This window comes from Heteronotia binoei, chromosome 1 (genome assembly GCF_032191835.1).
Source record: "Heteronotia binoei isolate CCM8104 ecotype False Entrance Well chromosome 1, APGP_CSIRO_Hbin_v1, whole genome shotgun sequence".
NCBI classification, from domain to species: domain Eukaryota; kingdom Metazoa; phylum Chordata; class Lepidosauria; order Squamata; family Gekkonidae; genus Heteronotia; species Heteronotia binoei.
This window is the reverse complement of record NC_083223.1, coordinates 253,479,148-253,623,326: the sequence shown is the minus strand read 5'-3', so window position 1 is coordinate 253,623,326 and position 144,179 is coordinate 253,479,148. Positions and strand designations below refer to the sequence as shown.

The 144,179-nt window shown below is 45.6% G+C and overlaps 2 protein-coding genes across 2 annotated transcripts; both read left to right on the top strand.

Moving 5' to 3' along the window:
* Positions 1–6,750: 6,750 nt before the first annotated feature.
* On the top strand, positions 6,751–14,622 carry LOC132581706 (toll-like receptor 2). The gene is made up of 2 exons (XM_060253095.1): positions 6,751–6,809; positions 12,021–14,622. The coding sequence occupies exon 2, from the start codon at positions 12,056–12,058 to the stop codon at positions 14,594–14,596; it is 2,541 nt and encodes an 846-aa protein (XP_060109078.1). The 5' UTR covers positions 6,751–6,809; positions 12,021–12,055; the 3' UTR covers positions 14,597–14,622.
* A 21,871-nt stretch (positions 14,623–36,493) lies between these two features.
* ITGA10 (integrin subunit alpha 10) lies at positions 36,494–134,055 on the top strand. Its single transcript, XM_060253082.1, has 30 exons — positions 36,494–36,655; positions 62,801–62,912; positions 72,117–72,226; positions 74,642–74,730; positions 81,572–81,686; positions 83,736–83,863; positions 87,938–88,086; positions 88,457–88,607; positions 90,244–90,409; positions 91,384–91,451; positions 96,740–96,884; positions 99,072–99,220; positions 101,222–101,365; positions 103,539–103,742; positions 105,493–105,623; positions 106,747–106,913; positions 107,036–107,178; positions 114,468–114,578; positions 114,718–114,803; positions 116,270–116,411; positions 116,584–116,676; positions 118,042–118,118; positions 122,359–122,448; positions 123,255–123,339; positions 125,434–125,547; positions 127,092–127,190; positions 129,678–129,791; positions 132,221–132,319; positions 132,693–132,806; positions 133,911–134,055. The coding sequence occupies exons 1-30, from the start codon at positions 36,529–36,531 to the stop codon at positions 133,974–133,976; spliced, it is 3,588 nt and encodes a 1,195-aa protein (XP_060109065.1). The 5' UTR covers positions 36,494–36,528; the 3' UTR covers positions 133,977–134,055.
* The last annotated feature ends 10,124 nt before the right edge of the window (positions 134,056–144,179 follow it).

The window sequence follows — 144,179 nt, the reverse complement described above, 5'->3', positions numbered from 1 at the left end:
TGCAAAACTAACGCTGTACATCCGAGCTAGGGCGCTTGAGACTTCACCTGATGAATCTCTGCCTGAGGTTGCAGGCAATCAGGATCCTCGGGAAAAAAGCAACCGGGCTCTGGGCTTTTAGCCAGTACTTGAATCACAGGTTGCAGGGGGTGTCCGCCTTTCAGGCCCCAGCTGTTTGGGGGAGTGTCTCGTTGTTGCTCTCTGTCCGGCAGACGGTGTCGTCTCCAGCTCTATGGTTCTGCTTCACTCGCCCTTGCACCTTCTCTCCCCGGGGAGGGAAAGGGACGCTTCTGGGAAGGCGACGGTATGGGACGCCCGCCTATTTTACTAATATAATCAATGCGCTTGGAGCAGGGCGTCCAATTGAGGAAAGGGGGACCAAGACAAAATGCCAGTAAATGGCTCTTTTGCTCTGCTCGCGGTGTCCTTCGGACAGGAAACGGGGGGGGGGGGTGCGCGGAAAAAATTAAATTTGCCTTAGCTAGCAAAATTTTTTAAAAAGTTGACTTGGCGCAAAGAACTTCTCTTTCGAGAAATTAAGCCGAGAAGATGGCTTTGTTCCTTTAAGAAGGCCCGGCGCCCCCTTTTTAACCTGGGCTTTGATATATATATATATTTCCCCTTCTTGTTTTGCTGAAAGATTTGGAGGCGAGAGTGACCGCCGCGAAGAGTGTGGGAGGCGCCTCTTGGCGTTGGCAGGCGTGAAGTATAGAGAAGAGAGGCTAATCGTTTTCTCTCCCATTCGGCCTTCTCTCTCTGCAGGGCGGGTTGCCCAGGTAAATCAATGCGGGTTTCTGTTCTTCAATCGCGTAAGTTAAGGAGCATTATTCTCCAAAAGCTTAGAAAAGCACCTGGTGCTTTGGGGGGTGGGGGTGGGGTGTTCCATTAATGCAAGCAAATTTCATTTAGGGTTGCCAACCTCCAGGTGGTGGCTGGAGATCTCCCACTATCACAGCTGATCTCTAAGTGATAGAATCACAGAGATCCGTTCACCTGGAGAAAATGGCCACTTTGGAGAAAATGGAAGGTGGACTGTATGGCATTAGACCCCACTGAGGTCCTTCCTCTCCCCAAATATTACCCTCCTCAGGCTCCATCCCCAAAATCTCCAGGTATTTCCTAACCTGGAGCTGGCAACCATATTCATGTCAATTAGATTTCTAGGGAACAGCTTCCAGATCACAGAATATGTTCTTTAGAAAGTCACTGCAACCTTTTTTTTAAAAAAATTGCCTTTATATAATTCCTAAGTTATTTGGAGGTAGTGTGGTGTAGTGGTTATAGTGTTGTGTTAAGATCTGGCAGCAGAACCTGGTTTGTATGCTCTGGTATGTCACAGAAGTTCGCTTGGTGAGTGTGGTAAATTACATAAGCTAGAGATAGTCATGAACTTTCAGCTTAACCTACCTCATCGGGTTGTTGCATAGAGCCCAGGATTAAACTCAAACAAATGTTAACCATATAAACTGAGCTTGTTATTCCTGTTTGGTCCTTGAATTCATTAAACATCTTCATTATGCTGTACGCTAATTTACTTCTCACTCTCTACCTATATGTCTGGACTGGTAATTTCCATTTCATTGTATCTGAGGAAGTATGTTTGGCACATGAAAGCTTATATCTTGAATAAAACTTGATTGGTCTTAAAGGAGCCGCTGGACTCACTTTGTTCTGCTGCTTCAGACCAACATGGCTAGCTGCCTGAATCTATTTTCTATCTGTTGCAGTCATAACTAGGAGTCTCAAATTTGGCCACCAGCTTCAGGATGGTTGTGGGAGTTTATTTTATTTTATTTTTTATTTATTTATTTGTAATTTATATCCCGCCCTTCCCACCAGGTGGCTCAGGGCGGCTTACAACATATAAAATCTAACATGAAACATAAAAGTTTAAACATTTCATATAATTTACATAATTAAAATTAAACCACTCAAACAATTTACATATAAAAACATTAAAACATTCTACAGTCTTATAAAACTACACTCGATTTCAGATTTCAGTGCCGGTTAGTTGTAAGCCTGCCGGAAGAGGGTTGTCTTACAGGCCCTGCAGAATTGAGCAAGGTCCCGCAGGGCCCTTACCTCTTCCGGCAGCTGGTTCCACCAGGAAGGGGCCATTACAGAGAGTTGCAATGAAGAGAATCCAAATATCCTGGCACAGATTGACTCTACAGCATTCCACTGCTATTTGCAATGGAAACAAAGATTTATTAATGATAAGCCAGGAAGGTGCAGACATCACAGATGAGGAAGGTGGAAATAGCCCCTCTGTGACAAAACTAAGAATCTGTGTGAGCTATCAAAGCCAGCATGGTGTAGTGGTTAAAGTGCCTGACAAGGGTCTAGGAGCTCCAGGTTCAAATTCCACCCCTACCACAAAAACTTGCTGAGTGAACTTGGGTCAGTCAGAAACTCGCAGGGTTGTGGAAAGGAGAACCATGTAGGTTACCTAAGGTCACCACTAAGGGAAAGGGGAGGATGACATTTGCTACAACTCTTATTTGTCCACAGGAACCATGTGGCAAGAGTGGTAAAGCTGCAGTACTGCAGTCCAAGCCCTGCTCATGACTTGAGTTCGATCCCAGTGGAAGCTGGATTCAGGTAAGCTGGCTCAAGGTTGACTCAGCCTTCCATCCTTCCGAGGTAAATGAGTGCCCAGCTTTCTGGGGGGAAAGTGTAGATGACTGGGGAAGGCAATGGCAAAGTCTGCCAAGAAAATGTCATGATGTGACATCACCCCATGGGTCAGTAACGACTCAGTGCTTGCACAGGGGGACTACCTTTACCTTTTTTTATTTTTGTCTGCCGTTCAGAAAGGGATGCTCGCTCTTGCTGTCGCAGTGCTTCATGGTAATACATGTTGAGGACAGGTAATCTAAAGGTGCAACCAGGCAAAATGTGAGAGGTCTGTAGGATTGCAGCCAGCTCTGGGTTGGGAAATATCTGGAGAATTTTAGGTGTGGAACCTGAGGAAAATGAGGTTTGGAGAGGAGAGGGACTTCAATAGGGTATAATGCCATAGAGTCCACTCTCCAAAGCAGCCACATTCTCCAGGGAAACTGACCTTGGTCATCTGGAGATCAATTTTAATAGTGGGGGATCTCCAGGTGCCACCTGGAGTTTGGCAACCCTGATCCATGACTTGCATGGTATTGCAAAGATAAAGAACAGTCATAGGATTGTTATGTTGTGTGGATTGTGATTTGCTTGGGTGGTCCTGGTCATAAAAACAGCAGGAGAGCCCTGCTGAGTCAAACCAACGGCCTGTCTTGGCTAGTGACCTGGTTAAGGTGGGGACCAGCAAGCACAACATAAAGGCCAAGGCTTTCCTCAGATGTTGCCTCTGTGCACTGAGTTTCAGAGGTTTGATGCTTCTATGGAGTTTTCCTTTCATCACCCCAAGAAACTCTTCTCCATGAATTTTGTCCAGTCTTCTTTTAAAGCCAACTGTGTTCATGATCCATCAGGACACCTGCTGGCAGTGAATTTGCCTGGGAGGATGTTCCACGTATGTCATGCTGCCACTGAGGCCTTCTCCTATATTGCTACACTTTGAATGGCAGCAGGATATCCCGCAGGTATTAAAGGTGAAACTTAGGAGCAGGTATACATGGCTGGGGGGGAGGGGCAAGTGTGTCATTTATTTATTTACAAAATTTGTATCCTTCCCTTCTACAAGGTGGCTAACAATTTAAAATGTACATGCTAAAATACATTATAAAACCATTAAAATAGACCCAGTCTCAAACATACCTCATTAAAACAACTTTTGAAATATTTTTTTAAACTGTAAAAATTAAAATACTTATTTTTCCTTATGTCAAGTTGAAGCTGACATAGCAGCCTCATAGGGTTTTCAAGGCAAAAAGCATTCAGAGGTGGTTCGCTACTGCTGCTTAGTCACTGTGGTATTTCGTGGTGGTCACCCATCCAAATACTAGACGGAGCTAGCCCTGCTTAGCTTTTGGGATCTAACAAAATCAGGCTAGCATGGACTAACCAGATGAAGGCTTAAAATGCCTACGAAACTTAATTTCTAAGGTATATAAACACCTCTGATTGTTAAGTTTAATATAAATTTAATAAAATATATTTTGAAAAATACCTACAGGACTTTAAACATTGGTTAGGAAGGAGGGATCATTGAAGAAATGGGGAAAAAGTCTTCACTTGTTGGTGGAAGATGGCGACAGAAGGGGACAGACAAATCTCCCCTGAGAGAACATAACAACATATGAGAAGCCATGTTGGATCACAGCAGTGGCCCACCCAGTCCAGCGCTCTGTGTCTCACAGAGGCTAAAACCAAGGTACCATCAGGAGGTCCACTAGTGGGGCCAGATAATTCCAGAGCTCTAGTGCCATGATTGAGAAGGGTTACCAACTGCCTAATTTCAGATGACAGAAGCACCCAAAGCAAGGCCTCTGAAGATGACCATAATGGTCTGGTGAATTCATAAAGGACTTAATATGATTCTGCCCAACAGTTAAGATAGGCTCCATGTGGCCCCACCTTTGGAGGTGGCTACCAGAGACAGGGCTTTCATAGAGGTGGTGCCCGCTATTATAGCCTGCTCCCACCACAGTGCTTTGTAAGGATGCCAGCCTCCAGGTGGGACCTGGGGAATCCCCCAGAACTACAGGTGATCTCCAAACTACAAAGATTAGTTCCTCTGGAGAAAATGGCTGCTTTGAAGGGTGGACTCTGTGGCATTGTATCCTACTGAGGGTCTTGTCCTCCCCAAGCTCCATTCCCAAATCTCCATAAATTTCCCAATCTGGATCTGGCAACCCTACCCCCCACCCCCTGCCTATCCTACTGCGTTGCTTGGTATCCAACTTGTTAACCTTTTGGCAGCTGGTAATTTTTTAAAAAAATTCATTGGGGCACTGAGTTTGCAAAGTTTTTCTTCTTTTATAACCTTGTGCGCATTTGTTACTTCTATTACTTTATTCTTGATTTTTAAAAAGCTGTTTTATAATTTCTTATAATAATGCTTCTTAAGCTGCTTTTCTTATTCTGGTGTCTCCCCCCCTCCATTTATTAATGCTGTTAGTTTAAAAAAAACAATTTAGCCAAGATGTATCTATATTAAACAAATATGGCAGGTTATGGCCCTTGAAATAGTCTGGTCCCAGACGGTTTGAATTTTGGTGACCCTTAACCCCACCTCAAAAAACCCAAGAATCTGGAACATCCTGTTTGTTTCATTCTAATGCTCAGCATGTCTTGTAAATGTGAATTTGTGTAAGCAGCAGGATGCTAGACAATGTGAGCAAACAAAAGAGCTTAGATGCATCTGGGAAGCCAAAAACCTATTAAAGTTTAACGTTGGAAAACAAGCATTGGCAGGCAACCACCCAAATATTTGACATGCTGCTTCTTCCTGACTTCTCTCCCCCACCCTTCCCCAGCTAGGAGTGCTATGAAATCAACTGGAAGCAATAGAGAATGCAACGTGTCCTGTTTGGGGAGGACACATGTCTGGGTCTGACCTTAATCCAGACTCTCTGAAATTTGTTATTGCACATTTCAGATATTTTATGCGCTTCCCTGTTTGAAATCCAGTGAAAGCAAAGCGGAACCGGGGCGGGGGAGTTTCATGCATTTAAAAAATTTAAATAGGATTTTAAAATCTTTTGAGTTTCAGTTATAAAGTTCCCTTGAGTTTTGGTTTTCTTCAGGTTCTCAGAATCAAGAAATATTGGGTGTTAATCCCAAGCATGCATAGATGGGATTTGGATCAGGATCACTGTACGCAAGGAAAGAGCACTTCAGCCTTTCCTTCAGTGCTATTTTCTTGACCTGAAATAGCCCTGAGTATTATTTGCCCTATTGGGAAACCTACGTTTACTCCATCAGTACACAGGGAGCCCCCACTGGGGTAAATAAATGTCTGGGCCCAATTCAGGTAGAGAAAATGGTGCAGTGGGAGAAGACGAAGCTTCCTTTCCCCATGTGGTTGCCAACCTCCAGGTGGAGTCTGGAGACCTCCTGTTGTTACATGTGGTCTCCAGATGACTGAGATCAGTTTCCCTGGAGAAAATGGCTGTTTCGGAGGGTGGACTCTATAGCATTATACCTTGTTGAGGTTCCTTCCCTACCATACCCTTCCCTCCCAAGCTTCCACCCTCACATTTTCCAGGTATTTCCCAACCCAGAGGTGGCAACCATAGCTGTGAACCAGTTTCAGTTTGAGTTTTATATTTCTGTGACAAAAATCTTCCTGCTAGCCCTAAAATCTGAGGATGAATGTTGCAATTAATTTGGTGAAATTATATATGAGTTTTTATTTTAGTTTTTTTTTTTTTAAAAAGAAGCTTAATTAAGGAACTGTGTTATGTTAATATTAAAAATAATAACTGTTTTTGGCAGTTGGAAGCAGCTGCATCCTTCTTTCCTGAAATGTTTGCTGTGAGGAAGATTTTTGTCTGGTGTTGATTTCCTTAAGTATTTTGTATTTTAGTGGAACAAAATTAGAGTCCAGTGGCACCTTTAAGACCAGAAAGTTTTATTGAAGGTATGAGCTTTTGTGTGCACATACCTTGAATAAAAACTTTGTTGGTCTTAAAGGTGCCATTGGATTCAAACTTTGCTCTGTTGCTTAAGACCTGGATTTAGTATTTTAGTGGCATATTATTATTTTTTCCAATTCTGTTCATAGCTTGTAGCTTTAAGCAGATATTCAGAAAAGTGGAAGATATATTTTGTCAATATATATAAAACACATAATATTATCTCCCGCAGTCAGCCATGAAGTTCACTGGATGTTCTTGGGTCAACGTAACCTCCTTCACAGGATTGTTGTGAGTACAGAATTGGGGGGTGGAGACCCATATATGTTGCCTTGAGCTCCTTAAAGGAAGGATGGGAGAAAAAACAAAACTAGTTTTTATGTACTTCCTTCTACTTAGTTTAAGAAATAAGGGTTCGTTTGTTTTGAATAGGAGCAGGAACCAAGTGAAGGAAGGGAAGTTGTAGGAGGACATCAGGGGATCCATAACCGGAAAACTGGTGATTAATTTGAGTCAGGGCCACGGTGTGTGTGTGTGGGATACAATCATAAACATGTTTACACAGCAGTAAGTCACAATGAAATCAAAAGAGCTTACTCCCTAGTAAGTGCAGAAATAGGTGAGTTTCTACTTACTTTTTCGTGGGGGGGATAGCTGTGTTATTCTGTAGCAGCAAAAAAAAAGGAAAGAAAAAGAACAGGAGTCTTGTGACACCTTGAAAACAGCATGTTTTTTATGCTAGCTGTTGTGTACTAGATGGAAATGATTTCTCATTCATGAAAATGTAGGCTAAAGTAAAAACTTATTCCTTAAGGTGCCCCAAGACTCCTGCTTATTCTCTTGTGTGAGATTTTAGCATCTTCCCATTAAAGACAGCAAATTTCCTGCAGGTCACTGCAATTTCAGAGTGCAGGAAAGCTACAATCTTTAGTTGTTTGCTGCTATCTTTAGTTGCTGCAAAACAAGATTTCTTCCCCAGCTAAGTTCCCAAAACAGCAGGGCATGTTCAACAGCTTTGATTAGGGCAGGGGTGGCCAAACTGTTGCTTTGGAGCCACATGTGGCTCTTTTGCACATATCATGTGGCTCTTGAAGCCCCCACCACACTGTTGGCCAGCTTCGAGAAGGCATTTGTCTCTTTAAATCACTTCTTCAAGCCAAGCCAGCTGGCGGCTTGGACAATGCATTTAAAGGTAAAGTTGCTTTCTTTCCACCTCTCCATCATCCCTCCCACCATCTAATTGCTTCCCTTCCTGCTCTCAAACATCCGACATTCATGTTTTGCGGCTCTCAAACATCTGACATTCATGTCTTGTGGCTCTCAAACGTCTGATATTTATTCTATGTGGCTCTTACATTAAACGAGTTTGGCCACCCCTGAATGAAGGCAAACTGATATATCACAAACCTGTGAGTGAACATTCAACTTTTTGTCAGACTAGAAGTTTGGTATGGAATAATGAGGAGACCAAGACAGTAAAAGGTTGGAGGACATGATGGTGAGGCCCTTAGCCTGCAGCTACAGTGTCTTAAAAGAAAGTATTTTACATGTTGCAAGATGAACTGGGTGCAAAACAGGTTTCAGGTTGCTTCAGAGCTACTGGAACAAAGATGCACTCCGTGGCATTTTCACTTTGAGAATGTAATTGCCAGCCATTCATCAGATGTCTCTGCAGTTTCCACTGGAGCAGGACTCTTGTGAGGCAGAAAGCTGAAGGAAAACTGGGTAGTGTTTATAAACTGGGAATGAATTTTAGGTGATGAGCTAGCTAAGAGTCAACAGATCCTGAATTGTATTATCTGGTGGTCAGAGGTTAAGCCACTCTCTCCCCGCCCCCCCCCCCCATAAGGAAAGTCCCTTTTGAAGACTCTTCAAAATTTAACTGACACTGTTACCCTGAGGCATAGTGGAGAAGCAGGAAAGAACTGTGCTTTAGTGATAAAGCTTCAACTTTACATACAGATGGTTTCAGGTTTAACTGCCACCACCTTCAGTTAAAAAGGGGATATGCCTGAGACTGGAAAGCTGATTTTGGACAGTGCACACAATACAGATTTTGACAAAAAAAAAAGATTCTGATTTGCCCAGGCTAGTCCAATCTTGTCAGATCTTGGAAGCTAAGCAGGGTGAACCCTTGCTAGTATTTGCATGGGAGACCTCCAAGGAATACCAGGGTTGTCCAATGTTCCCCCTAAGCTGCAGAGTCTTGTGAGCAAAAATTCTACTTTGTGAGTCACAGGTGTTAAAGTTGTGAGCTAAAGTTGTGAGCTAAAGTTGTGAGCTACTGTATAAATTATTATGCCCTGGAGTCAATTTTCCTGAGTTAAGACAAAAATGTGTGAGCTAGGGCTAAAAATCTGTGAGCTAGCTCACACTAACTCAGCTTAGAGGGAACACTGGTTGTGACGTGAACATAGGCAAGGGCAAACTACCTCTGGAATGTCTCTTGCCTTGAAAACCCCACAAGGTCACTGTGGTGGAACATGCCAGCTCTAACCTGTAGGCCCCGTTTCCACCCTGCCCTCCTGGGTTTTTCCCACACCTGGAGAGGCTTTTCTCCCACTCTCGGGTAGCTTGCCTCCACCATCTGACCTTTTGCCAGAATTACCCACTGAGAGGGTCAGGATTCCCAGCTTCCCTTCCAAGTTCTGAGGCCTTGCTGGAAAAGAAAATAATGCTAGGAGGAGCTGAAGGCAGCAAGAAAAGGGGCAGAACAACATGAAGCAGATAAACTCAATAAAGGAAGCAATGGCCTTCAGTTTGCAAGACCTGAGCAAGGCTGTTAGGACATTTCAGAAGTCATTAATCCACAGGGCCACCATAAGCTGGAAGTGGCTTTAAAGCATATAACACACATACTTCCTTGTGACTTGAGGTAAAAGGAAGATGACCTGAAAAGGAGTAGGGAGAAGAATCAGCTTTTGTGAAGTTTCATTGTCTGGTCTCCTGGAGTTGGTGTGCAAGGACCAACCATGCAGATTTTGCCACCTGTCACTTGAAGTGTACTCTGGAAAACTGATGTCTTTTTGCTCTATGAGTGACTCTTCTTGCTTCTGGTCTTGATGCCATACTGAAAGCAAAAAGTAGAGATGATGGGGGATACCATTTAAGAAAGGGGTTCTGTTGCCCCACTTCCTTTTCCTAGTGTGTTTATTTGTCAGGGCAATGCACATCTCTGCCTACATCATTGGTCTGGCACACTTGGGCTGACTTCTCCCAAACCTTTGTACATCTTAAGAGCAGTGTTCCCTCTAAGCTGAGTTAGTGTGAGTTAGCTCACAATTTTTTAGCCTCCGGCTCACACATTTTTGTCTCAGCTCAGGAAAAACGGCCCCACTAATTTATGCAGTAGCTCACAACTTTAATGCCAGTAGCTCACAAAGTAGAATTTTTGCTCACAAGACTTCACGGCTTAGAGGGAACATTGCTTGAGAGTGCATGTGACTGAATGCTCCTGCGCACAAAAACATTTCCAGGCATGCAGAAAACTAGCCTCTTGGCTTGCTGCATTTCTCTGTGTGGGGGTGCTTTGATTCCATGGGGTGAGCATTTGTTCCCCTAAGTCCCTGCTCAGAGTCCAAAGTGGTATAGGCCAGACCAGGGGTGATTAAACTGCAGCTCGGGAGCCACATGTGGCTTTTTCACACATATTGTCTGGCTCTCAAAGCCCCCACTGCCCCATCTCAAAGCCCCCACTGCCAGCTTGGAGAAGGCGTTTGTCTCTTTGAATCATTTCTCCAAGCCAAGTCAGTCAGCAGCTTGGAGAATTCATGTAAAGTTGAAGTTGCTTTCTTTCCATCTCTCTCTCACTCCCCCATCTATTTTCCTTCCTTCCTTCCTTCCTTCCTTCCTTCCTTCCTTCCTTCCTTCCTTCCTTCCTTCCTTCCTTCCTTCCTTCCTTCCTTCCTTCCTTCCTTCCTTCCTTCCTTCCTTCCTTCCTTCCCTTGTCTTGAGGCTCCCAAATCTGACATTTATTCAACATGGCTCTTACCTTAAGCAAGTTTGACCACCCCTGGGCCAGACAATTGGTCTCTTCTGCTGTTTGTAAGAATTAGGCCTGACACAATGCTCAGTTTAATTATGCAGGAGTAAACGTGCCAAAAGCAGAAATTGCTTTTGAAAGGGGGTCTTAAAAGAAGGTGAGAGTGACTGCGCTGGTAATACTGTTTATTACTAGGTATTTTAAAAGCAATTGCAAGTCATCATCCTGGGAAACCTCCTGGGGCATATCCAAAGTATTCTTTAAGTTTGCATCATAGGTGAGATGAATAGCAGGTGAATGAGTCTGCCTTTCAGGGTTATTCATCTGCCGTTACTGACATTCACACTGAAGAGAGCCAGTTTGGTGTAGTGGTTAAGTGTGTGGACTCTTATCTGGGAGAACCAGGTTTGATTCCCCACTCCTCCACTTGCACCTACTAGCATGGGCTTGGGTCAGCCACAGCTCTGGCAGAGGTTGTCCTTGAAAGGGCAGCTGCTGTGAGAGCCCTCTCCAGCCCCACCCACCTCACAGGGTGTCTGTTGTGAGGGAGGAAGGTAAAGGAGATTGTGAGCCGCTCTGAGACTCTTCAGAGTGGAAGGCGTGATATAAATCCAATATCATCTTCTTCTTCTTCTTGAAGTATCCTGATAAGCTTCCAAGGGGCTTCTGTGTTTGCTGGACCACAGCTGATTCATGCACTACAATGTCGTTCTGTCCCCTTCATGGCAACAATGATGACTTTCAATCAGACACGCTCTGGGTGTTCCATTCTTGGAACTTAACTGTATTTACCTGAAAGAAAGGTGGTAGATTTGGAAAACCTACTCTGGTAGTTGTGATTCAACAAAGTTCCCTCCACAAAAGCACTCCTATTCCTCACAAATGCTCAAATGAGAAGTGAGAGAAATGGGAGGGAGAGTTTATCAGCCCATCAACATCACTTCTGGCTAAAACCCAGATGCAACATCACCAACATCCTAGCAAAAATCTTAGAGCTTCAGCAGTCTCACAGGTTTTTAGCTGGAAGTGATGTTGATGCATCAGCGGTGTCCTTTCCCCCCAGAGTTTCCTCAGGTTCCAAGCAAGCGTCTGGCAATTCTATGTAGCAGCCTTGCTGACTACAGCCAGTCTGGGTTTGGTAGTCCCACGTCTGGGTAGAAAAACTTTTCTCCAGCTGCCTTGAATTCTGTGATAAAAGGAAAGCAGGATATAAATATCACAAAATTGTAACTTCTAGTTAAGGCAGCAGGAGTACAATCTGCAAACGGGCAAAATTTCCTTTTGATAGCCATGAGTACTTTCATAAGAATATGCAAGAAGCCATGTTGGGTCAGGCCAATGGCCCATCTAGTATGACACTGTAGCCAAAAGGTGCCATCAGGAGGTCCACCAGCAGGGTCAGAAATGTAATTTTTAATGTAATGATTTTTATTAAATAAAAAGCTATGCTAGCTATATAAAGTAAAGGCATTTCTCTAGAAAACTTAAATTATCTTATTTTTTTTCCTCACCTGTCTCAGGCAGACTGACATTAAATATGTGAAGTCAACTGGAGATGCCCCCACTCACTGTCCTGTGGTTGGCTTTGCTGTTGGTGATCGTGGGTCTGGAAAACAAGTCTGAGGCATCTCTTTGCACCATCACCGAAGACAAGCTTAAGGCCAGTTGCCAAGGCCGGAGTCTGTTCTCTGTTCCGCAAGGTCTCCCCATCACTTTGCAAGTGTTGGACCTCTCTTACAACAAGATCAGAAAGATTAACTCTGCAGATTTCTCATCTTTTACCCAGTTGAAAGACCTTGATCTAAGTTTCAATCATATCATGTTTATTGCAAATGATTCTTTCTCCTCAAACATATTTCTGGAGCAGCTAAACCTTTTCAACAACTCACTGGGGGAGATTCCCTCGCAGGCTTTAAAGCCACTGAAACACCTGAGAGTACTGAGCATGTCTAACAACCTTTATCCCCGTTCAATGCTAGATGGCGTGTTCAGCACGTTAAAGAAACTAGAAGTGCTCTCCATGGGTGGGCCTGCTGTCCAGACGGTAGGCAGTCAGGACTTCCTTTCAATAAAGGAGATTCCCTTGAAGAAGTTTGCCCTAAAAACAGCCTTCAATTTGCTGGAGTATCAGACTGGAGCCTTTTCTAAACTCAACACCACAGCTCTGTGGTGTGATATCTCACTGGACCAAAACACCAAGGCTTTACCTCTGATACTTCAGGACTTGCATGGGAAACCACTGCGATACCTTCGGTTCCGTAAACTTTTTGAGTTCATGTACTACATGGCTACCACAGATCTCTTTTCTGGCTTGGCTGAGTTAGAAGCTGAAGAGCTGGTTTTCTTCAGAGGGAAATTTAATGAGAACTTGCTACGCTTAGCCCTCTTGAATGTTCAAAAGTCTCACATTCGGGACCTTTCGTTCATAGCTATTGATTTTGCTCGGTCGCCTGAATGGAAACCACCCGAAGCCGGCATTGCCAACTTGACCCTTTGCCATTTGGTGCTGCAGGATATTAACAACCCAGACATCTTGCGCTTTGACTGGACCTTCACCTGGTTTGCTGGTGTAACTTACCTCTATATCCTCAATGTCAACTTTAACTATGTGCCCTGCGATGCCTGGGGTGAGATGAGGAATGTGGTGGCCCTGAACATTTCAAGAAACCGCCTGAAAAACGACAACATCTACAACCAGGCCTGCACTGGCCGGGACACCCTGCCCAAAGTGGAGGATTTTAACGTGACCCACAATGAACTGACCAGCTTGAAAACAGTGGCCGACTTGACGTCAAGCTGGGCCCGACTGTCCAAATTAGATTTGAGCCGCAACCTAATTGGAGGCTTGAATGAGCTTCCATGTACTTGGACTCCCAGTCTTGTCTGGCTGAGCTTGGCTTACAATGCAGTTACCATGGAGATCTTTAATTGTCTTCCCATCACACTGCATTTCCTGGATATGTCACACTCTGGCTTGGAAGCACTCAACAAGGGTTACTTTGAACTTGCTGTTGATCTCAAAGAGCTGCTGCTGAGCGGGAACAAGATCAAATACATTCCCACAAAGTGGAAGTGTCCAAACCTGAGAACTTTGCATGTGGACGGCAACTCCTTTGGGGCCATCAACAAGGGCTCCTTTGGTAACATGCCATTTCTTGCCTATCTGAAGGCAGGGAATAACCCTTATCACTGTGTCTGTGACCTCTATGGATTCCTTCAGGAGACCTTGAGAGATGGCAAGCTAACACTGCTGGATTGGCCCAAGGGGTGGACCTGTTTTCATCCTGAACCTCTGCGGCACACTTCTGTGGCAGCTTATGCCCCAAGGGTGACAGAGTGTGATGTCACTGTGGTAGTGGCCATTGCCGTCTCCATCACAGCCACAGTGGCAATTGTCTGCATGGTGTTGTGTTGGAAGTTTGACATTCCTTGGTACCTCAAAGCCACTTTCCGCATTGTTCGTTCTAAATACAGAGCTAGCCACTCCCAGCCATCCAAACCATTTGCCTACCATGCCTTCATCTCCTACAGCTGCTCTGATGCCGAGTGGGTGAGGCATGAGCTCCTCCAGCGGTTGGAGGCTTCAACACCGCCATACCGTGTATGCATTCATGAACGGGATTTCACACCGGGTCGGTGGATCATTGACAACATAATTGAGAACATTGAAAACAGCCGCAAGGTTATCTTTGTTCTCTCGCGGAACTTTGTAGACAGCGAGTGGTGCAACTATGAACTCTACTTTGCCCACCAGCGGGCTGTGGGCTTGGGCTTTGAAGATGTGGTTCTGGTGGTGAAGGAGCCCATTGACCTACAAGCTTTACCCAACAAATTTTGCAAGTTACGGAAGATGCTGAGTACCAAGACTTATTTAGAGTGGCCTTTGGAACCCAGCCGGCAGCCCTTCTTCTGGCTCCAGCTGAAGTCTGTTTTGGGGAAGGCTGAGATGGTCAATATTGTGGATCCTGGCAATGTGGATCCCAACAATCTGGTTCTCAATGACATTGAGCTAATATCAGATGAAGTGACTGACAGTACCTTTGAGCTGAATGATCTATCTGAGGAAAATGTCACTGTGGATACTGAAATAAGCTAGGTTGGGCTTATTGCAAGACAGGGCTCAACTGCCAGTCTGGGTGTTCTGTGAAGGTCATAGAAACTTTCAAGTTGGACCAACAATGTGCTTTCGTATGGGTGGGTCCTGGTCACCATCTCTGGATAGAAATAGAGAGGACTTGGTTGAGCTATCGCATAGTCCTGAAATCTGTTTTCAGGGACTGGATCCCACTGTGCTGTATACATGAACTGGTAATAAGCAGAGTTACCTTGAGCATGTGGGGAGTATGGCATCATCTTCTCATCTCACCAGCGATTAACCTATTTGTAACATCTAAAATAAGAGATATGGGGTGCTCTGGGCTCCAGCAAACTCCCTTCCTGACAAGGAAGTCTTATTCACGAATATGACCAGGGGAAGAGGCTGCCTGCAATGTTTCCTCTAATTTTTCCCCTATTGAGTGAAGCAGTTCACATCCTGAGCAGTTCACATCATTCCCTTGCCTCTCCTTGCTTTAGACCCCCCCCCCCCAATCTGTATGGCTGTTCTTCTGCACAGATGCAGTGACCTCAAGAGTGATCTTTTCCAGGGGTCAGAAGGAGTTGCAGGAATAGAGAGGAACACAGGGAAACGCTATACATGGATGGCTCCATAGTTAAAAGAGGTTGAAGCCAGCATAGCTGGCGAGTCTTCCAGAGCCTCCTGTGCTAGCCGAAGAAAAGGTGGAACTCAAGATCTTTGTGCCTTTTTAAAGGAAGGACGATTATAAAGTTCAGTTGGCATAAGAGCCTACCTTTGTACCATAGGTGAGAAGTGCCATTTCCTTCCCATCCAGCAACAACTATCAAGTAAGAAAGAGTTCATCAACTTTTATAATGGACTTTCAAATACTAAGTGTCTCACAGTTTGTTATCGTGGCCTCAATCTTTGCTGGTTATTGACAGTCAGCTACTTCAAAGAACACCTGGTAGTTTCCAACAATTAGTCGTAACCAATGGCATAGCACCCCTAAAGCAAATTGGAGCAATTGGTGCCCACATAGGTGAGCGAGCTGCTGTGGGTTTTTGCTGTCTGCTGTTTTTGTCCTGGACATAGCATACTTCTGTCTGAGATTGGTTAAGTCACCTTGCAGTAACTTTTTGTTGCCACCAGGGGTGCTATGATTCCAACTCTGGCTCCATCACAGAGCAAAGATTAGACCAGAGGAGGCCAAACTGTTGCTTGGAAACTACATGCGGCTCTTTTACACACACTTTGTGGCTCTCAAAGCCCCCACTGCCTTGTTGGCCGGCTTGGAGAAAGCATTTTTCTCTTTAAATCACTTCTCCAAGTCAAGCCTGGGTTGCCTCCAGGTTGGCAAATACTTGGATATTTTAAGGATGGAGCCTGAGGAGGGTGGGATTTGGAAAGGAGAGGGACTTCAGTGGGGTAGAGTGCCATAGAGTCCACCTTCCAAACCAGCCATTTTCTGAACTGATCTCTGTTGCTTGGGGATCAGTTGTAATTGCAGGCAGTGTTCCCTCTAAGCTGAGGTAGTTCACAGATTTTTAGCCTCCAGCTCACACATTTTTGTCTTAGCCCAGAAAGGATGACCCCAGAGCGCAATAATTTATGCAGTAGCTCACAACTTTAATGCCAGTAGCTCACACAGTAGAATTTTTCCTCACAAGACTCTGCAGTTTAGAGGGAACATTGATCCTAGGAGATCTCCAGCCATCACCTAGAGGTTACAACCCTAATGTGTGCACGTATGTGGAAAATAGAAGCAGTTCTAGATACGTTTGATTAAGAACTGATGATCAATTGATGGTCATGCAAGAAGGTTGCTTTCCAGTGACATGTCAGCTTTCTTGTGCTTTTACAAATCATGTGATTTCGGTCTCCAAGTGGCCACAGTCAAGCCTTAGGGACTAACTCGGGCAACACAGTTTGACGATTCATCCAAAACCCTGTCCTCAGGTCAGGGTCTCAAGAGTGGCAGGAGAAGAAGAATTGCAAATTTATACTCCGCCCTTCTTTCTGAATCAGACTCAGAGTGCCTTACAATCTCCTTTATCTTCTTTCCCCACAACAGACACCTGTGAGGTGGGTGGGGCTGAGAGAGCTCTTACAGCAGCTGCCCTTTCAAGGACAACTCGTACAAGAGCTATGCCTGACCCAAGGCCATTCCAGCAGCTGTAAGTGGAGGAGTGGGGATTCAAACCTGGTTCTCCCAGATAAGAGTTCGTGGACTTAACCACTACACCAAACTGGCTCCTTCAGGGAACAAGGCTGCCTGCCCAAAGAGCAGAGCCATGGTGTGCATGGCACTGAATGTACAGTGGAAGTACTGAACTGCATTCAGAATGTTATGTCAATTTATTCTTTGACCATACAGGGCTTTTTCTTTCTTTTCTTTTCTTTTTTTTGTAGCAGGGACTCCTTTGCACATTAGGCCACACATCTCTGATGTAGCCAATCCTCTTGGAGTTTACAGGAGGCCCTGTACTAAGAGCCCTGTAAGCTCTTGGATGATTGGCTGCATCAGGGGTGTGTGGCCTAATATGCAAAGGAGTTCCTGCTACAAAAACATAATAGTTTATCACAACTCTGAAGTTTTATCACGCTGTGCTAGAAAAGGGGGGTGGGAATCTGAGTGTGCAATTAAATATGAATGCCATCTGAAAATGATGTGTTTGTTTTGTATGTGCACCAAGTGTCTGTGGGGCCCCATAACATGCCTTATCCCAGGATCCCAAAAAGACTAATTGCGCCAAGGGCTGCAACATTTTGGCAAAAGCTGTTACATCAATAACAAAAATGTGTGAGTGAAAGTTTTGATTTAATCTGAACGTTGCCTGTTCTAAGCTTCTATAAGTGGACTTACAATAGAGGAATATCGGGAGTAAATTTACTTGGGAGTCCTCATAGTATTGGGTCCAAAATGGCTTGCATTTCCCAAATATTGGTAAAGATAGCTTTGGTTCCCAATGAGAATGTACAGCATATTGCTGGCTTTATATTCTTTAAAATAAAGTAAGTTGTTATATATGTGTTTCTTGTCAACGCTCTTAAGAGTATTTGGAAATGGGCTATGCGAAATGACCCCCAGCCTCTTTCACGAGGCGGCTGTCATTGGAAGTTAGGTACTGTTTAAGGGTAGCAGGTTATCAATTACCTAATCACAGAACAGGAGGTCATTTTGCATTTTTCATCCTCAAGTCCATCTTAGACCAGGATTAAGAGGAGGGGTGTTTAACCATCATAGATTTGTGAAGGCCCAGAAAAATGGATGGGTGAAGTCTGTGGTTCTCCCCCCACCACCAGCTTTTCTGATGGGGAAAAATGGAATTTGAGGGAGTGCTCGGGGGTAGGTGGGGGGAATCCTATGAAATATTTTCACTTCTAGAATGAGTGAAATGCTTTAAAGGCAAGGTGGGCATGCTGTAGTCGTATACAGTTATAAAAATCCAAGATGTATTCCTGTGCCTAGAAGAATACCTCATCTTCATAGGGATGCCAAGTTGTCCCCCTAAATGCTACAGCATCCCTCAGGCAGTGTGCTCGGCGCAATAACGTCACTTCCTGGTGATGTCATCATGTGGCCCTGGCATGCTGGAGTTCTTCGAGGGTGGCTAGTTAAGTGGCAGCAGCCAGTTAGGTTGGGGCCCCAGTGAGAACTTGGGAACCCTGCATCTTCATTAGGGGAATATGCAGGGCACTCATTGCTTTTCATCTGTTGCATACCTTCTGTTATCCTTTTGACATGACTTGTGGTTGACCTTTTTATCTCACCCTCAAACCACTGCGACACATTAACCCACAGACTGGGTAAAAAAAGTGGCTTATTGTCCTGTCTTGGAAAAAGAAAAATATCAGAATAAGATGAGGCAGAAACTGTACCAAAACTTCAGAGGAAGTTTCATTGAAACTTTCATTTAAGTTTCATTGAAAACTTAGCTTTCTCTAATTAATATGGGGAGCTCCATTCACAGAACTTCCAGTGCCATGTTGCTTAGCTTGGTGTGATACTTATACTACCATAATCACCTGGCCTGGGACCCCACCCCCCAAAAAACTCCCAGCATCTTTCATGTCCACAGCTGGAGTTGGTACTCAGAAGCCGCTATTTTCTAGAGCAGGCAACAACAGATTGCTACTCCTCTAAACTTCAAGGATATGGAAATCCTATTCATGAATGCAATTCACAAAAGCCTTCAGAATGCTAGGGTTGCCAGCTCTAGGTTGGGAAAGATTTGAGGGGTGGAGATTTGAGGGGTGGAGCCTGAGGAGGGGAGGGACCACAGCAGGATATAATACCAAAAAACAGCCCCCTCAGAGCCCCAGATACCCCCCGATTGATTATCCATTATAGTCTATGGGGCCCATTAACTATAAAGGCCCTCATAGGGTACAGTAGAGCCAGAAAAAAAATATTTTTGAACATTCATATTATGCTTTCAGTATAATTTGTAAGCTACCTTGAGGCACAGGGGAAAGGGGGATATAAATATCTGAATAAGTAGTCCGGACAGGTTGATAACATTTAAGCAACTTCCTTTTTTTTTTTAGGTTAGGCAGGGTTCTGACAGCAATTGTTCCTCCTCTGTTATACTTGACCTGTAATGCTAGTTGGTCATATTTCACTTAACCCCCCCCCCCTAAAATAGACTAGGGCTGGGAAGCTCCGGCCAGGGGTGGGGGATCCCCTGCCTGGGAGGGCCCCAACCCACTGGCAGGGAGCAGGCCACATGGGGAATTCTTGCTCCCGAAGAGCCCCGTCTGCATGCACCATCCCCAGTGTGATGACATCACTTGGAAGTGATGTCATTGTGCCGGGGATGTTGCGCCAGGGACGATCTAGGACTATGGTACCATAGAGTTTTACTGCAAATCCTAGAGTGTCTTTGGTGTGATGCTCTAGGAATCATGGTAAAACTCTATGGTACTGTCCCACCCCCCCATCCCAGCCGCAGTCACTCCCTTCTCAGCTGAGCCCCGCCATTGAAGGGGCCCCCTGGCGGGCGTTAGGGCCACCCACAACACCCACACTCACCTCAACGCAGCCCGAGGAGCCCGGAGGACCAGGCAGCGGCTGCGCCAGACTCCACAGTCGCCCGACATGGAAGGAACTGACCGGCTGCCAGGGAGGAGCCGGGGCTGGCCAGCGACGAGCCTATGAGGCCTGCCCCGAACCGCGGTGGCACCCCACAGCCCAGCCCACCAGACGGCTGGCACGAGAGCCAGAAGAAGGCAACGCCCCAGGACACCCGGTGTCGGTGTCTGGGCTTATGAAGAGAGGCGGGGCCAGCCCGAGGAGAGGGCAAGGGGGAAGAGGTGGGGCTCCCAGGGGAATAAAAGGAAGCCACACTGGAAGGTCAGGGAGGAAGGATGGTGGCTGTGAAGGGAGGGTTGCCCGCTCAGAGAGACAGAAGGAGCCCTAAACACCACCAGGGAAAGGAGGCTGGGTGACGCAACCCCGCCCCTATTCAATTCTGAGACCTCCACAGCTGGCTTTGAGGGTCCCTGGGGAGGACTGTCCCCCCAGGGGGCAACAGGGGCGCGACAGCTACCACAGGATACTACAGGAATTTGAGGAAGTGTCAGGGTTAAAAGTGAATTTTTCAAAATCTTCAATGATGTGTGTTAATGTAAAACCAGGGTTACAATTAGCAGCTTCAAAAATTTTGGGTATTCCCATAGCAAATAAAATGGTGAAATATTTAGGGGTTAATATTCCTAGGAATATTAAAAAAATATTTGAGTATAATTATAAAAAAATCTGGAGTGGAATTCAAGTTAAAATGAGAGACTGGAGGAAGAGGAAGGAGTCAATTAGTGCAAGGAATGCCATGGTTAAAATGTTTCTAGTTCCTAGGTTGACTTATTTATTTTATGTATTGCCTTGGCATATACCAGAATACGTACTGAAGAGATGGCAAGGAGATATAGATAGATTTGTTTTTGCATCAAAGAAACCAAGGACAGCCAATAGGTATAGATATTATGGTATTAAAGATGGGGGATTCCCAATATAATTTACTATTATGATGCATATCAATTAAGGCACTTAATGATTTGGTTGGAGGGAGAGTTAGGAGAAGAGCTGAACGGGATAGAAAAGGAAAATTTAGAGGTAGTAGGAGAAAAGGAAAGTTTATTTGATAGAACGAAAAGGAGGAAGAAGATAGGTGATAAATTATCAACCTTTATAGGGCCCAGTAGGGTATGGGAGAAGTGGAAGAAAGAACTCGCTCCGGAGATATCATCTATTATTAAAATGTGGTACTATGATAAATTTGCTCCATTAAGGGGATCACTGTCAAAGGAAGTAGGAGATAAACTGAAGAGGATTACGATTCAAGAATTGAATGAGGTTTGGGGTACTGATGGGGTGAAGAAAGAGGAGTATAATATTTTGAATAATATTAATTGGTTGTTAAAAAGTCAAATCTCCTCATTGCTGAAGGAGGAAGAACTTAAAAATATTGGTAAAAGAATTAATACTCCCTTTGAAAAATTGGTGAAAGAGTATAGAGAAGATAAGTCAAAAATAGTTTCAAAATTGTATAAGATTTTATTAGGTACAGGGAAATCCCCGAGAGAATTTTTGAAGGAACATTGGGAAACAGATATTGGAGATAAAATTTTAGATGAAGATTGGGAGAGGATGTTTAGATTACCTCCCTTTGTTACAACATCTAGGTTAGTGCAGGAGCAGGGATTGAAGATGATACAGAAATGGTATTATACACCCATTAAGATGTATTATATTTCTAAATCAGGGAGTAAAAATTGTTGGAGGAAATGTGGAGAAATTGGAACTTTCAGTCACATGTGGTGGGATTGTCCCTTAGTGAAAAAATTCTGGATGCAGGTTGGCATAGAGATGACAAAGATTATGGGATGGAAAATAAGTATATCCAAAGCAATGGCAATTATTAATTTGGATGGTGTGGGATTAAGATCAAAAGAGGATAGTAAATGGATTAATTTGATGTTAGTAGCAGCAAGACAAGTGATAGCAAGGAATTGGAAAGAAGCTGAGGAATTGACAATTAATCACTGGAGGGATAGAATGAATAATATAATTATTTTGGAGTATTTAACGATGAAGATACGAAGAATGAACGGATTAAAGGTTAGGGAACAGGAGGAGGGGTGGTTTAGGAAGATGGTGAGATATTTGGAAAAGTTTAAACAATTTAAGACGATTGGTTGGTTAATAAGAAAATGAATGGATAAGATGTTTAAATAGAGTGATGGAGTTGTATTTGGACGAAATGTTAATAGTTATAAATTTATGGAATATTATAATGTATCTATGGCCTGGGACTCTCACAGAGGTGGATTGGTGGTGGAATACATAACAATAAAAATTTTTATAAAAAAAAAAAATAAATATCCCACTGAGGTCTCTCCCCTCCCCAGACCTGCCCTGTCCACAAAAGGTTGCCAACCTCCAGGTGGTGGCTGGAGATCTCCTGTTATTGCGACTGATCTCCAGGCCACCAAGATCAGTTCACTTGGAGCAAATGGCCACTTTGGAAGATGACCTCTATGGCATTATACTCCATTGAAGTCCCTCCCTTTCCCAAACCCCACCTTCCTTAGGCTCCTCCCCCCAAAACGCCAGATATTTACCAACCGGGAGCTGGCAACCCTATTCTATAGGGTCCACCCTCAAGTCTCCAGGAATTTCCCAATCAGAAGCTGGCAACCAGAGCACAGAGTGCTTCCCCTCAACACTGGATAGGCACAATAAAGCCCCCCACAAATGTGAGATATATTTGGAAAAATAGGTCTCCAGACATGAGGGGAACATGTGACTTTATGTTAACATATTTAATTATATTAGATACCCCATTTTCCTATTTAAATCATAGACTCATATCATATGAGTCATATGTTCCCATTTTGTTGCCTCGGTTGGTCAACTTTCGCCAAGGAAGCTCAGCTCCAAGAAGGTTAAGCTGTAGGGATGGGTGGGGCAACCGGCTATCTATTGTTCAGGCCCCCCACCCAGCGTGGGGCAGCTGTCCTGGATGTCCTGTGCCTAAGATTGCCCTAGTTGTTGCTTTGGATTGTGATTAGCATCTCCAAATGGACATTCCTACTGGTCTGGCTGCCCACCATAGGAAACTGGATGCTGGACTAGAAGAACCTTTGAGGGATGTTCTGAAGTGAAATAAGCTAAGATCATCACAATCTTTGTACTGATTGTGTATATCTGGCATATTGTTCTCGTGCAGGAGTAGGGAACCTTTAACACTCAAAGAGCCATTAGGACCCATTTCTCACAGAAAAGAAAACACTAGGAGCTGCAAAACCCTTTTGACATCTAAAATGAAGCTAACAATGCATATATCGTTTTTTACCTTTATGACAGTGTGTTGCATTTATGCAATCAATAAACTGCTGCAGAGAAAACAAATTTTTATTTCACAACATAAACATTTTGAACTCTGAAAAAAAGATGCTGGGTTGAAAGTTATTTACAAATAAAACACTAAGTGTATATTTGAGTCCTCCTCGTATTTATGAAATAAAAAGCCGGACTTAAATTATCCACCTGCAGCAAACCAAAAACGCTGTCTGCTTCTGTATGCCATCATACTGGAGTGTGAAGTCAGCTGTCAACCTGAATAAAAGAAGGACTATTTCACTGAACAATGTAAAATATATATTTGAAAAATAATACCCAATTAAAATATTTATTTTACCTGGTTAATGTGATTTTTGCTCCTGAACCTCAGCGCACAACGTCTGTACATCGGGGCTGTAAGACGTCACCTTCATCTTCACACAGGATTGTAAACTGTCATCTGTGAGGTGTGAGCGATGTTTGTTTTTAATATAGTTCATGTGGGAGAAGACCTGCTCACATGAGTATGTGGATCCGAAGATCGACAGCACCCCAAATGCATATTTTTTTCATGTTCATATAAGTGTTGGGGATGGCATTCCATGTTTCAAATACAAGTTGGTCCGCTTTGGGAAGGTTTTCAGTATCACTCCATTTGTGATTCTGAGCAAGAATGGCCTTCTGACGGGCAACATCTTCAAGAGTAGCTGTCAAGCATTTGGACTTGGACACCCATATATCTTTGTCGGCTATGTCAGCCAGTTCCATCTCAAGATCTGGTTGACTTACACCTGCAAATGCAGCCATATTCAATAGGGATGGATTGATGTTCAGGAGAGTGACAGGGAAGGATAATGTGTTTTTTTCCTCTCTGAACTCATAGAATTGTTTCCCAAACGATGTTTGCATTGCGGCGATTGCAGAATGCAAATACTCCATATTTATCATATTATTAGCTTGTTTGAACTCTCTCAGAGAGGGGAAGAGAGACAGTGTACCTCTCTGTAAATCTCTGGCAAACACTGTCAACTTGTGCTCAAATGATTCCCCACTCCTCCACTTGCACCTGCTAGCATGGCCTTGGATCAGCCATAGCTCTGGCGGAGGTTGTCCTTGAAAGGGCAGCTGCTGTGAGAGCCCTCTCCAGCCCCACCCACTTCACAAGATGTCTGTTGTGGGGGAGGAAGGTAAAGGAGATTGTGAGCCCCTCTGAGACTCTTCAGAGTGGAGGGTGAGATATAAATCCAATATCATCATCTTCTTCTTCAATTGCCCTATCACAGCTGGGCGGTAGCATTCAGCAAGCACCTTCCATTTAAACTCTCATGGTTCAGGTTTACGGATACATCTTAGTGTTAATTCCATGAAAGAAAGGGAACAGAAAGGAACAGGGGGCAGGAGCCACTGTTGAAACTGACCAGACTTTTTCTGAAACTGACAAACAGCTGCCAAGACCCATTTTCCATCTTGCCAAACACTAGGGGATTCTCTGCTGTGTTATCAGCCACTGTGAAAAATGGGAAAGTCATTCAATCTCATTACAGGGAAACATGTTGAGTGTATAGAATGCACAGTAGAGCCCACTGCCACTATTTTTATTTATTTATTTAATTCAATTTATATCCCGCCCTCCCCGCTGAAACAGGCTCAGGGCGGCTCATATGGTCATGCATATGCATGAATATAGACATATAATAAAACATAAAAACAATAAAAGCAATTTAAAACATAAAAATTGACATTTCAGGTGCTATGATCTTAAGTGGGTTGTCTTGCTATTCAAGCTAAGTGTTATCCATAAAGCAGATCTTAATGAATCAGATGTTCTATATAGCGCAGATTGCAAGAGGTGGTCCAGATATTTTTCGGAAACTGTAGTAGCCAATGATCTAATTTGCAACTGCCTGGTGGAAGAGTGTCATCTTACAGGCCCTGTGGAAATGTACGAGCTCTCGCAGGTCTGTGACCTCAGGGAGCTCATACCACCAGTGCGGGGCTACTACAGAAAAGGCCCTAGCTCTAGTTGTCATGAGCCTGGCCTCTTTAAGGCTGTGGATTGAAAGCAGGTTTTTTGACCCGGACCGAAGTGCTTTCTGGGGAACAAGTGGGGAAAGGTAGACCCTAAGGTATGCAGGTTCCTGGCCATATAGGGCTTCGAAGGTAAGAACCAGCACCTTGAAACGAATCCGGTATTTCAGCACAGGTTGAATGTGCTCCCATAGGGGAAGACCCGTTAACAAGCTGGCTGCAGCATTCCTCACTTGGAGCTTCCAAGTTTGAGACAAGGGCAGCCCCGTGTAGAGGGCATTGCAGTAATCCAATCTTGAAGTGACCGTGACATGGATCGCTGTCACTAAGTCATTGTGTTCGAGGTAGGGGACCAACTGCCTTACTAGCCGAAGATGATAAAAGGCTGATCTGGCAATGGCTGCCACCTGGGCCTCCATAGTTAAAGAGGGATCCAGAAGTACCCCTAAGCTTTTAACCTTGGGCGCCAGTGTAAGTAGCACCCCATCAAAGGTCAGTAATAGACCTCGAATCCTGGACCGCCACAACTTAGGTACAGGAACTCTGTCTTCGTTGGATTCAATTTCAGTTGACTCTGCCTGAGCCACTTTGCCACAGCTTGAAGTGCCATGGACAGATCTTTTGGGGAGGAGTTGGACTGGCCACTCATCAGCAGATAGAGCTGGGTATCATCTGCATACTGATGACATCCCAGCTCAAACCTCTGGGCAAGGGGGCGCATGTAGATATTAAACAACATTGGGGAGAGAAATGCCCCTTGCGGCACACCACAAGTGGGTGCTGTTGGGATAGTCCCTCCCCTACTGCCACCCTTTGTCCCCAACCCTGCAGGAAAGAGGAGAGCCACTGTAAAGTCAACCCCCATATTCCAGGGTCGGCATTGCAAGCTGTGAAATTTGGCCAGTCACAGTTCTCTCAGAGCTCTCTCAGTCCCACCTACTTCACAGGGTGTCTGTTGTGGAGAGAGGATGGGAAGGAGATTGTAAGCTGCTCTGAGACTCTGAGTGAAGGGTGGAGTATAAATCCAACTCTTCGCTTCACCTTCATGTCACTTGTAAAAAAAAATTAAAAACAAGGGGGGAAAGGAGTTTGTACACCAATTAAGGGGGGGGATGACAGAAGGTACGGAGTGGGTGGAACAACTTTGATTCGAGTGGGGAGTGACCTTCGAGAGGTGGCAAAAGGGTGGGGGAGATATTGTATCATGTATATCAGTGCCCTTGTCATCTGTTGTATGTGGGTAGTGCTATGCAATCAAGTAAAGTACGTATTATGGAGCACAAGTGAAGAATTCGAAATAAGGTCCCACTGGTCCCACATTTCATGGAAAAAGGACATGTGGAAGATGATTTATAAGTTTTTTTGTAATATTCAAATATAATCCACAGGTGTATAATCTAAATAATGTACATAAAATATTGTTATGCCAAGAAGCATTGTGGATTTATAAACTTCAATCCTATATGCCATATGGTTTAAACCAGAACCCTGATTTGTCTTGTTCTTTATAAAATGTGGTATTTAGCAATGAAAGGGATTTGAAGAGACATTGAACGGCATGGTGAAATATTAGCTTATTTTTTAAAAAATATTATGTTATAAATTCAGTGTTGGTGTCCATCCTGTTAAACAGTGGTTGTAGCTTTAAATGTCCAAATTGAGAGCATGCACCCAGATAAATTAATGGACTTATGTCTTTTTAAGGTGGGGAACTGAGGGGCTCTGATGAGAACCTTTTGCTAACAATGTTCAATGTGGAAGGCTTTGCTGCTCTTTAATATTGAGATTGGCTCCTCTATGGGTATAAAGTCACACAACACACATACAGTCCTAAGAAAGATATGGTTGAAATAGACAGGGGTAAACACAAGGATTGACAAACGGTAATAATTACCTATCGTAGTCTTCGAGGAAGGCTCCAATGGAGATGAAAAAGGAGATGGGGGGGATGGACCCTCAACTGATCAGGTATCGGGGGCGTATCTAACAGCGGAGTATGTGGTCCTGTCAGATGCACACGTGTGAGATGTAGGGTCAGAGCTAATAAGGTCTTCCTTAAGCCCTTAGGGGGTAGGAGGGCAAAAGGATTATGATGATGGGTCAGATGGGACATTTTTATTTTATTTATTTTTATTTATTTAGAATTTTTATCCCGCCCTTCCCACGAATGGCTCAGGGCGGCTTCCAATAATGAATCCAACATAAAAATTAAACAATATTTAGGCATGTAAAGGGTTAAACATTTAAAACAGATAAAACCTTAAAATTAATAAATAATCCATGTGTATATAAAAGAGATCTGGCAAGTACGTTAAGTTCTCAAGCTAGGTATAGGCTAGCCGGAAGAGGGTCGTCTTACAGGCCCTGCGGAACTGGACAAGGTCCCGCAGGGCCCTCACCTCTTCCGGCAGCTGATTCCACCATGTAGGGGCCATAACAGAGAAAGCCCTTTCTCTGGTGGATTTCAAGCGGGCTTCTTTCGGCCCAGGGACAGTAAGGAGATTTTGTGTTCCCGACCTCAGTACTCTCTGGGGAACATGCGGGGAAAGACGGTCCTTCAGGTAGACAGGTCCCAAGCCATATAGGGCTTTAAAGGTGATAACCAGCACCTTGTACCAGTGCAGGGTCCGAAGGCCCGGCTGAATGTGTCCCCACTTTGGGAGACCCAGTAACAGCCGGGCCGCGGACATGATGCGGTGTCACATGGTGTGTTACCTCAGGAAAAGGGGAGGCTCCAGAATGACAGTTAGGGCATGGCATGGGTGGAGGCATTGGATGGAGGTGATTAAACAAGCTATCCAAACTTATCTAAAGGTGACACTAGAGGGCCAAATTGGTACCTAAGGTGACACCCGATTTATACAAAGAACTCTGGCTCTAGGTGAAGCTGGTCTTCCTCTTCTGCTCTTCTGGCTAGCACTGTCCATTGTCTAAAGTTCCATTTTACAAAGACTTGGGTGGTCTTGGCAGGATCCACGCCTAGACAAGGTTTGATTGCCTTATGTAGATATAACAGCTGTTGAGTACGGGAGCCTCTCACTTCTCTGTCATGGAGTCTGGCACTGCAGGAAGATGGTCGCTGATGCCTACCAGGATGGCTTTCATGGTCAAGGCTGGAAACCGCTTGCCCAGACAGTTCCTGGCGATGCGACTTCTTCCACTGCAACGGCCGAGGTGGTGCACACACGGAGCGGCTGGAAACCCATCTGTACTTCTGGCTAGCACTCTTCCAGAGATATAGAGTGCTGTTGTAACTCTGAGGCTGTTAGTATTCACATAAGTCTCTTATAAAATGGTAGATAAAACCCATGTCTCACAGCAGATGTGAATTGATCTCCAGGCACCCTGGCAACCAAATGGGTGATTACGATGTCCTTATATAACTGAAATTAGGGGTCTCTTGCTCACACAACACACACCCTGACTTTGCAAGGTCCAGAAGACAGCGGGCATGCTCAGAGCTGGGCTCTGAGCACACTCGCTGTCTTGCCCCCCTCCCTGATTTTGCCAAGGCTGCCTGAGCCTCGGGAAGCCTTGGCAAAGTCTGGAAGGCAGCGGGTGTCTTCAGAGCCAGGCTCTAAGCGCACTTGCTGCCTCACTCCCCTGAGGCAATTGCCTCAGGAAGCCTCAGCAAAGTCCAGAAGGTAGTGGGCGCGCTCAGAGCTAGACTGAGTGCACTTGCTACCTTGACCCCCCCCCAGCGCATGAGGAGAGGGGGCACCACCTCATGGTGCCCCTAGGCCACCGCCTACTTGGCCGACTCCCACACGCTGGCTCTATGCATCAGTGCTTAGTTCTTGTAGCCCTTCTTTACATGCCTTGTGGAATGCTGATCCCCACTTTAGGTCAGGAAGCAATTTTCAGCCCTGGCTCCAGCCTGGTGGAACTGTCTGTCTAGTGACATCTGCACTCTGAGGGACCTTGCTCAGTCCTGCAGGGTGTGTAAAACAGAGATGTTCCACCAGGTCTACGGTTGAGGACAGTGACGGCTCACACTGTGGCTCTCAATATAGCCACTTCCATGACCCAAAGGAGGGAGTGAAATGCAGTTTTAGACCATTGTTAAGTTCTGTTGTTTTTACTGTCAATTGAAATTAATTTTTTGGTGTATTTTGACTTGTGTGAATGACAACAACAACACTTCTCCAAGCCTGTTTGGCCTGGGATCCTGGAGGTTTTATGCCATCTTCTGGGCAAGGAGCAGGGGCCACTGGGAGTGGATATTTGTGCAGGAGGTTGGACTAGATGACCCTGGCAGTCCCTTTAAGCTCTGATTCCATCTTGTGCTTGTACGGCATAGTAGCTGTGAGTCTTCAAAATAAGGAAACCATATGAAGAATGGATTTGTTTTACAGTTGTAAGAGACAGAGGGACGGAAACGAAAGGTCTCCTGTGCAAGCACCAGTCGTTCACGGCAGACTTTTTTATGCAGTGGTTTGCCATTGCCTTCCCCAGTCTTTTACACTTTCCCCCCAGCAAGTTGGGTACTCATTTTACCGACCTCGGAAGGAAGGCTGAGTCAACCTTTGGCCGGCTTCCGCCGGAATTGAACTCAGGTTGTGAGCAGAGATTTCAGACCATAGTACTGCAGTACTGCTGCTTTACCACTCTGCGCCACGGGGCCACTTAGAGACAGAGACCTGTAGCCTGAATGTATCCAGCAACCATATTTCCTCTTGTCCATACTCTCAACTTCCACTAGATGGCAAGAATGCCTTTTGAATATTAAAAAAGGATCTAGAGTGGAAAGAGATTCAAACGATTTTAAAGTTGAAGGACTGTAAGTACTAGGAGGGAGCCTGCCATCTAGGGTTGCCAAGTCCAATTCAAGAAATATCTGGGGACTTTGGGGGTGGGGCCAGGAGACTTTGGGGATGGAGCCAGGAGACATTAGGAGTGGAGCCAAGATTAAGGCTGTGACAAGCATAATTGAACTCCAAAGGGAGTTCTGGCCATCACATTCAAAGGGACGGCACACCTTTTCAATGCCTTCCTTCCATAGGAAATAATGAAGGATAGGGGCACCTTCTTTTGGAGCTCATAGAATTGGACCCCCTGGTCCAATCTTTTTGAAACTTGGGGGGGGGGGGTATTTTAGGGAGAGGCACTAGATGCTATACTGAAAATTTGGTGCCTCTATCCCAAAAAACAGCCTCCCCCAGAACCCTTCCCCAGTCATCTACACTTTCCCCCCAGCAAGCTGGGTACTCATTTTAAGTGCTAGCAATTCTGATGCAGTACCACCACAAACTCAGGAGATGGCAGTGTTAGATAATTGGATTCAGTCAAGCAACATTCTCCACTGTATATGTACTAAATCCAAACTTTTAGGGGAAAGAATTAACAGTTCATTCCTAAATATTTAGTAAAAACTGTTTAAGTTTTGCAAAATGAAGCCATGTCTGAAAAAATAGCATTGGAAATATATTTTATTTTTACTTCACTCATCTAGTCTAACCCCTGCTCAGTGCAGGATCAGCCTAGAACATTCCTGACAAGTATTTGTCCAGCCGCTGCATAATAACTGCCAGCAATTTAGATGTCCTATAGAGGTGCTAGTCTGATCTTATCAGATCTCTAAAGTAGGGTTTTTAGATGGGAGAGCACCAAGGAAGTCCAGGGTCACTACACAGCAGAAGGCAGTGACAAACCGCCTCTGAACATCTCTTGCCTTCAAAACTCATAGGAAACACCATAAATTGGCTGCAGCTTAACGGCACAGTCCACCACCAGGCAAAAAAGCCAAATATACATTTTTAAAAGCATGTTCATATATTTTTCTCTGCTCTGTTTTTAAAAATCTGTGCTTTACAACTTACCTGAGGCTTGATGACCCATAAAGTAATGATTGGATGTGCTTCTGAGCATGCACAAAGAGCAGTACATTAACAAAAATCAGACCAGACTAGGATAGGGTTGCCAGGTCCAATTCAAGAAATATCTGGGGACTTTGAAATAGAGCCAGGAGACTTTGAGGGCGTGGAGCCTGGAGCAAGGTTGTGACAAGCAAAGGGAGTTCTGGCCATCACATTTAAAGGGACCACACACTTTTAAAATGCTTTCCCTCCTTTGGAAATAATGAAGGATAGGGACACCTTCTTTTCGGGCTTGTAGAATTGGACCCCCTGGTCCAATCTTTTTTAAACTTATGAGCTCAAAGCAAACACTTGAAACATTGAACTTTTGATGCCAAATGGGGTCTAAACAAGATTTAGGGGTGGACTTCAATGCTCTGCACAACTCCTTCCCTCTGGCTAGAAAATTCCAATGGTTTAGTCAGTGTGGTGGTAGAAAGTGCTATTATATCACAGCTGACTTATGGCAACCTTGTAGGATTTTCAAGGCAAGAGACAATCTGAGGTTTGCCATTACCTGCCTTGGCATAGCAACCCTGGACTTCACTTCTTTGGTGGTCTCCCATGGAAGTACTAATCAGAGCTGACCCTAATTACCGTACCTTCTGAGAGCTGATGAGACAGGGCTTAGTTAGGTCAGGACACAGCGTAGCAAAATTAAAAGGAGTCTTGTGATGATGCCAAGACAAACAGATTTATTGCAGTGTAACTTTTTGTGGGCTAAAGGTGGGCTCTAGACTATGAAAGCTTCTGAATCAATAAATCTGTTGGCCTGTAAGATGCCGCAAGGCTCCTTTTTGTTTTTCATCTAATTAGCAGGAGCTGCGTATACTCCACTAGTATAGTGTATCGATTAAGAGACCCACAGTACAACAATCCCATGTAGAATTACTCCAGTGTAATCCCACTGAAATTAAAATGTTTAGACTAGACCAACTCTGCCAGGGTCGCATGTCAGATGTCAAACAGCCAGTTCTTGGTTCAAAAGTTGGATCTCAACAGCCAAGCTGATCTTTCAGCTCAGCCCCACCTCCATCTACAAACACAGGGATAAGTATACTTGGTCTAGTTTTGTTGAACTGCGTTTATGATAGTTCTGATTTTTAAATTGCCCTTTGACATTATGATTTGTATTGGAAACCACTTGCAGCAGGTAGGGGAAAGTGACATGAAAATATCTTGACATGAAAATATCTTCAACTAAATAACTAAGCATTTTGAATACTTCCATGTACCTTCCATATATTGTTCCACACAAAACAAACAAAATATAAGCATCCTTCCTCAAAAATCTATTTTTACTGCATACAATTTTGTTATTCTTTTCATTTTGCTTTATATTAACCACCGCTCACTTATTGCTGTGTCCCAAAAGGACCGACATGTGCCCTTGCTATTTGGGGCACGTTTGACTCACCACTAGGCTTCCCAGCAAGGGCCTGTTGCCAAGGGCAACAGCCAAGGCCTGTAATGCCTGAGAAGGCCAGCTCATGCCTCTCTGCTAGGGCCAGTTTCCGCAGTATGTCTCTGTATCACCTACAACGGCTGTGACCCAGATGTCTCCTCGTGCTCCAGACATAAGTCAGCATCCTGCCAGCTCTTTCAGGAGAAGGAGTTTAGTGGCAGCTTTTAAACCAGATAGACTGAGATCAGAGACCTATTTGGAGCCAGGTTTTTTTTTTTTACCCTGGCCTTTCAAAACCTGTCTTAAAACTCACATTTTCTGTATAGATTTCCCTTCTTATTTCCAGGACTATAGTCAGCATTTCTCACCAGGTGGGGCTGTCATATTTCAAGGTGAGTCTTCAAAGAAATAAATGGGCAGTCAGTGATATCCTCCATCAACAGAAGCGTTTAGAACCATCTCACCACAAGTTGAATAAGGACAGTTTGTTGAAATCCAGAAACTTTTATCTGCTAATAATGCAGCAGTCGTAAGCAGATCTGCTCAGAGAAGTAGTGCTATTCAATGGTGCTTAATCCCAAGAAAGAATTCTTAGCCGCCTGCCTAATTTAGGACTTTTCCACATGCACAGTTTAGGGCAGCACTGCCAAACTTGGTTTTTTGGCCACGGTGTTGGACTGGATGGGCCACTGGCCTGATCCAACATGGCTTCTCCTATCTTCTTATGTTCTTAAACTTGCTTAACATAAGAGCCACACAGAATAAACATCAGATGTTTGAGAGCCACACAACATGAGCATTGGATGTTTGAGATCTGCAAGGAAGGAAGGAAGGTAAATAGATGGGGAGGGAAGGAGAGATGGAAAGAAAGCAACTTTAAACACATCTTCCAAGACATCGGCTTAGTTTGGAGAAGTGATTTAAAGAGAGAAATGCCTTTTCCAAGTTGACCAATGGGGTGGTGGGAGCTTTGAGAGCCACACAATATGTGTTAAATAGTTTGGCCACCCTTGTCAGGGCTTTTCCACATGCACAGTTTACCACAGATTTTCAGAGCAATTGAACTGTGTAATTTGTACTGGGATTCCTTAAATTACCCTGATCCCCTTCTGCCATAATCAGAAACAACTAAAAAGGATATTTATTTCAGGATCACATGCACATGATACAGATTACAAGGATCTTGGAAAATCCACTCCAAGCCATAGAGAACAATGGCTAGGCAGCATGACTGAAAGAAGATCAGGTGAGTGGCACGTAGGTAGGGCTGCCAGCCTCCAGGTGGAGCCTGGAGACCTCCTGCTTTTACAATTGAACTCCAGCTGGCAGAGATCAGTTCCCCTGGAGAAAATGGCTGCTTTGAAGGGTGGATTCTGTGTGGCATTGTGTCATGCTGAGACCCCTCCTCTCCCCAAATTCCACCCTCTCCTGGCTCCACCCCAAAGTCTCCAGGTAGTTTCATAAACAGAACTGGCAACCCTACACAGAGATGCACCCACCAACATGGAATTTGTTTTAAAAAAACACAATATTTTCCTATTTTAAAAATAGCAAACTTTGAAGCTGTCATAGATTTCAACATTTGAAAAATGCTGGGTGTGACAAACCAGCGCTTCTGGTAGGACAGGGTGCTCACTGATCCTCCCCTGGCTGCAACCCTGTTTAGTCTTCACCCTACACCACAACAAAGCCTAAAATCTATTCAACTTGCATTGTTCTACACATTCTTCCATTGTTATTCTGGCTTCTCCCTTCCCTCCCTCTTTTGCACGACTGTTGTCTGGGGTTGGATAGTGGTGAAGAGACTTTATGTTGCCATTCAATACCACTGTTCCAGCACAGAACTTGGGGTGGTATATAGGATTCACCTCTCCTTCACAACAATGTTATGAAGTAGCACCTGGAAAAGGGATTCCTGACCTATGTTTCATAGTATTTCAGGCTAGCATGCTGCTAAAAACAACAGTTATTTAGTTTGATTGTGGCAAGCCCCTGCACAGGGTCCTAAATTCAGTTATCAACATCTATAGCTGAAAAACACATCTGGTAGCAGAGCTGGGAGAGATCTGTTAGATACCTTGGAGAACTACTATAAGCAGTAGTAATATTCTGCTTGTAATATTCTGACCCTATTTGTCAGCTTCCAGCATTCATATGCACCCAATTTCAATAACGAATGAATGATAAAGTAGTTATCTGTATGTTGCGTTGCCAACCTTTAGCTGGTGGCTGAAATCTCCTGAGATTACAACTGATCTGCAGGCAACAGAGATCAGGTCACCTGGAAAAAAATAGCCACTCTGGAAGGTGGATTCTACGGCATAATACCCCACTGAAGTCCTTCTCCTCCCCCTGATCCCCACCTTCCTCAGGTTCCATCCCCCAAATCTCCAGGTATTTCCCAACCCAAAGCTGGTAACCCTATCGGTAAAGGATCATCCCTATCTGAAGTGCATCTGGCCCTCGGTTTTGGATCTAAGACCAATAATATTTCTTATGAACACATCTCTTCAACAAGCAAAACATTTTAACTCCTACTTGGATTGGATCTCTGTGGCAAACTTTGGCTCAGTTGAAGTCCTTTCGCATGTTCTATTGCGCTGACAAGGCACCCCTAATTCAAGGTTTGGATTGCATGAGGCCTCTACTCGCTTTCCACACAAACCTTTTAATTTCTTACCACAAAGGAATTTCCCGTTCGAGAGCAACAGCACAGCTAACAAGTGAAAGAAAAGGCAGCAGGGGTGGGGGGGGGACTGCAGTTTAAAACAGAAAAGGTAGGTACTCTGGTATGGAATTAACCTTTGAAAACATATGAATTATGCAGGCTTGGGGGTTACAGAGAATTCTTTTGCTGGATGAAGAGTTCTGTGTAGAGGCCTTATGCAATCCAAACTCTTTTGCTGGATGAAGAATTCTGTGGTATTCCAAAGTCTATGTACTCCTATAATAAAGGAACATCATCCAGAAAACAATGCCCTTTTTAATAGATCTTGAAACTTCTGGATCCTCTCATTTACAACAAACTGTGTCAAAATGGCAACCCCAAAAGCTATGCTTCTTTGCAATTTCTAGCACTACTGTGTCTTTCCTACAATATTTCCTAAATTCACTTTGCTAAAAATCTTTTCAAGAAAGGTTACGACAAAACTGGGGTGAAGTGAGTGCCATGAAGATGGAAAAGCCAGATGTTCTGAGTTCTGGCCACACTGGCACCATTTTCCACACCAGAGTCCCCTGCAATGGCCACATACCCATGCAATCAGTTCTCTTAAAATCAGTAACAGTCACATTGATAGCGACAGTTAGGGATATCACGTGGTTTGGGGGTGTGGCGGTCTGTGCAGGGGGACGAAGCAGCAAATCCAGAGAAGGCTGCCATGTAGAATCCGTGGTGGCAACAGGGAAGCCACACAAGATGGTCATTGTGCAGACCTGGTCACAGGAACTCCTTTGCATATTAGGCCACACATCCCTGATGTAGCCAATCCTCCAAGAGCTTACAGGGCTCTTAGTACAGGGCCTATTGTAAACTCAAGGAGGATTGACTACATCAGGGGTGTGTGGCCTAATATGCAAAGGAGTTCCTGCTACAAAAAAAGCCCTGGGATCACTTACAATAATTCATTATCAGTAATCATGAAGATGTTGATATATAAAATGGATGTAAAAAAGTGTTATTGAGGCTCAAGACTGGCCCAGCAAATGAAGAGTGGTAACAAGCTACTTTGTGCAAGCTCAAAGACACACTGTTGTTCCTGGCACAGAAATAGATACTAACAAACCTTGACATCAGTCAAGCCCCAAAGGTGAAACTTCCAGATTTCAAATGGTAAGACTTAAGAACATAAGAGAAGCCATGCTGGATCAGGCCAATGGCCCATCCAGTCCAACCCTCTGTGTCACACAGTGGCCAAAAAAAAAGGAGGTTCACAAGTGAGGCTAGAAGCCCTTCCACTTTGCCCCCCCCCCCAAGCACCAAGAATACAGAATACTTGCTCTCTCATTTTGAGGCTTTTTATCCCCACAATTAATCCCCCCCCCCCCCCCAGCAGTTTTCTCTGTGGAATTTGGGTTGCTTTCCTTTTTGTTATTTTGGCATTTTTAATATATTTCTAAGCTTCTTTTTACAAGTTTCGTCTACATAAGAAAAGAGGAGGAGGAGGAGGAAGGGAGGGAGGGGGAGAAGGCCAAACTTCAAGCTTATTTTTAGCAGCCAATCAAAACTTTTTTTCCGAGATGAAGGAGGGAAAGAAACATTTCTTGGTGTGTGAGAGACCAGCAGAAGACAGTGTAACCTTTGAGGCTGCTGCTGGAAGCAACGTACAGCTGCCGATGCATGTGCCATGCCTGGGCTCCCTTGTGCCGCTTCCCTTGGGATGTCCCTTTGGTGCAGATTCTAACTGGCACGATGGATTCATCCGGCTGCTTCTGCAACCTCAGCCTCTTCCTGCTGCTGCTACAAGGTAAGGCTATTTTAGAATCTGTTGATTCTTTTTGAGAAGAGGAAAAGCCAAGGGTTTTTTTGCTGTTGGGAGTAGGGGCGAAGTCTGCCAGATGAAGCTGGGCAGTATCAGGTCCCTATAAGAGCATCATGGTGGGAGAGACACATCAATTTCCCTACCAGAGAAAATTCTAAAAAAGCAAATTACTAGCAAACAAACAGGAGTCTTGTTGTGGCACTTTGACAGGGTTTTAGTTTTGCATAAGGCTCCCCCCCCCAACTTTTTGTGGGCTCCCTAATACACAGAAGCCTGTGCTAGAATAAAAACTTGATAGTGTTTAAAGTGTCCCAAGACTTCTGTTGGTTTTTGCTGTGACACACTTAACACAGTTAACTCTCTGGAAATAGCACTAGATGATAGTAGAAGAGAAGCTTCTTCCTCTCACTCTCTGCTTCATCCCCCCTCCCTCCATATGAGGAAAATAATACTGGCCTCCCTTGCGGGGCTTTAGGAAGGATCAGGGCTTTTTTTGAGCAGGAATGCACAGGAACGCAGTTCAGGCTGGCTTGGTGTCAAGGGGTGTGGCCTAATATGTCAATGAGTCCCGGCTGGGCTTTTTCTGCAAAAAAAGCCCTGTGTGAAACAATGGTGATGTCAGGGATGTGGCCTAATATGCCAATGAGTTCCTGCTGGGCTCTTTCTACAAAAAAAAACCCCTGGATGACAACCGCTAAAGTTTGTGAAGAACTTTAGACCCTTGAAAGCTCTATGAAATGTTTGCTGTGTGTATAAAATGCATGCTGTATGTATTATCCTGCTTAAATGACACCGATTTTAAAACTTTTATAATCCAGTTGCTGTGTTGTTTGTTGCAAATTTTAAAATTTCTCAGTAGCCACTGTTTATTCTAATTTTGTAACCTGATTTGAGTCTCAGCAGGAGAGGCAGGCTATAAGTACAGTGAGTGCAAGATTTTCAGGATACTCAGAGCGGTTCTTCCCAAGATCCCTCAGTTTGGCAGTCGTGCAATAAACAGGTTTCAGCACAGTTTCATTGTGTTGTATAGTCACACAGCCCTTCTTTTCCCACCTCTTCCAGCCCTTTAAAACAAAATACAAATGGCTTAAACTTAAAAAATAATGGGTTAGATCCTGCCGAACCATTTTCTAAAGGCAGCAGTTTCCCCCAGTGCAAGAAACTAGCCTCTAAAGCAGGGGTCCTCAAACTACGGCCCGCGGGCCAGATGCGGCCCGCTGAGGACGTTTATGCGGCTTGCCGCGTTATGGCAAAATCAGACCGGAAGTGACGTTCGACCTAAACTCGCGTTAGCAACGCACACTTCCGGCACTGGGCTGAGGCGGCGGAGACAGAGTGTGAGGTGATTCCGAGGTGAGGTGAGTTCCCAGGCCGGGGTATGTGGTGTGGGGAAGGGAGAGAGATGCAGAAGACAGAGAACTGACGGCCCGCGGCCTTGTACAGTAACGGCAGTCCGGCCCTCCAACAGTCTGAGGGACAGTGAACTGGCCCCCTATTTAAAAAGTTTGAGGACCCCTGCTCTAAAGACTTCATGCATCAGGGAAGTCTCCTTATACAGAAGAAAGCACCACCATTAGCAGAACAGACGCACAGGATCCAGCCCTTTTGTGTTTAACAACCCCCCTTTTTCCAATGGGGACCCAAAGTGGCTTACAAAATCATCCCCTTCCTCCATCTTACCCTCACAACAACTTAGTGAGGTAGGTTAATGAGGGAGAACGGCTGGCTCAGGGCCCCCCAGCAAACATTCATGATTGAGCAGGGATTTGAACCTGGGTCTCCCAGCCTCTAGTTTGATGCACTAAATATTACACTACACTCGCTCTCTCCTTAGCATTTAAATCGGCTCTAGGGAGTATTCAAAGTGCTTTGGATATATTATCTTGTTAAATTAATTATTATTGTTTATTTCAATCATTTTCGTGCTACGCTCTTGACTAAGTTGAGTCATTGAAGTAATTTTTCCAAAGAGTAGGTTGTGTTGATGTCCTGTTGCCCCCAGAGGTTGAGAGAAGCCCTGGACGAGGGGTATCTAAAGAATTTGTTCCACAGGAGCCCCATTTGAAAAAGAATGCCCTAATCAGGGCATTTTTTTTTTTTGGAGCAGGAACGCACAGGAACACAGTCCTGGCTGGCTTGATGTCACGGGGTGTGGCCTGATATGCAAATTAGCTCTTTTTGTAGAAAAAGCCCTGTGTGAAACAATGGTGATGTCAGGGGTATGGCTTAATATGTAAATGAGTTCCTGCTGGGCTTTTTCTACAAAAAAAGCCCTGGTCCTAATTCATCATATGGGCCCACGCTGTATGCAATACTAGGGAACTGTTCTGGTATGTAATTAACAATGCCAGAGCTACTTGTTGCTATGCTTATTGACTTCAATGGATGTGGAAGGGTATAACTCTAGTTAGGACTATGCTGATAATAGCTGTACAAAGCAGTTATGGTCTGTGTGTGGGAGAGGGAACAATATGGATGAGGGCCATAAAGTTGTGAAAGTAGTTAGCTTCCCCTCCTATTGGTGCCCCCCTTGGGCTGCTTAAGCTCCAGGAAGGAAAAAAAAATATGGACATATGATATGGATACTGGACATTTTCCCTTCTTCAGCTCAAAGAGCAGTCCTAAGCAGTTCTACTCAGAATCCACTCAAGTCTGTTGGGGAGATGGAGCTACTCTCAGGGTGGCACTGCCGTTTTCACCATTTTATCATTTCCAGCTTCTCCACCCCCACCCTTAGGCACTTTGTGGTTCCAAAGTACACTATCCAAGTCACCGATTTAATCCTAGATGAATTCACCCAAATAGAACACCACAAGGAGAGTTTAACAATGAAACTAGGGGAAGGAGCAGCATGGGGACAGAAAGACCTGAACACCGATGTCTAGCTCCTCCTCCGCTTTGCGTGGGTTTTTTTTAGAAGGCTGGTCTTCTTCTGTTTGCCAAGTTGGAATCTGATCATCATTGATTCTGGTCACATTTGCCTTTTGTTGTGGATCCCCTGCCCAGTATAGTTTTATTATCAATTATATTGTAAAGTGAGTTCAGTCAGCTCTGAATTAACCAAGAACATTTTATTGCAAGAACAAACAGTTACAAACAGCACAGGCACTTCACTCATTATATACACTCTAGCCATGGTTAACATCACCTCCCATAGCAGGCAACAGTTACTCCTATTGGCTCCCTCCAGAATCCTTTGTTTGCATCTCTTTGTTACAAGTTGTTACATACCTAGCATCCTGATTGGCCAGTTCTTCCAGGCTTCAGGATCCTGGTTTGCAAGGAGTGCCTGTCTCAAGCTCAAACAGTAACAATCCAGTGAGATGCAATACATAACCCAGCAAATACATAATGAATTCAGTTCAGGTGGGTAGCTGTGTAGGTATGAAGCAGCGGATCAAATTTCGAGTCCAGTGGCACCTTTAAGACCAACAAAGTTTTATTCTGCATATAAGTTTTCATGTGCATGCATACTTTTTCAGTTACATGATCAATTAAAGTAAGCTGAGCATAGTAATAATAAGCTTTATGAAACTTTACCTGCACCCCAGCTCCAATCTAATGTATTGCAAATCCCCACTGTACATGATCATTGTTTCTTTCCTGGCATTTTATATAGGAAGGATGTGGATTTGAATGTACAAAGTAGGATGATAGGCTATGCTATAGCAATGCTAAGCAAATCTACTCAGAAGTCAATCTCATGTTTTTAATAGGGCTTATTTCCAGGAAAGTAGGCTTCCCAACCCTCCCGCCCTGGTGGGGGACCCCAGGATTTCCACCCTCTTCCCCACTCCCCAAAAAAACGGAAGTGGGGGGAGGGGGAAACGGCGCCGGGGAGCATGGCGAGCCGCTGCACCCCAGAGTGGGCAAGGCCGCCGCACAGCGCCACTGCCACCCCCTCCCCGCCCACCATAGCTGCTCCTCCGAGATAGGCCCAGGCTGAGCCCATCTCGGAGGAGCAGCCAAGAGGCGGCTGCAGCGCAGGCAAAACCAGAGAAGGGGAGGGTGGAGGCAGGCCAGGAGCATGGCAAGCCGCAAATCCAGGCCCTTCTAGGACCCAGACTCGCGGCTCGCCACGCCCCCGGCCCGCCTCCACCCCCCCTCCAATTCCACCCCAGAGGCGGAGTGGGCGAAGCCGCCGCGCCACTGCCGCCCCCCCCCCCCGGCAGCTGCTCCTCCAAGATGGGCTCTGCCGCCTCTTCTCCGCTCGCCTGGCTGCTCCTCCGAGATGGGCTCAGCCTGAGCCCATCTTGGAGGAGCAGCCACAGCGAGCGGAGAAGAGGCGGCAGCCGCGCAGCAGCGTCGCCCGCTCCGAGACGGGGCGGCTCGCCACGTTCCCTGGCGCCGTTTCTCCCCCTCTCCCCTAGCTCCACCCCAGTGTCTCCTGGCTCCACCCCCAAAGACCCCAGATATTTCTGAGATTGGACTTGGCAACCCTACAGGAAAGTGTCCTTTGAATTGTAGTCTAAAACGACTTCATTTTGCATGTTGAATTTTACCTCATATCCTTTTAGGCTAAAGTCTGTTTTTATCATTCTTTCTCCCACGCTTGATGCCTCTGCCACAGTTGGCAATACCCCCTTTCTATCTGGCTTGCTTCTAGCTGTGGGGGTATGTTGCTTCTATGAATGGATATTCCAGACCTCCATTAGACAGCCTGGAAACCCCTGTTTTTGAACAGTGGCGATCATTTAACAAGCTGGCTTGCTGAGCCCTCCTACATGTAGGGACAGCTTTTGGTTGTCTGTTCAAAATTTCACAAATGTTTTCATTAAAAAGAGCCCTGCTGGATCAGATCAGTGGCCCAACTAGCCCAGTAGGCTGTCAATGAGTTCCTCCGCAGAGCCAGCAACCGGGCATAGAATCTGAGGCCTTCCCTTGATGTTGCTTCCTGGCACTGGGATTCAGAGGATTAGTGTCTCTAAACATGGAGGTTCTCTTTAGTCACCATGGCTACAGCCATTGATAGACCTATCACCCATGAATTTGTGTAATTCTATTATAATGCTGTCTATGCCTGTGGCCATCACTACCTCCTCTGGCAGCAAATTCCACATTGCTATAACTCACAGGGTAAAGAAGCATTTCCTTTTGTCCATCCTGAAGTTACTGCCCATCAGTTTCATTGGATGCCCTTGAGTTCTACTACTTTGGGAGAGGGAGAAAATTTCTCTTTGTCAACTCTCTCCATCCCAAGCAACATTTTATAAACTTCTTTCATGTCCCCCTTGTCTTTTTTTTCTGAACTGAAAAGTCCTGGACTCTTCAGCCTTTCCTCTTAGGGAAGGTGTTCCAACTCCCTAATCGTCTTGGTTACCCTCTTCTGTACTTTTTCCAGTTCTGCAGTGTCCCTTTTGAGATACAGTGACCAGAACTGCACACAGTATCGCAAATGAGACCACATCATAGATCTATACAGAGGGCATTATACTACCATCTGTTATTTTCAAACCTGTGAAGAAATGCATTGTTTTCTGGGAAGTTTGAAAGGAGTGAAACTTCCACTTTGCATTTTAACTGTTTTCCCTCCTCTGGGCTAGAGTTGCCAGATCTACTTACCTGGCCAGTGGAGGATGGGAGCCTTCTGGGAATGGGGAGGGTGTTGGCGGAATTTCATCATACAGAAGTAACATCATCATGTCAGGCACATTGCACAGCAATACTCTAGAATTTTGGTCAAAATTCTATGGTTACCATAGAGTTTTGGCCAAAATACTAGAGTGTCACTGCTCAACGTGCCTGGCATGATGACATCACTTCCATGTGACATCATCACGCCAATGATGTCAGCACAGGAGAGGGCTGTTCAGAGGTGGTGCTCCCTGGCAGAGGATTGAAGCCTCTAAGGGGAATTCCTGCCCTGACCAGGGGTCCGGCAACCCTACTCTAGGCAGACGTCAGGCTGGGAAGGAGGAAGTCAGTCATAAGAACATCAAAACATAAGAGGAGCCATGTTGGATCAAGCCAGTAGCCCATCCAGTCCATCCAGTCTGTGTCATATAGTAGTCAAAAACCAGGTGCCATCAGGAGGTCCACCAGTGGGGTCATTGGCTTTCCAGGGTCAACTCAGCTATCTCTTAAGAAATGCTTAAGTAGGTTTGCGATTTGCAGACACACACCTGAACAACACCTGAACATCATACACAAGATTGCTACAGCACAGACATTGCCTCCACATTTTGACGCAATAATTCAGAGCAAGTGGTATCAGTTCCCAGAAACTGTTGCTGGTTCCCCTCCGGACCCCTTTTTCAAATCAGTGTAACATTCGCTACTCTCCAGTCATACAGCAATCGAATTTAGTGATAAGTTACATGTACAAGTTAATATATTAACTATCTCACATTTAAGTTCCCTATGAACTCTATGGTATATGCCTTCAAGACCTAGAAACATTGATTTTTAATTTCCCCAAGAGATCTAGAGCTTCATCTTTCATCACCTCAATTTGATCCAGTTCTTCAGACTCCCTTCCTGAAGATAGTGACTGTGGCATGGGCACATGCCCCACACTTTCCACAGCGAACACAGAATGAAAAAAGTCATTGAGATTTTCTGCCATCTCCCCATCTTCTGTTAGCAATCCCTTTATTCCTTGGTCATCCAAATGCCCAATTGCTTCTCTGGATGATTTCCACCTCCAGATATGTTTAAGAAATGTTTATTGTTTGCCTTCAGAGGGGTAAAATGCCATAGAATCCACCCTCCAAAGCAGCCATTTTCTCCAGGGGAACTGATCTTAGCAGCCTGGAGATCAAATGTAATAGCGGGAGATCTCCAGGTGCCATCTTGATAGGGATGCCAACCTCGAGGTGGGGTGGGACCTGGGGATCCCCTGGAATTACAGTTTATCTCCAGACTACAGAGATCAGTTACCCTAGAGAAACAGGTTGTACTGCACTGAGATCCCTGCCCTCCCTAGTTGCCCTCCCCAAATCTCCAAGAGTTTCTCAACCTGGATCTAGCAACCCTACCCAGCCAACCCCCATGGATGGCCAGAAACCATCATGGTGAATTAATTACATGGAATTATTTATTACCAGGATTGCCAACTTCCAGGTGGCACAAGGTTGCCAGGTCTGGGTTGGAAAATACCTGGAGACTTTGGGGGTGCATCCAGGAGAGGATGGGGTTTGAGGAGGGGAGGGGCCTCAGCAAGGTATAATGCCACAGAATCTACCCTTCAAAGCCCGATGTTCACACTGAAATGAGAAGCTTAATGCTGTGATTAGAGAATGTGGAACAGGGTTCCTAAATAATTAAGCTGTCAAACTGAAGAAAGAATTGAAGCGTCATCAAATCTGGAGAGACGTCTTTTTAAGAAAGCGGCTGCGTTGAAGCAACACTCCTCAGGAGCACCCACCTTGTGGATTTCAGTTGGACTATTTCCAAGTTTAGACTTATATCTTTTCATGTGGAGACGGGGTTTTTTGGCCCCTTGGGGTTTTCTGTTACTTTAAAAGGCCCTAGCACCGCCGGACTCTATCATTATTGTATTGTCTATTATGTGTTGTACACAATCCTTATAATATATTTTTGCAAACTGAAAGACGGTGTAATACTTGGTGGCTTTGATCAGTTGACTAATTACCTCAAGTGCCCTTCAAGCAGCACATTTTCTTCAGGGAGCTGATCTCTGTCAGCTGGAGATCAGTTATAAAAGCGGGAGATCTCCAGGTCCCACATAGGGGCTGACAACTCTAACAACTGGAGATCTCCTGCTGTTACAATTGCTCTCCAGCCAACCAAGATCAGTTCCCCTGAAGAAAATGGCTGCGTTGAGGAGTAATCTCTATGGCATTATACCCTGCTGAGGTCCCTCCCCTTCCTTAAATCCTGCCCTCTCCGGGTTCCACCTCTGAAATCTTCAGGTGTTTCCCAATCCGGATCTGGCAACTTTATTACAATCACAGACCAGCATGGCTGCTAGTGTTGTTACACACACTAATTTGAAAACCAGAGGGAAGAGGAGGATTCAGCTGGGCCTTTACCAGGCAGAACAACAAAACTAAAACTTTTTAAAACAAAATTAAGATGATCAGTACAGCATTGGTTTCGTATCACCCCCACTTGTCCTACTGTGTGGAATTGCCTGGCTCCTTGGCTTGTTGGTGTAAGAATTTTTGTAATATTTTGAGACAAAGGCTGATTTCCTTTGCTTCGCCCTCTTTAATTGGCATTTCCTAAAATACACTTGTGGGCTTAGCTTCTTTTGCCAGCTTTCCTCTGCTTGCTCTGGCAATTGGTTCACCCGCTGCAGGGAAAATAAGCAGCTTTGACTGAGCATGTAAGACCTCTGGGAAGCTTGAAGGAAACAGACTCTTTATACTTAACAATCAAGCAGGCCACCTTCAGCTTCAGAGAGAATCTTTACCAAATGTTTGGGATTTACAAGAGGGAAGTAAATTGGATTTTTTTAAACTGGGGGGAAAAGAACCCAACCTCAAAGATTTATGTTAAAGGGCACTAAACTCTCTGGTCTGTCAATGGCAAGTGAACAGCTATGAAAATCTGTTTTTAAAAGTTATTTAACTTGGAGAGTTCTCTGTCCCAAGGTACGATGGGTGAGATAGATTTAAAGGATTTAGAGCATGGAGGAGGAAAGGTCTATCAGTGGAGATTAGCCGTAATAGAACTTCCATGCTCAAAGGCAGTATACTTCAGAATACCCCGTTGTGAAGTATGTACAGTGCTGTTACCTTCTTGCTGTTACCTTCTTGCCCTTCCCATGGGCTTTCTAGAATAGAATCGGAATCACAGAGTTGAAAGGGACCTCCAGGGTCATCTAGTCCAACCCCTTGCCCTCTCTCTCTCTCGGCTTGGCTTCGCGAACGAAGATTTAAGAAGGGTGCAATAGTCCACGTTTGCTGCAGGCTCGCTGGTGGCTGACAAGACCAATGTGGGACAGGCAGGTCCGGCCACAGCGGCTGCAGGGAAAAGTCTGATTTAGGGTTGGTCCTGTAGCAGTGCGATTCTTCCTCAATCTCCTTTTGTCCTCAAGACCAGCTATGCGTGTGTTCTCAAAGGAAGAGACAGCCTGGTGGATGGTGTGTCTCCATGCTTTGCGATCTGAGGCTAGGTCAGACCACTGGTGATGGTTGATGTGACAGGTGCTAAGGGATTTCTTCAAGGAGTCCTTGTACCTCTTCTTTGGTGCCCCTCTATTTCGATGGCCGGTGGAGAGTTCGCCATACAGGGCAATCTTGGGAAGGCGGTGGTTTTCCATCCTAGAAATATGCCCTGCCCAACGCAGCTGCGTCTTCAACAGCAGTGCCTCGATGCTGGTAACCTCTGCCCGCTTGAGGACTTCAGTGTTGGTCACAAAGTCACTCCAGTGGATGTTGAGGATGGTGCAGGAAATTCACAATAGGCTGGTTAATCGCTGTTGGAGACAGACTCTTGGTCCAATCCTTGGTGACTCTTGGTGAATCTTCAGAAGTTCATAAACCATGTTATAGATAAATTCTTGGTGGACTTTCCTGCCAAGAGGAAAGTCCACCAACAGAGCCTCGATGCCTAGATGCATATCTACAAATACCTATTGTGGGGAGATAAACAGTGTGTGGGGGGGGATGGAGAATATCTTTAGCTTTTAGGCTCTGCTTGAAGACTTCCTAGTCATGGTTGAAAACCAGATGCTGGAATACACAGACTCATGGCCAGATCCAACAATATCCCTCTTCAGTTCTTAAACAATTGATTCTGAATTGTGCCACCCAATGTTTGGGAAATCCAAAGTAATTTATTTCATTTTCTCAAAGGTAGCATTTGAAAATCCATTGAAGAGTGCTGTTGTTCCAAAATGTGACCAATGTCTCATTAGGCATCTCAAAGAGTGGCTTAGTGGTATATATATTTGTTTAAGGGCTTCGACAAGATAGCATGTTGCTGATGAAGCAGCATGCGTGATCTATTCAGTGTGCTCCAGAATCCTTCCAAGTTCCCATGTTGGAGACAGTGATGTAATGGGACAGGAATCATACTCAGCAGTAAGGAGACTTTGGGATGGGTATCTGTCTGAGGGGGCTGGTCCACCAGTGTTACAGCACCTGTTCCTAACCAAATGGATTTCCTGGCAGCTGACACAGGGAACAACCTCAGTCTGCCTGAAATAAGGGGAAAGCTATCATCTTGTTGAAGCAGACAACTAGCTGGATGGACCAAATAATCTGACTCAGTGTAAAGTGGCTTCATATGGCCAAAGTGATGCAAAATGTGCATAGTTGACAAACACATTAGTTAAGGAAGAATCTTTTATCCTTTGAGCCAGACCATCCAAGGGAGTTGGATTCCATGCAGAAATTTCTGAAACACTTGGAAGATATAATAACATCAATATTCTTAAGTATGGAGTTGAACGGAGAAGATGCTATTCAGTGGAATCCTGCCTGTTTTGTAATTTATTGCACTGTGAACTTTGGTATCTTTTGTATGGAAAAGTGTTGGTTAAATAAGAAATAGAACTGAAATTACTATATATAATTTTTTTTCTATTTTTAAAATTTGTATTATACACAGTTGTTTTGCTGGTTCTTTTCCCAACTGGGGATTGGCAACCGTAGAAGCTTGCTCTAATTCTAAGAGCATGGTGATAGTCTGCAATTACTCAAGTGATGTTTAAAGAGAAAGCACTTTAAACAGTCTCAGAGGGAACTTTATTATAGTGTCATACCCTATTTGCTGGTTCCTGGAGAGTAGTGGGATGTTCATGGATATGCATAGTGGTCTCCATGGGTACTAGAGCATATGTTAGAGCACTATTTTCAACTCATGTGGAGCAACAAAATTGCTCGGTCTGACTTCCAATATGGGATAGTCTATTTTGTCTGCTGAAAAATCTCAGAGGTTTGGATCGTTCTCCTTGTTACCTGTAGATGAACTACACTTCACAATCAATGCACTCAAGTTTTCTTGTTTCTGGCACGTGCGGAAGTTCATTAGAATGTTAGCATAGGCAGTGTTAAGTCAGAAGCTGCTATTTATACATGAGATATGAATTTCAACTTACACCCCCTCCATGATTGCTTGGCTTGTTTCCCTCCTGCATTTTGGAATCTGGGCCAGGGGCATACAGAGGAATTATTGTGTGCAGGGCATAGCTACACCCATTCCTTACACATCCTCGTGCCAGCCCAGGAAACGCTTTGCCTTGTTGTCTTGTGCACTGCCAGATGCAGAGCTGTCGCTGGGAAGGCAGGCAGGGTATGATCTCAGTTTGGAAAATACCTTCTCAGACACTGACGATGGCTTTGATGTTCCCAGATTTTCTGCAAAATGAAATGCTGGATGGAAACATAAGTCATTTTTCTTATTTCTGTAGCTCTGGCAAGATGAGGTACTTCTAATAATTAGTGAAGCCACTTTTCACTGGTATGGCGCCCTTTTAATTTGGCAACATCTTTATTAAATGTTTGTTAAGGACCCCCACACCTAGCGAAAGTCAAACAGATGCAAAGACCTGTTTTATGTGAGAGGTCTTGTCCATTTTGTCTATTGCTATGACAACAGGCTGGCCAGGTCAGACAAATGGTCTCCCTAGCCCAGCATCCTGGTTCCTGTGTTGGTCAGCCAGCTGCCTTTTGGAAGTCCCAAAACAGGGCATGTAGGTCATGCCTTCTCCCTTCTTGATTGTCCTTCAGTGATCTGGTTTTGAGAGGTATATCAGGGCTTTTTATTTATTTATTTATTTTTGGAGCAGGAACGCACAGGAACACAGTTCCGGCTGGCTTGGTGTCAGGGTGTGTGACCTAGGCTTCCCAACCCTCCCGCCCTGGCGGGGGACCCCAAGATTTCCAGCCTCTTCCCCCACTCCCCCAAAAAACGGAAGCAGGGGGAGGGGGGAACGGTGCCAAGGAGTGTGGCGAGCCGCCCCATCTCGGAGCGGGTGACGCTGCTGCGCGGCTGCTGCCTCTTCTCCACTCACCATAGCTGCTCCTCTGAGATGGGCTCAGGCTGAGCCCATCTCAGAGGAGCAGCTAAGATGAAGCCGAGAAGAGGCGGCAGCAGCGCAGCGCCATCGCCCACTCCGCCTCTGAGGTAAAATCAGAGAAGGGGAGGGTGGAGGCAAGCCAGGAGCGTGGCGAGCCGCGAATCTGGGTCCTTCACCGAATCTTCCTCCAGTAATCCTTTTACCCCTTGGTCATCCAAGGGCCCCACTGCCTCCCTGGCTGGTTTCCTGTTTCTAATATATTTGAAGAAATTTTTGTTTTTTGCAATATGCTCCTCATAATCCCTTTTTGCCTGCCTGATCACAGTCTTACATTTGATTTGCCACAGCCTGTGTTCCCTTTTATTAATCTCACTTGGACTAGCTTTCCACCACTTAAAGGAGTCCTTCTTACCTTTTACAGCTTCCATTACTTTTTTTGTTAACCATGCAGGCCTTTTCTTATACCTGTTTGTGCCTTTCCTAACTTGTGGTATATATTTTATCTGAGCTTCTAGGATTGTAGTTTTAAATAGCCTCCAAGCTTCCCCAAGGGTTTTGACTGTATTTACCTTTCCTTTCAGTTTCCTCTTCACATGCCTCCTCATCTCAGAGAATTGCTGGTCTTTTGGGGCAACTCTCTATTTATACAAATGGTGAAATCAATAACGTTATAGTCACTGCTCCCAAGCGGTGCGATCACTTTTACATCTCTCACCAAGTCTTGGGCATTACTTAGGACCAAATCCAGAATCGCCCCACCCCTGGTAGGTTCTGAGACCATCTGCTCCATAGCACAGTCATTGAGAGCATCAAGAAATTCAATCTCTTTCTCTCAGCCAGAACACATATTGACTGAATCAATCTGCGGGTAGTTAAAATCACCTATTACGACACAGTTTTTACGTTTAGCTGCTATCTTTAATCCTTCCATCATATAATAATAATAATAATAATAATAATAATAATAATAATAATAATAATAATAATAATAATAATAATAATAATAATAATAATAATAATAATAATAATAATAACAACAACAACAACAACAACTTTTACTTCTATCCCGCCCTCCCCGCCTAGGCGGCTCAGGGCGGCTAACAACAACTTACACATTAACATAAATAATAAAACTTTAAATTTAACAATTAAAATTAAACATATAAAAACCAGTCAGTTAAGTTAAAATGCATAATTCACGTTACACTATATATATATAAATATATCTGGCAGCAATAAAACTGTTATGGCGCTGGTTCTGCCAGTTTAGATAATCTTATAGATGGCGGTTCTTTATACCAGGCAACTCAGCAGTCAGTGTCATTATAGGCTTGTCTAAAAAGGGCGGTCTTGCAGGCCCTGCGGAACTGGTCGAGGTTCCATCATCCTCTATCTTTTGATTTTGTGGGCGATAACAAACTCCCATAGTTAAATTTCCTTTTCGGCCCTCTATTTCAACCCAAAGCATTTCTAGAAGGGAATCTAATTCTCTGACCTCAGTTATACTGGACCGTATACCCTCTCTGACATACAGCCACCCCACCTCCAACCCTTCCCTCCCTATTCTTCCGATATAACTTATATCCAGGAATCACCGAGTCCCACTGATTCTCTTCATTCCACCAAGTTTCTGAAATTCCCACAATGTCTATGTTTTTTCCTAACACTAAACATTCCAACTCACCAATTTTACTTCGAACACTTCTAGCATTTGCATACAAACATCTATAATTTCCCAGGCAAGCTAGGCCTGCAACCTTCCTCATGTTGCTTCGAGACTTTGGCAGACAGTCCAAACTCTTTGTCACCATCTCAGTGGACAACTCTGATCCATTACCCGATAGAAAAATAACAGCTAACCCTTCATCTCTATGAGATGAGTCCTCCCGAACCAAAGACATTTCATCTCCTGTCGGCTTTCCCCCAAGATCGTCTGATGAAGTGTGCTTAGAGCACACGAAAGCTTACGTTCTGAATAAAACTAAGTTGGTCTTAAAGGCGCAATTGACTCCTATTTCGTCAGAGGAAAAGACTTCCTCTAGAGACAGTGCTTGAGTGCACATCTAGCAAGGCGGTAGGAGCATAGGCAGGATTTTAAAAGTTGTGGGGGGCACTCTTTTCCATCCACTGCAGGGCTTGCTGCTTCTCAGAAGCTTTCTGGGGTAGGGGCAAAAGCTGGAGGCTCTGAAAGTGGCCAAGTCAAGGCAGTCAACCCTAAAACTTTGGAGTCAAGAAGGGACTGCATGTTGCTTGCAAGTAGGGGGGTTTCCTTCCACCTCCCTCTCCCCCACCCTGGCACTTTGCAGCCAGCAGCTTCATCTGTCCCCGTCCCTCAGCCCATTCCACACAGCTACCTCCACCTCCTGCTCCTCCGCCTCCCTCCTCTCCACCTGCTGCTTTTGCTGCTGCGGTGCACTGTGCCTTGTTCAGCTCTCCTGGCTCCAGCTGCCACTGATGATGCTTTGTCGGCCCAGCCGTAGCAAAAAGAAAAAGGAAAAAGAGCAGGCTGTGCTCCATATCGCCCCGTGGAAGTCAGAGACAGTGCCCTCCCAGCCCCCCCAGCAGCTTGAGGCTTGCAAGGCAGTAAGACTTATACCTGTTGTAGAGAAACCCCTCCTCCACTCTGAGTTTTAAAAGTGTTCCTGTTTTCTTCCCCCCCACCACCAACTTTCCTCTGGATATCAGGAAGCCTGTCTCAATCACCTGCTAAATTCCAGCTATAGAAATGCTAATACCTAGCTGGGAGAGGGCGCTCCTGGAGATTGCATAGAATCATAGAGTTGGAAGGGACTTCCAGGGTCATCTAGTTCAGCCCCCTGCACAATGCAGGAAATTCACAAGTATCTCCCCTCTACACACACACCCAGTGACCCCTTCTCCAAGCACAGCCCAGAAGATGGCAAAAACAACAACACCTCTCCAGGATCCCTGGCATAACTGGCCTGGAGAATAAATTCTGCCTGATCCCAAAGTGGTGAAGAGCAATTCTCTGGTCATGTAAGAAGGGGCCATGAGACTAGATTTCCCAGAATGCCTTCCAGGAGGACTTCCAGGATGCACTTGTGTGCCCCAGGATGCACCTGGGTAACCCATGGTCCACTTGTGTGACTTGGGTGGATCATGTCAAAGGGGTGGAGTGTGGAAACACAAGTTTAATAACTTGTGGGGGGTGGAAACACAAGTTTAATAAAACTCTTGGACTGAAAGCTCTCTCTTGGTGCTGGTCCTTTGAAAAGAATAGACTGTCAAGCTCTGGGCTGCAGGCCAGCAGCCATCTTTAACCATGTGGCTTGACCCACTGGCTGCAGGGAGCCTGAAGTAATGGGACATCTTTAGAACATCTTGCAATTTTCTAAAGTTTGTGAATACCAACTCTGATTTGTTCCATCTAGTTAGAGTAAGTTTTAGAACCAGGGAAAGAGGATGTGTTCATAACCACTTTTCTTTTATTCTTCCATGTGCTGATTTGGGGGTGATGCTAAAAGTATGTTTGTAAACATTTTCTTTTAAAAGAAATATTTGATGCTGTTAGGGCTGCCAACTCGCTGGCAAGGAGCAGGCTGCCGGGGGGATCCCTGCCCCTAAACAGCTCCATTGGCACACACTATCCCTGGCGTGATGACATCACCTGGAAATGACGTCATCGCCCTGGGGACGTCATGCCAGCGACGCTCTAGGACTCACGCTAAAAACTCCTTGGTGGCTGCTGTTGGGGGACTTTTTCACACACACTGCATGTGCACGGCACAGTAATATCACCCAGAAGTGACATATTGTGCCGGGCATGCCTCATGGGGACGCTCTAGGAATTAACAGGACACTATGGTTTCCGTGGGGGGGAACTCTATAGTACCATAAAGTTTCTCCCAAAATTGCTAGAGCCTCTTGTGTAAAACCATAAAGTACTCAGTGAATTCTTAGAGCGTCCCCACACGACATGCCCAGCACAATATGTCATTTCTGGGTGCCGTGCAGCAATGGGACTCTTTGGAGGGTGGGGATCCCACTGGTGGCTTCCTCCCTGCTGGCAGGTTGGGGCCTGTCAAAGCGGGGACTTCCCCGCCACCAGTGGGAACTTGGTAGCCCTAGCACTCAAAGCTGTAAAAGTGTCCCTGTGGTGACCCTGTTGCTCCCATCAGGCAACCCCTTGCAAATCAGCAGGTGGTAGCAGCAGCTATCCTTGAGAGTAACTGGAATAGCTCCCTCCAGAAATTGGCAACTCAATATAGGGAGTGGGCAGAAGAGGGTCTGTAGGAGAAGCAGGCCTGTTCCATCACACCCATAATTAAAATATTAGTAATTAACAGGGCTTTTTTTCTGGAAAAATGAGGCACTGGAATTCTCAAGAGGGAAATGAAGGAGAAACAGACAGGTGCCGCTCATGAACTTTTAAACATTTGTTGAGAATTTTGTTTCCATTAACAGGTTCTGGAACTCCATTCCACTGAGTTCCCCCAGAAAAAAATTAAATTATCTGACATATTCATCATGAAGAATAAATCCTATTAGTCTGGATTACTAATTGCAACGCTCCATAATCAGAGACAGTCTATCAGAAGCTGTAGACAAATGGCAGGGGAAGAGCCACTGCCATTGTGGCCTACTTGTGATCTTTCCAGGCACATTTGGCTGGCCATTGATGAAAACAGGATGAAGGACTGATGAAATCCAGCAGTGTACAATTCTTATGGTCTTAATCACATCATGCACAAATAGAGCTGGAATTCACTGGCACATTTTTATTGTATTTCTTTAGGCACAAACATGGATTACGCTGGCATTTTACATTCTGAAAAATCAGTTTCCCTCCTGTCTTGGATTTGCTATTTTTCATTTTGGTTACTGGTATGGGCACAATCCAGTTGATTTTAAGCACACAGAAGGTTCACGGGTTTCAGTGGGAAAGAGATACAGCCTGACCTGTTGCTCTTATGGGAGCAATTCTAAGCAGATCTACTCAGGAGCGGGACTCAGATTCAGCAGGAGCTTACAGAAGTGCAGCTCCTGAACCTTTCTGAGGATTCCCCCTCTTCCCCTCCACCTACCTTGTCCATTGAATAGTAGGCGCATCTGCATAACAATCCCTGGATTAGGAGAGCAGGTAGCCAGTCATGCACCAGGACCTTTGCCACGTCCTCAGCAGCCCTCATTAACCCCTGGAGAAGCCTGCGCCACCCTTTCTCCACTTCTTATGTGATTTTGGGTGGCGAGTGGCTTGCTGGCCTTTTGACTGGGGAGGAGCAGCTCAAGAGAGCCCTAGGCGAGCAAGGCCTGCTTCGGCTGGCTAGATCTCTAGCCAGTCCAAGCAGGCCTTGCTCACCCAGGGCTCTCCTTTCTTGCATTGGGTTGCTTTTGGTTGGGGGGGGCGGCATATGCTAATGAGTTATGCTAATGAGCTCTGCCATCTATTTTTCTACAAAATGACCCCTGATCAGAGGTAAGTCTCATTGCATTCAGTAGGGCTTACTCCCCAAAAAGTGATTTTCAGATGCATGTTTTTGTTCAATAAATCTTGCTACTTAATAGGATTGCCAGCCTCCAAGTGGGGCCTGGAGATCTGCTACTTTTACAACTGATCTCCAGCTGGCAGAGATCAGCTCCCCTGGAGATAGGCTTCCCAACCCACCCCCCGGCCTAGCGGGGGACCCCCGAATTTGCCGCCTCCTCCCCCGCTCTCCAAAAATTCGGAAGCGGGGCGGGGGAGAGAACATGCGTGTAGGCATCATGTAGTTGTAGAGCTCCTGATCCGTTTGTAAAATGTGTGCCTTTAAGGCTGCACAGAAAACAGGAAACAGGAAGGGCTTCATTGGAAAGGGTCAGTAATAGTTTCCATGGAGAATGGCCTCTCCCTTTCTTTTGCTTTCGTTTTCACAGCAAGTAAAGTTCTACAGGAAGAAGATTTAGTAAGTATTTGTGTGTGTGAGAGAGGGAGGGGGCAGGGGATTCCCTGGTTTGGAGGCTCTCCCCCCCTTTAGAAAGCGTGGGGGGAGGGAAATGTCTACTGGGCACTCTATTATTCCCTATGGAGAATGATTACCATAGGGAATAATAGGGAATTGATCCATGGGTATTGGGGGCTCTGGGGGGCCTATTTTTTGAGGTAGAAGCACCAAATTTTTAGTATAGCATCTAGTGCCTCTCCCCGAAATACCCCCCAAGTTTCAAAACGATTGGACCAGAGGGTCCAATTCTATGAGCCCCAAAAGATGGTGCCCCTATCCTTAATTATTTCCTATGGAAGAAAGTCATTTAAAAAGGTGAGCTGTCCCTTCTAAATGTGATGGCCAGAACTCCCTTGGAGTTCAATTATGCTTGTCACACCCTTGTTCCTGGCTCCACCCCAATGTCTCCTGGCTCCACCCCCAAAGTCTCCTGGCTCCGCCCCAAAAGTCCCCAGATTTTTCTTTAATTGGACTTGGCAACCCTACCTGGAGAAAACGGCTGCTTTGCAGGGTGGGCTCTATGGCACTGCACCATGCTGAGGTCCCTCCCCTCCCCAAACCCCACCCTCTCCCAGATCAACCCCCAAAGTCTCCAAGGATTTTCCAACTCAGACCTGGCAACCTTAAATTAAGAGTTACAATGAACTGTGCATTGAATTCCAGCTATAAGCACTTGCCTAGCTTTCTGGGGACTTCAAAAAGTTCTTCAAGAAGGATGTTGAAGAGGCAGCACGGAAATGTTTTACATTAATTCTGGTTGCACCACGTTGCTGTACTCTTGATACATATAACTCCAGGGTACAAGAATAAGAAAAATATATATTCTACTTCACATCTACTTTGCCACTGAATCGTTGCAGGCTATCTAAGATTAAGGAGCAGGACTTTATAGGTTATCAACCTCCAGGCTGGGCCTTGAGTTCTGGAATTACTAATGATTCCAGACTGGAGAGATCAGTTTCCCTGGAGGAATGGCAACTTTGGAGGGTGGAGTCTATGACATCACTTCCCTGCTGAGTTCCTTCCCCTCATCAAGATGTCTCCTTCAGAGGCTCCACCCCCAAATCTTCAGGAATTTCCCAACTCAGAGTTCGCAACCCTGTTTCTACATCTTATAGTAGGTGTTCTAAATGTAATTTAACCCCAGAATGAATTATTTTAGAAATTAAACCATAACCCTGCCTCATAATCCCGTATAAGATTGCCAGCCTCCAAGCAGACCCTGAATTTCTTCTAGAATTACAGCTGATCTCCAGACTAGGGAAATCAGTTCCCCTGGAGAACATGGCAGTTTTAGAGGGCGGACACCATGGGTGCAGTCACACTCACCATTAAATCCATCTGCAATGCGCCTCTATTATAATCCACACAACCAATTTTCCAATCAGACAACAGCCTGGCTCCCGTTCTATCCCATGTGGGTCCCGTTGCTGGTCGATCAGAGTGCTCTACCGGACCTCGTTTCATGAGACGTCAATCTGCATTAGCGCAGGTGCAGTGATGCCAGCTATCTGCACTATCGAGCAGATCCAGCGTCTCCTCCCTTCTCTACTAGAGACCTCGCACATCCACCATGACCTCATTCTCGAGGGTGGGGATGCGCATCGCTTTTAAATCGGTCGGATCACTAACAGTCTTGCTAGTCCGTTGGCACTACTTTTCCAGCACGAGCACTACGCGTGCAGAAAAGACCCCAGGAATTCAAATCAGTTCACATGTAGTTTACACCTAGTTCAAATCAGTTCACATCTAGTTTCAAAAGTGAGTTTTGTTTCTGGACATAGGGGCGGGTAAACAATTTATCGAGCCAACTTTCGCTCGCTCATTCACTGGCACAGTGATATCGCTTGCAGGGGGCTTTGGGAGGGAAGCGGTGGTGCACTTCTGATGAGTCACCAACGATGGAGCATTCAAACAGAGAAATTCCACTCAGGAACCGTCAGAAGAATTTTGTTCCTGATTTAAAGCAGTATCAAATTAGTCCGCGCCTCAGTCGTCTCAACGCGGGACTCGAACGAGCTAACCACCATTCGCAGATGCTGACGTTTGGACAACCGCTTAAAATCCGACATGCTTCCAGATTCCACTCATGCCCTTAGCGGGATTTTCTGAACGTCTGACCTCACCCCATGATATACTGTAGAATCTAGGGGAAGTCCCTCCCCGAACTTCCTTCTCCTAAGGCACTGTCCCCAAATCTCCAGGAATCTCCTATGGCTTCTAGTGTGTTAAGATGGGGTAGATGAGGCACTCTGAACATCCTCAAGGACACTTATTTTTTCACATATATCAGAGCCGGGCCCTCAAAGGGAGATGGAGCATTCTGCCATATAACCAGGACCAATATTCCTGAGCTAGCTCACAGTTTTTTAGCCTCCAGCTCACACATTTTTATCTTAGCTCAGGAAAGATGGCCCCAGAGCAAACTAATTCATGCAATAGTCAAATTGCTTGTTCGTAACTTTAATGCCAGTAGTACACAAAAGTAGAATTTTTGCTCACAAGACTCCACAGCTTAGAGAGGACATTGATCAGGATATCACTGCCTTTGTTATTACTTGAAATTTAGCCGACCTTGGCCTTTGATTGTGGAAACCAGTTCCAAGCCTTAATTGAGGCTCGTTTTCATCCTTTTCATGAGAAGTATCCACTGAAGAAATTAGAACAGGGAAGGTGTTTTGACTCCACCGGATGGGAATACAGTGTTTTCCCAGGGCCAAGAAACCATCACTGCAGCTTTGCTCCTGACTCTTCCTTTTGCCTGCCTCCCTCCAAGGCATATTGGCTCAGCAGATGTGGAACTTCTGGTAACGTGAAACACATGGACTCTTTTGGAAATGTGGTGGGGCTTCCTCTGAGAGTCCAAGCTTTTGCGGCAGAGAGAAGGATGATGCAGCGCATTTTATATGTTACTGCTGGCTGCTTGTCCACTGTACTATGGACAGGTGGAGAGAAATGTTTAGAGTGAATAAATATAATAACCAAAAAATCCTCATCTCTCTCCACCCTCCCACAACATTTTTTGGCAATGTCTGCGTATGTGCTTGTGTCACTTGTACTGTTTGTTTTTTTATTTTATTTTTTAAAGGAGGAGGCTATGGCTGAGTGTAAGAGCCTTTGCCTTTCATGTAAAAGGTACCAGGTTCCATACCAGGCATCTTCAGGTTTTTTTCTTTAAAGAACAGGCAATGGGTGAGATCCTGGACAGCTACTGTTAGTCTGAGTAGACACTATTGACCTTGGTGGAGTGAATCAATTTAAGGTATCTTCATGTGAATGTAGAAGAGAGCAAGAGTACAGTAGCACCTAGCTGTATCTGAAAAACTCAGCAGTGAGTCATTAAAGCTCCTAACCTGCCAGAAATGTTGTTAGTCTTTAAGGTGCTACTGGACTCTTACTCCTTTCCAGGGGTGGGATTCTAGCAGGAGCTCCTTTGCATATTAGGCCACACACCCCTGATGTAGCCAATCCTTCAAGAGCTTACAATGCTCTTTTTTGTAAGCTCTTGGAGGATTGGCTATACCAGGTGGGTGTGGCCTAATATTCAAAGGAGCTCCTGCTAGAATCCCACCCCTGCTCGTTTCTGTTATAGGATTCAGCTCCCTCTAAATTTGCAGAAACATGTACCTTAGCTGAAGGTGGCCTCCCTTGGAAGATGATTTGATACACAAGGGAGCACTTGGCTGTAAGATACATGATTATTTTTGTACCACTAATTTATTTATTTATTATTTTAAATTTCTATCCCGCCCTCTCCGCAAGCGGACTCAGGGCGGCTAACAACATTCATTCACAAGTTAAAACCAGTAAAAACCAATAAAACATAATTACAATTTAAGATTTTAAAAACATTTCGTGCATCACTACAATATAGGCGAGTTCTTCTTTTCTAACGGTGATCGCCTAGTACTCTATATGATTTACATAGCATTCCACTATAGTAAACAATAGAAAGAGAAAGAAAGATGTTGCCCCCAAAAGCATGCAATTTGAACTTCAAATAATTAGGGAAGACTAAATTGAGGCTATCATACTTTGGTTAAATTATGAGAAGACAAAAGTCTCTGGCAAAGATAATAACGCTAAGCAAAGTTGGAGGCAGCAGGAAAAGAGGAAGACCCAACATGAGACTGATTGATGCTGTCATGATCCTGGGCCTAGTGAGGCCTGCAGGCCCCAGAGAAGTCTGCCTAGGAGTTACTGGAAAAAGCCTACATTTCCCAGGATCCCCCTGTCCCTCTGATTGGGTGGCAAGGTTTTGGAGGGAAACTAAGGGGTGGGACCTGGGAAGAGAGCATAAAAAGGGCCAAGCACAGACAGGGTGGGTGATAACAGATGGGCATTTTGGGGTGGATGGGAGGTGCCTCGCTTGCGCCATTCCGCTTCCAGACGTCAAGGAGGCATCTGGTGTGTGGCTTAAAAATTTGCTACCACTTTGGAAGTGGTAGCTTTTTGAGTCACACTGAGGAGGCTGGAGGATGGGGTGAGTACGGGACAAGGGCAGGCGACAGATGTTTGTGTGTGGGAGGATTTTTTGGGTCAATTTCGGGGGTGCCTCTGAGTCGGCCCAAAGTGCAGGTCTGTAATCACCCAGTGTATTCTTTCCTGAAAAGGCTGCAGGCAGAGAGGTGCTCTGTCTAGAGAGGTTGCAGACAGAGAAAGACTGCTATGGAACAGGCAGTAGGATGATCCCTCACCCAAGGGAAGTGGTGAGTTTGGTATTCGAGTAGGGACTGTAGGTATTCGAGAGGTACAAGGACTCCTTGAAGAAATCCTTTGGCACCTGTCGCATCAACCATCACCAGTGGTCTGACCTAGCCTCAGATCGCAAAGCATGGAGGCACACCATCCACCAGGCTGTCTCTTCCTTTGAGAATGCACGCATAGCTGGTCTTGAGGACAAAAGGAGATTGAGGAAGAATCGCACTGCTACAGCACCAACCCAAATCAGACTTTTCCCTGCAGCCGCTGTGGTCGGATCTGCCTGTCCCACATTGGGCTTGTCAGCCACCAGCGAGCCTGCAGCAGACGTGGACTATTGCACCCTACTTAAATCTTCGTTCGCGAAGCCAAGCCGAGAGAGGGACTGTATAGCTAAACGTGTCGGGGTTTTTTGTTTATTTGCAATAAGCTTTACTGTTTCATATTCACTTTAGCACTAAATCTTTAGCACCCACTTATTGTTTTAGAGCACTAATAATACACTTCTTTTTGTTGTTATACTGCCTGGGTTCTCATGTCTCTTTGGTCACAGTTAAGAGGCATTTATTAATAAGGAAGACAAGGTTGGTTGGGTGCTCTGGGCCCTCCATACAGACCCTTACCAGAGTGGTCGCAGCCAGCAGGTCCTGCTAGGCCCCTGCTGTGTGACAGATGCAATAAAGGACACCACAGTCCTCAGTTTGCAAGCCCTGAGCAAGGCTGTTGGTAGGTTTACCAGCTCTGGATTAGGAAAATACCTGGAGATTTCAGGCACAGTCGGGAGGGTGTGGTTTGGGGAGGGGAAGGACCACAGCTGGTATAATGCTATAGAGCCGACCCTCCAAAGAAGAAGAAATTGAATTTATATCCCGCCCTATACTCTGAATCTCAAAGTCTCAGAATGGTCACAATCTCCTTTACCCTCCCCTGCCCAACATCAGACACCCTGTGAGGTAGGTGGGGCTGAGAGAGCTCTTATAGTAGCTCCCCTTTCCTATGAGAGCTATGGCTGACCCAAGGCCATTCCAGCAGCTGCAAGTGGAGGAGTGGGGAATCAAACCCGGTTCTCCCAGATAAGAGTCTGTGCACTTAACCACTACACCAAACTGGCTCTCAAAGCAGGCATTTTCTCCAGGAGAACTGATCTTGGTCATCTAGAGATCACTTATATGACAGCAGAAGATCTCTGGATGCACCTTGAGGTTGGCAACCCTAGCTGTTAATGATAGGACCTTCTGGAAGTATTCTTGGTGCTTGGGGGGTGGGGGCAAAGTGGAAAGGTTCTAGCCCCAATTGTGAAGCTCCTTATGGCACTTGATTTTTTTGGGCCACTGTGTGACACAGAGTGTTGGACTGGATGGGCCATTGGCCTGATCCAACATGGCTTCTCTTATGTTCTTAAGTCATTAATTCATACAGTCGCCATAAGTCAGAAATTACTTGACAGCACCTCAAACACACACACACACAGAGTGGGGGAGATAACAGGAATGAGGAATAACTACATGAGCACATTGTAGGGTTGCCAAGTCCAATTCAAGAAATATCTGGGGCCTTTGGGGGTGGAGCCTGGAGACATTGGGGTGGAGTCAGGAGCAAGGGTGTGACAAGCATAATTGAACTCCAAAGGGAGTTTTGGCCATCACATTTCAAGGGACTGCACATCTTTTAATTGCCTTCCTTCCATAGGAAATAATGAAGGATAGGGACACCTTCTTTGGGGGCTCATAGAATTGGACACCCTAGTCCAATCTTTTTGAAACTTAGGGAGTATTTTGGGGAGAGCCACTGGATACTATACTGAAAATTTGGTGCCTCTACCTCAAAAAACAGGGCCCCCAGAGCCCCAGATATCCGTGGATCAATTATCCATGATTTTCTATGGGAATAAATCTCCATAGAGAATAATAGAGTGCCCAGCAGACATTTCCCTCCCCTCCCCCCGCTTTCTGATGACCCGGAAGCGGGGGGAGGGCCTCCAAACCGGGGGATCCCCTGCCTCCACCTGGGGATTGGCAACCCTAGCACATTGTTAGGCATCATTTCAGAGGGAGATGAGGATTAAGAGGTTAGACCAGTGGCCTCAGAGACGAGGGTTTTTTCATTCATTTATTTATTTGAAAAGCATTTCCATCTCTCATGTAAATACTATAAATATTCATGTAAATACTATAGCATTATACCCACAAGACAGAGCAGAACACAATTTAAATTTATTTCATTTTACACAGCCTTACATGCTTATAAATAACATGCATAAATGTTGCAGAATAACATTGGCCTCCCCTGCTCAAGCGACCATGACTACATATCTTGGGTGCCTGGACTGAGTGATTGTTGTATGCAGAACGCATCCCACCCTCTCTGGCATGAGCCTAGCAGACACTGAAAGAAGAAATTATTTGCTGTGCTATTAGTAGATACTGAAATTAGTTGACTAAATTTTAATTGTTTGAGTTGATGTTTTAAATGGACTGTTTCATCAATTAATGTATGACATTATTGTTGTTGAAGCAGAATTGCTAGTACTCTGAGCCCGCCTATGGGGTAGGGCAGGATAAAAGTCTCAAAAATAAATAAATATATTCTCAATGGGGACCCTTTTTCTGTATATTGTGGGGGTTTCTTTGCCTTTTGAGGATCTCTTCTTAAAATTAATATTTTTAGTGTAAGTCATTAACTGTGTAATTCTTTGGCATCAGGTTCGTTCCATTGGTCCCTGGAAGTTACACCAGACATGACATTGAGAGTTCCATGAATGGCGTTCTCAGAAGGGATTTTCTCCATTAAAATAGGACATGGAAAACTGATTCTGTGGCGTGTGGGATGGAGGCCTAGGCCTTCATGTCTGCTCCATTTCTCTGGGATGAAATGTCCCAATGCAACTGATATTTACCTCATTAGGGTAACTGGAATGGCTTAACGGGACTGACCATTTCAGGGTGGAAAGAGGGATGGTGGGAGTCTTTAGCGCCTGCCATTTGAAGGGGAAAGGGTGAGTGGGAGCTTCTCATCTGTCTTGGCCAGCAGAACAACTAGTTGGCCCAAGAGTTAATGGTGTTGGAAAAGACAAGGTCTGGTGTACAAGGAAGAAAAGAAGGAGACTCTGAATGGGGTAGCAGGGAGACAATTAGACAGGATAGTGAGGACAGCATCTTCTCTCTCTTGTTAAGTCATACCTTGTCTGTCTCCAGATTTCTACTCACAAGGACAATTTCCTCTTTCTTTTCAGAAGCGCTTCACTGTCTCCCCCCTCCCCTCTCTCTCAACCAGAGATGTGGTTAGGAACCTAGCACTGTCTCTCCTCTTTCCTTTCCTGTTAGTTTCTAAATAAACCTTTATCTACTCTTTAATCAGGTTGTGCACTGCTCCTGTGTTAAGTACTCAGCCAACAAATAGCTGGTTGGAGAGTTGAACCCAAACCTCCAAACTCCTAATCTGACACTCTTAACCGCTATGCCACACTGACTTTCTAACTGCTGTGGCCTCATCTTCCCTCAGTATATGGTTGGCTGGAACATCTAGCTCTTCATTTCTCTTTCTCCATCTTTCCAGGATTTGTTACCCCATTTAACATTGATGTGAAAAGACCTCAGATTTTCCGTGGCCCCCGGGAAGCCCAGTTTGGATACAAAGTCCTGCAGCACACAGCTGGAGGGCAGAAATGGTAAGTACCGATTAAAACCCAAGTCTGAAAACATCTCTATAAAAGCTGAAATCAGTGTTTTGTCGTTTCTAATGAATTTTCACCACAACTTACAGGAAAGGGAGCAAGATACTGTGGCATCTAGTATCAAGAAAATTGTTCAGTTCTCCAGAAAGCTGGGGATGTATCTCCTTCAAAACCACAGAAGGAAGCAAATGTTCCATCCATGCAGGGCTCTTGTTCTGGCTCCTCCTACCCAAATTGTATCCTACCCATATTTAATTTGGGCTTACACATGACATCATTTCACACAGGGGGTTTTTTGTAGAAAAAGCCCAGCAGGAACATATTTGCATATTAGGTCACACCCCCTGATGTCACCATTGTTCCATACAGGGCTTTTTTGTAGAAAAAGTCCAGCAGGAGCTCATTTGCATATGAGGCCACACCCTCTGATGCCAAGCTAGCTGGGACTGCGTTCCTGCTCAAAAAAAGCCCTGATTTCACATCTTCCAAAGTAGTTAAGAACATAAGAGAAGCCAATGTTGGATCAGGCCAATGGCCCATCCAGTCCAACACTATGTGTCACACAATGGCTAAAAAAACCAGGTTCCATCAGGAGGTCCATCTGTTGGGCCCAGACATTAGAAGCCATCCCACTGTTGCCCCCCCACCCAGCACCAAGAATACAGAGCATCACTGCCCCAGACAAAGAGTTCCATCTATACCCTGTGGCTAATAGCCACTGGGGGACCTCTGCTCCAAATGTTTATCCAATCCCCTCTTGAGGCTGGCTATACTTGTAGCAACCACCGCCTCCTGTGGCAGTAAATTCCACATGTTAATCACTCTTTGGGTGAAGAAGTACTTCATTTTATCCATTCTAACCTGACTGTTCAGCAATTTCATTGATTGCCCACGAGTTCTTGTACTGTGAGAAAGGGAGAAAAGTACTTCTTTCTCTACCTCTTGTAAACCTCTATCATGTCATCCCTTTGTCGATGTTTCTCCATGCTAAAGAGCCCCAAGTGTTTTAACCTTTCTTCATAGGGAAAATGTTCCAACCCTGTAATCATTCTAGTTGCCCTTTTCTGCACTTTTTCCAATGCTATATCTTTTTTGAAGTGTGGTGACCAGAATTGTACACAGTACTCCAAATGAGGCCGTACCATTGATTTATACAGGGATGTTATGATACTGGCTGATTTGTTTTCAGTTCCCTTCCTAATAATTTCCAGCATAGCGTTGGGCTTTTTTATTGCAATCGTACACTATCTCGACATTTTCAATGAGTTATCTACCACGACCCCAAGATCTCTCTCTTGGTCAGTCTCTGCCAATTCACATCCCGTCAACTTGTAGGTGCCATGTCACAACATCACGTCCAGTTTGTACCTTGAAATGACATCACAGTGCTCTAGAAGTTTGCACATGTCTAGAGATGGGTGAATTCCTAGAGCACTGTGACATCATTTCGTGATGTGTGTCAGTGTGTATGTGTGTGATTTTGTTCCTCTGATAAAAACTGGTCTCCCACAGCAACTGAGTCCAGTCCCTAAGGAAAGATTTAAACCAACTTGAAGCACATCCTGTAATACCTATTCCTGCCTTCAAACATCTCAACAAGATGGCATGGCCCATCGTATCAAAGGCTGCTAAATCCAAGAAGAGCAACAGCGATGCCAAGTCTTTGTCTGCCTTCAAACTGAGACCACAATGTAAAGCCACCAGCACCTTCTCTATCCCATAGCCTGACCTGAAACCAGATAGGAGGTCTAAAGCAGATGAGTCATCCATAAAGACCTGGAGTTGTTTGGCAGCCATTTTCTCAATCATGTTACCCAGAAAGGGCGTATTATAATCTGGATGATAATTGGCCACAACTGAGGAACAGCGCCCTGAGTCAGTGATTGATTTATGTTGGACAACAAGTGTTTACTGATGTGATTCTTACAAGATTTAAGCAATTGATTTGGACAGGAATCCATAGTATAAGTGGTGGCCTTCACAGATCCCCAAATCCTGTCAGTGTCCATTGTGGTAATTGTTTCAAAGCCCTGACCTAGATAGCCCAGGCTAGCCCAATCTCATCAGGTTAGCTCTGGTTAGCATTTGGATCGGAGACCAGGGAACACCAGGGTGGCAACAGAGAGGCAGGCAATGGCAAACTACTTCTGAATGGCTCTTGCCTTAAAAACCCCACAGGGATGCCATAAGTCAGCTGGAACTTGAGCAGATGTCACACAGGACACTTCTAATGCCTGAGCTATATTACAAGAGGCATGCATTTCAGAACATATTGGAGTGATTTTTTTTTTAGCAAAGGAAACTTGGCGTAAGTGTCACAATTAATCATCAGCTTCTGAGAATTTAAAGACTCAGAAGTTAGCAAATGTCAACATCGCGTAAACAACTGAGCTGGTTGTACACTACCGGATGCAATGATTGTGGAGAAATAGGATTCCTTTGCTTTGCTGCTGTCACCACCACCGCCTCTAGGCATTCCAGTGAACTCTACACCACACTCTATCAAATTCCCTTTGAGTTTTCTGCCAAAGCCTTTCTAGACATCTCCCCCACCTTCTTCCAATCGCCCAGCTCCATACTAAAACAAGGAACTGGAACCTACTGTGAGGATAGGAGAAGATGGGGCAGGGGGAATAACCTATCAGTAGTTCCATGAGATCTGTATTCTAGTTTCCCACCACATATGTGGATACGTGGCAGTTGAGATTCAAGCTAGATTCATTAGGGCTTTCCCCCCAAAGAAAAGTGGTTGTGGATTTGTGAGCAATTGTGAGCACACTGTCAAAGAGAGAGGAGCTGCTTGATCTTTTTCTATCAGGCATGGGGGGGGGGGGGGGGTTAGTTCAAGTTGGAAAATGGTTTGGAGGGGACAATTATGAGCAGTCAAACAGACAGCAGGGAAAGGGTTAAGCATTCCTCCCTCTGGCTGCTTATATTACCTCTTTCTGTGTGGGTTCTATGGAGTTAATTCAGGAACAGAACTAGCAAGACAGTGATTTAAAGTAAAAAAAATGTCTTTCACTCAGCCTTTCCACCATACAGAACAATGCAACAAAATTGATGTTGTGAGGACATAAATATAGCAGTGAACAGAAAAATGCAACAGATTCAGCAGGAGCTCACAGGAGCACAGCTCCTGAACTTTTCTGAGGGTTCCCCCTCCTCCTCCCCACCTTGTCTATTGAATAGTAGGTGCAACTGCATAACAATCCCTGGATTAGCAGAGTGGCCATATGCAACCTATTTTTCCACCACCTATTTTTCTACAAAACGACCCCTGGTCTCTAGTTAAATAACTTGTTCTTACTGGCAACACTTTAAGGTAAGTTAAGTCCTGCTTCTCAAGACCACCACGTTCAGGATTCTTCTCATCCACTTCTCTTTCAAAAGGATTTGGTTCCAACATACTGGACAATGCAGTCACCAGAACTCACTCTGCAGCTTGAAAGATATAGCCCTTATTCAAGGTGATAAGAAGTCCAGAAGATTTTATCAAGCTCCCAAACAATCAGCCTCTTTGCTGAGGAGCTCCATACAGTGTAATGGCCCCTACTGGGCTGAAGCTGCTAGTTTCTCACACAGGAGGAGGAGGAGGAAGAAGATGAAGTTTCATGTAGGTGGTTTTCCTAGAGGAAAATAACCATCAGGGGAAAAAAACAGAATCATAGAGCTACATGTGAGCAGTTTGGCATTGATGGCCAAGACTCTAACCTAACTGATAATTCTTCTTTCATGGTACCTCAAAGTGTCTGTCCCCTGAAAAGGGCTACCTCACAGTGCCTGATGACAGGGGCATAGTATTTGCCTCTGTGCCTGCTGTGGATGACTCTGGGACAATTTTAACAAAATCTCTCTATTGGAGTTGTTGTGTGAGGATAAAATGGGACAGCCTCCACACACCATGCCCTGAGCTCCTTTGAAGAAGGGTGGGATGGACATTGCGGAACGATAAATAAAATAGATCAATAGCACTTCCTGTTCACTGCTGGTTTGATTCCCCTTTCAAGGCAAACATCTCATATCTGGCCTCCAGGCCTCACTTCTGCCTGTTAGTCAGAAAAGGAAATGCTAGGCTGGATCTCTGATTTCCCCAAGTGGACATCAGCTGATTTTTTTTTCTACAAGAAGGAGAACAAAAGGAAATTATTGGCAGTGGCTGTTGCCTGAAAAGGATTCACAGAAGAAATTCAGAGCGCCAGATATCCATTAGGAGGAACCCAGGATAGCCGCAGAGTTGGACGTGAAGATCATACAAATACAGGAAGTGCAAATAGTTGAATGAGTTCAGGGACATACAGAGAGTCCTGACGGATGTCAGTGGGTGTTCGGAGCAAAGTTTTGGGTGGTTGCCCCATGGCATTCTGCCATGTGAAACCCATTCTGGTGAATGGGTTCACCATATGTCCAGCTTTTATTCATAAAAATGAGATTGTCAGGAACTCGGGGGCTCAGACCAGATCCTCGGGGTCTCAGGCTGGGGATAGGATTGCCAAATTCTCATAAAACAACAGCCCAGCTGCTCTTTTGTCTTTGGCAATAGCTTAAGCTTCACGAATCAGTGGGTCAGCCTTTGTCAGGGTATGGGGGAAACAGGCATCATCTCTCGCCCATTTCTGCAGACCAAGCTCTTGCAAAAGGCAGGGCTGTAGGCAGTGGAAGCTCAGCAAAGGACTCGGTGGTAGAGCATCTTCTTTGTTCTCTAAGCATAAGAACTTCTTTTTCTGATGCCCTAGATTGAACCAGAACTAACAGGTTGAAATTAAATCAAAAGAATTTTTGACTAAACATTAGGAAGAACTTCCTGACAGAGCAGTTCTTCAATGGAACAGGCTTCCTCGGGAGCAATGCTGATTCTGTGAATTTAGACATATCGTGAGAAGGAGGGCAGGAAGGGATGAGCCGGTACTCAGCTCTTTTGACGCTTTCTTATAAGCCCAAGGTAATACTGATTGCCACTGTGGGATCAGGAAAATTTTTTCTTCCAGGCCAGATTGGCCCAGGTTTTGGAGGGATAGAGTAGGGGCCACTGAGGGAATGGGGGAGGGTAGTTGTAAATTTCCTGCACGCTGCAGGGGGTTGGACTAGATGACCCTTGAAGTCCCTTCCAGCTCTATGATTCTGTGTTTCTATTTGTCATTTTTGTATTTTATTATTATAAAATAAAAATACATATTATAATAAAAATAATATTGCAGTCCAACAAACCTCTGGCCTGTGCCAACAATCTAAGCACCATCTTCAGAAATACACAATAACATTTCTCCCAGCCAGCATTTCTCTCCCAGAAGATATTTGCATCATATTTCCAGAAGAAGGGAGGAATCCGTGGGCTCCAGCATGATGAGGAATCCAGGGTAGTTTCAGCAAAAAGCTGAAAGTTAGCTATGATGTCAGGCAAAACAGCATTTGAGTGGGTATTTTTAAATACACACACACCAAAAGCCCAAACCTGACGCAGAAAACAGATCATGCTATTCAGGTTGTTTCTTCATCTGTTTGTAGTTTTATGAGCTTGTCTGGAAGCAAACGTATCCAAGCTATAGACTTAAATTAGTTTAACATTAATTCCCTCTTCTCGGAGAAGCCTGGGAACTTACTTGTGTGGTTATGGGGAGGTAGTGATCTCAAATGGAATTTTCGGCACCTTCCCAAACAATAGCTGATTTCACACAGGGGTTTTGCTGTGTTTGTTAGCATGTGCTCAGTCTAGGCATGACTTATATCAGGCATGTCCAACTTTGAACAGGTCATGATCTATTTTTTCTGGACAAAAGTGCTGGTGATCTACCACCATGAAAATTAAGTTTCAAATTAGTTTCGAATTAGATTTTAACCCACCAAATTTGGGTTCCACTGCCCCCCCAATTACAATGCATCTTCTGTCATTTACTGGTAAGCTAAATAAGCAAAAACAAAACAGAGAGATAAAGATCCAGAAAGAACTGCGATCAGTTTTTCTTAAATTTTTATTGTTATAACTTTTTTTAACTGTCTTAATAACTTTCTTTAACTTTTATTGAGTAATTTGTGTTAAATGTAGGTCAAGTATTGATCCAGGCTGATCTTGCGCAATCTTTAAAACTTCGCTCTTGCTAATTAGTGAGACGTCTGAGTCTACATTTCATCCACCAGCTTTTTGAAGTTGGGTGAATATTGCGTGAGGGCCAGTCTCAAGGAATCCGGGAGATGTTCATCTGTCATGTCGGAACGCTGTATACTCTTTGTCATTTTCAGATGGGAAAACGCAGATTCACACAAATAAGTTGAACCAAAACAGGAGTGCACAGCTTCACTGCATCTTCTCAAGTTGGGAAATTTGTCTCTAGGCACTAGCTTCCAAAACAATTCTTGCTCAGCACGGGTCTTGAGAAAAATGTCATTTTGTTTTCAAGAGATGCCTTGTTCAATGAGTAATTTTTACTGATAGCAGCTGCAGTTTCCTTAATGTCCATATTTGCTTTGAATGGGTATGACAAGTATTCCACAACTTTTTCAATTCTTTGGAAGTCACAGAATCTTTTTTCAAATTCCTGGATAACAGAGCAGATTTCTGTCACATACTTCTTATTCTGAAAAGCAAAATAGATATTTATTTTAGATATTTATTTATCTAAATAAAGAATTTAGATATTGTCCCAGATGGTCCTGTGTATTAGGAAAATGATCAAAAGTGCTGTTTGCCAAGTCAGTCATCATTAGCTCAAATTTGCTCTTGTAGGATGAAACTGTACTCATCATGTTGCCAATGCATTTGTTTTTACCTTGTAGTTCAATGTTCATATCACTTAGTTTGCCTGTAAAGTCAGCGAGAAATGCCAGATCACGTAACCTCATCTTCTAACTCTGCTTTGTCATCTCCCCTCTCCTTCAAAAACGTTATTTCATTCAGCAAATCACGAAATCTTTGCAGAAATTTGTGCCTACTTAGCCACCTTACATCTGTGTGCAAAATAATATCTGCTGCCCCTTCATCAAGAGTAAGACTGAAAAGCCGTCTTTTAAGTAATCTTCCATGAACTGAATTTACAATTTTGAAAGTGATGTCCATGACAGTCTTTGTATTGAGTCTCTTGCTTGCCAAAACGTGCTGGTGAATGATGCAGTGGTAAGAAAGGAAATCTGGAAAGTCATCATGCTGTCTACAGAGGCCTATGAAACCGTTAACCTCTCCTGTCATTGCTCTTGCTTCATCAGTAGTGATGGAAACAAGTTTATGCAATGGAAGATTACACTTTGTCACAAAAGAATGGAAAGAGCTGAATATTTCCTGACTGGTAGTTCTCCCTTTTAAAGAAATCATTCCAAGTAGTTCTTCTTTAACACTGAAGTCTTCAAAAACCATCCAGATAAAGACTAATAACTGGGCTATGTCTCTTATGTCTGTAGATTCATCCAGTTGGAGTGAGAAAGCAAGATAAACTGAAACACCCTCCAACGATTGTTCAGTTGTGTCTCCACACATCTTTTCTATTCACCGCACAATGGTGTTTCTTGACAACTGTACATCTTGGACAGCAGCTGTGATCTCTTTCTTATTCTTAAACCCTTCAAAAAGATTGTCTGCTGCTTCAAGAAAACAATCTTTTACAAATTCTCTTTCATTGAAAGGTTTGCATTTCTTTGCGATCAGGTTGCTAACCTTGAAGGATGCCATGGTTGCATTGACTGAGTGTGACCTTGGCTTCGCCATCAAGTGTTGCTGTGCAGCCAATTTAGATTTAAGTTCTTTGAGTTTCAGTTTACGAGTTAAACTTTTGGGTGGAAAATCAGCATCAAACTTATTGCTATGCAGAGCCTTATAATGACGCTCCAGATTTCCCTTTTTGGGCAAGGATACAGTGGCGTTACAAAGTAGACAACAACACTTGTCTTTCACCATGATGAAGAAGTAGTCCATTTCCCATTCATCATGAAAGTGGTAGGTTTTGCTCTTCTTTGGAACACTCATCTTTGTTATACTGGGGTGGCTGGAATGCTAAGTTAACCCTGGCTGAATCTGGTCCAAAACTGTCACTGTCCCAAAGTATTAAAGATCAACAGGAACTGAAGACCTCTGGATGATGCCAAAACCACACATGCAGTTCTAAAAGTAAAAAAAAAGAATTAATCATACTGGCACCAATAATCAAATACCACCACACCAAACAATCATAAAAAAACCCCAAAGACCTGCCAGCAAACCATGAGGCCAAGTGGGGCTGGTGATCTACCTCTGACCCCTCCGCGATCTACTAGTAGATCGCAATCTACCTGTTGGACATACCTGACTTATATGGTCCTATATCCCCCCCCCCCCAAAGAGCTAGTTTTATTTTTGTTTCATCAGAGAAGCTGCTTGGAGGCAGCAGGCTGAGCATCTATCTATGATGGATTTAATCCCCAGACGATGATACTCACTGGGAAGTCTTGTGTCAGTCGTTATCCCTCAACCTAAAGTATCTCTCATGTTTTTTATAAGAGCATAAACTGATCCATCAACATCACTCTGAATTCCTTGGAGGAGGATATGAATGGAAGGGATGAAAAGCATAGGATCCTTGCCAGAAAGCCCTCTCAAAAAGTCAATGGCAGGGATAGGGAGACCACCAGGTCTTCTGCTGTATTGGGAGACCTCCTAACCAGAGACCCTGTTCCCCACTACCACTTAACAGACCTGCAGGGGGAAATGAAGGGGGCTCCTCAATACTGCACCTATGTCAGCTTCCTGTCACTTCCTGCTAGACCTGGTAACCAGTGGGAAATTGGAGCCAGGAACATGGCCCATGTCACATAGGGGGGTGCTGTCGGCAATATCATGACATCACTTCAGGAAAAAACTGGAAGTGATATCACACTTACGTAGGAATCTGCAGAATCCCTATGGCTATACCAAAGAATTTCCAGCAATTCCTAGAGAAGACTGACATTACTTCTGGGGTTCTCCTGTAAGTGATGTTACGCCATTGCCTGATGGGATGTTGGCAGCCTCACTTTTGGTGAAAAACTGGAAGTGTAATCATTGTTTTGGGCAACACTAAGAAGATTGTTCGCATCCCCCAGACTCTGCAAACTAGGCAGGGAGGAGATTTGAGTTCCAAGCACCAGTTCCTTTGGTATGAGACCAGTCCCTAAAATTATACATGATAGTTCCCAGGTAACTAATACAAAACTATTGGTACAGTGCAGCATTACTAAGACTTATGTACTGTTCCCCCATAGGATGCTGGTGGGAGCACCCTGGGATGGAACAGCAGATGATCGAAAAGGCGACATTTACAAATGCATTGTGGGAGCAAGAAACAACTCGGCATGTACCAAAGTCAATATAGGTAGGAATGAGGCTACGATTGGATGATTGGTTTCATTTAACGTTTTAATTTCAGTGTTATTCCAGTGTTGCACTTCTGGCTGGAACCTGGAAATGACATCACTGATGCAGCAGGATTTTGGCTGATCTATGTGGTAAAAAAACAGAGATTGAGAAGATCCCTAGAGAGTCACCAGCTGGGTTTACCAAGGCCCCGCCACCGGCATGCACTTCCCGGCCACTCAGCTGGTTGATTGTGTGTGGGGGCGGGAATTGTGGAAACCAGGGAGGGGCACTTCTGCAAGGTTCCTACGTGCTGACATCTCTCCCCATGCACCCAGAAGTCATGTCATTGTGTCACTGGGAGATGCTGCGGATGCTCTTGCATTTTAGCAAAACTGTCGTCATTTTTGAGTGAATGGGCAGTGATGTCAGTATGTCACTGGCAACATAATTACATTGCCAGCAAGCCTCCCCACAACCCTCCAGCAAGGTAAGTCCCCCCCACTGATCGCCAGAAGGGAACTGGCAACCCAGCTGACATCCTAGGGTTACCAAGTCCAATTCAAGAAATATCTGAAAACTTTGGGGGTGGAGCCAGGAGGTTTTGGGGATGGAGCCAGGAGACATCGGGGGTGGAGCCAGGAGCAAGGCTGTGTGACAAGCATAATTGAACTCCAAAGGGCGTTCTGGCCATATTTAAAGGGACCACATTCCTTTTAAATGCCTTCTTTCCATTGGAAATAATGAAAAATAGGGGCACCTTCTTTTGAGGCTCATAGAATTGGACCCCCTGGTCCAATCTTTTTGAAACTTGGAGGGTATTTTGGGGAGAGGCACTGGATGCTATGCTGAAAATTGGTGCCTTTATCTCAAAAAGCAGCCCCAGATGCCCGTGGATCAATTCTCCATTATACCCTATGGGAATCAGTCAGCATAGGGAATAATGGAGTGCCCAGAAGACATCCCCCCCCCGCTTTCTGATGACCCTGAAGCGGGGGGAGAGCCTCTAACTGGGGGATCCCCTGCCCCCACCTGGGGATTAGGCATCCAACAGAGAATCACAGAAAAATGGAGCAGGAAATAGATACAAGTCTCTGTGAAAAACCAGTCTCAAAAGTAATTACAAATTATACAAGTGATTTATAAATCAATATAAAGTAATAATATAGAGCGAAATCAATCATAATGCATACAAAGACCACACCCGCACTCAGGTTTCTCAATAAACGAATCAACGCTGAGAGAGTCCAGAAATGCAGTTCAGGTTGTGGTGAAGGTAGGTTCTTCTAAGGAGTCCAGCGCTCCAAGGTCTCTTCAACAATGTTTCAGTAAGATAATTCAGTGCAGCAAGGCACACACAACGCGACAGGGCCATACTTGATCCCCTGTTTCACAACAAGGCTTCTACAAGCTTCTAAGAACATCAATACATCTTACAAAAGAGCAGAGCTTCAGAATTCTTTAGCAACAGAAAAAGTTTCTGTTTTTCACAGAAACTTTTGTCTATTTCCTGCCCCACCTGGGGATTGGCAACCCTATGACATCTTGTTTTCCTTCTGTCACTCAGCTGAGCACCGATGGGGATGGGGGAACATCACTGGCTGATTGCCCACCAATAGGGGGCAAACAGCAAGCCAACCAGTTGGGCCTTGTGTTTGGCTCTAGAACTTCATGATGTGAAAGGCTGCCAGATGCAACGATGAATTTTGGAGGCCAAAATTCTGTTCTCTTTTGGTTTCATGGTTATGGCTTGAGCATTCCTGGCATGGGAGATGCTTCTCTTTACAGTATCCTTTCTTACCACATTGCTTTCATGGCAGAATAGCTCTTCTACTACCCTACCTTCTTCACTTCTTTGTAACTAGGATTACTGACCTCAAGGTGGGGCCTGACGTTTCTCCAGGAGATCTCCAGACTAAATTGATTGGTTCCCCTGGAGAAAATGGCAGCTTTGGAGAAACAGAAGCTCTAGAGTGGTGTCACACCCCCACTGAGCTCTCTCCCATCCCCAAACTCTGCCCCCCTTCCCAGGCACTGTCCCCACATCTCTAGGAATTTTCCAACCTGGACTTTGCAACCCCATCTGTAACACATTTGTAAGCTGAACCATGGTGGTCAAATCAGTATGTGCGTGTTTGCTGAGGTATGTCTGACTTTGCTTTACACCCAGGCCTGGGGGTAGACCATGTGGGCTTTTGGACCCATCCCATGATTCTGTGACTGTTATATTCTAGGCATGCCCCTGCCACTTGCAGAACAGAACTGATGTGGGCACATTTAAGCATAGAGATGCAGATCTAAACACATCCTTGAGAAGGATTTTAATTTGGAAGACTACCCCACCCCAAACCCCAATCGAGAACTGTTAGGGCTCACGGTTTTTGTTTGTTGTTTTTTTTCCCCCTCTTGTTTTAAAATTGCAAACTAAAATTAGGTGACATGGCCCTGCGGAACAGCTCCAAGCAAATAAAGAACATGCATTTTGGAATGACGCTTGTGGCCAACAAAGACGACGGGTTTGTGGTAAGAAGTTTTTCTGGTGTATTTATGGACTTTAAAAGAATTGGGACTATGAAAAGCTAACCAAGCTGCAATTATTTCAGTGGAAGCCAAATAAACTTTAAGGCACGGCTGGGACAGGCCCACCACTTGCAATCCTTAACATAGCAGATATGGAGTTCTGCGAAGACTTACTTTGTAAGGGGGAGGGGGATTTATTTCTAGGCGTTTGTCTTGCTTGCTTGTTGGAGGATGAACAAAAGGTGTTTGTCTGCTCATAGAGTTGCCAGCTCCAGATGGGAAATTCCTGGAGATTTGGTGGTAGAGCCTGGGGGGGAGGAGGCAGCATTTGAGAAGGGGAGGAACTTCAGTGAGGTGCACACCAATCCAGAGCAGCCCTTTTCTCCAGGGGAACTGATCTATGTAATCTAGAGATCAGTTGTAATTCTGAGAAATCTCTAGGTTTGCCAGGTGTGGTTTGGGAAATACCTAGTGGAGCCTGGGGAGGGGAGGGACCTCAGCAGTGTCTAATGTCATAGAGGCTACCTTCCAAAGTAGCCATTTCCCCCAAAGAAAATGATCTCTATTGCCTGATGACCAGTTGTAATTTTGGGGGATCTCCTGCTACTACATGGAGGTTGGCAACCCTAGAAATCTCCAGGCCTCACCTGAAGGAAACTTGAATTTGAGGTCAAGAAGCAATTTTTCTCCAGGCCACTTTTATCAAGGATCCTGGAAAGTTCTCTCTCTCTCTCTCTCTCCATTTTCTGGGCTTGAAGCGGGGTCACTAGTGGGTGTAGGGGGGAAGTATTTGTGAGTTTCATGTTCTTAGAGTCAGGGAGTTGGACTAGATGACCCTGGAGGTCCCTTCCAACTCTATTATTCTATGATTAACAGTGGCTGCTGAAATCTCATCCCTGCAGCAAATTGCCTCCCCCACCCCCACCTCTGGCTGGTTGCCTGATAAGGTTTTTTCCTCTGATCTTGCCTTTCCACTGGTATGCAGAGGTTGACAGCTTCTGAATATGAAGGTTCCCCTTTCTCACCATGGCCAGTAGCCAGAGCCACTAATGGACCCCTTCCTCCATAAATTTGTCTAACCCAGGGGTCCCCAATGTGGTGCCCAGGGGCACCATGGTGCCCACCACCAACACCTTCTCTGGCGCCTAGGGTTGTCAGCCTCCAGTTGGGGCCTGGAGATCTCCTGCTTTTACAACTGATCTCCAACTGGCAGAAATCAGCCCCCCTGGAGAAAATGGCTGCTTTGAAGTGTGGACTCTGTGGTATTGGCCCCTCCCCTCTCCACAACCCACACTCTCCTGGATCCACCCCCAAAGTCCTGGCAACCCTACTGGTGCCTGCCAAGCGTTTTTAGAAAGTGGGTGAAGCCTGGTGGGCTCCTAATGGACTTCTAATGATCCACTGGAGATCTGGTTGGTTGCGCAGATTAAAATAACATTTCAGTGATAAGCTGGTACTACAGCGTTGGTTTCGTTCTTTCTCTGACACCTCTTTCCCAGTGTATTTTTAAAATTTACTCCTCTCGCCCTCTGTACCTGGGCTGACTGTGTGTGGCTACCACTACCCTGTGTCAGAATTCCAGAGGTGCCCACAGGCTCAAAAAGGTTGGGGACCCCTGTTTTATCCTTGTGGCCATCACTACCTCCACTGGCAGAATTTCACAGCTTAATCACCACTTGAATAAAAGACTCACTTTTGTCTATGCTACCCATTATTTGCATGGAAATGAGAGTTAACATTTCATCTGGGGGCAGGACAATAAAGGCAGGGTTCCCAGCCTTATTTTTGTATATTTTTTGCTTTTTTTATGTATTCAAAATTCCTTTTTAAAGCAGTGCATTTTGAGAGCAATTATTAGGATACCTTTTTATTCCTCATTGTAACTATAACCAATACAGGCCAATGTTCATCCACATTTTTTAAAAAAGTGCAAAGGTATGTGTGACTTGGGCATGTGCTCTTTGCATAGAGACCCATTTTGTTGATTAGAACACTAAGCTTCTCCATCACTGTAAAGAAACAGGAAGTTGGAATCCAGGCATTATTGATCTTAAAGAATTTATGTTTTCTATCCTGTTGTTTTTATTAAAAAAGGTTTCTTATCTGGTGCTCTCCAAAACCTGCTTTAACACAATGTGTAAATTACAGAATGCCAAGATAAGAACTGTTCCCCTTCTTATTTTCCTTGACTGAGACCCCTAGTGAAAATACAAAGAAAGGCTTTTTGGATTTCTACATGTCATTTTTAAACCCCTGGAACTCTGCCAGGGAGAATAGATGGCATCCTCTTGCACAGCTGTGAACTCTTGTTCCCCAAAGCCTTTGTGGACCAAAGACACTGTCAGCAAGAGCTTATTCCTTCACCGAACATCTGGCCAGGGAGACAAAATATTTAGGGCAGTTTGGCTGGGCGTTCCCTGGAAGTCAAGGCCGTTAACTGCTGCCTGGCATTTTTGTGGCAGGCTCTTGTTTACTCATGAAGCAGGGGTGACGTTTCATGGCATCTCTGTGAAAGATGGCCTATGGGCAGTGAGGCGGGGGAGGGGAGCCTACTGCATCCTTTCAGAAGCTGTGAACAAACAATTACGTAGAAGGCTGTGATGGTTAGCATAACAAGGGCTGTGCAGACATGGCACTTGAAAAAGAGACCATTTTGTACCCCCCCCCCATCCAAAAACAAAGCAGAAGTCCCTAGACTGTGTCAGTTATTCCAACTGAGACAGAAGCAGAGTTGTGTGTACCATCTAAGCTGAGTTAGTGTGAGCTAGCTCGCATTTTTTTTTTAGCCTGCAGCGCACACTTTTTTGTCTCGGCTCAGGAAAAATGGCCCCAGAGCATACTGATTTATGCAGTAGCCCACAACTTTAATGCCAGTACCTCACAAAAGCATAGTTTTTGCTCACAAGACTCCACAGCTTAGAGGGAGGGATTATTGGTGTTACGTATCATCAAGTTGCTTCTGATTTTTGACTCTAAGAACGAATGACCTACAAAATGTTCTGTTGTCAACAGCCATTTATATTGCAAACTGAAGGCCATGGCTTTCTTAATTGAGTCAATCCATCTTGGGTCTTCCTCTTTTCTGCTGCCTTTGATTTTTCCCAGCATTCTTGTCTTTTCCAGTGAGTCTTGTCTTCTCATAATGTAACTGAAGTATGATGGCCTAGGAAGAGTTCAGGTTTGATTTGATCTAGAAACCACTGATTTGTTTTTTTGGCAGTCCAAGGTCTCCGTAATTCTTTCCTCTAACACCACAGTGCAAATTAATCCACTTTCTTCCTGTCATCTTTCTTCACTGTCCAGCTTTCACACCCATATGTAGTAACAGGGAATACTATGACATGAATTAACTTGATCTTGGTTGGCAGCGATGCATCCTTAAGGATCTTTGCCAGCTCCTTCATGGCTGCTCTTCCAAATCTCAGCCTCCTTCATTATGTTTCTTGGTTGAAGTCTCCCTTTTTGGTTGACGACTGAGCCAAGGAATAGAAAATCTTGAACAATTTCCATTCCTTCATTGCCAGCCTTAGCTGGCAGAGCCAGTTTGGTGTAGTGGTTAAGTGTTCAGACTCTTATCTGGGAGAACCGGGTTTGATTCCCCACTCCTCCACTTGCACCTGCTTGGAATGGCCTTGGGTCAGCCATAGCTCTGGCAGAGGTTGTCCTTGAAAGGGCAGCTGCTGTGAGAGCCCCCTCCAGCTCCACCCACCTCACAGGGTGTCTGTTGTGGGGGAGGAAGATAAAGGAAATTGTGAGCTGCTCTGAGACTCTGAGATTCGGAGTGGAGGGTGGGATATAAATCCAATATCATCTTCTTCTTATGTAGACTCATTTTGACTCTGGTTTAGAAACATGTGAATCTTCTTAGCATGGCACTGTTGGGCTGGATCCAGATCGGCAGTTTAAGCCAGCACAGGGACGGGACCCAGGCAGATCAAAAAAGCATATCCAAAAACACACATCTGCCTACTGTCCCGCTGCCACACTCACCCCATCCGTAGACATCCCATTCATAGCTCAAAAAGCTACCATTTTGGAAGTGCTAGCAGATTTTTATGCCACACAGACAGCATCCACCTCAGCAGGCATCTGAACGCCAGAGTGCGCACGCAAGGTGCATTGGTGGTGTGAACCTGCCAGGCCACCCCAAGCCGCTTCCAGCTTAAAAAACAACAACATTGATTCCAAGTGCATAGGTGCATGGGCATATGGGCACACATACTCATGACTAAGAAATGAATTGGAAAAAAGAAACCCAAACCAAGCTACAGGGATGGTGCAGGAAAGCTGTCTGACTGCCAAAGCATGCCCCAGGCAGGATACAGGCATTTTGTGGGGGAGTGTGTGGATGGGCTTCTGCTGCTCCATTTTGAGCTGGCCCGATTTGGGATGCCTCCCGTGCTCCCCAAGCTGCTGGTCTGGACCCAGCCTTAGTGATGTTTCTCTAAGTTTATTCTCCTATACGATGCGGACAAGAGAGTATGCTGGCATTTAATTGATTTAAGTACTTCTACCTCACTTTTCTCTTGGATGCAGGACTCAATGCATTGAATTCCATCCTTTGACCTCTGGAAATGCTCTTCTTCTCCACTCTGGTTTCTGAGATTGTTCTAAGCGTTGCCTGCAATAATTCCTTTGCTAGGACTAGCAACTTGCTAGATCTGGATGCAGAATTTTCCAGTCAACATCCCCCCCCCCTTTTAGTTGCAATAATCTTAGCATCATCCCAAGGTCTTACAAGGCAACTGCAGAAAAATTAGCATTGTAATAATTATGGGAGAATGTTGGTCGATAGCTCATGTCATGTTAGAGGACTTACTGCAGGCATTTTGGGGCAGTTATTTCACCTTGTGTTTAAAGCCCCTGTGACACTGTATTTGTACTATGGAGGGGTGGGACGTAGGTGTTACTATGGCAGATTTGCATTGGGGAGACTTGGGTGTGCTTTCCTACACATCTTTGAAGATCTGCAGTGTGTGGAAGGCTGTAGTTTATTTCATTGCGGATGCTTAGAAATTAGTCCCATAATGTGAAAAAATACATGCCTAGCCTCTTCCCAGACTGATTTGGGCTGCGAATATGTATGTGTGTGTGCATGTCACACATCAATCTGAGCTACATGGATAACTGTAGTTATTAAGAAATGTAACATAAAAGCAAATGTTTTGAAAATACATTGCTTTTTGATCAGTTGTCTTCAAATGTATCCAAGCCTTGCTGAGAATGTCTCTCCCCCACAGCCTGCACAGCAGTTGCCAAGAATTTGCCAACAAAATCTTCAGTCCCTTTTACAGAACTTTTGCCTTATTCCATTCAGGGTATGCATTTATCCAGGGCTTTTTTTGTAGGTGAGCAGGAACTCATTTGCATATTATGCCACAAACCCCCTAACACCAAGCCAGCCGAAACTGCATCTCTGTGCCCTCCTGCTCAAAAAAAGCCCTGCATTTATCTGTGTGTATAAGAGCCCTGTGGCGCAGAGTGATAAAGCTGCAGTACTGCAATCCTAAGCTCTGCTTATGACCTGAGTTTGATCCCCAGTGGAAGCTGGGTTTTCAGGTAGCCGGCTTGAGGTTGACTCAGCCTTCCATCCTTCCGAGGTCGGTAAAATGAGTACCCAGTTTGCTGGAGGGAAAGTGTAAATGACTGGCGAAGGCAATGGCAAACCACCCCGTTAAAAGTCTGCCGTGAAAACATTGTGAAAGCAACGTCACCCCAGAGTCAGAAATGACTGATGCTTGCACAGAGGACCTTTCCTTTCCTTATCTATGTGTATCCCACTTTTCTCCCCATTGGGACTCACAGCTGCTTGCAAGAAACTGAACAATGTGATTTAGACAAAGAAAAAAAATCTGTACAGCACAATATGGAAATATTTATAGTGGTTACAGTGTTGAGACCCAGGTTCAAATCTCCACTCTGCCGTGGAAGCTTGCTGGGTGACCTTGGGCCAGTCACACACTCAGCCTAATCTACCTCATAGGGTTGTTGTGAAGATAAAATAGAGGAGGGGAGGACAATGTTGTGAGCTGCTTTGGCTCCTCATTGTGATTCAATAAAGGCTTAGTACAAATTTCATTCAATTGCTACAGTTTGAATACAGTATATATGGGCAACACACTGCAAAAAGCAATAGGTGTTACCCTATGCATGGAATTCTTTCCAAAAAAATACGAAGAAAGCTTACCACAGTTTCACAACGATATCACTTTCTCAAAAGTCCCTCATAGGTTCAAAATGAATCCAAACGGTAATCTCTCTATTCCAAAGTGGCAGGGGTTTCTTCAGTCTTCTTCAGGGCTGTGTAATTCAACAATGGAACTATGTTTAACAAAAGAACTAAAGTCGAATATGTTTTGAAATGAATCTGAAACATTTAAAAACCACACTTACTCAAAGCCTTAAGATTCAATCTGACGAACAAAGTCCCTTCTTTACCAACTGCAACAACTTTCTAGTCAATTTCAGGTCAGCTGTGTGGTTCTAAGTTGTAACTGGCCTACAAACCACTTTTAAAGATTCAATAGCATCCCATTCACATCTGAAGCACATAAGGACATATTTACTGTATTCAAATTGGAGTAATCATTACACTGAATGAAACTTATACTAATTTTTTATTGAATCTTAGCAATAGTGCTTTTTTCTTTAATTTCTCTGGTTCACCGTGATTCCCTGGATTTATTTCTTTGGCTCCCCCTCAGGCAGAAAAGCAGGGTTTGATTATTTGAATAAATAACTAAATTGTTGCAGAAAAGGGACTTGACAGTAAAACTAGTTTCTGTTTCCAGTGTATCCAGGCTCTCTAACACGTCTCAGTTTGTTTTTGTTTTCCTTTTGGCAGGCATGTGCCCCACTGTGGTCTCAGGAATGTGGGACGTCCATGTTTAGTACTGGAATTTGCACCAGAATGGATGAAAACTTCCAGCCAATGGAAAACATTGCCCCCACAGCTCAAAGTAGGTCAGGTCTCCTACATAGTTTGATTTCTTGAATGATAGGTGCTGGTTATCCTCACCTAGAAACCCTCCTCTGGAATTCATGGAATGTCACGAATAGTTTCTTTAAAAAGCAGCGTGCCTTCTGCACATGTTCAGAGACTAACTTAAGCTGAGTTACACCATTCAAAGTCCACTGAAGTCACTCTTCTACATACATTCTAGGGCTGAAATCTTAGCATTTGACACAGTGGAGGTACCTAGATCTGCCACCTTCGGGTTGGAAAATTCCTGGAGATTTGAAGATGGAGCTGGGGAGGGTAGGGAGGGGAGGGATCTCACTGAGGTATATTGCAGTCCACCCTTCAAAGCAGCACTTCATATAGGGAAACTGATCTCTGTAGTCTGGAGGATAGTTATAACTCCAGGAGAATGGCAACCCTGATAAGTGCCATTGGACTAACGTTTTATTTTTGTACACTGTCACCCCTGGCCTGTGAGACTCTAACTCTTACCTAGCTTCTTCTCCACCCCTATCAGGCACTACTATCAGGCTGCCGCCCCCATTGTATGGCAATATGTATTAGCTTTCATGCTCTAGGAGACCTTGAAACTCTAGGAGTCCTTGATGTGCTTTGTCAGTTAAAGGTTTGTGTGTTTGTCAGTTAAAGGTTCGCAGTTGTGAACATGACAATCCCCAAAGCATGTGGCATAGAGTCCTCCCTTGACCTTCAGGTCCCTGCCTCATGATCAGCCATGATGGCCTGGAACACCACACAATTAACCCACATGAGGTGTATGGCCTTTGGGCTGTTAAACCCAAATAAACTTGACTGTTCCACATGAGGTCTGACTAAAGGACTGGAAAGCAGTAATGTGACTCTAGTATCATGTGCCAGTGAGTCAACTGACTGAACTGAGACCTCTTTAAACTGTAGGTGGGGGCTCACTTTGGATTCTGAGGAGGCTGAGGGCCTAAATAGATGTTACATTTTACTCATATTCTCCCCTCATGTCTACCTAAAAGACTTTCATCAGATGTGTGAGTTCCACGTTTGGAACTGAATTCTCATACTTTGGGATCCAACTCTTGGGGGGAATGGGTAGATGCCTTCTCCTCAGTGCTGTTTTCTTGATCTGGAATGGCCCATGGGAGGTGTTGTTCTCTCCACTGGTGAAACTTAAACATAGCAATCAATACATGTAAGTTTTCACAGACGGGAAAAAGTGGTTCTCTGGTACCATTTTACGTCAGAAGTATGGATGGCGCAAGGGGAAGGTATAAAACCCATTTTTCAATGAGCCACATCCTCAGTCCAAATTGGACCTCCATATGGTGGGAGCTGAGTTCTGAGCACAGAACTTGTGGTGCTTGTCTGATCAAAAGTCCTAAAGGCAAACCAGGGGAGGGAGGGAAATGTTACACACAGACTTTCTTGCTCTGAGACTCATCAGGGCCAAACTATACATTTGAGTTTTTAACCATTTGGGACTGGGTAACCTGGACCCAGCTTGTTAAAAATTCAAATGTGTAGTTTGGCCCTGAGGAGAGAGAACCTGCAAGTCTGCTGATCCAAATCTCAGCTCAGTCATAGGCAGCTTGAGGCATTTCACTCTCTGTGAAATGGAAACAATAATTCTGGCCTACCTTACCAAACTACAATGAAAATGTATGTGAAGTGCTTTGAAGACTTGAAAGCCTCACACAAATGCTTTGTGTTCTTTATCTTATTCACTGCAATTTTTGTCCCTCTAAGAAACTCAGGATAGCACACATAGTTCTCCCCATTTCTTATTTTTAGCCTCTTAGCAAGCTGGGAGATAGATAAGGCTGAGAGAGAATAACCACCCAAGGTCACCCAGTGAGTTGTCTGGCAAGTGAGAATTTGAACCTGGGTCTTCTCAGGGCCTCATTTGACTTACTAACCACTAGACTATACTGGCTGTCCATATTATTATATGGCTATTCCTGCCAGGCCCAGAATTTTGCAGAGAAAGATGCTTGGTCATCATAGTCCCCCATTTTCCTTCCTTGGTTTCACATTTTGCTCTTTTCCCCCCATCATGCAGGATGTTCAACCTACATGGATATTGTAATAGTTCTGGATGGATCCAACAGCATCTATCCTTGGTATGAGGTGCAGAATTTCCTTAGCAACATCCTTAGCAAATTTTTCATCGACCCTGAGCAGATCCAAGTGAGTTTTGTGTTTTCATTTTTTTTTAAATATTCCTACACAACATCACCTCCATGGGAGGAAGGTAGCAAACTTGAGATTGATAGTGGTGCTCAGGTCACCATTGGAACTGAGAGATTCAGAGGGAGAAGAATTCCACAATCTGGCAACAAGATGGTATGGTAGACTTCAAAATGGTGGGGGGCTGAAAGCCACCAGAAGATATCTGCCAGAGTTCACTTGCCCACATCCTCCGGATGCATCAGCCAAGGAAACAGTGAGACTCACCAGTGAGTTGGAAGATTTCCCTGACTCATGACGGAAGATTTGCTCAGTCAGGGCTGTGGGGAGAGAGCCATAGCTGAAGTCCAAATAAGATATGACCCAGGAGATATGTAATTGTAATCTCTCCCTCTGCTTTTTTTTAAAGGTTAAAAATATCCAGGGGGAAGGGGGAAAATCCACAGCAGGACTGCACCTTTAGGAAACGAGAGAGGGGGAAACAAAGAGCTACTATACAGTCATTTTAAATATGTTTTCCCTCCATTGGGTAGATAGGCAGTTACGTGCATCAGGAAAATGGTGCGGAGGAGAAGGTTAAAACCCTCTCCCCAGAACTGCACCTTTAAGCATTTGATAAATCATGAGTGATTGTAATCACATCTCTCCCAGATCACGTCTAGTTTGTCCTTACAGTGCTTAATGATGCATTACATTTTTTTCTGGATACATCTGTGTCCTGGGTTGCAGATGTGTTATAGGATTTTTGTGCTTCCCGGGTGCATAGAGGCCCATTTTAACAAGGCCTATAGCATGCAAAAAGGAGTGGCTTAAACTGCCTCCCTGTACTGTTAGTTGACCTGAAAAGGCCCCCAGGGAGCTGCTATTTGCCTTGTTGGGGGCTATTTGGATACTAATATGGGTTCACATCAGTTTCTTCAGTGGAACAGCAGAGGGGAGAGGGAAGGTTTGAGCCCCTTCTCCTCATGCACTCTGATCCCAGTCTAAACTGGGCCTTTACACCCTTGGGGAACACAGAGTTCGCAGAACACTAGTGACTCGACTCAGGGACCTACCTGGATAATACATAATATGTTGTGTCAGAGGGTAACTGAGTAGAAGAGGTAGATTCAAGTCCAGTAGCTCCTCAGTGGTGGTGGAATGCGCTGTCAAGTCACAGCTGACTCACAGTGGCCCCCTGAAGTTTTCAAGGCAAGAGACATTTCAGAGGTGGTTTGCCATTGCCTGCCTCTACGTCACAACCTTAGTATTCCTTGGGGGTCTCTCTCATCCAAATACTAGCCAGGGCTGGCTTTGCTTAGCTTCTGAGCTCTGACAGGATCAGGATGTCCAGGTCAGGGTGACACAACAAGATTTTGTGGTATAAAATTTTGAGAGTCAAAGTTCCCTTTGTCAGATACAAGTTGGAATGGAGATCTGAAAGCCTTCATATCCCAGTCAGAAAGTGAGAGGGGTATAATGTCCAGGTAGCCTTGACTCTGGCACCTCTTGTTTGAGAACTTGACCTCAGAGTGCCCATCACTGCTGCCTGGGTCAATGGGCTGCCTTTCCTAAATGCAGCGTCCCTTTGACTTGGTTTTAGCTCCCAATCCCTTGCACTAGCCCATTGGCAAGAGATGGGAAACCGCTTGACCCCGATTTCCTTTGCCACTGCTGGACTATCCCAGCATAGGCAGAGTTATGCTGAAAATCCCACCCTGCTGAAAACAGGAAGCTTAAAGAAAACAAGGAGAGGGAGGGAAAGGAACCTGGTTTTCTGTAGCTTCATTGTAAGAGGCAGCGACTTTCCACTGAGTCAGCATGTTTGAATGTTTAAAAAAAAAATCCACCCTTATGCGAAGCTAGAGAGGGGTTCATGGGGAAGCAGAAGGGATGGCATTTGCCCAAGCAAAATATACCTTTGCTACTGCCCGTTTAAAGCATTTAGCAGCTAATGGGGAAGAACAAACAGAAACCACTGCATTGACGGCTGATTCCTCCCAATCATACCAGCTCCCTGTAGCTAGCATTCATTACCCCTTAATTAATTACTGCCATTGAACTGGTTGTCTCTGGGGTTCCCTGCCATAAGTTCACGCCATAATAAATCTTATAGTGTGCCACAAAACTAATTTCTCTGGCACTGCCTCAGGCTTAGCATGGCTGCCCCTTTGAAAGTTGTGCCATGATGATGATGGAGAGGATGCTAATGCACCTGCAAAGTAGATTTGCCACAGTCCTGTGATAGGTATGATTATTAGCAGATGAGTAGATTTTACCAGTTCTGGTTCTTTGCTGTTCTGGGGTTTTGCCCTGAACGGCATTTCTTATTTAGTACTAGTTTAACTAGAAGGCATCCAACATTAATAAGAGGGCATCCTCACTTCCCTGAGTACATGGTTACACCATCTATTCATCCTGCCCTACAATGACCTATTAATTTACCATCTTGACTATTAGATTTTGGGCCAACATCTATGTTTTAATATGTAAAGTGTGCTCGCACCGCTTATCCTATATTTTGTCCTGTTGTGCTTGTTTGATTGTTTTGTTTTATTGTTGGATTTTAACTGTTTTGTTATGCCTGTAATCCGCCCTGATCCTGTCATGGAAAAGGGCGGAATATAAATCAAAACAATCAATCAAATAAATAAATAAATAAATAGAAGAATGTATAGTCTGCCACTAGTGTTCAGCCCCTTCAGTTATAGGGACCCCCTCTCCCTCCCAAGTTACCAGATTCCTGATTTATTCTGTTCCTACATATCAATACAGAGTTCTCTTCCTGCCGCTAAGAGAGAGCCAGTTTGGTGTAGTGGTTAAGTGTGTGGACTCTTATCTGGGAGATCCGGGTTTGATTCCCCATTCCTCCATTTGTAGCTGCTGGAATGGCCTTGGGTTAGCCATAGCTATTGCAGGAGTTGTCATTGAAAGGGCAGCTGCTGTGAGAGCCCTCTCAGTCCCACCCACCTCACAGGGTGTCTGTTGTGGGGGGAGAAGATATAGGAGATTGTAAGCCGCTCTGAGTCTCTGATCCAGAGAGAAGGGCGGTGTATAAATCTGTAATTCTTCTTCTTCTACTACTACTAAAGCACCCATAGCAATGTTCGAGTCCAGTGGCACCTTTAAGACCAACACAGTTTTATTCAAGGTAGTTTAGTTTAGTTTATTCAATTTATACCCTGCCCTCCCTGCCGAGGCAGTCTCAGGGCGGCTTACAACATTGGTCATATAGCAACATTGGTCATAGTAGCAACAAAAGATTAACACATTAGGTTAACATAAAGGTATAGGCTTTCACATGTATGCACTCTTCTTCAGATACAGTGAAGCAAGATGTCCTCAACCATTGCAAAGAGAGGGTGTGGGGGTTAGTTGGCAAGAAGGGCTAGTTAGAATCCAGATGCAGTAGTAACTGGAGTGATTATAGGTAAGAATGGATTTAAAGTGGTTGGTAAGATCTGTGAATAGGAATAAATTAGCATACAAATACAAGAGTTAACAAACAGATGTCAGAACTGAGTTTTTAGTCCCATGGCACCTCTGTTCTCACATCTGTTGCCACTGGACTCAGACTTTGTTCTACTGCTTCAGACCAGAACAGCTACCCACCCAATGCCCAAATGTCATAGATAAAAAACACTGCAAAAAATCACATCTCAATAATATTGTTTATGTGATTACCATAGATAATGGTGGCCTCTCATATATTCATGGCTTCTCTTATGTTCTTGTGGAATTCACTGCCAAAGGAGGTAGTGGCAGCTACAAGCATAAACAGCTTCAACAGGGTATTGGATAAACATATGGAGCAGAGGTCCATCAGTGGCTATTAGCCACAGTGTATTGTTGGAACTCTCTGTCTGGGGCAGTGATGCTCTGTATTCTTGGTGCTTGGGTGGGGGGGCACAGTGGGAGGGCTTCTAGTGTCCTGGCCCCACTGGTGGACCTCCTGATGGCACCTGTTTTTTTGGCCACTGTGTGACGGAGTGGATGGGCCATTGGCCTGATCCGACATCTGTTCTGTTCTTATGTTCATCCTGATGTAATTCATACTACTTAGCAGTTTCAAGCCTTGTTCTAATGTCTGTATAGGTTGGGGTTTTACAGTACAGTGAGGTCGCCATCCATGAATGGACACTCAAAGACTACCAAACAGCAGAAGAAGTCATCGAAGCAGCCAAAAACATTAGCCGGCAGGAAGGACTGGAAACTCGGACTGCTTCTGCAATCCACAAGGCCTGGTATGTGTGCCTTGGAGTTAGGGCTGGCAGCTTTGTGTTGGGAAACACCTGGAGATTTTGGGTGTGGAGCCTGAGGAAGGCAGTATTTGGGGAGGGGAAGGACTTCAGTGGGATCTAATGCCATAGAGTCCACCTTCCACAGCAGCCACTTTCTCCAGCTGAACTGATCTCTGTCACTAGGGGATCATTTGTAATGCCAAGAGATTTCCAGGTACTACCTGGAGGATTGGAATTTGGGGCAGAGGTCAAGTTCATGGGAGCATATCTTGCAGTTATCCGAGTTCCTGGTGTCAGGCAAGAAAGGCCATTCGAATAGCAAAACACCTCCCCCAAATGGTTTCCTCTCCTCCTTTCTTATTTCTGTCTTCAGCACAGAGGCCTTCAGCCCAGAAAGTGGTGGGAGAGAAGGAGCCACTAAGTTGATGATTGTGGTGACCGACGGAGAGTCCCATGATGGCGAAGAACTCCCCGATGCCCTGGAAGAGTGTGAGAAACGAAATGTAACCCGCTACGCCATTGCAGTGAGTGCTGGAACACCTGGAGGGTGCCATGTGCATTTGTGTCCACATCTGTGTGTGAATTGAAAGGTAGCAAGAGTGAAGACAGACATAATAGGAAGTATATCAGTTAATGAAGCATTGAGACTGCTTTTTTGCCATTCTAGGGCTGATTTCACACTAGGGCTTGTTCCGGTTGGAGAGCCCTTTTGTCCCCGGTGCGTCTTTTCATTTTCGCACAAGCTGCCACAGAGCTACAAGTTGGCACGCCACTCTCCCATGGCAAGCAGAAACCACTTGTAAGACAATCTTGCTTGAAGCGGGAAAGCGGTGCACCTCCATGCCAGGTTGTGTGAAAACCAAGAGAAGCGCCGGGATCAAAAGGGATCTCCACCCGGAACAAGCCTAGTGTGAAATCGGTCTAGGTTTGTATGTTTCCTGAGACTAACAGAAAACTGTATGAAATAAGAATGATACCATAAAGACTAACAAAATTTATTCCTGCATAGTCATGAGTTCAAGCTCACTTCTTCATCAGATGCATGGGCCAGTGCATAGACACAACACTCAGAACAGGGGAGAATACTTTCAAAAAAAAGGCTTGTACTGTTCTACAGAACGGGATTCAATTCAAAGAGTAAGCAGTTCGTTCAGAATGGGTGTGAGGTGCTCCCAACTTAGGTAGGTTAGATAGGCAAAGTTTTGCATCGTTTTGAGCCAGCTTGTCTTTGTAATACCCTCCCCTCCCCCCCATCTCAAAATAAAATCCAGCAGCAGTTAAAAGCATCAAAAACCCTATTGGCAAAAGTCACATGCTAGGCAGAAGCCAGTCTGGTATAGCGGTTAGTATGCTGAAATAGGATCAGTTTGTACTCATGGAATTAACCTGAACCATTTATGATTTTTTTCAACCTTGCTTGATGCACCCAATTAGGGTTGCCAACTCTGGACTGAGAAATTTCTGGAGATTTGGAGATGGAGCCTGAGAAGGCAGGGTTAGAGGAGGGGTCTCAGCAGGTTATAATGCCATAGAGTCCTCCCTGTAGAGCAGCCCTTTTCTCCAGAGGACCTGATCTCTGTAATCTGGAGATTTCCAGTCCCCAGCCTGGCTATTCTACATCCAATGTACGCAATCACCATATTGTGTGAATTGAACAATGAACGGATTTTTCATGTGCATACTACTTCCATCCACACAATTTAGCAGAAGAATAAAGTAGACTCTCAGCATATCATGGCTGTCACTTGCACCCAATATGTAGTTTACAGGCTGCCATATTACATGAATGTGACCTCTGCAAAGGCCTTAATACAGCTATCTTAGACAGATGTATAAATCATCATTGTCAAAAATGTTTGGACTAAAAAAACACACAATATATTTTCCTAATTTTCTTCCCGACCTACATTTCTAATTAATAATAGCTGGATTGGGGGCTGGTTTAAAGAAAAAAAGAGTTGAAGTACATCTTTAAAAGTCTTTTATAGCTTGCTGACTTATATAGCTTGCTGATTACTCTTTGAATTTAATCTCGTTCTGTAGAACAGTAGAAGGCTCTCCCCCTTTTTGTAGCATTCTCCCCTGTCCTGAGTGTTGTGTATATGCACAATAAGCACTTCTGACGGTGGGAAATCCACATGCTGGATATCTTTTTCTCAGGTGTTGGGGCATTACATCCGGCGGCAGAAAGATCCTGACTCCTTCATCAACGAAATTAAGTATATCGCCAGCGATCCTGATGAGAAGTATTTCTTCAACGTGACCGATGAAGCAGCCCTAAATGATATCGTGGATGCTTTGGGGGACAGGATTTTTAGCCTGGAAGGTACTGGAGGAATGGGAACATTCAGATCTAAGTGGGAGGGGAGAGTGAGATTTGAGTCCCCATGATTTACAAAGGTTAAATAAAAATGGCCCATGTGAAAATTCTAAGTGTGCCTACTATGGCTGCTACTTACAGTTTCCCGGTTGTCATATGTCAATATCTTCATGCCCTATATAAATGTGGGGCTGAGAGCCAATGGGCAACAATCTTTTGTCATCATGACCTTCATAGTATCCTACTTCTTCATCTTGTTTTTTAAATTATCCTTTACAATTTTATTCCAGTCTTCCTCCAAGGAGGAAGAGCTGTGGTGGCTCAGTGACAGAGCATCTGCTTAGCATGCAGAAGGTCCCAGGTTCAATCCCCAGCAACTCCAGTAAGGATCAGGCAGTAGGTGAGGTGAAACACCTCTGCCTGAAATACTGATCAGACTCAGAATAAGGCAGCTTTGTGTGTTCATAATGTGATGCATGATCCCTTATTCCCTTTTATCCTCTCAATAAGTCTGTGAGGATGATTAGCCTGGGAGAGACTGGCCCATGGTCACTCTCCCTCAAGATTACCTGGTTCCATGACCAAGCAGGGATTTGAAGCTTCATCTTCCCAGTCCTAGGCTGACACTATAACCACTAGGCAACAGTAATTCTCCTGCATTTTAAAGCATGTTTTAGTATAATTTTTTCACTCTGACCAAAATTATCATAGAATCATTCTTTTATCTGGTTTATTAGCACACAGGGGTGGAATTCTAGCAGGAGCTCCTTTGCATATTTGGCCACACACCCCTGATGTAGCCAATCCTCCAAGAGCTTACAAAAAAGAGCCTTGTAAGCTCTTGGAGGATTGGCTACAACAGGGGTGTGTGGCCTAATATGCAAAGAAGCTCCTGCTAGAATTCCACCCCTGTTAGGATATATTAAGATTATGCTAAGCATGGTTATAAACATTAACTGAGTGTCACTTCCCCCACGCAGGGACTCGTGAATATAGCTCTTTTGAGCTGGAAATGTCTCAGATCGGCTTCTCCATGCATCTTCTAGAGGTAAATGAGCTGGCAATGGAAGTGCAACCAGAGTCAGCTCCTAAGACCACTGGGTTTAAAAATTTGTGAGTGCTATTTGCAATTGCATTGTAAGGCTCTAATTCTGAAAACACCTTGTAGTGGAACCGGCCCGATTCTGCCTTCAGGCCCGGTCCCGTCAGCTCCCTATTGAGTCGCCAACTCCTGGAGGGAGCTATTTCTCCTCCTGCCCCTTGGGCGCGCTGCCACCACCTGCTCAGTCCCGGGGTTCTGATTGAGAGGAACAGGACTCCCAATCCCCCTCTCCAGCTGTGAGGCCCGGCCTCAAGGTCCTCTGCCACCCTGCACTTGGGTTTCACAGAGACCTCAGCACTTCTTTGGGGCACCCCTGGAGGATTGGCACCTTATCCAACTGCATGCCTTCCCCCTTCCCCGGGGCCCCCTTCTTAACACAGCGCGGTCTGGGGATCTATGTGATACAGAGTTTGACTGCCAGCATTTAAACAATAAAAATATATTTATTCAAAAAGAGAAACAGATAGGAAAAGAAAAACAAAACAAAAACAGTTGCGTTTAAAAGGTTAGCACAGCACCGCACAACACAGCAAACAGCATGACAAAGGAAAGGTGTTTATAAACGCTTTCTACTGTCCCTGGTCTACACTTGTCCTGTCTTGAGAATTACTTACTTAGTCTGCCTGCCTGGGCCCCCCCCGGCAGGAGCCTCCATTGCTCACCACATGCTTGCTCGAGCCCCAGTTCAAATCTGGCTTCTCTTCCTGCCTAACACATGCAAGGAACAACAGCACTTCCTGCCTCTCTAGGAGATTTTCCCCCTAGCGTTGTTGGTTTGGCTCTGGAAGGGAGGGGGGGAGTGAGGGGAAGGCTACAAAGCCTGCTGAGGGATTTACTGACCCCTGCCAAATGAAGCACCACCACTGACTAAAATGGCGTTTCTCCACACTTCCCCCTCCTTAAATTCTGAGCCGGAGGGGTTGCCTCCTACAGAGGTGACCCCATAGCAGAATCCAACCAAACAAGGAGAAACCCATTAACCAAAACATTACACAAACATTCAGGTATTTCTCCAATAATACACAAAGTCCAGCACCCTAGGTGCCCATGTCCCTTCTGGACAACAAGTCGCATTGCTGCATTCAGAAGGAATGTCCAGTCTAAGATGTACTCCTCCATCTCCCAGGACCACCTCTGGAGTTTGGTGCTCTCCCTTCGTTGCTGCTGTTGCTGGGGTGAGTGGCCCATCCAAGGAGCAAATTCCTGGCCCCACATATGAGGTTGGAAACTGCCCAGTTCCCACAAAGTTGCTTCTTTATCCCTCATTGGTGGAATGTTCCCCCTGTCCACTCTGTCCTCCCAGAAAACCACCTCTGGGGCTCCAAACAATTGCTGTCCCAGCTTCTTTTTGTCTCCTTCCTTCCTACCTATAGGCAACACCATGGACCTCGCAGAGAATGGCTGTGGTATATTCACCTGCACCACTTTAACTGCCTTTCCCGTTTTCTCCATAGCCACCACATAAGTAGCATCGTCCAGGTCATCCACAATCATATGGGGTCCCTCCCATTCCACTTTCCATTCACCAGTATGAAGGGGCAGGAAATCCATCACCCTATCCCCTGTCTCAGCTTCTGAGAACTCCACTTTCTGGTCCCTTGCCACCTCACACAGTGGATCCAGCCTAGGGTCACTTTGAACCTCAGACAGGAACATTTCTGGCTCCCCCAGACTTCCTATCATCTGTTCCTTCAAGCCACCCCTAGTCCCACTGTTTCCAGAACACTCAGCCAAAGTTTGATCTGGGTTCTCCGCCCCCTCAGTTGCTTTTTCAGTGTCAGCCAACTGAGCTCCTCCCTGCCTGGAAGGCTCCACAGCATCCTGCTGCCCTTGCGGAAATTGGCACCCCTCTTCCCATTGGGCACACCCTCCTGCAGGGCTTGAGACAGGCTGGTCCTCCCCCTCCCTGGTTGGTGGTGAGGTGGCTTCCCTAAAGTTGCCTTCCTCCCCCCACCTTCCCCTGAGGGTTTGGCTTGGGTTCTCAGTCCCCTCGGTTGGTTTTTCAGCACTACCAAACTGACCCCCCTCTTGCCTGGAAGGTCCCACAGCTTCCCGCTGCCCTTGCGGAAATTGGCACCCCTCTTCCCATTGGGCACGCCCTCCTGCAGGGCTTGAGACAGGCTGGTCCTCCCCCTCCCTGGTTGGTGGTGAGGTGGCTTCCCTAAAGTTGCCTTCCTCCCCCACCTTCCCCTGAGGGTTTGGCTTGGGTTCTCAGTCCCCTCGGTTGGTGTTTCAGCACTACCCAACTGACCCCCTTCCTGCCTGGAAGGTTCCACAGCTTCCCAGGATTCCTGTCTGCCCTGCTTCAAGACGACCTGTCTTGAGAGCGTCTCGGACGATCCCACTTCCTGATCCACAGCTACTTGGTGAACCGGTTCCAACCTAAGGCCGCTCCGGACCCCCTTCTGGAACCGCTCCCGTCCCCCCAAGCCTTCAGCTATGTGCTCCTCTGAGCCCACATTAGCCTTGCTGCTCTCAGAACCTCCTGTGAAATCTCCACTCTCCACCTTGGTCTCTTCAGCATGCACATCCTTTATGCTAGACAGGTTCCTTTCCTTGCTAGGAACATCGACAGCCTCTTGCTGCACTTGGGGAAAGCTACACCCCTCTTCCCCTTGGGAACACCCTACTCCAGGGCTTGAGATAGGCTGGTCCTCCCCCTCCTGGGTGACTGCCCTCTCTTCGTCCTCAGTAACCTGGGTTATTTCCCCCTCCCTGGTTGGTGGTGAGGTGGCTTCCCTAAAGTTGCCTTCCTCCTCCCACTTTCCTCTGAGGGTTTGGCTGCGGGTTACAGCATTGATAGAGTACTGGCCAACCAACAAATCCCGGCCCAATAACACTGGAACTGTTTGTTCCTTCATTACCCCACATTCAGAATAGGATTTACCTTCTTGTGGAGCCAAACCCCTGAACTGCTTTCGGGAGTGGTCTGGCCCCAGTTTAAACCTTTTAAACACAGTGGCTTTATAGGCCGCAAAAGTTATCCCCCCATCTTCCATAGGCATGCTGTGATAGATGGCTGAAAGCTCTCCAGTCAGGTTGCTACAGAGGTAAGACATATAGTCCTCCTCTGCAATCCCCCACTGTTTGGCTGCCCTCTCAAAGTTGGAGAGGTATATGGAGGGGTCTTCTCCCTCTTGGTACACTGCAAAGTCCTTGGGGGTGACTTGGATCTCTTTGCTTAGTTCAGCTTCCAGACGTAGCACCTCAAGCTCATGGCGACGTTGCTCCTCCTGCTCCCGTCTGCGGATATCAGCTTGTCTCAGCTCCCTCTCTCTTTCCTCCTGTCTGCGGATCTCAGCTCGTCTCAGCTCCCTCTCTCTTTGTCTTTCCTCTCTCTCTCGTTCCTCCTGTCTGCGCTCTTGGTATGCCTTGGTACGTATTCTTGCCAGTTCCAACTGTAGCTGCAAGGTTGCTTCTGACTGGGTGGGGGACACTTTTGCAAGTGCCCCTGCATGCTGATGATACTCCAAAAGGAGGTCTTTCATATCTACTACAGTCATGTTGTCACACTCCAGCTTGTGCTTTGCACACTCTTCCTGGAGCTGTGGCTTTGTCATCTTCAGGATTTCCCGCATCTTAGCACGCTCCATCCTAACTAGCTAAACTTTCCCTACTCCAGTTGACCCGAAAATAAAACAAAACCGCCGTTGCTTCCTCTGGGTGCTTGCACGTATCAAAAAACAAAAATGCCTGGCCAATCAAGTTCTCTGTTTGTTCTTATCCCACCGCTGCCACCAAGTGTAGCGGAACCGGCCCGATTCTGCCTTCAGGCCCGGTCCCGTCAGCAGTAAGCCTTGTTAAATAACATTTTATTTACTTTAGAGCAGACCTCCTTAGGACACTGCTAATCTGCAAACTGGAGAAAGTGGACTGAAAGTTGGTGGGAGTGAGGATAGCAGATGATTCTACTGAAATTACCATGTGACCATCCAAGCTCTGTCACCCTCTAGCTTGACCAAGCAGTAAAACTGTGTGAATGGAGGGATGGGAATATATGGATGACAGCAGTATGAGTTCTTGATTACTTGTGTTGGTTTACAGGGTGTAAAGCTAATGAGATACAATATGAGACACGGGTGAGATAGGGAAAACGCTACCTCTCATCCCAGATCTCAGAGTCTGCATGGAACAGGCAGGTTTAACACCCCCTACAATAATATCCTTGGGTGTTCCCTCTTTACTTTCTCCCAAGGGATTGGTGCTCTTCATGAGGAATGCGAAAACATAGTTGGGGAATGTTTTAGGATATCCTGTACCTGCTTTGGGAGGGACAGCATCATAAGAGCAAAGCGGCTATTCTTTCTGTGCTTCCTTCTCTGATTGCACTGGGACAGTAGAGATAACAAGAACACAGTTCATCCCATGAAGTCCAAAGGGAATCAGGGAGGGTTTTCTCCAAGAGGTCGTTCAGGATGGCTATGTCTTGGCCCACAGAAGTGGGTGTGGCTGGAGACCTCACCTGCTTCAGGATCCTCCCCCTTCCTGCCCCTACTCACCACCTGCCCTTCACAGTTGAGAGCATCTACACTAATCATTCTGTGGTCAGTTGCTGTTCTTACACAAGCCCCCAATAATGTGATGGAACTGAAAAACAGCCATGGAAACTGGAAGGCAGGGTTTTTATGTGGTAGCACCCAGGGCTTTTTTTGTAGCAGGAGCTCCTTTGCATATTAGGCCACACACCCCTGATCCTCCCGGAGCTTACAGTAGGCCCAGTACTAAGAGTCCTGTAAGCTCTTGGAAGAGTGGCTACATCAAGGGGGTGTGGCCTAATATGCAAAGGAGTTCCTACTACAAAAAAAGTCCTGGTTGCACTTCTTATTTCACCGCTTGCATGCAAGAGGTGTGGGCTGGAGTTCTCCTGGAATTACAAGCGATTTCCAGACTACAAGTTCCCCTAGAGAAAATGAAAGCCGGGGCGGGGGGAGGGGTTTTGACTCTATGGCATCACTTCCCTGCTTCCGTCCCCCTGCCAAACTGCCCCCTCCCTCCCCAGGCTGAACCCCCAAATCTTCAGGCATTTCCCAATCCAGAGTTGGCAATTTTGAGAAAGAACCCTGCAAATATCAACCAGGGTCCTTCACCTTGTGGTGAGATTTCCCACTTAATAGAATGACTGAGTTGAACCTACCCTTTGTTTATAAGATCCCGGAAGCAAGCTTTTGAACGAGAGAGGACTCTTCTTTGTGTTGCATGGTTTGGCTACTGATCCGTTGCTTCTTTCCTGGCAGGACGGAATCCTCTTTGGCATGGTTGGGGCATATGACTGGGATGGAGGAGTCCTGAAGGAGAACAGCGGCAGGCAGATCATCCCTCCAAGGGAAGCTTTTCGGAGAGAGTTCCCCTTGGAACTGAAAAACCATGCTTCCTACCTCGGTAAGGAAGTCGCAATGAGTGAGAGAAGTCACAATGGAATATAAGCAACACGACCCATAGGTTACTGTGGCAAAATTACTAAAGATTCAATAGAATGCAATTCAATGACTTAAAAGCTTAATAAAGTTATTTAAACTTAATAACAAATAGTCAACTAGGTTCTGAAGTGAAGATACTAAAAGTAATAAAAGGTTAAAGTTGCACCTACCCTGTGCAAGCACCAAGTCGTTACTGACCCATGAAATGACAGTCATATGATGTTTTCTTGGTAGACTTTTTATGGGGTGGTTTGCCATTGCCTTCCCCAGTCATCTACGCTTTACCCCCAGCAAGCTGGGTACTCATTTTACCGACCTCGGAAGGATGGAAGGCTGAGTCAATCTTGATCTGGCTACTTGAACCCAGCTTCTGCTGGGATTGAACTCAGGTCATGAGCAAAGCTTGGACTGCAGTACTGTAGCTTACCACTCTGTGTCACGGGACTCCTACTAAAGTAATAACAAGTCCCAATTATGCAAAGACATGGGGGCATTCTTAGTTCCAAACGAGGAATCCTCTTCAAACAACCTTCATAATGGCTCATGAACAGTCTTGTGAACAGATGAAGACACACCATAAAAAATTTCTTCAACTAGTGCTCCACATAAATGTAGAATCCCATGTGACAGGTGGTCGACTTGATACACCTGTTTCAAAAATTTCTTCAGGCAAGGGATCATCCAGTTTTTATGGATATTCCATGAATTCACGCAAATGTTGAAATTTTTTGAAAATTCCCAAAAGGGACACAAGGGCTCCACAAAATACTTCCAAACCGACAACACACTCACAAACGGCTCAAGGCCTGCCCCATGGGATTCCACATTTATGCAGAACTGACTGTCAAGTGCTGCACGATCCCCATCGGTGATCACCTCTATGATGTAATCAAATGAGGTTTATTCATTCAATGAAGACGTTACAGTTCCAAGACTGAGTCTTGGTGAAACTGAGCCCCCAGGCTCAGTACACAAAATTATACCCTTAGGTCCCAACTATTACATGATCAAACTAAAAGTTCAGGGAATGTGGCTGTTATTCCTCAGCACTGACAATCTCACTGAACAAATATAACTGAAACAAGAAACATCAGAATAATTAGAACATCAACATGCATCTTGGACTTTTAATGACTATATAATGGAAATGATTTTATTGTATATTTGTTTTAATATTTGATGTTGTTTTTATTTGTTGTTAGCTGCCCTGAGCCCATCAGGGAAGGGCGGGATATAAATTTGATTAAATATATAAATAAAAGCGCCTTTTTTACTCTACCAATGAATAGCGGCTCCCCCCTTTCCCCCCTTTGTTGAACCAGCTAGTGAAAGTTTCTCACAGACGCGAAAGTAAGAATCTCTGAGTAATAGATATGGTCCCCTGACCGTCACAGGCTGGCCGTGCCACATTCCCAGGGCAGAATAGGTTACTTGTGCTTGTTACAGACATACTAAAATAGAGAGATCCAAGCGGGCAGCCGTGTTGGTCTGAAGCAGTAGAACAAAGTAGGAGTCAAGTGTACCTTTAAGACCAATGAAGTTTTATTCTGAACGTAAGCTTTCGTGTGCTCCAAGCACACTTCATCAGACAAAGTATTAGCTACAGTGGGCAGAGATACACATAGTAATATGTCAAAATGTGAGACTGTCTCAGACATGTGAGAATGTCTCACAAAATGTGAGATCGACTCAGACATTCTCACATTTTGACATATTGCTGTTTTGTTGCTCTCTCATGCTCATGCCACCCAAATCAAAGGTTTGCTAAGTTTGTTAATTTTACTACTCTGTCATTGGATCTTAAATTAAATCTTAAATTTGTACCATTTTGCATTCTAAACCACTGCCTACCAGCTATATGTAGCTCTGCCCACTGTACCTGATTCTTCGTCTGATGAAGTGTGCTTGGAGCACACCAAAGCTTACGTTCTGAATAAAACTTTGTTGGTCTTAAAGATCACTTGACTCCTACTTTGTTCTATAATAAACTAGATTAGCAAGCAAGTCGTCTAAGTTAGCAAAGAATGCATTTGAATGTGACCTAGACCAAAATGGATACACTCGTGGCAAGCAATACCTTGCAAGGAATACATGGCAAGAATCATTCTTGACACCGACTCTTTATTCTCTTTGGCTCTCTCTTCCCTAGGTTATGCAGTCTCCTCAATCAGGCTGAGGAACGGGAAGAGTCTGTATGTGGCAGGTGCCCCCCGCTTCAAGCACAAGGGGAAAGTGATCCTGTTTGAAATGAGTAGCAGTGGCCGGGTGACAATCTCTCAAGCCCTCACTGGGGACCAGGTAAGAGATGAGACAGCAGCCTGGGTTGCAGGGAGCTGATTTCTGAGGCTCAAGCCCATTTAAAAGTTGCTCGGTTCCTCAGTCTGAAATAGCCTTCCTGCGTGTTTATCATGCCACAGAATGTGCAAAATAGTCTTGTTCAGGAGAGCATTTTTAAAAGAGAAGATGGCAGAGTTAATGTCTGTGAAAAGAATATAGGCCGCTTTATTACATTGTTTATTGCGCATACTATACTGTTTTATTACATATTAAAATTGCAATCAGCTTTGAGCCTCAGTGAGACTATAAATGAAAAAAAATGTAACTTTAAGAAAAATCCATCTGTGAAAGAAGGAACTCCAGCCCTTTGCTGTTCCTTCTGGTTGCCTCCCCCCCCCGGAGGTCAGAAAACCCCTGCAGCCATCCCAAGGCTCCACCTGGCAATGCTGCCCCTTCCCTTCCTAGGGTTGCCAGCCTCCAGGTGACACCTGGAGATCTCCTGCTATTACAGTTGATCTCCAGCTGACCAAGTTCAGTTCCCCTGGAGAAAATTGCTGCTTTGGAGGGTGGACTCTATGGCATCACATCCCTGGTAAGCTCCCTCCCCTTCCCATATGCTGCCCTCTCCAAGCTCCACCTCTAAAATCTCCAGGCATTTCCCAACGCAAAGCTGGCAACCCTACCTCATTCCCTAGGAGTGCAAAAACGGACTGCTTCAGCCATTAGGATAACTATGGGCTTGAGCACTCTGTGCTGGGAGCTTGATGGCTCTTTTCTGCAGCCCCCTCTGTTCTGCTTTAAGCTGAGCTCCTGTAAATGGACAGAGAGCAGTCACAATATGTGAATTGCCAGAGTGAATTATTGGGTGGAAGGTAAGGTTGTCAACTTCCAGGTTTGGACTGGAGGTCTTCCAGGATTACAGCTGCACTCCAGATAACAGAGATCAGTTGCCCTGGTGAAAATGACTGGTTTGGAGGGTGGACTCTATGGCATTGGACCCTGGTGAGGAACCATCCTTCTCCAAGCCCCACCCTAACCAGGCTGCACCTCCCAAATCCCCCGTATTTCCCAAGTGAGAACTGGCAACCCTGGGAGAGAAATCCCCCGTATTTCCCAACTGTCTTTCCTCCATAGAGTCCTGCTCACTCTCCTTTTATCTTTACAATCTTTTGAAGTACATTAGGCTGAGAGACAGGGACTAGCCCAAAGTTATCCAGTAGCTGAGATCTCGTAAGAATATAAGATGAGCCCTGCTGGATCAGACTGATGGCCCTGAGAGCCAGTTTGGTGTAGTGGTTAAGTGCGTGGACTCTTATCTGGGAGAACCGGGTTTGATTCCGCACTCCTCCACTTGCACCTGCTGGAATGGCCTTGGGTTAGCCTGGCAGAGGTTGTCCTTGAAAGGGCAGCTGCTGTGAGAGCCCTTTCAGCCCCACCCACCTCACAGGGTGTCTGTTGTGGGGGGAGAAGATAAAGGAGATTGTAAGCCGCTCTGAGTCTCTGATTCAGAGAGAAGGGCGGGGTATAAATCTGCAATTCTTCTTCTTCTTCCTCGTCTGGCATCCTATCTCACACAGTGACCAACCAGTTCTTCTGGAGGGCCACAAGAGCACATAGAGGCCAAGGCCTCTATGCTCTCTTGTGGCCCTCCCTGATGTTGCCTCCTGAGTTCTGGCTCTGGGATTCAGAGGTTTAGTGCCTGTCAACCTCAGTGCACCTGTGCTACCATAACACACCACTGGCTGTCTATTTGTAATGTAGTGTAGACAGGAAAGACACTGAGCTAGTTGAGGCACCCTTGTTTGTATTACTTCACTTGTGTGCCAGGGCTCTGTATCACATGCCATCTGGATCGTTAGATTGATTAGGATTTCAGTTTTTGGGTTACTAGTCCTCATGGATGGAGAGGTGGTGTTGAGAACAGTTGAGTTGATTCTGGCAAGTGGATATTAGAGGCATTTTGGGGATGGGGGACATGAATTTGCATCCAACACAAAGGGGATTGTGCATCTTCTTTCCCAGATTGGTTCGTACTTTGGAAGCGAAGTGTGTCCTGTGGATGTGAATGGAGATGGAATCACAGACGTCTTGCTGGTGGCTGCGCCCATGTATTTGGGTGCACAGAACAAGGAAATGGGGCGGGTTTCTATCTACAAAGTGGGGCAGGTGAGTACATTTTGAGCCGGTAGAGATTGCTAAATATCTAGTGGTGTCCTGTAAATTTTATTGTTTGTTTGTTTGAGATATTTTTATGCTGCCTCTTCGGAGTACTGCTCAAGGCAGCTTTAATTTAAAAGCCACAGTATAAAACACAAGCCATTAAGCATAAGCAGCACAAAAACTATGCCTAAAACTGAGGAGACCATTAAAAAGTTGGTAAGATAAGCCCCTAATTAAGTGCCTGGTGTTTTTTTTTCCCCTCACATTCTCATTTTCCTTATTTGTAAGTTCTTGTTTTTTCGGGGTTTATTTTTCTGTTCCCCATGTGTTTTGCTCTCTCTAGTGATCAATTTGATATTACAGTGGTTTATGTCTGGCATAAAAACCTGCAGTTTAAATCTGCAGGGAGATATGCCTGAAATGAATGTGAGATCCTATCGACCACTAGAGAGAGCAAAGCACATGAGGAACAGAACCTCCCCATAGAAAAAGAATTTACAAATGAAGAAAATGAGAATGCAGAAAAGTCCTGGGTAAAAAGATGTATTTTAGTCTGGTGTCTAAAAGAAAATAAAGTAGGTACCATTTTTCTTGATGCTCACCTTCCCATTTTGGATAGATAGTGATTGCAATAAAAAAGGCCAACGCTATGCTGGGAATTATTAGGAAGGGAATTGAAAGCAGTTTGGTGTAGTGGTTAAGTGTGCGGACTCTTATCTGGGAGAACCAGGTTTGATTCCCCACTCCTCCACTTGCACCTGCTAGCATGGCCTTGGGTCAGCCATAGCTCTGGCAGAGGTTGTCCTTAAAAGGGCAGCTGCTGTGAGAGCCCTCTCCATCCCCACCCACCTCACAGGGTGTTTGTTGTGGGGGAGGAAGGTAAAGGAGATTGTGAGCCGCTCTGAGACTCTTCGGAGTGGAGGGCGGGATATAAATCCAACATCTTCTTCTTCTTCAAATCGGCAAAATCATAATGCCCCTGTATAAATTGATGGTGTGGCCTCATTTGTAGTACTGTGTACAATTTTGGTCACTACAACTCAAAACAGATATTATAGCATTGGGAAAAGTGCAGAAAAGGGCAACTAGAATGATTAAGGGGTTGGAACACTTTCCCTATGAAGAAAGATTAAAATGCTTGGGGCTCTTTAACCTGGAGAAACGTCGACTGAGGGGTGATTATGTGTGGGATAGAGAAGGTAGAGAAAGAAGTACCTCCTGATGGCACCTGGTTTTGGTTTTGGGTTTTTTTGGTCACTTTGTGACAGTGTTGGACTGGGTGGGCCATTGGCCTGATCCAACATGGCTTCTCTTATGTTCTTAGAAAACCTTATTCTCTCTCTCCCCTAATGCTAGAACTTTGGGGCACCCAATGAAGATGATGGGTAGTAGATTCAGGGCAAACCAAAGAAAATACTGCTTTATTTAGTGAGTGGTGGCCATGAGGAGAAATGAGTTTAGAGGCAGATTAGACAGATTCACAGGAGAGATCAATCAATGTTTACTAACCATGGTAAATAAAGGGAATTTCCATGCCCAGAGACAGTAAATCTCTGAATGCCCAGTACTAGGAGGTGGCATGGAGAGAAGGCCTCTGTGCCCCGGGCAATCAGTTGGTTGCTGTGGGAAATAGGATGCTGAACTAGATGGATCACTGGTCTGATCCAGCAGGGGTCTTTACATTTATGTATTTAATTCATTTACATCCTGCCTTTCTCCCCAGCGGGGACCCGAAGTGGCTCACATCACTCCCCTCTCCTCCATTTTATCCTCATGACTGCCCTGTGAGGTAGGTTAGGCTGAGAAAATGTGACTGGCCCAAGGTCACCCAGCAGGCTTCCATGGCATGAGTGGAAATTCAGACCTGGGTCATGAACACACATGAAGCTGCCTTATACTGAATCAAACTCCTGGTCCATCAAAGTCAGTGTTGTCTGCTCAGACTGGCAGCAGCTCTCCAGGGCCTCAGGCAGAGGCCATTCACCGCACCTACTGCCAGATCCATTTTGAACTGAAGGTGCCGGGGATTGAACCAGGGACATCTGCATGCCAAGCAGATCCTCTACCAGTGGGCCACAGCCTCTGGGTCTTCCAAATACTAGTCCAACATTCTTAACTACTGCACCACACTAGCTCTTCTGATGTTCTTATGTTTCAATATTTAATCTGTTTTATAAAGCCACTCCTGTCTTTTAATGGGACACTCCACACCGACCCAAAACCTCAAGATGCTCGTTTTGGCTACTCCCTGCTGGCCATTCCTGACCTCAATCACGACAGCTTTAATGATGTGGTGGTGGGTGCGCCACTGGAGGATAACCACCAGGGGGCTGTCTACGTGTATCACGGGTACCGCACCACTGTGCTGCCACGCTTCAAACAGGTGTGTGAAAACTGTATTAACCGGGTAGTGGGTTGTCTGTGTGTGTGGAAGGATGGAGTTCTTATCTCCATTAACAACTGGCCCTGCCTCCTTTGAAATATTTGAAAAACAATGTTCTATCCTGAAAAAGGAAAGGAAAGGTCCCCTGTGCAAGCACCAGTCGTTTTCGACTCTGGGATGACGCTGCTTTCACAATGTTTTCACGGCAGACCTTTTTATGGGGTGGTTTGCCATTGCCTTCCCCGGTCATTACACTTTCTCCCCAGCAAGCTGGGTACTCAATTTTACCAACCTCAGAAGGATGGAAGGCTGAGTCAACCTCGAGCCGGCTACCTGAACCAGCTTCCGCTGACCTTCTACTTAAAAAAAAAATAGCAATCAAGGCTGCTTACTATAGTACTGGAAGTGGAAAAGTCCAAAATTACCACATTAAACTACACACGGGAGTGATACAGTGGCAAAGATCCCTGCATTCTGAAACACTAAGCATAACCAGCAATTAGAGATGCCAGCCTCCAGTTGGGACCTGGGGTTCTCCCCAGAGTTACAGCTCATTTCCAGACTACAAAGATCAGTTCCCCGGAAGAAAGTGGGTGCTCTGGAGGGTGGGCTCTATAACACAGCACCCCACTGAGGTCCCTGCCCTCCCCAGACTCCACTCCCAAATCTCCAAGAATTTCCCAGCCTGCGGCGGGCAACCTTACCCCATCACCAACCCGCCAGAGGTCAGGGGGGACCTGACAACCCTAGCAGCAATAAAGAATCCAAGCACCTAAGACTCCTTAAACCCGTAGAAGGCAGGACAGTCAGCGGAATGACTCCACAGGATCCCACCCATCATGTTTAGTGTTTTAGACTTCTTGTAAAAATCCACCTTGAGTCTTTTAAAGTCGAGGAGCTGTGCGTCAATGGTATATATAACTAAAAGGCAGTGGAATAAAATCAAACACATTGCAAAGCTGATGTGAAACTGATTTTACACGTAAAGAATATGACACAGAGTTTCCCCAGAAAAAAATGCAGTAATAAAGTCTACATCGAAGCGAAACAGGTGAAAAAGAGCGGGAAGAAGATAACATTGGTTGAATTAACTCATTGTGCATAATGGCTATTTGCGCTTCTAAAGGGGCAGCTCAAAGGAATGAATGGATAATAAATGAATGAATGGATAAAGCAAGCTTTGCCCGTCCCTCCTGTGCTTCAGGCAGGCTGTTTTTCCTTTTTTGTACATCTTTTAAAGCACTGCATGAGCGTTTCTGCGTTTATTCGTTCCTTATCAATAAGAAGAAACAGAACATTATTTTAATGCGAAAGCTCTCTAAAAACAGAGGGAGGGGCGGTTTCTAGGTGACATCACTAGGAGAGGCAGCCAATCAGTGCAGTACACAGCCAGCTACTGCTTCCTTCATGAAGAATCCCCCCCCCCCGAGTTTAACTCCAGAGACATGTTTCCTCTAAGCTGCAGAGTCTTGTGAGCAAAAATTCTACTTTGTGAGCTACTGGCATTAAAGTTGTGAGCTACTGCGTAAATTATTGTGCTCTGGGGTCATCCTTCCTGAGCTAAGACAAAAATGTGTGAGCTGGAGGCTAAAAATCTGTGAGCCAGCTCATGCTAACTCAGCTTAGAGGGAACACTGGAGACAACTCTGTATTGATCATAGAGAAGGTACTTCCTGTGTGAATCTCACTGCTCTTAAAGTGTCACCTCTTAAGGTCTTCATTCACCCCTTTGGTTTGTTCTTTCCAACAGCGAATTGAAGCAACAGGGCTTCGCCGAGGTCTCACCTACTTTGGCCGCAGCTTGGACGGGCAGATAGATTTGGATGGTGACGGTCTGGTGGACCTGGCTGTGGGTGCCCAGGGTGCTGCAGTGGTCTTGAGGTGAGCAACAGAAAGATGCTGAGAGTGGGTGAAGAGACTTTGCAGAGCATTGAAAAGTAGCTCTCACTAACAACACGGACTGAATAAAACACCCCTTCTGGGCCAAACAAGGCAGGCACCATTAATAGCAGCTCCATGTCTTCTCCCACATTTCCTTCTCCCATACATCTAGTGGAAGAAAGCAAGGGGCTCTATGTCTTGGCGGGCAGCTGATTCAACCCCTTGCAAGCAGCAGCCCATCAAGGAAAGCGGAGGCGCTCTGAATGCAGTGATGTCACATAAGGTTGCCATAGGACTTTTTTTGTGGCAGGAACTCCTTTGCATATTAGGCCACACACCCCTGATGTAGCCAGTCCTCCTGGAGCTTACAGGGCTCTTAGTACAGGGCCTACTGTCAGCTCCAGGAAGATTGGCTACATCAGCTTTGGGTTGGGCAATTCCTGGAGGTTTGGGAGCGGGGACCCTCCTGGCTTAGCCTTCCGGAGAATACATGCAAAGGCATGAAGGTGAGGAGTCCGTAGGAAGAGGTGTCTCGAGAAGGACCACAGTTTATTATAGAACAGGCAGCCTCAAAAAGGGGAGTAGAGTGGTACAGATTCTAAGGATGCACCCAATTAATTGACATTTGAGGCTACAGTTCTAACTTATCCATATTTATGCTTTGCCAGTGAAACAGCAGATGGTCAAAGCAGGTGAGAGTTCTGGACATCTCTCTTTCTGTTTAGTGGTGATTCACTTATTTATTTATTTATTACATTAAATTTCTATCCTGCCCTCTCTGCAAGCGGACTCAGGGCAGCTCACAACTTAGCCTCCCTCCCTCCCTCAGTCACTCCTTCACTCATGCCCTTTTCACATGTTACAAGAAAGAGCCAAAGTACATTTGCTTTTATAAATGAAACCGGGGACTAATAACTTGTAGGGTTTTAATCACACATCTCAGGGCATGCTTTGAATGTAACTTGAGAATTACCCAAGGCGCGTATTGAAAAACTTCAAGTGTACCCTGTACTTGGATTGTGTGTGTGTTCACTGTAACTAAGGAACAAGGATTCTGTCACATCTTGTGTGAGAGCTCTTAAATCGTTCTGAATTATTCTTCTCTTGTTGCCGAGGGGGTCAGGTCGAGGAGGATTGTGCAGGTCAACACTTCCATTTCAGCCGAGCCTTCCTCTATCAACGTTATTCAGAAGAACTGCTACAGGAATGGCAAGGAGTCTCTTTGCGTCACGGCTGACATCTGCTTCAGAGCGTCTTCCCGTTCTCTGGGCAGGAGGGACAGCCAATTTAGTGAGTACCTCCAGGCCTGCTCTTGGCAGGTTGGCAGTGGTGATCTCCCTCAGGGAGCCTTGTGATTGGCTGAGTGCTGGTCCCATGATTTAAATGGCCTTCACCCACTTGCTTGGTCCTAGGTGTGAAATTCAACGTCTCCTTGGATGACAGGAAATTTAGGACAAGGGCTGTCTTTGATGATACCTCTCAAAAAGTGCTTCAGAAGAGAATTCAGGCCATAGTGGGCAGGAAAGTGTGCTCAACAGTCCGCTTTCACATGATTGTGAGTATGGCATACTTCACTTAAACTCTTCATGTGATACACTGTTGTTGTTGTTCTTCTCCTTCTTCCCCTCCCTCCCTCCCCCCCACCCCTTCCTTCCTTCCTTCCTTCCTTCCTTCCTTCCTTCCTTCCTTCCTTCCTTCCTTCCTTCCTTCCTTCCTTCCTTCCTTCCTTCCTTCCTTCCTTCCTTCCTTCCTTCCTGTTTCCCAGGGTGTACTTCCTGGCTTGTGACACCTGCCCCAATAAATCACTGTACTTGTTTTGCCTGTACTTGTTTTGCCACATTGTAACTATTTCGATACTTGGAATGTTTAGATATTTACTCCCTGCTTTTCTCTCAGTTCTTGCGGGGAGGCAAAGCAAATCCTGAGCAGAAGGCATTTGGGCTGGTACAAACTCCTCAAAAGGCCTTTGTTCTCTGGCTCTTGCTTTGGTGCAGGAGGAACTTTGCCTGCACAGTTGAGCCAGGCTGGAGGTTATCATACTATGGAGACCTCTGTAGTACACCAGTATGGGCGATAATCTGCTATCCCATCCCTTTCAGATTGTATTATTTTAATCAATTTCCATTAAAGTGTTACCCCATGGCGTAGAGTGGTAAAGCAGCATTACTGCAGTACTGTGGTCTGAACTCTCTGCTCATGACCTGAGTTCGATTCTGGTGGAAGCTGGATTCAGGTAGCCGACCCAAGGTTGACTCAGCCTTCCATCCTTCCGAGGTCGGTAAAATGAGTACCCAGCTTGCTGGGGGGGAAGTGTAAAAGACTGGGGAAGGCAATGGCAAACCACCCTGTAAAAAGTCTGCCGTGAAAACGTTGCGAAAGCAACGTCACCCCAAAGTTGGAAATGACTGGTGCTTGCACAGGGGATCTTTCCTTTCCCTTACACGATATTTCGCTTGTCCACAGGGGTGGAATTCTAGCAGGAGCTCCTTTGCATATTAAGCCACACCCTCTTGATGTAGCCAATCTTCCAAGAGCTTACAAAAAGGAGCCTTGTAAGCTCTTGGAGGATTGGCTACAACAGGGGTGTGTGGCCTGATATGCAAAGGAGCTCCTGCTAGAATTCCCACCCTGCTTGTCCATGTGTTTGACCATAGGGATAGGAAATACAAGCTTTGTGAGAGTTCAGCTGCTCTTTCATAGCAAGCTTATCAGAACTTGAGAAAAAGAGCCAAATGGGACTAGTTAACTGAGAACAGAAAAGAGCAACCAAAATGGTCAGGGAGGTGGAGCATCTTCCCTATAGCCTGGGGTCATTTAGTAGAAAATGAGGTGCCGGAACTCATTAGCACAGCTCATTTGCATATGCCACACATCCCTGACATCATTGGAAGTTGTACTAAATTATATCAGCTCAGCATTTACCTTAAAATGTTTCTTGAATTAGAATTGTCATAAAACCTAACTTCCATCATACTTTTTAAATTACTTTTTCCTATGTGGCCACAGTGGCATGTTGCTTTATCTGTCTGCTTTATATGTTTTGGTTATTTCCCCTTTTTTGTGGGGGGAAATATTAGAAAGTTTTTCAAAAATTAGAGTTCAGCAAAATTCTCACAGGGGGTTTGAACAATGGAGCCTAGAAGCAAGTATTTAGTGGGGGGGAGGTAAGAAAGAAAGAAAGAAAGAAAGAAAGAAAGAAAGAAAGAAAGAAAGAAAGAAAGAAAGAAAGAAAGAAAGAAAGAAAGAAAGAAAGAAAGAAAGAAAGAAAGAAAGAGCACAATAAAATTTAGAGGTTCTGGACCTCTGCTCCTGTGAGCTCCTGCCCAGAATGAGGCCTGCCTATAGCTAAAGGAAGTTGGAGCTTTTTAGCTTAGAATAAATATGACTGACGAAGGGACAACACGGTAGAGGTTTATAAAATTATGAATGGTGCATAGAGAATACACAGGGAAAGATTTCTCTGCTTGGGTGGCCCCATCATGCGGTTCAGAAAATCTGCAAGGGGGAGTCATCCAGGACGGGGCTTGTAGAAAATCTGAAAACTTTAAAAGAAGTGGGAATTAAAAAAAAAAATCTGGAAAAGTTAAAGGTGGTGTCTGCACTTGTGCAAACAGAGCAGGAAGGAAAGCAGCAGCGTGTGGGTGCCCAATATGTTATGACCCCACCAGGAGGTGCTGGGGACCAGAGTAGGAGACCGGAAAGAGGAGGGGGAGAGGTTGCGGAAGCTGTGGGGGGAGAAAGGACGTGGGGACTACAAGGAGAGCCAGAAGAGGATGGGGGTGGCAGCTGAAGGGGAAAGAATGAAGTGGGAAAGGTAGGTGAGAAAAAGGGAAGGAAGCAGGGGGCAGCAATGTAGCAGGGGGAGAGGAAATCAGGACCAATGGGGCCAGGAGAGTAGGGGCATGTGTGGGAGAAGCAAAGACGGTATGAGGAGAGAGGTCTGCAGATTTGTCTACGACCACTAATTCAGGTGGCTTTGAAATGAGTATTAGACAAATTCCTGGAGAAATCTGTCAGGAGCTATTCACTTCTCTGAATATACATATTTATACTACAGATCTAAACAGAATTGGTGGTAGAAAGTGCCATTAAGTTGCAGCTAACTTATTGGGAACCCTCTGGGTATTTCAAGGCAAGAGACAAAGAAGACCGTAGATTTATACCCCGCCCTTCTCTCTGAAGCAGAGTCTCAGAGCGGCTTACAATCTCCTTTATCTTCTCCCCCCACAAAAGACACCCTGTGAGGTGGGTGAGGCTGAGAGGGCTCTCCCAGAAGCTGCCCTTTCAAAAACAACTCCTAGGAGAGCTATGGCTGACCCAAGGCCATTCCAGCAGCTGCAAGTGGTGGAGTGAGGAATCAAACCCGGTTCTCCCAGATAAGAGTCTGTACACTTAACCACTACACAAAACTGACTCTCTAGGTGGTTTGCCATTGCCTGCCTCTCTGAAGTGACCTGGGACTTCCTTGATGGTCTCCCATGAAGCAATAATCAGGGCTGGCCCTGCTTAACCTGAGATCTGGCAAGATTTGGCTACTTTGAGCTATCCAGGTCAGGACACTAACCATTAGAGCTGAATGGAACTCCCATGTTCAGAGGTAGCCTACCTCTGTGTAAGGGTGGCTTCTGTGGACAAACGGCAGTGAAAGACTGCTGCTTTCCCATCCTGCTTGTAGGATTCCCAGAGGATGCAAGACGCTGGAGCTTGAAGGACCTTGAGATTGATGTTGCAAGGTTCTTATGTTAGTCCTGGAATTGGAAATGAACCTCGTATATCATCTAGTCCAGACACCTGCTCAGCGCAGGAAATTCACTACAAGACCACTTGTGCTTATGGTAGGATTGCCAGTCTCCAGGTGGGGCCTGGAGATCTCCCATAATTACAACCAATCTCCAAATGAAAGAGATCCATTCCATTGGAGAAAATGGCAGCTTTGGAAGATGGACACTATGGTGTAGTGGTTAAGTGCGTGAACTCTTATCTGGGAGAACTGGGTTTGATTCCTCACTCCTCCACTTGCAGCTGCTGGAATGACCTTGGGTCAGCCATAACTCTGCAGAGCTGTCCTTGAAAGGGCAGCTTCTGTGAGAGCTCTCTCAGCCCCACCCACCTCACAGGATGTTTGTTGTGGGGGAAGAAGATAAAGGAGATTGTAAGCTGCTCTAAGACTGATCCAGAGAGAAGGGTAGGATATAAATCTATGGTCTTCTTCTTCTACATACCAGTGGTCCCTCCCCTCTCCACCCCCCAAAAAAACTCCAAGTATTTCCCACCCCAGAGCTGGCAACTTGATGGGGTGTTTAAAATTCAACTTTTCATTGTGAGCAATTAAAAAAGAAGTTATGTAGGTAGGCTGAAGTGGCAGGGAAACAGCTGAGCTATCTTATACAATCTTACAACATGTTTGTCAAGCACAGGTAGTTCAAGAATAGACTCCTTTGTTTTGAATCAAAGTTAGTTCTTTATTGAAACTCCATGTTGCAGATAAGACGCTGTCTTTGAGAAGACTAAAAATAATAAGGTTACAGCCGGCTATATAGATACAAACAGACACATTTGGAATTCTGAGTTCAAAGGGCAAAGCAGAAATTTTCCTCTACCTAGCAGTAGCCTTCTAACGCCAACCCGTAACCAAGATAAGACCCACAGAGGCCTGGGATATTTAGGGGGAGTGTTGGTACTAAAACAAAGCAAGTCAATTCCGTTAGGTAAACATCCTCTGCCAGATGGCTACAGGGGCATGAGAAGAAGGGCATTGTAAATGAATGATACCCAGAGCCATTACTTGTCCATACTTCAGCCATTTTTCTCTCTATGAAATCAGAGTGCTTGACATACTGCCCCCCCTTAGGCCCTCCCCTGGGGTTTTTTGGGAAATTTAGTGTAGAATGCTTGATCAGAGCCAGGGCCTCTACATTGTAGTGAGAAACCCCATTCATCATGTGATTCCGGAAAATGTTTCCAACAGATTAGAAAATGCAACACCCCCTCGTTTCATTTTAGCATCGAGGATCTTTTCCACCTTGTGATGATTCTGGTTCCCTACTGGGATTGGGTCCAGGGCTGGTTGTCGAGGGTGCCAATGTGTCGACCCAGGGTCTTTCTTGAGTAAACTGCAATGGAAAATAGTATGAACCTTACTAACTCCAGCTCTACAGTCACTTTGTTTATAATCCTTTTGATCTGGAAGGGACCAATACACTTTTTTGCCAGTTTCTTTGAAGTTTTGGTGATTGGCAAGTTTTTTGTTGACAAAAACGCAGTATCTCCCACTTTGAAGTCCCAGGCAGGAGAGTGGGACTTGTCATAATGTTTTTTGTAAGTCTCTTTAGCTGTTTCTAGGTTTTCCTGTATGCTTCCCCAAGCTTTTCCCAAATTGCCCCACCAATGATCAAATGAGGAGGGGCTGCTCAGTACCTTCCCTCCTGGTGCCATTTACCACCAGGAAAGGAGTGGTTTTGGTGGAGCTGCGCACACTTATTGTATCCATACTCCGCGAAGGGAAGCAATTCCACCCAATTGGACTGCTGATGGTTAATGAAGCATCTTAAGTACTGTTCTAGCACCGCGTTGGTACATTCTGTCTGTCCCTCAGTCTGGGGGTGGTATGCAGAACTTAATCACTGCTCGATGCCTGCTAGCTTGCAAAACTTCTGCCAGAAGCTGGCAACAAACTTACTGAACACCCCTGTCGCTAATTACCTTCTCTGGGAATGTGTGTAGTCGGACCACGTGTTGAAAGAATAAGTGCGCTAGCTTTTTAGCTGTGGGGAGTTTGGAACATGCTTGTGCCACCCTTTTACTTTCGCGGCGTTGGCGCGGAAATCGGCGGCATACTCTCTCACCGATCGGGACCCTTGTTCCATGTCTCGTAGGGTCATCAATGCTCAGGTCTCTTGGAGTGGGTTTTCATATTCTATCAGCACAGCCCTCAGAAACGCCGCCACCGTATCTAGTTCAGGGCTGCAGGTCTCGTAGAGGCTCACGTACCATCTCTTGGCCACTCCTTCCAGTTTCAATCTCAGATAGTCCATTCTGCTAAACTCATCTGGGAAGGTGTGACCCCAATAATGCATAAAGCTGTTAGCTTGTATGGTGAAGTACTCCACTTCTTCTCGGTCACTATTGAAGGTGGCCACCAACTCCCGACCCCTCCTGTAATCCACCGGCCTGGTGGGAGGTTGTTGTGGCAGCAGCAGCTGAGGCAGCTGAGGTGGGGGCGGCAGAGGCAGCTTCGGTTGTTGCGGCACTGGTTGCCCTCCGGGAGGGGCCAGGGGGTGTAGTGCCTGGTCAATCCTGGTCCTCATCTCCCGGATCATGAAGTCATTGTTCGCCCGCATCTCGTCTCTCAGATCCTGGGCGATTTCCATCATCTGGAACCTTATGAGCTGGAAGGTCTCTTGGGTCAGGGTCTTGATCTTCTCCCTCCTCCTCAGGGATTGGGTCCGTGCCTCGATCCTCTCGGCCATCACCTCTGTTTGCTTCCGAGGTTCCTGGATTCCCCTCTTCTGACCGTGCTCTTAAGGGGGGAAGTTCCAGGATCGCTTCCTGACGCTCCGGCCTCTTGTCCATCAGTGTGGTTGATCGATGCGGACCCCAGTCTTTCGAAGTGATAAATAGCTGCTGCACTTGTAGCGGGGAGCCTCTCCCGACTTGCCTCCTGGCATCTAGGAAGTGCCATGGAGGAGGCCTGGGTCTTGCTCCTGGGTCTGGATCTCCGCCCGCCGGAGTGCCAGCGTCTGTGGGAGCTTCTCTGTTGTCTGGACCTCCATCAGCCATGGCTTACAGAGTTTCCAAATTCAGTTAAAATCTCACGAAAAGGGAGTCTTCTCAAAATGTCATGCACAGGTAGTTCAAGAATAGACTGTTTTGAATCAAAGTTAGTTCTTTATTGAAACTCCATGTTGCAGGTAAGACGCTGTCTTTGAGAAGACTAAAAAAAAATAAGGTTACAGCCAGCTATATAGATACAGACATGTTTGGAATTCTGAGTTCAAAGGGCAAAGCAGTAATTTTCCTCTACCTAGCAATAGCCTTCTAATGCCAACCCGTGACCAAGATAAGACCCACAGAGGCCTGGGATATTTAGGGGGAGTGTTGGTAGTAAAACAAAGCAAGTCAATTCTGTTGGGTAAATATCTTTTGCCAGATGGCTTCAGGGACATGAGAAGAGGGGGGTTGTAAATGAATGATACCCAGAGCCATTACTTGACCATACTTCAGCCATTTTTCTCTCTATGAAGTCAGAGTGCTTGACAATGTTCCTGTACCAAGGCACAGCTGCACAAAGTTTTAGGAACATTTGATTGGTTTCTTGCTGCCAGTCAACATGAGGGATTGGTGCTGCGGTTTCTGGCACAACCAAGATGCATGCTTGGAGAGGAGAACAGGGGAAAGCCCCATGCCCTTCCTAGGAAAGCCTGCCTTGCCTATGGAAATCCTCATATCAGGAATTGGATATAGAAACGGTGCTGCTGACATTGTTATATTTTCAGGGAGGGATGGTGGCTCAGTGGTAGAGCATCAGTGGTAAGCAGAAGGTCCCCGGTTCAATCCCCGGCATCTCCAACTAACAAGGGTCCAGGCAAATAGGTGTGGAAAAACCTCAGCTTGAGACCCTGGAGAGCTGCTGCCTGTCTGAGTAGACAATACTGACTTTGATGGACCCAGGTTCTGATTCAGTATAAGGCAGCTTCATATGTTCATATATTCATATATTCAACCTAGACTCATAGGACATTGGTATTTCAGTACCCTTATGGAGTGATCTGCCTTGAAGCATGAGAGCTTGCTAAAACACATCTGGCGCTGGATAATAATCCTGGGTTCATTTCTCTCTTGCAGGACACTTCAGACTACCTGAGGCCTGTCGTGGTCATGGTCAAGTACGCACTGAACGATGCTGAACCAGGCCCTGTACTTGATGAGAAATCAGCCACTACAGTTAAGAAACTAGTGAGTACGCATGTGTGAGAAAGGCCCCGTTTCTTGGCACATTAGAGGCATGCTGGAGTTGGTCAATAAACCTCTCCCACCCACTTTCATCAGGCAGTGGTTTTCATTCCACAGAGTCACCCTGTTGGTTGCTTTCCAGATCCCCTTCTTCAAGGATTGTGGAGAGGACAATGAGTGCATAACTGATCTAGTGTTGCAAGCGCAGATGGATATCACTGGATCCAGGTAGGAATCAGATCCATCACACACACTGCTAACTGGGGAGGTATCAGGAGCTCTGAGTGAAGAACTGGGAAGAAACTGAGAAATCTTGGTCAGGAAATCTGTGCCCGGGACTTAGAATCCTTGGTCAAGACTCATGATCAGGATTCTTTAGGAAGTCTGACTCATGTCCCCTAGGAGTGTATACAGAGCTATACAATTTAACTGTTTTGTTCAGTCATCTTATCTTGACTCCCAGATCAAGATCAAGGCAGGGAAACAAAGTCTGTTTATTTAAAGCCAAAGTTGGCTATGCATAGAGTTGATTGGCTATGAGCTGGTAACATCTCTAACCCACTATCCCCTCCTTCTCCAGTTCTTGAAGCAATTTTTCCAGTGATTGATTTCTGCTATCTTTGTTTTTTTCCCCTTCTTTTTCAAAGGAGAGTGAGATTATTGCCTAATTGAATAAAGGGTGGTCGGATCATAGCTAATATTTTTCATAGCTGAGGCAGGGATTTTTTTGTAGCAGGAACTCCTTTGCATATTAGGCCACACACCCCTGATGTAGCCAATCCTCCTGGAGCTTACAGTAGGCCCTGTACTAAGAGCCCTGTAAGCTCTTGGAGGATTGGCTACATCAGGGGTGTGTGGCCTAATATGCAAAGGAGTTCCTGTTACAAAAAAGCCCTGATGATAGCTAATTCTCTGGCCCAGAATCCGTTATGCAGACCTACAAAATTTATGCAGTTTGACTGAAGCAGTAGTGGCCATGACACACTACTGAATCAGCCATTCAGTTTCCAGGCCAACATGTCTGTCATCTTGTTTGCGAAGGTGGCAATGGACAAGGAGAGCTGGGCTTATGTCATGTGAGGCCAAAATTACAGCATACATAGTAGGCATCAGGGGTGGAATTCTAGCAGGAGCACCTTTGCATATTAGGCCACACACCCCTGACATAGCCAATCCTCCTGGAGCTTACAGTAGACCCTGTAAGAAGAGCCCTATAAGCTCTTGGAGGATTGGCTACATCAGGAAGGTGTGGCCTAATATGCAAAGGAGCTCCTGCTAGAATTCCACCCCTAGTAGGCATATGGAGGGCCTTTATGAGGAGTATGGGTGCCGGGGCCAGAAGTTTAGGTTGGGACTCATCCAGGAGCATATACTCTCCCTGCAAGCTAAAATGTTATTCACTTTTCTGCACTCATCCTTGTTTGTGGGCCTATTGCTTTGTGGGTTTTTCTTTTCCACTCACGTTTTGCTCCCTCCAGTGGTTGCTTCGATATTACATTGCTGCATTCTGGAATATCTCTCTGCACATTTAAAGTGGAGGGAAATACACCAGAGATACACCCATGTAATGTTGTAGTGGCCACTAAAGGGAGTTAAATACATGCGGAAAAGAGGAAAAAAGCAAAGCAATATGGGCACGCAGGCAGTGAAAAGAAGAGTGTGGAAAAGCCCATCATCTTCTCTCCTTGTTTCAGGCAGAAGCCTCACGTGATCCGTAAAGGAAAGCGGAAGGTCTCAGTGGATGTCCTCTTGGAAAACAAGAAGGAGAATGCCTACAACACCAGCCTCAGGCTCTGGTTTTCCAAAAACCTCCACTTCTCCAGCCTAGTGCTTAAGGTATGGCGGCTCTGTTCCTGGCTGGTATTTTATGTGGGTAAGAACAGAGGAATGGAGGGAAAATAGGGAAGCTACTGGGCCAGTGATTGGGTGCCTTCACATCTTTGCCCCTCCCTCCATGTAGTGGAAATTGCTCTGCATAACAGTGTGGCTGTTGTCCTTTCCTCAACAGGGTGAGAACGTAGTGAAGCTGGAATGCACCACCCCATCTGCCCAAACCCGTTCCTGCAGCGTCGGCTACCCTGTCTTCAGGGCCTTGGCAAAGGTGAGAGGCCTGGTCTTCAGGGTCCTCTGCTCACTAAGTGCCTTTTCAGCCACAACGTTTTGTCAGCGGTTACAAGGATCTGTGTCTTGTCCCTGTGTCCAGAACCAAATATGGCTGTTTGAAAAAAGAAAACAAAATCTCTGAAGTATATAGGAGCGGTAGGTGGGGTGCTAGAATAACCACTCTGTGAAGGGGATGGCAGGCAAAGATTGTTATGAGACTAAATGGTGTCTTAGAGGCACTTTAGTGAATGGAAAATGATGGAGGAGAACAGTTGCCAGGAATCCAAGTGTGAATCATGCACAGCTCTATGCCAGGGTGCTCCTGCATATATTTATAACTGTTTGTGAGATGTTGCGTGTGCCACTTACTAAGAAAGGACTTCTGATAGCAGTGTTTGGGCTGCAGAAACCTTATGGATTTTTAATCAATGCATCAATTTTCAATAGTATTGTGTATTTTCAGTTATGTTCATGGATATGTTTCTTTATTGAGCTTTGCTTTGAATTTCTATAATGTTTGCTTACCTCAATCTAGAAGCAAGACGCCTAAAGGAAAACTTGAAAGAGGGTTCTGTAATGGTCCGTGCTGTAGAGAGAGAAGAATCCGCCCCCCCCCCCCCCCGCCCATAATGCTAGTATTTGAGACAGCCTTTTTTAGAAAACTGCTGGGACTTAGCAGGGGTTGTTTTGTAGGGGAAAAGGTGCAGGAGCTTATTAGCATATCCCCCTGATATCAGAGTGTGTGGCATATACAAATGAGTTATGCTAATGAGAGAATAAAAGAGAAAGAAAGTTATAAGATATGAGTGGAAGGAAGGAAGAAAGAGAGAGGGAAGGAGGCAGGGAGGGAACTGGAAAACGAAGGAAGGAAGGAAGGAAGGAAGGAAGGAAGGAAGGAAGGAAGGAAGGAAGGAAGGAAGGAAGGAAGGAAGGAAGGAAGGAAGGACCCCTAGCTGGAGGCTTCTGTTGCTGGGTGGTTGAAACTGCCTGAGAACAGAAACCGGCCATGGGATCTGTGTGCAGCACGCAGATTTTCTCCCTGCTGCATGCAGAACCCATGGCTGAATGTGGAGGAGGTGTGGGGGGGTGCTGGGGGTTCAGGAGCTGCACTCCGGTGCACTCCTGCTGAATCTGACCGCTGGGACTCAGTGGATTGTGTAAAAAAATTAATCTGATTTCATCATCTTCATTTGATTTCTACCTGTCCCTCATAGTGATGGCAGAAGAATAGTTGCCATATTCAGAGGTAGACTGCCAGCTCCTGGGGGCAAACAACAGAAGGGCGCATCACCATCATGTCCTGCTTATATTTTTAAGCACTGCCATTTCCTTCCCCATGGCAACCTTTCCGGTTCTCTTCCAGGTGGCCTTCCTCCTTGAGTTTGAGTTCAGCTGCTCTTCCCTTCTGAACCGAGCACAGGTGAATCTCACGGCCAGCAGGTGAGACCTGGGAGGGAGAAGAGAGATGACTGTACAAACTAAGGTGGATGGGGCAGGCCCAGGTGGAGATCTAGGGAGGCCCTGGTCAGAATACAAAGAGCCAAACTAAACACTCCAGTTTAGGGAACACCCCAGAGCCACACAGCAATTGTAGGGAGCAGCTTCTTAAAAAAATAAATGGCACAGTGCAAAAAACATTGGGAAAGAGTTGTTTCCTCAATTTTGCTGCTCCAGTTCCTTGTGACAGCAAAACTGGAGAAATAACTCCCCCCACAATGTGGTTTTCATGTGGGAAAACAGTTTTGGGAAAGGAGCAGGAGCTCTTTCTCTCCTTGTGGCACCATTTCCCGCCCACCTGGGCTCTCATTTTTGTGTGTTTTAGAAGCCATTCCTCACAGCTGCTGTGTGGCTGCAGGGAACACAAGTTGAATATGGGGAACCTGGATCCTAACTCTTGTAAATGTGTCCCTGTGGGCACCCTCAGATTTACATTATACCCAGGGCTTTACAGTAGGCCCTGTACTAAGAGCTTGTAAGCTCTTGGAGGATTGTCTACATCAGGGGTGTGTGGCCTAATGTGCAAAAGAGTTCCTGCTACAAAAAAAGCCCTGATAAATATATAAAATTAGGTGTGTGCATATGCTTTAAAGAAAGTAAATCTGACTTGACTGGGTCAGGATGACCCTTCCCAATCATATTCCAACTTTCTATAAATTGAGGGTGGTCCCTATTTTCCAGTAATGCCCTTGGTACAATCCATCCTCTTTTGTCCCTATTTTTCCTGCTAGAGGCCTTTTTAAAACGTTGAAGATGTATACACACAGGCACTCACTGAGTCTTAGCTAGGGCAACTGCCTAGGGCCCCAAGTGTGTGTGCGTGCGTGTAGAGGGGAGGTAGACTCATGCAGCTGCCTTGGTTGTTGTTGCTGCAACTCGAGAGATGACGGCCAGGGCCAGAGGTTGGAGCCCCTGCTTCTCCTCTTCACTGTAGCCCCAGTAGTGCCTTGCGAGATGAGCAGAATGGACAGCCTTCAGGTGGTGGCTAGAGATGACTGTCCCTGACCTCCAGACCACAGAGGTCAGATCACTTGGAGAAAATGGCCACTATGGAAGGTGGACTCTATGGTGTTATGCCCCCACGGAAGTCCCTCCCCTTCCCAAGCCCCATCCTTCTCTGGTTCCACCCACCAAAATCTCCAGGTATTTCCCAACCTGGAGCTGGCAACTCTAGAGGTGAGGGACAGAGATTGGGCATCCTGTCCCTGTTGTGTGCTGACTGAGTTGAGGTGAGTAGGGGAGAGAGAGAGAGAGGTGCTGCATGTACAGACTAATGAAAGCATTTTGAATCACAGGTTGTAATAATAATAACAGTGGCGATCATAATAAATATGGGTCAACCTTTTTTGAGGTTAAATATACTATTAAGCATTCTTAATTGGAAAAGAAAGAGGTAAATGTTATGACTATTAACCCTCTGTTAGCAAAGCAAGCGTAGCATGGTGCTTAAAGCAGTGGGTGGGCTTGGACTGTGCAGATCGGTGTTCAAATTCCCGTTTGGGACAGGGAGGTCACTGAGTGACAGTTATTCTCTCAGCCTAACGTTTTACCTGGCATCTCCAAAAGGCAATGATATAGTCAAAATAGGAACTGTGATTTCCCAGACATGGGAATGGTCCGTGCTGAAAAGGACAGCTGGAATGTATGGCAGATATGTGTGGGTTTCTGCCATCCCCATTTTATTAAAATGTGTATTAAAGGGTGTGAGGTTCAATACGACACAGAAGAGATGGTTGACTCTGTTATTCTTAATGGAAGTGTTCATCTCCAGCATGGCATAAACTTTTTAGTTATCATTTAAACTGCCTTATGCGTCTATTTTCAGAGTCTTTCTTTTCTTTCGAAGAGTTTGTGGTTGCTAAAAAATACTAGGCTTCAGGTTCAAGTTCAACCTGCCTGTTGTTGAATCTAACCCCGGGACTTGGAGAGAAATCCCACATCTTTCCACCAGGGGGAGATGCTTCTCTGCTTTATAACTCTGTCCTCAACTCTTTTGCAGCAGAGTTGAATGCATAGAGCAGAGACATGAAAAGCCAACAACACATCCAGTTGTTCCATGTTAGTTAATTTGGGATGAGGTTGCAGAGGTGGGATTGGTGCAATATCATCACACTGAGTGGAGTTGCCAAGACCAGGCCTGGGAAATCCTGGAAGATTTGGGGGCTATGTTTGAGGAAGGTAGGGAACTCAAGGCACCTTCGGAATTCCAACACAAGGTGGTGAGTGAGTGTAACTACAAAATGGCTGCCATTGGAGGCGGAGCCAACCACAAAATTTCATTGAGTGAGGTTATGCATAAATCCAGGGCTTTGCTTGTAGAACAAGCCTAGCAGGAACTCATTTTGCCTATTAGGCCACGCCCCCTGATATCACCATTGTTTTACATAGGTTTTTTTGTAGAAAAAGCCAAGCAAGGATTCATTTGCATATTAGGCCACACCCCATGACACAAGCCAGCCGGAACTGCTTTCCTGTGCGTTCCTGCTAAAAAAAAAAAAGCCCTGCATAAATCTAATAGTAGCTGTTCAGCATTTCAGGCAGAAGCTGTGTTAGCAGGACGTGAAATGAACGTATTGTTTAAAAATGGCTTTTTTCAGTCGAAATGCAGTTCTGGCTGGCTTGGCATCAAGGGGTGTGGCCTAATAAGCAAATGAGTTCCTGTGCGAAAGAAGAAGAAGAAGATATTGGATTTATATCCCGTCCTCCACTCCGAAGAGTCTCAGAGCGGCTCACAATCTCCTTTACCTTCCTCCCCCACAACAGACACCCTGTGAGGTGGGTGGGGCTGGAGAGGGCTCTCACAGCAGCTGCCCTTTCAAGGACAACGTCTGCCAGAGCTATGGCTGACCCAAGGCCATGCCAGCAGGTGCAAGTGGAGGAGTGGGGAATCAAACCTGGTTCTCCCAGATAAGAGTCCGCAAACTTAACCACTACACCAAACTGGCTGAAACAATGGTGACATCAGAGGGTGTGACCTAATAAGCAAATATGTTCCTGTAGGGATTTTTCTATTTAAAAAAGCCCTGCTTAAAAATATTTTTCTTGGATGCACACAGCTTACCTTCAATCATGCTATGAAGATCCTTGTGCTGTGGTGACAGCTGCTGCCACAGCAGTTTATTTTATTTTATTTTTGCTTTAGTATATTTCTATACCGCCCATTCCCTGTAGAGCTCAGGGCGGAATACAACATATGATAAAACAATAAAATACAATAAAACATTTTATAAACGGACAACTCAACAGCACTCGGAAAATGTTCCATATCATCCCATATTGCCCAGCCTGGCCGTCTCATATCATGATAAGATGTTATCCCATGGAGATGGCAGATATTATTCCATTTTATAGCTTTTTAAAAATTTGCCCAGCCAATCAGATCTCCAGTGACCAATCAAAAACCTTGCTGAACAAAAGCCCTGTTGGCTCCACCTACTTTCTAGAAATAGTTGGCGGGCAACAGGGAAGGGGTCAGTAGGCACCATGGCACCCACTGGGAACCCCTGCCATAGAGCCTGTCCTCCAAAGGTGCTGTTTTCTCCTGAGAAACTGATTCCTGTAGCCTGGGGATCAGTTGCAATCCTGAGAGGCCTCTAGGCCCCCACCTGGAGGCTGGGAACCCTACCTGGATGTATTGTATCCGTTTGTATTAACTCACAATCCAGCGGGGGTTTTTTAACCATTCTCTCTCCCCTTCTTACCCTGCTCTTTCATTATTCCTTTCTCTCATTTCAGACTTTTACATAATCTCAGAGCTTTTTTGGTAGAAAAAGGCCCAGCAGAAACTCATCTGCATATTAAGCCACACCTCTTGACATCACCATTGTTCCACGTGGGAAAATCATTTGCATTTTAGGCCACACCCCTGCTGCCAAGCCAGCCGGAACTGCATTCCTGTGCGTTCCTGCTCCCAAAAAAGCCCTGTATAATCTCCATGCATGTTGGTTTCAGGAAACACCAACATGGATGTGCTGAGCTTGAGAAATCCAGAGGATTAAAGGAAGTCGACAGATTTACGCTATAACCCAACACAGAATCAAATTTGCTTATGGCACTTGGTGACAGATTGTGACCCTAATCACATTGCTCTTTTCCCCTTTACAGTAAATGTGTTCCCACCCCAGTTGTAACATGCAGTTTTTTACATTGTGAAAAGCCTCACTCTTCTTTCCCTCTCCCACAGCGACAGCCGGGAACTGAACGAGACCCTTACGGACAACACCGTGCAGCCCTTTGCGTATGTCCGCTATGAGCCTGACCTTTTCCTGTCCAGGTGAGCTCCTCTGAGGGATGAGCTGCTACTCAGGACCTCGGCCTGACATGTCATCACCTTGGACGGCTTCCCTCCAGCCATGGGGGTACTCAGAAAAAGAACCACACACAAAAATTAGAGAAATGGACCTTTGCGGTGTGCTAGGATGTTAATTAAATATTTCTTAAGGGCTCCCCTTTTGTGTGCTGTTAAATGCTGTCAAGTTGCTTCCGATGAATGACAACCTGATCAGTGACCTCCAAAACATCCTATTGTCAACAGCCTTGCTCAGGGCTTGCAGACTGAAGAAGACGACTGCAGATTTATCCCCCGCCTTTCTCTCTGAATCAGAGTCTCAGAGCAGCTCACAATCTCCTATATCTCCTCCCCCCACAACAGACACCCTGTGAGGTGGGCTGAGGGAGCTCTCACAGCAGCTGCCCTCTCAAGGAAAACCTCTATGAGAGCTATGGCTGACCGAAGGCAATTCCAGCAGGTGCAAGTGGAAACCCGGTTCTCCCAGATGAGAGTCCACACACTTAACCACTACGCAAAACTGGCTTGAGTTTGTAGCTTCCTTGACTGAGTCCATCCATCTCATGTTGGGTCTTCCTCTATTCTGCTGCCTTCAGCTTTTCCTAGCACTATTGTCTTTTCCAGTGACTCTTGTATTCCCAGTTTACACCGGCTTTATGCATGTCAGTTTTGTACTAGCATTCTCATGGAATGGAATGGATTTTTTTAAAAAAAAAGTTAAAGCTTTGCTTGAAACCCTAAGTACTGAAAATGCAATCCCATAGTTAATTAGGCTTCTTTTCTCCCCTTAGTGAATCCACGCTGAACCGATACGAAGTGCATCCTGTGGGGACCTTTCCAAGTGGCATGATCCCAGAGTTCAAGACAACCATCAAGGTAATGGGACAGGAGGCAAGGGAAGAGGTTGTCTGTACACCTCTAACAGCTGCACAATGTTACTCAACGTGGCTAAATGTATTTTTAACCTTTCCTCGTTCTCAGAGGTGGTAATGCACTTTGAGTTGTAATGCAGGCTGCAGGACAAGAGGGAAGGAGGCATGATACAGCCCAATCTCATCAGATGCTAAACATGGTTGGTACTTGGAAGGAAGACCACCAAGGAAGACTCTGCAGGGGAGGGCTATTATGTATGTGTTAACGTGTATCAATGTTGTTCCTGCCTGGCTCGTTGGAGCCTGAAGGACTGAGCTTGGGGACTTGGGAACAATGGGCAGTAGGATCCAAATCCAGACTGCCCTGCTCCAGTCACAGGCCCCCTGCCGGTTTGAATGACCCAATAACGTGCTAGCGCGGGAACCCAGTGTTGTATATAGTTGGCCCAGCAGGCCCCATTCTCCAGTCTTGTTAGTGCAGCCACCTACCATGCTGTACTCAATCACTTCCACACCTCATCCATGCATAGAGCCCACTATATTACAAAGGCCATGGCAAACCCGCTCTGCTTCTCATTTGCCTTGAAAATCCCTTGGTGGAGTTGCTATTAGTCAGCTGTGACCTGAGTGCACTCAACACAGAATACGAGCTGGACATGGAGGCCTGTATATGATCCTTCCTCCGTACAAAAAGCCCCTGCATCTAGAACGCTAGTGTGACAAGAAGTGTTCTAGCTAGGATTGCCAAGTCCAATTCAAGAAATATCTGGGCACTTTGGGGGTGGAGCCAGGAGACATTGGGGCGGAGCCAGGAGCAAGGGTGTGACAAGCATAACTGAACTTCAAGGGAGTGCTGGCCATCACATTTAAAGGGACCACACATCTTTTAAATCCCTTCCCGCCATAGGAAATAATGAAGGATAGGGGCACCTTCTTTTGGGGCTCATAGAATTGGACCCCCTGGTCCAATCTTTTTGAAACTTGGGGGGTATTTTGGGGAGAGACACTGGATGCTATGCTGTAAATTTGGTGTCTCTACCTCAAAAACAGCCCCCCCCAGAGCCCCAGATACCCGCAGATCAATTCTCCATTATTTCCTATGAGAATAAGTCTCCATAGGGAATAATAGTTCCCTGCACTCCCCCTGCTTTCTCTCTCTCACTCACACACGCTTAACTGTCTCTGGTGCCTCCACAATGAGGTCTGGAAAGTACAGGGGCTACACTGCCCTCTTTTACACACACACTCACTTGCTGTGAAACCAAAGCAAAACAAACAGAGGGGCTGCACTCTGACGAGGTCTGCTGTTGCTAACCCTTCCCCATGAAGTACTTCCTGCTCCAATTTAAAGGCACACACACACACATTTTAAAACTGGACCTGTTTGCAAGTCCCACTGGAGATCTAGAGGTACATGGTGGCTGTGAGGGAGGGGCTTCCCCCGCCGGCCAGCTGGCTGGGGGCGGGGGGTGGGGGAGAAGCCTGTATAACTGGGGGATTTGGAAGCCTAGTTCTAACCTATATGTTAGCCTTCTAACTACAGGGGAATTTTTTCTAATATGAAAGAGCATTCAGTCAAGTGCGTTTTAAAGCGATGAATCTTAGACACCGTTTTACCACGAGGCCTATGAAAAATGCAACAGAATGGTAGTTGTTGCAACTGCTAACAACACATGTTACAAAATGGGAACATTCTTAACTTCCGTGTGATGCTCCTGATATTCGACACTTGAAAGGATGTTTTAGTTGATTACTTGCTTTAAGTGTGGTGGCATGACTTTGGGGTAGCATTTGGGTTTTTTTAAAAAAAAATCACTGCCAGCCTTCACCTTTTTTAAAAAAAATTGACAGTTGCACATTGGGAGGAATATGAACTTGTTTCTTTTCAAGGAGTTAAATTTTGAAAATGCTTTTCAAACTGTTTTCTGTTAATCTCTAATCAGATTCTATACTAAAAATGTTGCAGAATTTCAGACTCCTGAATGTAAAGAATCTGAATTCCTATCCAATTTTTTTGTTTCAAATCCCCTTTCCACCTGGGGTTTTCTGCCCCATTGCTGATGCCTTCTTTACTGCACACTGTCCTTGCTTGTTCCAGGTGCAAAATCTTGGCTGCTACACCGTGAGGAACCTCTCCCTCGTCATGGATCTTCCCACCACAGGCTATCAGAACAGTAAATTCCTCTCAATCACCCGCATCATTGGGGACAACGTGAGTGCCCTAAACTAAAGCCCCTCGCCATCCAACAACACCTCCTTTCTTGCAGAGATTGTTATTTATTTGTATTTCTTTGGAAGAGTTGTAACATGGGTGGCTACACTGCAGCTCAGGAGCCACTTGTGGCTCTTTCACACATATTATGTGGCTCTCAAAGAACCCCCACGCCCACCCATCAGCCAGCTTGCAGAAGGGATTTCTCTCTTGAAAACATTTTGCCAAGCCAAGCCAGCTGGCAGCTTGGGATATGCATTTAAAGCTGCTTTCTTTCCATTTGCTTTCCTTCTTCCTTCCGGCTCTCAAACATCTGACGTTCATGTCTTGTGGATCTCAAACATCTAACGTTTATTCTACGTGGCTCTTACACTAAGCAAGCTTGGCCACCCCTGAGTTATACCCTAACTTTTGACTTACACAGCACTCGGAGTCCGCTGAGAACATTCAAGTACCCACTGCAAAAAAAACCCAAAATCCAATTAATACTCCCTACCCCACCAATTAACCTCCTGCTTGATTCAGCAGGATTTTTGAGAAAAGAAATTTATTTGCAATGAAATTTATGCTTTCTCCATCTTTTCGCTCTCCGATGATGAAAATTCTTTGACCTCGTCAGATCTCAGAAGCGAAGCAGGGTCATCCCTGACTGGCATTTGGATGGGAGACCTCCAAGGAAGTCCAGGATTGTGACACGAAGGCAGGCAATGGCCAACCACCAGTTTGGCGGGTTGAAGTGGGTTGTGCCAGTTTGGTGTAGTGGTTAAGTGCGCAGACTCTTATCTGGGAGAACCGGGTTTGATTCCCCACTCCTCCACTTGCATCTGCTGGAATGGCCTTGGGCAGCCATAGCTCTGGCAGAGGTTGTCCTTGAAAGTCCTCTCAGCCTCACCCACCTCACAGGGTGTCTGTTGTGGGGGAGGGAGATAAAGGAGATTGTGAGCCACTCTGAGATTCAAAGTGGAGGGCGGGATATAAATCCAATATCATCATCATCTGCTCTGAAAACCCTACAAGGGTTACCATAAGTCAATTGTGTAATTAACCCAAGGAATTCACTGCCTGTCTGATCCTTTTTCACTATTGCCGCACCCCAAGTAGATATTCCCATTGAGCTCTTCACCATGGGGAAGGCTTTATGCCAATAGAAGTATTGGCTGGCTGACTGATCATGGGGAAGGAAGGCAACATGGTGTAGTTTGATCTTGTCAGATCCCAGAAGTTAAGCAGGATCAGTACTTTGATGGGAGGACCACCAAGGAAGACTCTGCAGAGGAAAGCAATGACAGTCCACATCGCCTTCTCATTGGTGTTGAAAGCCCCCTTGCTTGGGTCACCATAAGTAATTGTGACTTGACAGCACATACGTCTGTATTCACCATGATCCCAAGAAACCTTTCTCTGTTGACTTACTTCCATGTCAGACACAGATCCCTGGGGGAACTCCGGTTTGTGCTTCCATCCCTTGTGAGAACTCTCCACTTACTCCTACCTGGTGGGGCTAAGAGGGACCCCATGAATGTGTATTTTTTTTTTATTCCAAGGTGACTTGCATCGTTCAAAATCTGACTGAGACAACGCAAAGCTCAGGCGGTGGCGTGATCCCTGCTCATCCAGAAGAACTCATGCACATTGAGAAATTGGTACGTCCAGGTGGCAAGGAAAGCCTGAGAACTTCCAGAACTTGAGCTGTCCTCTTCTTCCTCTTGCACTGCTTTAAGACTTGATTCTCGCAAATAACGTATGAGATGATTAAACTTTCTAGTGGGCCCATCTTATGCTACAGGCAGGGGCATAAACTATGTGGGCCAGAGGGGTTCAAGAAATCCCACAGGGTTTCTCAGAGGGGGCAATGCCTCCTTTGCGCTGTTAGGCCCTCTGGGATTTCCCAGCAGGGGCAACTCCTCCACCAGGGCTTTTTTTGTAGCAGGAACTCCTTTGCATATTAGGCCACACACCCCTGATGTAGCCAATCCTCCAAGAGCTTACAGGGCTCTTAGTACAGGGTCTACTGTAAGCACTTGGAGGATTGGCTACATCAGAGGTATATAGCCTAATATGCAAAGGAGTTCCTGCTACAAAAAAAGCCCTGCCCTCCACTACTGCCAGTGTGTGGCTGATGTAGTTGTTAAGATTGGAGAGACCAGAGTTCCAGTCCCCACTTAGCCACAAGGGCCAGTCACGCACTCAGTCTAAGTTCTGAGGAAAAGAGAGAAGTATTTCCTTTCATACACAAATGAAATATGTACTCAATTGGCTCAGTGAAGTAGTTCATGATATCTTTCCTCTCCCCTTACAGAGTCCTCTATCATTGGCTGAGATTTAGAATATTCCGAGTGAAAAAAATTACATATTTAAACCTTAAGAATCATTGTTGGTGGCATACCCCTGAGCCCGTCAGGGGAGGGCGGGATATAAATTTGATAAATAAATAAATACGGTTTTTGGAAACCTAAACAATTTTGCTTTGAAATAACTTAATGCAAGTTACTAAGTGTGGGCTTGGACCAGGTTCACCCTGTGCCCCCCAGCCCAGGAAATTCAGAAGTCTATGCCCCTGGCTGCAGGTAATGTTTCCCGCAAGGAAAGCTCACCTGATAGAACATGTGCGTGAAAAATAGCCTTGCAGCGTAAAATCCATCTTCCTCTTACTTTTCTAATTGATTTCCCAAGTGACTCCTGGGAATCAAAATCCAATACTATTGTCAGCCAATCAATTAAATTAAAAAGTCCATACTGAATATTCCCTGGAGAGAGGATTCCTAGCTGCAGCTGGGAAAATTGCTGTCTAAGAACACAAATACGTTGGCATACAGCAATCAGATTTAGTTTATTGGTGGGGGGTGGAGAACCACACTGAAGCAAAATAAAAATGTCAATAAAATGATCTGTGAATACAAACTCTTGCAGAATGCAGAATCTGTGAATACAAACTCTTTGAGAACTAATATAAGTCAGTGCTACAGCTCCTTAAACCAGGAACCGTTCTTATGTCCTCACATTCTGTCTGTTTCCTCTCATTCCAAAATGAAATACACCGTTGCCATCATTCCTAGAACTTGATTTGGAGGTCTCTTTCCCTTCCAAACCTGATATTCTTGTTTTCTCCATAACAAAGTCTGAGTGCAGTGGCACCTTTAAGACCATCTACTGTAGCTTTTATTCAGGGTATAAGCTGTCCCTTCTTCAGAAGCTTGCATGTACACAAAAGCTTATACCTTGAATAAATTTTTCTTGGTCTTAAAAATGCCACTGGACTCAATTTTTGTTCTGCTACTTCAGACCAACACAGCTATCCACCTGAATTTGTTTTCTCCATGCAGTGTACATTTTCGGAAGGGCAGCAATCAATTTATTTATCCGTTTATGTAGACATCTGTAACCCGCTTTTCTCCGTAATGGGTGATCCAAAGTAGTTTACAACACCATTCTCCCCTTCTGTGATTCATCTTCACTATAAAACCTGTGAGGTAGGTTAGAGTGAGGGTTTGTGACTGGCCCAAGATCACACAGCAAGCTTCCATGGCAGAGTGGGGATTTGAACTTGGGTCTCCCAGATCTTAACCCCATCTGCAACGTGAAGGCATCCAAATAAAGGTTTACCTCCTTATTTGCTGCTTGCAAGAAGGAGACTCCAGTGTTTCATTTCCCCACTACCTGCTAGTCACTTCCCCTAGTCACTTCCCCCCTTGTTCTCTCCATTCAATGAATGGCCAGAATTAATTTTATGTTTCCTTATGGACTATAGTCAGGGGACTATATTTGTGCTGCAGTTCCACAAGTGGGATGCAGTTTTGTGCACAAAATTCAGTGCACACAGGATCTCATCTTTCATTCTTTTTCAACTCAACAAGTTTTGAGTCCTTACGGCCAAGAAAAGGTGCTTTAGTGCTTGTGGGTAGTGCCAGAGGTTCAAAGAATAAGGTTTTCTGTGGTTATTAATAGATTTATTTTTTTCTGAACACAGACTCTGGGCTTCTTCACTGGCTTACTTAAAGAGAGAATAAATATGGGTTTGGGGCAGGGTACAATTTTTTTTTCTAGAACTCTGCCCTTGATTTGACCTCGGGCGGGCTTCCCTGCTGTTTCAGTGGCACATTCACAAAAGTCATTTTCCTTTTCTGTGGCAGAACTGCACCAATACTGGGTGCCAAATGGTGAAGTGCGAGCTGTCCCAAATTGAGAGGGGCTTGGAAGTCTCCATCCGCCTGCTGAGAGGTGTCCACAATGAGTTTTTCAGGAAGGTGAGTCCACATTTGGCAGTCTGAAAGCACAGCGCCCCCTTTCTGTAGCACCTCCTGTCATGTTGATGCCTGCCTGGTTGCCCCTTAAAACGGACCGTTGCAAGTATAGCCGGCTGAGGTACTTTATGGGACTGTGGGCACTAATGGGCAGGAAGATGTCATGTACGCGTTAGTGTCATTTCTGGCAAAAACTCTAAAGCGATGTTCCTGATGTAGTAGGCTTGTTCCTCAGTGTCTCCCAGGGGTTTCAGACATACATCTGGCAATTCAGTTTGGTGCAGTGGTTAAGTGTGCGGACTCTTATCTGGGAGAACCAGGTTTGATTCCCCACTCCTCCACTTGCAGCTGCTGGAATGGCCTTGGGTCAACCATAGCTCTCACAAGACTTGTCCTGGAAAGGGCAGCTGCTGTACGAGCTCTCTGGTTTCTGTTGTGGCAGGGGCGGGGGAGTAAAGGAGATTGTGAGCCACTCTGATTCGGAGAAGAGCGCGGAATATAAATCCAATATCATCATCAGTCCATGGCTGTCTCATCCCAGCAACCTTCTTTTCCCCACCCCATGCAATCAGGGCCTGCTTTCTAACCCTCCCAATTGCACCTCTCTTCTCTTCTCCTCCCCTTCCCTGACAGCTACACTGAAGGGAGAAAACTTCAAGTCTTTTGCACCCCTCTTAGCCTCTGTTTTTGGTGGTGGATCCAAAAAGGCCCGGAGAGAACTGGGGCTCCACTCCCTTCAGGGCCCCTCCCAGTGGGATACGGGAGATTGCACCACATCTGGTGGTCCCTCCACCCCCTCGTAGTCCTGCAGTTTCTATGGGGAATGCCGCGTGGAAGAAAAAGTGTGTTTCTTCTGTGCTGTGCTGCTTCAGCTACTGTTACGGACTCCTGTCTTTAGTGGGCCCTTTGCCAGGCCATGAGCACAGGTTCGTGTCCAGCCATGCTGCCCTTCAGTTGAGACTCTGATCACAGTGAACAGCCAGAGTCTTTAACATGAGATCCTCCATATTCCTCAGTAACTAGGATACTTTCTTAATGGCTTGGAAATCTCCACCTGCCTTTGGAACAAGACACCCCTCAGAGCGAAGGAGAAGGGTCAAGAATCAGGGCTTTTTTTATCAGGAACTCCATAAGAACATAAGAGAAGCCATGTTGGATCAGTCCAGTGGCCCATCCAGTCCAACACTCTGTGTCACACAGTGGCCAAAAAACCCAGGTGCCATCAGGAGGTCCACCAGTGGGGCCAGGACACTAGAAGTCCTCACACTGTTGCCCCTCCCAAGCACCAAGAATACAGAGCATCACTTGCCCCAGAGAGTTCCAACAGTACTCTGTGGCTAATAGTCAGTGATGGACCTCTGCTCCATATGTTTATCCAATCCCCTCTTGAAGCTAGCTATGCTTGTAGCCACCACCCACCTCCTGAGGCAGTGAATTCCATGTGTTAAGCACCCTTTGGGTGAAGAAGGACTTCCTTTTATCCATTCTAACCCGACTGTTCAGCGATTTCATTGAGTGTCCACGAGTTCTTATATTGTGAGAAAGGGAGAAAAGTACTTCTGTCTCTACTTTCTCTATCTACCTTCTTCTTTCTTTTCTAACTCCTTTGCATATTAGGCCCCACACCCCTGATGTGGCCAATCCTCCTGGAGCTTACAGTAGGCCCTGTAAGCTCCAGGGGTATGTGGCTTAATATGCAAAGGAGTTCCTGCTACATAAAAAGCCCTGCAAGAAATACTTCAGTGTGAGCTATGTAGCTTAGTTTAAATGGAGAGGCAGCAAGGAAGAGTCTGGGCTGTGGAACACAAGGGCTCCCTCTGAATCTCAGAGGCTGAACTAGCAAAATTGCTGCCGGCTGCAGGAGTGTCTGTTTACTTCCTATGGGTTCTACTTGCCTATTTGTAAGTGAAGCCCGTGATCCACACAGAGCAGATGGTATGAGAGGCAGGACACCCTTGTCATTAATAATCCTTCTGGGTGGGAGTTCCAGTCTTAAGGGGCAGCAAGGGAGGCTGGACAGAGATAACAGAGCAGTTCCTCAGTGGAACAGGCTTCCCCGGGAAGCCTCTCCTTCCTTGGAGGTTTTTAAACAGAGGCTAGATAGCCATCTGACAGCAATGCAGATCCTGTGAACTTAGGGGGAGGTGCTTGTGAATGTCCTGCATTGTGCAGAGGGTTGTACTTGATGACCTTGAGGTCCCTTCCAACTCTATGAGTTGCCAGGGAGGCCAGGCAAAGGGAGCCAGCAGGAGCAAGAATCTAATGCTGGGTGAGTTGGTGACCAAGTGTTAGGAAGCTGCTTGGGGAGGATCAGACCTTTGCCAGCATTTTCTGTAAAGCATTTTCTACAACTTTCTCCAGGGAATTCTCCATGGGGGTTTTAGGAGCCCCTGACCTCTCTCCTTTCTTCCCTTTTTCTCTTGGGGACAAAGGCTAAGTTCAAGACTGTTAAGGTTGTGAGCATGTTCACCCTGACCGCCGAAGAAGAGGACGGCATCCTCGTCCTGCCCGAGGCAGCCCACCAGAGGGAGGTAAGATGGCGAGGAGGACCCAGTGGATACCCTGCACCAGCTCCCAAGGTGGCTTAAGCGCCAGAGGGGCAAAATATACATGGGCATTCCTGTAAATGACCAGGGAGGGCATGGTGGTTAAATTGTGCAGAATGTAGGCTTAAGAAGACTCACATTCAGATCCCTGCTTGGCTATGAAGCTCATGAGTGACCTGAGGCCCACTTCCTGTCGTAGCCTAATCTAACTCCCAAGGGTACCATATTTGCTGAAATGGAGGCATAACCCTACATATGCCACCCTGAACTATTGGGAGGAGAAGCAGGCTAAAAGTTGCTGATGCTGTCCCCTGGCTCAGTAGTCTCTCTCTCTCTTTCTCTCTCATTGCTGTTGCAGGTGATCTTGGAGATTATCCAACCCAAACTGGTCCCGCTTTCCCTCTGGATCCTCATCGGCAGCATCATTGGGGGACTCCTGCTGCTGGCCCTGATCATCGTCTTTTTGTGGAAGGTAAAAGCCACATCGCAGGGATCGGCTGGAGGGCTCAGGCTGGCAGGCAGGCAGGCAGCTACCAAGTAGGGGGCCTGCAAGCTCAGAGCCCCATCTGTCCATGCAGCGACATCAGCCATACAAATTCCCTAGGACTGTACCACTTTAGGCTGTAGGGAGGGGGCCAGACGTTTGAATGGCAGGAGCCTCACTCTAGTGGCTTGTAGGTCAGTGTGGAGAACAGGCCTTCAAGGCATGTGTAGAGTTCTTTCTCAGTCCTGTCTGCCCCCCTGCAAGTTTGCCCCTGACCTTAAGGGAGGGTCCCAAGTGTACAAAAAGCTATAAGAGTATAAATCCAATCTCTTCTGATTTATACCCCACCCTTCGCTACCCAAAAGAGCCTCAGAGCAGCTTAGTCTCCTTTCTCTTCCCCTCCCTACAGTAGACACTCTATGAGGTAGGTGGAGCTGAGAGAGCTCTGACAGGAACTGCTCTTGAGAGGAACAGCTCTGCTTGATACTTGTGACTGACTCAAGGTCACATCAGCAGCTGCAAGTGGAGGAGTGGGGAATCAAACCCAGTTCTCCCAAATAAGAGTCCATGCACTTAACCACTACATCAAACTGGCTCTAGGTCACTAGTTTGGATACTGCGGACTTCTAAAGACACCTGTATAAAAAGAGCCAGTAAGCTCTAATATTAGTCAAAGGGCAATCCGTGAACTCAAGAAGGGTGCTGTTCATGCTGCTAAGTACATTACCTAGGCTGTAGCAGATTCCTCAGAGCATGTGCAGAGTTCCTTGCAGTAACAAGATGTTGGAGGAGTCATTAACCCCTACCCAGCCCCCTGTGGACTGAAGACAAAGGAAAGTCCTAAATGTACCGATTTTCATGGTCAGTGGAACTGGACCTCTCTAGGAACAATCTAGTTCACCCAATCCATGTCTCAGGTTCGAGGCTGTTGATGGATCAAGAGTCTGATTCAGTATAAGGCAGCTATATGAGTTTGTAGGTGTGGGTGTGTAACGTCTGAAGTTTGGCTTCACTAAAAATAATTTTGCTTTCTCCTGTTAATCTATGATTTTTCTCTTGGCTTTCTTTCATCCTCGATCGCCATCATCCCAGCTTGGATTTTTTACGCACAAAAAGCCTGGAGAAGAAGAGAAAGAAGAGCAGCAGGCAGCATTTTGAACAGAGACTCTTCAGTTCTCAAAAGAAGCAGGCCACTTTGGGAGGCATCGGCAGAAATGGAGCCTCCATTTTCCTCCTTTGCTCCAGCTGCGCCCAGGAAGCTCTCCCACGATCTGCTGCCTTCCCCTTTGCCTTTGGGGAAACTAGAAAGCCAGCTGCCTTCTCCCACCAGAGCCGCGATTCACATAGACAAAGTTGTCAGCAAGCGAGTCTTGAAAATCATGGATCCAGTTTTGCCCACAAGGTTACAAAGGACAGAGAAAAAGGAGCAGCAGGAATCCAAATGCCAGAGGATGAGCCTGTCACTCCCCACACACCTGTTTGAAAGCTCCGATGGACCACATTGTGGATGGCAAGCAGGCATCCTCCACACCTGCAAGAGGTTCCTATACGAAAGAGCAGTTTCTGTCCCACCTGGAGCATCTCCACTCCCAGAACAGGAATGCTGGTTTCAAACAACCACGTGCAGAAGCTGCTTGAATTTCAGCCTCAGGACAAGTCCAAGCCCAGCAGAAATCTCACTGCTGTTAGTCCAGACCTCAGGCTACAGCAACGGGAGGAAGGATTGAACTTCTGTGGCGAAACCAAAAGCTGCCCTTTGGGTGGCAGGGCGGGGGGGGGGGAGATATTCTAAGGTTGCCAGCCTCCAGTTGGGGCCTGGAGATCACATGGAATTGCAGCTGGTCTCCAGAAGGGAGAGATCGGCCCCCCCCTGGAGGAAATGACTGCTTTGGAGGGTGGCTTTTATGGCATTAGAGTTGCTGAAGTCCTTCCCCTTCCCACACTGTGCCATGTCCCAGATAATTTGGACCTAGCGCTGCAAACTGTGGCAGGATGGCTTAGGCTGAGCCTACTGAAGCTAAATCCAACAAGGACAGAGGTCCTTTGCCTGAGTCGCAGCTGTCTGGGCAGAGAAATTCTCCCATCAGTTTTTGATGGTGCACCACTGACAGTAGCACCCAGGGTCAGACGTTTGGGGGTGCTACTGGAGCCTTCCTTAACAATGGAGGCCCAGATAGTGGCCACTGCCAAATCTGCCTTTTTTCACCTTAGGCAGGTAAGAGCGCGGCAACCTCCACCCCCAAAATGTCCAGGGATTTCCTAATCCAGATCTGGCCACTCTAGTTGCAGCTAGGGTTGCCAACCTCCAGCTGGGCAAAACAAATGAGACACAGATAGAAGTGGCTGAAGTGGAGCTCAAGCCTCTGTGGAAGCAGCCTCTACAAGAAAAACGCATACACCTTTCAATACGTATATAGCAAATTTAACAATGAAAATTTATCAAACCAGCAGTGCGACTCATCTTATTGTAAGACAGAATCTCTTGGCAAGAATGCTCACACACACCAGGTCACCTCGCAGGGAAGGATGGTGTGAGAGTGAGCGTTCTTGCCAAGAGATTCTGACCGATTTCCCACTAGCCTCATGCTCCTCTTCTCTGCGGGGCTTCCGTTGGATTTCACACTATCTGCCCCGGATTTCACACAGTCTGCAACTCGCTTCGCCTTTTTCATGCAGCAAACAGAAACTAGTTTTTAGAGGATCTTGTTCACTGTGTGAAATAGGCGGGGCGAGTTGCAGCCTCGGGGCAGCTTGTGCGAAATCCTACGGAAGCCGTGCTGAGAAGAGGAGAGTGAGGCTAATGGGAAATCGATCTCTATCTTGAAGTGGAAAACTTGCAAAAAGCAATTTTGTGAAACGAGGAAGAGGAGCACCAACTCATTGCTCCTATGAGGGCTGGACTCGTGAAAGAGTGAAGATCTGGGCATACTGCCTTTTGACCCTAGGGACTGAGGTTTCCCTTCTAAAGGACTGAAAGGCCTTTTCTGACATTTTTGGAATTTTACAAATTTGGATTCCCTGGCCACAGACTCTTGTTATGTGTTCTGTCCTGGAGTATACTTACAATAGGATGAGTCACATTGCTGGTTGGATAAAAATTTCATTGTTAAATTTGTTATATAAGTATTTAAAGGTGTATGAGTTTTTCTTGCAGAGGCTTGTCCCATGGAGGCTTGAGCTCTACTGCAGGGACCTGGAGATCACCTGGAATAGTAATGAATGTCCAGATGTCAGAAATCAGTGCCCCTGGAGAAAATGGCTGCTCTGGAGGATGGGCAGTGTGGCATTAGACCTCAAGTGGTACTTCCCTTCTCCAAACTCCGCCCTTCCACAGGCTTCAATACCAAATCTCCAGGAATTTCTCAACCCAAAGTTGGCAGCCCTACAAGATAACAGGCACCCCTCCGCCTTTTGCCAGATGTTGCACCTCTCTGCATCACAAGTTGCCACCCACTGTCTGGAATGGCCCTTTGAAGTCACTCACCCTTCACCAGGGGCTTGGCGGGGAGGGATGCGAGACAACTCCTTAAACAGGGAGTGTTGACAAAAGCACAGAAGTTTCTGCTATTAAAAGAAAACACCTAAAATGGAAAAAGGCGTCCGATTTTGCTGTGTCATGAAACTGGTAGTAACGCAGAAGATATTGGCTTTATATCCCTCCCTCCACTCCGAATCTCAGAGCAGCTCACAATCTCCTTTATCTTCTTCCCCCACAACAGACACCCTGTGAGATGGGTGGGGCTGGAGAGGGCTCTCACAGCAGCTACCCTTTCAAGGACAACCTCTGCCAGAGCTATGGCTGACCCAGGGCCATTCCAGCAGGTACAAGTAGGGAATCAAACCCGGTTCTCCCGGCTAAGAGTCTGCACACTTAACCACACCAAACTGGCTCTCAGCAAGAGAGGCAGCATCCTACACATCCACATTAATGGCAGTCATCCTCCCCTGCTGTCAAGGAAAGACACCGCCGTTAGCTGAAGAAACCCCTGTGGGATTGTTGTGCCTGGTCCCAGCAGAGCTCCACCTCTCTAAGCTGCGCCAGGGAATGCTGCCAGGAAGCTGTGCCCAAAGGCAAGTCATTCTGTCTTGCTGTAGAGCCTGCTCTTTGATGCAAGCAGAGCCCTGTTGGGTCAGGCCAGGAGTCCATCTAGTGCAGCATCCTGCCTCCCACACGGGCCAACCAGAATGTCTTCGGTGCCAACAAACAGGGCATGGGGCCAAGGCCCATCTGCAGATGCTTCCCAGTATTGTTATTCAGACGGACAGTTGCTGCCATGGTAGATAGAGGCTCCTCTAGTCACTGTGGTTAGTAGCCATAGATGGCCCTCTCCTCAGTCATGGTGCCTGGACCCTTTTAAAGCTGTCTGCACCTACAGACATTACTTCATCTGCTGGCAGTGAATTCCAGAATTTAAGCATTTGAGAAAAGAAGTATTTCCTTTAGCCCCTCCTCATTCCATTGCCGATCAACTTTGTTGGGTGCCCCCAAGTCCTAGTATTATGGGAGAAGGAGGCAAAGGGACTCTGTATCTGTTTTTCCCACCTTGTGCATAGTTTTATAACAGGTGGCCAAACTTGCTTGAGCCACATAGAATAAACATCAGATGTTTGAAAGCTGCAAGACATGAACGTCAGATGTTTGAGAGCTGGGAGGGAGGGAGGCAAATTGGGAGGAGGGGAGGGAGAGGTGGAAAGAAATTAACTTTGCATGCATTCTCCAAGCCACTGGCTGGCTTGAATTGGAGAACAAACAAATGCCTTCTTCAAGCCAGCCAACAGGGTGGTGGGAGCTTCAAGAGCCACACGGTATGTGCGAAAGAGCCACATGTGGCTCCTGAGCCACCGTTTGGCCACCCCTGTTTAATAAGCTTTGGTCATGTCCCTTAGTCATCTTTTGTCAACTCTGAAAAGTCCCAGATTCTCCAGCCTCTCCAACTCTGCAATGTCCTTTTCGAGCTACAATGATCAGAACCACACACAGCATTCCTCATGAGGCTACATCATAGACCTATACAGAAGTATCACAGTTATTAGCTATTTTCAAATCTTTTCTTAATAGTCCCCAGCAGGAAATTTGCCTTTTTTTCGCTGCAGCCATCCACTGAGCTGTCCTTTTCATTAAGCTAGCCATTCCCATCCCCCCCAGCTCTCTTTCCTTCTCAGACAATTCAGCATACATTTAAAGCAGGGGAGACCAACCGAGCTCGGGAGCCACATGTGGCTCTTTCACACATATTGCGTGGCTCTCAAAGCCCCCACTGGCTGGCTTGAAGAAGGCCTATCACTTTGCCAAGCTAGCTGTCAGCTTGGAGAATGCATTTAAAGTTGTTTTCTTTTCACTTCCCCTCCGATCTATTTGCCTGCCTTCATTCTTTCCTTCCTGGCTCTCAATCATCTGATAGTCATGTCTTGTGGTTCTCAAACATCTAATGTTTATTCTATATGGCTCTTACATTAAGTTTGGCCACCCGATTTAAAGTTACTTTTTTTGATTAAGGTAATATTGCAACTGAACATGGAGGTTCCTCTGAGTGTGTGTGTGTAATTTACTACCTTACTGAGCAAGGAAAAGGCCTGGGGGGATGGTGCAAAGAAGACAGGCAACCAGTGTAAGGCCTTGTTTTCTTGCAAGAGGTTCCATTAAGTTTTGTTTGCCCCCCCCCACCCCCACCCCCCGCAAAAGGGACAAGATAGGAAAAACAAAACAAAGCAGAGAATTCCTCCAGAATGAGAAATTTCCTAATATGCCCAGCTTGTCAGCCCTCCGGGGCAACTGGTTGGCCGCTGGGTGAAGATTTGCAGTTTTATACCCCGCCCTTCTCTCTGAATCAGGCTCAGAGCAGCTTACAATCTCCTATATGTTCTCCCCCCACAACAGACACCCTGTGAAGGTGGGTGGGGCTGAGAGGGCTCTCACAGCAGCTTCCCTTTCAAGGAGGACTCTTGAGTTAGCTATGGCTGACCCAAGGCCATTCCAGCAGGTGCAAGTGGAGGAGTGGGGAATCAAACGCAGTTCCTCCAGATAAGAGTCCACACACTTAACCACTACACCAAACTGGCTGGATGACACAGAACTCTGGACCTCTGGTCTATTCCAACAGGCTCTGCTTGAATTGGTCCTCCTGCTTCCACTCCTGAGCTGAGTCTCCTTGCAGTTTCTGTCATCCGGTTTAGTTTCATGACAGCAATGAAAACAAAGGCAGCTCTGTTTCACTAGTGCCAAAACGAGGAGGCGGCTTTCCGCCTCACTCCTCCCCCCCTTAGAGTTTGTGAACAAGAATCCAATTGCCTGCTGAAAAGACCAGCGTTCGTGTCTCTTACATAACTGGGCCACAGCAAAAAAATAAAGCAGCCTTATTCAGCTGATCATCCCTGCATCAGGAAGGAGGAGGAGAGTCCTTCGGAGTTCACAAAGGGGACACAGATGCAATCCGCCAGACAAGCACTGTGGGCTGAATCAAGTGGGAAGCCTGGGGGGGGGGGGGGTTTAGCATTGGACCCTTTCTGTTTAACAGCTTAGAATTAAATTTGAAAAAGGTTTTCATTGGTTGGATCCCAGGAGGATCTGTTTTCTCAAGACTCAGATTGTGGGGAGGAAAGAATCATTCTCTTCTCTTCCTCCTTCAGCTCCACTAGAGGCCAGCAGCTGGCTTTTGGGCCCCTTGTCGCTGGATTCAACATTAAGGATACCACAATGGTATCCTTTACTGCTCTTCAATCGCAGCACATGCTTCTGACCATATTGCGGTTTGCTACAATCTTGGCGGGGAATGGGAAGATAACTTTACTTACAGGGTAACAGACTAGTAACTAGGGGCAGGAATAGAATCTATACATGTTGAGGTGGGGGGGGGGCCTAGATCCTAAAAAAGAGTGTGATTGCGGAAGTGAGAAAAAAGTGTGATTGCAGAAGTGAGGCTATTCAAACAGCCAAGCTGGGGGGGGGGGGCGGGTGGAATCGCGAAACAACTGCTGGGGCTCAAAGGGCATTGTTGGAGCTAGCCCCCTCCCCTCTTCTGGAGGCCTTGAATCACCAGCTGATGTCATTAGGAAGCATAAGGGTCTCCCACAAGAGGTGTGTGAAGTACACTATTAAGAAAAGGCATTTTCACCCTGCTCTAGATAGCTCAGGCAAGCCCGGTGTCATCAGATCTCAGATGCTAAGAAGGGTTGACTCGGGCAAGTACTTGGGTGGGAGACCTCCTTGGAATACCAGAAGCAGGCTTTATTCAGCCACCTCTTTGAATATTCCCCCAGTAGGGGTCAGCCCCCAGAGGCTGCCGTGACTTCTAGTACATATGGACATAAAAAATTACAAACATACCCCAAAAAAGTGAGAAGCATTTTCAATCTCACACACACACAAAAATTAGGATATGGATTGAAAATCAGGATGGAATTCTAGCTTGGCTGGAGATTCTTAAATTGGGTTCAGGAACTGCAAAATGTGTGTGTAATTTGCTGCCCTGCAGATTTAAAATTCACACGAACAAGTGCACAGAGCCCTCTGGGCTGTTTTTTTAATAGTCCATTCAAGCACATTCCAGACTTCAGGCCCAGGTAGCGGCTCTTCCTATCCGTTTCACAGTTCCTGAACACATCTTAAGAATCTTCAGCCAAGCTAGAATTCCACCCTGCTTAAATCTACAGCCTTCTAAGGGAGAGTGGTTTGTTATGTAAATGATGTACTTCTTTGTAGCCACAGAGGCAACAGAAAGCTATTCATTCACAGAAATATGGTTTCCCTGCAATTCTGGTGCCTCCTATTCAGCAACCCAGCTGTTGTTTCTGGTCTTACTTAGCAGACGCCAATAATAGGATTTGATTAAGATTTTTTGTTCTTTCTGTAATCTGTGTTGCCTTGCAGATCAACTAGATCCATGACTAAAAATGGTTGTTAACAGAAGCAACAAAAACCAGAAATAGGAAAGTTGCATTTCATAAGATGGTTTGCACCTTACGGAGTAGGAAAAAGGGTGTTTGGCAACAGCCTTGCTAACCTAATAAGGAGGGCTTTAAACTAAATTGTATGGGGGAGCGAGACAATAATTCAAAGCCTTATATGATACTTGAAACGGGGGATAAGAACATTAAAGATTTGCAAAGAGTGGTGCATACGCTAGGTAATGTTAATTTGCAAGCTTGTACGGAAACTAAACCCTTGGGATGCATAAATCATGGATTCCGATGTCTCTACACTAATGCACAGAGTATGGGAAACAAACAGGAGGAACTGGAAGTCCTAATAAAGGAAGGAGACTATGACATAATAGGCCTTAGTGAAACTTGGTGGGATGACACTCACAACTGGAATATTAGGATTCAGGGGTACAACTTATTTAAAAGGGACAGGCAAATGAGAAAGGGCGGAGGTGTAGCAGTATATGTGAAGGAGGTATATACTTGTGAGGAAATATGTGAATCTGAGCATGGTAGCACAGTTGAAAATCTCTGGGCAGTTGCTCTGGAAGGTCAACAAACAGGCCACAGAGGCCAAGGCCTTCCTATGACGCTGTCTCCTAGCACTGATGTTTTTTGCTGCATCTGTAGATGGAGGTTCCCATTAGTCACCATGGCTAGTAACTACTAATGGATCTCTCTGCCACAAATCTAAAGTCACCTATGCAGATGGCAGTGAATGCCAGAGTTTAATGACTCATTGGGCAAATTTGTCCTGAATTTATCGTCCATCGTCATAAGAACATAAGAGAAGCCATGTTGGATCAGGCCAATGGCCCATCCAGTCCAACACTGTCTTCACTGGGTACCCCCAATTTCTAATATTATGAGGAGGAAACCTCTATCCGGTTTCTGTACCCTGTGCATCTATATACGATTAGCGATGTGTTTCATGCTTTCCTTTTAATTTTATAAATCTATGTCATTTCACCTTTTCTTATTAAGAAGAGGTGCTCCAACCCCTGAATCATTTTGGTTCCTCTCTTCAGTACTTTTCCCAGCTTTGCAATGTCCTTTCTGATCTTTGGGAGAGCATCTGCATGTCGTGTTTCTCTAGTCTTCCTGCATCTATATTCTCCCATCCCCCACCCATTCCCCATGATCTTTCCCAAACCTGGTTAGATACATTCTTTGCAAGGGGTGTCAAACTCACTTGTTATGAGGGCCAGATCTGACATAAAAGAGATCTTGTTGGGCTGGGCCATGTATGTGCCTATTTAAAATTATGCAGCAGAGATATAAATTTTATAAAGAACACAGACAAACACAAGGGAGGAGCCTCAGCCAATGGAGAAAATGGAGGTTTTGCTCTGTAGCTCTTGTGCAATTGAGCAGGCCTTGCAAAGCAAGCTGTTATGCAGAAGGAAGCAAGAGAGAGGGAAAAGGAAGCAAAAGACAGCCAGTTGCTCAGGGGCCTGATAGGAGCCTTCTGGGGGCCTGATTCAGCCCCCGAACTGCATGTTTGACACCCCTATTCTATGCAGAGACTAAAAAGGTCCAAGGGCTTTGGGATGCCATGTGGACAGCAAGGTGCAATTTCTTATACGGATAAAAGGAAGTACTTCTTCACCCAAAGGGTGATTAACATGTGGAATTCACTGCCACAGGAGGTGGTGGCAGCCACAAGCATAGCCACCTTCAAGAGGGGGTTAGATAAAAATATGGAGCAGAGGTCCATCAGTGGCTATTAGCCACAGTGTGTATGTGTGTGTGTGTGTGTATACACACACACACACACACATATATACATATAATTTTTTTGGGGCCACTGTGTGACACAGACTGGATGGGTCATTGGCCTGATCTAACATGGCTTCTCTTATGTTCTTATGTTTTTTCAGGTCTTGTTCACGTTGGTACTGTTTTTCTTCCTTCGGTCCATTTTCTCTTTCCACTGAAGAGCTCTTTTCCAGGCCAATATGTTGAAGGGTTTCATGGCCAGTTAGTTATTATAGATTTTCCGGGCTGTATGGTTGTGTTCTTGGCAGAGTAGTACCTGATGTTTCGCCAGAAGCTGTGATTGGCATCTTCAGAGGTATAACACAGAAAGATAGATTTCTCTTTGTGTCAAAGTGAGAGGAAAGAAAACAAATGGTTTGACATATTCTATCTTTCTGTGTTATACCTCTGAGGATATCGGTCACAGCGGCTGGCGAAACGTCAGATACTATGCCAAGACCACAGCCATACAGCCCAGAAATCTACAGCTCTTTCCAGGCCCTTTTAAAAATCAGTAACAGCTGTATTACCCTAATGCTATAACACTGTAGCAATATATCATTATAACTGTCTGTTGCAACACTCCACAAGTCCCCAGTTTTCACTGTTTTCTAAACAAATCTCTAGCCCTTTTGGTTGCTGTGATATAAGGGGAAAGGTACTGGTTGCACACTTTGTATAACTCTGCAACCAAAAAGGCTAGACGCTTTAAAGAAAATGAAATATGAACTAGTACATTGAGGCGATAAGACTTATAGCATGACAAGGCTATAGCAATAAGGCTACAACTGATTTTTTTAAAAGAAAAGTTTAGAAAAAAGTCATCTTGGGAAAGGGAGGAATAGCAGTTCCAGAGGGCTACGGCAAGGATAGTGCAGGATGGAACGTGGGTGCTCCTCTGCCTTTGCATCTGTAGAAGCCAAGAGTGTCAACACAGTCCAGATCTCTCTCCACACTTTCTTTAACATTAAAGAATGGGAAAGCTTGGACTCGGGCTATGGTGGTGGAGGAAGGGTGTGCCTGGCCATGGAGAGAGGGGCAACATTGCTGCACATCATTTCTCTAGCAGAAATCCTGCTTCCCCTGGAAAGCTGGTATAGCTGTAGAGGTGGCGGTGGGGGGGAGGTAAGTACGAAGGCTAAGGTGGGGTCAGCATGGCTGGCAGAGTTAACCCTTCCTTCCAAGCCACACTGGCCATTGTGCCCCACAGCAGAAGTCAAAACGTTGTGAGATCCAATTTCCCCCTAGCTTGCTCTTCCGAAAAGCTAGTGGTGAAAATGGGGGAAACTATGTGGGTCCTTGGAAGCCCAGACTATGGAAAACTCCCCCATCCCATGGCACATGAAATTGTATCAGACACCAGTGACATGCTAGGATGCCTCCCTCTGCAGAGGGGAGCAGAGGGGAACAGAAAGGAAGCGGAGATTCTCAAGGAGAACACCCTGCCTCCCTCTGAGTTGTGCCCTGGAGTGACGTATTGATGTATTTAGGCGCCCTGCCTTCCTCCCCGGTGGGGATCCAAGGCAGCTTACACCGCTGCTCCCCCCTCCTCCGTTTTGTCCTCACAACAACCCTGTGAGATAGGCTAGAAGACTGCAGATTTATACCCTGCCCTTTTCTCTGAATCAGAGACTTAGAGAAGTTTACAATCTCCTATATCTTTTCCCCCCACAACAGACACCT

Excerpts from the sequence above, each read along its gene's own strand:
- LOC132581706 (XM_060253095.1), top strand. The coding sequence starts at position 12,056 with ATGCCCCCACTCACTGTCCTGTGGTTGGCTTTGCTGTTGGTGATCGTG.
- ITGA10 (XM_060253082.1), top strand. The coding sequence starts at position 36,529 with ATGTGCCATGCCTGGGCTCCCTTGTGCCGCTTCCCTTGGGATGTCCCT. Across the intron at positions 88,608-90,243 it reads TAACCCGCTACGCCATTGCA|GTGTTGGGGCATTACATCCG; the intron begins GTGAGTGCTGGA and ends TCTTTTTCTCAG. Across the intron at positions 123,340-125,433 it reads AGTTCAAGACAACCATCAAG|GTGCAAAATCTTGGCTGCTA; the intron begins GTAATGGGACAG and ends TGCTTGTTCCAG.